Source organism: Hoplias malabaricus, chromosome X2 (assembly GCF_029633855.1).
Source record: "Hoplias malabaricus isolate fHopMal1 chromosome X2, fHopMal1.hap1, whole genome shotgun sequence".
NCBI lineage: Eukaryota > Metazoa > Chordata > Actinopteri > Characiformes > Erythrinidae > Hoplias > Hoplias malabaricus.
The window spans coordinates 52,845,135-52,989,313 of NC_089819.1; the positions used below are offsets into that span (position 1 = coordinate 52,845,135).

The 144,179-nt window shown below is 43.5% G+C and overlaps 5 protein-coding genes and 2 pseudogenes across 5 annotated transcripts in view; 5 read left to right on the plus strand and 2 right to left on the minus strand.

Moving 5' to 3' along the window:
- Window positions 1-305: 305 nt before the first annotated feature.
- LOC136677419 (cadherin-1-like) lies at window positions 306-47,952 on the plus strand (annotated as a pseudogene).
- On the plus strand, window positions 8,621-10,394 carry LOC136677073 (cadherin-3). The gene is made up of 3 exons (XM_066654463.1): window positions 8,621-8,760; window positions 9,029-9,169; window positions 9,835-10,394. The coding sequence occupies exons 2-3, from the start codon at window positions 9,104-9,106 to the stop codon at window positions 10,036-10,038; spliced, it is 270 nt and encodes an 89-aa protein (XP_066510560.1). The 5' UTR covers window positions 8,621-8,760; window positions 9,029-9,103; the 3' UTR covers window positions 10,039-10,394.
- LOC136677071 (B-cadherin-like) lies at window positions 17,834-29,241 on the plus strand (annotated as a pseudogene).
- A 3,032-nt stretch (window positions 47,953-50,984) lies between the features above and the next one.
- LOC136677162 (zinc finger protein SNAI2-like) lies at window positions 50,985-56,462 on the plus strand. Its single transcript, XM_066654602.1, has 3 exons — window positions 50,985-51,116; window positions 53,047-53,625; window positions 54,918-56,462. Exons 1-3 carry the CDS (start codon window positions 51,038-51,040, stop codon window positions 55,097-55,099), a joined length of 840 nt encoding a protein of 279 aa, XP_066510699.1. The 5' UTR covers window positions 50,985-51,037; the 3' UTR covers window positions 55,100-56,462.
- A 16,916-nt stretch (window positions 56,463-73,378) lies between these two features.
- LOC136676971 (E3 ubiquitin-protein ligase RNF166) lies at window positions 73,379-97,023 on the minus strand. The gene is made up of 6 exons (XM_066654296.1): window positions 96,582-97,023; window positions 79,176-79,332; window positions 78,761-78,873; window positions 75,818-75,932; window positions 75,200-75,307; window positions 73,379-75,093 (listed from the first exon to the last, which is right to left on the minus strand). The coding sequence occupies exons 1-6, from the start codon at window positions 96,752-96,754 to the stop codon at window positions 75,028-75,030; spliced, it is 732 nt and encodes a 243-aa protein (XP_066510393.1). The 5' UTR covers window positions 96,755-97,023; the 3' UTR covers window positions 73,379-75,027.
- Window positions 97,024-97,457: 434 nt separating this feature from the next.
- ctu2 (cytosolic thiouridylase subunit 2 homolog (S. pombe)) lies at window positions 97,458-109,853 on the plus strand. The gene is made up of 15 exons (XM_066653100.1): window positions 97,458-97,898; window positions 98,319-98,393; window positions 99,072-99,150; window positions 99,244-99,303; window positions 99,402-99,462; window positions 99,540-99,649; window positions 102,824-103,092; window positions 103,745-103,880; window positions 104,233-104,364; window positions 106,632-106,723; window positions 107,110-107,207; window positions 107,342-107,498; window positions 108,136-108,202; window positions 108,503-108,561; window positions 109,616-109,853. Exons 1-15 carry the CDS (start codon window positions 97,843-97,845, stop codon window positions 109,680-109,682), a joined length of 1,518 nt encoding a protein of 505 aa, XP_066509197.1. The 5' UTR covers window positions 97,458-97,842; the 3' UTR covers window positions 109,683-109,853.
- Window positions 109,854-110,053: 200 nt separating this feature from the next.
- Window positions 110,054-144,179, minus strand: part of LOC136677420 (piezo-type mechanosensitive ion channel component 1-like) — a 54,865-nt gene continuing 20,739 nt past the window's right edge. Inside the window, exons 10-47 of the mRNA XM_066654938.1 lie at window positions 143,787-143,968; window positions 142,967-143,115; window positions 142,471-142,629; window positions 141,563-141,669; window positions 141,290-141,453; window positions 140,642-140,818; window positions 139,976-140,101; window positions 136,280-136,480; window positions 135,931-136,135; window positions 135,673-135,777; window positions 135,385-135,541; window positions 134,779-135,022; window positions 133,862-133,958; window positions 132,908-133,073; window positions 132,633-132,722; window positions 132,402-132,478; window positions 132,069-132,161; window positions 131,240-131,340; window positions 130,802-130,916; window positions 130,522-130,635; window positions 130,092-130,267; window positions 129,404-129,519; window positions 129,089-129,250; window positions 127,505-127,763; window positions 126,789-126,977; window positions 126,051-126,327; window positions 123,507-123,630; window positions 122,698-122,845; window positions 122,007-122,221; window positions 117,608-117,766; window positions 116,898-117,045; window positions 116,247-116,435; window positions 116,027-116,119; window positions 115,709-115,881; window positions 114,322-114,444; window positions 114,156-114,235; window positions 113,696-113,891; window positions 110,054-113,578 (exon numbers count right to left, since the gene is read on the minus strand). Of these exons, the coding sequence (XP_066511035.1) occupies window positions 113,323-113,578; window positions 113,696-113,891; window positions 114,156-114,235; window positions 114,322-114,444; window positions 115,709-115,881; window positions 116,027-116,119; window positions 116,247-116,435; window positions 116,898-117,045; window positions 117,608-117,766; window positions 122,007-122,221; window positions 122,698-122,845; window positions 123,507-123,630; window positions 126,051-126,327; window positions 126,789-126,977; window positions 127,505-127,763; window positions 129,089-129,250; window positions 129,404-129,519; window positions 130,092-130,267; window positions 130,522-130,635; window positions 130,802-130,916; window positions 131,240-131,340; window positions 132,069-132,161; window positions 132,402-132,478; window positions 132,633-132,722; window positions 132,908-133,073; window positions 133,862-133,958; window positions 134,779-135,022; window positions 135,385-135,541; window positions 135,673-135,777; window positions 135,931-136,135; window positions 136,280-136,480; window positions 139,976-140,101; window positions 140,642-140,818; window positions 141,290-141,453; window positions 141,563-141,669; window positions 142,471-142,629; window positions 142,967-143,115; window positions 143,787-143,968 (5,912 nt within the window). The 3' untranslated portion in view covers window positions 110,054-113,322. The remainder of the gene's footprint in view (window positions 113,579-113,695; window positions 113,892-114,155; window positions 114,236-114,321; window positions 114,445-115,708; window positions 115,882-116,026; window positions 116,120-116,246; window positions 116,436-116,897; window positions 117,046-117,607; window positions 117,767-122,006; window positions 122,222-122,697; window positions 122,846-123,506; window positions 123,631-126,050; window positions 126,328-126,788; window positions 126,978-127,504; window positions 127,764-129,088; window positions 129,251-129,403; window positions 129,520-130,091; window positions 130,268-130,521; window positions 130,636-130,801; window positions 130,917-131,239; window positions 131,341-132,068; window positions 132,162-132,401; window positions 132,479-132,632; window positions 132,723-132,907; window positions 133,074-133,861; window positions 133,959-134,778; window positions 135,023-135,384; window positions 135,542-135,672; window positions 135,778-135,930; window positions 136,136-136,279; window positions 136,481-139,975; window positions 140,102-140,641; window positions 140,819-141,289; window positions 141,454-141,562; window positions 141,670-142,470; window positions 142,630-142,966; window positions 143,116-143,786; window positions 143,969-144,179) is intronic.

The following is a 144,179-nucleotide window of genomic DNA, read 5'->3' on the forward strand; positions in this document are numbered from 1 at the left end:
GTCTTTAGAGGTCTGTGGAGAAGAGTGGAGGGAGGGTCTGTATGTCGACACTGACTGAAGTTTGTCTGCTGTGTGCTTGCACTTTCTTCAGGTTCACGCCTCACCTGGTGAGAGTATCGAGTATCCTGGAGATATTTACCTGAAGACTTCATCAATTAGGGGACGGAGACTGGAGACCCGAGTCCATAGTTGGCCAACGTTTAAGCGGATGGGCGGGGTCACCTGTCTGCGTCACTTCTCGAAAATACCAAACGTTTACCTGTGCTTCCTTCATTTATCGCTGAGGAGAGTTTCAATCACAGGACATTCGCACTTGGGAGTAACTTTTAACCGGATTAGATTCGGGGTTTCTTTAATGGAGCCTTTCAGCATTGTACGGGTGGGAGTTCTTATCGTTTTACTGCAGGTAAGTTAGCTTTAACTTTTTAGATTATCGCCTGCACGTTACACTGCGGTTAATCCAGCCGCCGTTTGAGAAATAACGGTTAAACTAGCCGCACGTCAGATTTTAGTGCGCATATACTAGTGACAGAGCGGTACTCAATGCGCCTGAAGACCTGAAAGTAAGCCCTTAATTTTAAAGGAAAAGTAACCGCATTTAAGCGGTTTATATATTGGCCATTTCTAGTAAGTAGTCCATACAACCAACAGATTTCAGTTCAGTGTTTGCCATACTAAGTACCCATGAAATATGAAGTGATTTTACTGTATAGTGTTTGAGTAAATTGCATCCAAATTCTCCATAATTTAAACTGGTTTGCTGCTTCCACATGTCCTTACTGTGGATCAGGTCGGAGGTGAGCTGAGGAGACTCCAAACAAGGAAAGCAGCTGGACCAGACAAAGTGTGTCCTAAACTACTAAAGTCCTTTGCTGCTGAGGTGGGGGAATCTTTACAGCACACTTTTAATCTGAGTCTGAAATTTGGAAGGAGTCCACACACTCTGGAAAACATCATGCCTCATAGCCATGCCCAAGAAGGTGCGCACCAGTGTGCCCAATGACTTCAGGCCCATCACCCTGTAACCAGTCTCTATTGAGGGGGTTTAAGTGGAGGTGGTTACGTCTTACAAGTATCTTTGGATGCAGCTTGACTGAGAACATAGACATCCTGTACAGGAAGGGGCAGAGCTGGCTGTATTTTCTGAGGAGGCTGAGGTCAACATCTGTAGGAAGCAACTACAGATGTTCTATCAGTCCGTGTTTGCCAGCTGTTTTTTATGCTGTTGTGGGCTGGGGGAGGCACTATGAAGAAAAGAGACTAGATGCGTATGCCAAACACTGAACTGATATCTGTTGGTTGTATGGACTACTTATTCAAACTAACCGTTTTATAAAGCAGTAAACTTGAGTCAACAATGGACAATTATGCAGATTTTGAATGTCATTTACTTAAAAACTATACAGTAGAATCACTTCATTTTTCATAGGTACATAGTATGGCAAATACAGAACCGATATTTGTTGGTTGCATGGACTACTTATAAGTAGAAATGACCATATTATAAATCAGTGAACTTGATTCACGTTCAAAAACAATTCTTGAAAGTGCCTTTTGGAACGAAAAACCTCGACGTGTCGGCTGTATTTGTCCAAGGAAAATAAGAGAAAACTTACAAAGCTAATTTCACTCTAAAATATATTCCACACACTTTAAAACTCTGTATTATTAACATGTCCCTGTGCTTGAGAAAGTAACTGAAGGTGTTTCCCCCCTCTCATCAAGGTACTGTCGTCTGCTGCGGATGAGTTTCCGCCATGTTCACCTGGCTTTGATTCCGAGCTGTACGTTTTCACAGTGCACAGAAAACACCTTCACAGCGGGAGTCGACTCGGCAGAGGTACAATCACAACTCCCTCTCTCAATATCTCCCTTTAGGAATGTGGTGTGACCAAGATATCTCCACTTTTTAAAACACATCAGCTGATGAGTCTAAAACATTCATGTTCAAATAGAAAAATAAAATAAAAAAACTTCTCCAGATAAATATTCCGGATTGGTTTGGAGGGATGTGGTGTGTTGGACACTCTTTAAAACCTTTTTGTGCCTGAATGGGGGTGAGGTCTCTGTTCTTGTTCTGTGGTGTCTGTTGTCGAATGCCGTTTATTTTTTAATTAATTAGACGCTTTAATCATACAAACTGCATTTTACACACATCTCAGCTAGTATTTTTTTAAACCCTGTGCTATTGTTACTTTCAAACTTTAATTGGAAAGCTGATTAAGCGTGACTAGTAATTAAAATTTTTCCAGTTAGCAAGGTCAGCATTAGAAGGCTTCTTGTTGCTACATACAATACACGAAGTGGGCTAGCATGTCTGCTGTTGAAACTGCTGTTGATTATAGCTGAAAAGTATTAAATAAATGAAATACTTGTCCAATGCTGTGCCTAAATTGACATTTTAACGATAGTTAAATGCTGCCCCCCCCTCCAAAGTGGATTAAATTGTCATGAAAAATTAGCAGCCACAAAAGACAATATCCTAAAATGAAATTAGAGTCTTGGACTGAACTGTTTGTCCAGACATATTTGGTTTTGTACATTCAGGAAGCACAGCAGACCACTTTCCAGTCAGAAAAATGTGTTGCTCAAGGCTTTGTTCTCAGCCAGCTTTTTTTAACTTGCATATGAAGGGCGGTGCTCTTACCGAGCTCAACATGTAGAGGTTTGGTGTCTATGTCCATTTGTGTTAGAATGAGTCAAGTTCTTCTGAACCCGAGTACGTCATTAGGCCTCTTCAGGTGTTAATGTTAACGTGGCTCCCTCAGGTGGATGGTTTCACCTTCTGTAGCTCTATCAGTGATTCTGGGTTTCAGTTTGTGTAGAAATACAGGTTTGAACATGAGCCGCTGTACAATGCTTTTCGTTTTACTTCTGCGTTGGTACTTTCCACTGTCAAGGGTTAACATTAAGTTTCGTTATTTCTCTAACCTGCCTGCTTCTACAGGTTTTCACTGATACGTGTGCTCTGATCATAATCAAAGATTTTGTTGTTGTTTCTTGTGGATGTATGAGCCACATTAAATCCTCTCATCTTTTATTAAAGTTTCATTACATTGTTTCAGTCTGTTTTAGTTTGTGGACACATTCAATCCCCTTATTTTTAAGAAGACAGATTAAACTGTTGATTGACCAGTGTTACCCTCTTAATTGTTGGTAGCTTTTCTGACACTGTTTGGTAAGATTAGCCTCTCATTGTCTCAGGAAACAAAATCAGATCTCAATGTTATATATAAAATAAAGTCAGTCCTTCCTCTTAACACCCACAATTTAACACAATGAGAATGAGCACTTAATTGTAAGAATATATACAAACAAATTATACATGGATTTCCTCAACACAGATGGACTGCTAAATAGTCAATTATAGATGAGTGAAATAAACGTTTTACACTTTTTATTAAAGAATTGACTGAGGCTGGGTTGGGCAGGGTTAAATGAACTAGAAGACAAAATTGAGATCAAAGTCGGGTATCGCAAGTTGTTTTTGGACCAACATTTTTAGCAGCAGGTAGGAAAAATGCACACATTTTAGTCTACTGCAGAGTAAAAGGGATTAAGAGGACATTTATATTTAGACTACATTATGGCTATCCATGGGGTTGTCAAATAAGTGTTTCAGAAGTGTTTATATCATGATCCTAATAATTAATAGAACTCCTCTTATTGTGGAGGAATATCACTGATCTCTGGCTGCTTTCTAGGGTCTGTGTGCTCCTCTCAGGTTCCTGTGTAATGGCAATTTGCTCATGATCTCCAAATGTTTTCGCTATCTGTTTCCTCATGAAAGCTCTGAAAGCACTTAAAGCTATCACTGTGGTGCACTGCCTATTTTGACTGTGTGGAGTTGCCATCAGATCAGACTGTGTGTTTATGCAAATCTGTACTTTGTTACTGTGTAAGGTTGGGTTCAGTGTTGACTGTGTTACTGTCGTCTTGACAAAGTGTAATTTTAGGTGCAGATTGTAGCAGCATATACAGTTTGATTCAGGCATTTTTAATATGATTTTGAAAAACGGTTAATTTTTTGTTTTAAGACTGTCAAATAGATGGTCTCGTCATCTTTAACATTTATATATTTTATTTTCATTCAGTTGTATTCGATGACTGCACTGCTAGGAGGAGGACAGTCTTTGATTCTGCTGACAAAAGGTTTCAAGTGGACACTGATGGCATGGTGAAACTGAAGAGACAGGTCACTCTTCATGATGGCCATAAGATGTTCACTGTCCATGCTTGGGACTCCAGTGGCAAGAAACACACTGCGTCTGTGCGAGTGGAACATGATCAGAAGAAAAACCACCACCACCTTGAGCAGCAAGAAGACTCATTTGGGCCTGCACAGGTATGCCATTGACGAGCCTGATCTCTAGTGGACACATTAGGAATTGTAGACCTCCGTGATGTTTTGGCTCGAGTAGTGCCTCTTCGCAAAAGAGTGGGTCTTGATTTTTGACCTTTTTTGGCCTGTAATGTATTACTGAGTGTTATACTTGTCTGATTTTCATTTCAAACAAACGTTTTGTTGTCCCCAAAGCACACTTCAATTAATATTTTAGGGTGTGTTCAGACTTGTCAGCTTTGGTTTGGTGTGATTTTCGTGCAGTTAGAGTAAGTGCGAACACTCTTATAACATTTTTTTGCAACAAATAAGTGGACAGAAACTGCCTGTGATTGGCTCTTGGTCTGTTTCTAAAACTCTGATTCAGTTCATTTCCACTGAGAATGCGATAGGAACCAAAGGTAATCCAAACAAACCAAATGCAGGACGTGAAGTCCCAAGATGTAACAATAGTGCCATGAGGAACAAATAACCCGCAAACAGTTCAATTAAAAAAAAAAAAAAAAAGCTGAGGACAAACCTCATAACGTCTTCTCATGAGGTGGAGGAATATCTGGCAACGTTTTAACTTCTTAATCCATTGTACAGCCTCTTGATGTGTATCCAGTTGGTAAACCTACCTCTAGATAAACACACGCAACCCTGATACGTGTAATAAGCCCAGCTGAAGACTCTGACGACTGGTTCGCAAAATAATCATGTCATTTTGGTTTGATGTTAAATATGTCATGTTTCTTGTTTGGTCTGCACCAAGAGAACTGGACTACAAATCTGAACCCACCCTAATTTGCAAGCAAATTTAGTATTATAACTTGAATTTACAAATGGCTGGGTTCTCTGTAGGTATGGGGCTGCATGCCTTGAACACACATGAATAATCCTATCTGAGTTAGTATCATATTTGGTTTGTGCCCCATGAAAACTGCATTATTTTGTCCTTAAACAATGCAGAGTTTTGAGTGAAGAATTATGAATACTTCTGAAGATTTGGGAACTTTTTATTGCTTTGGTCAAGATATAAAATACAAATGCTAAAAGGCATCAGGAGGGTATATACACACACTTTATTTATTTATTTATTTATTTATTTATTTGTGGAGATTTTTAACCGTTTGTCACAGAACATGTAGAAGGATGTGGATATTTACAATGGTAATTGCTAGGTGTTTTCAGATCTAAATAAGGGCACAACTATGTGATATGCATACAGACACTGAACATTTAAAAAACAAAAAAATTAAAAGTGGTATTAAAAAAAACAGTTCAAGGATTATTAGAGAACCACTTTATTGATTTTTTTTTCTTTTCTTTTCTTTTTTTCTTTCCCCCAGATTGAATCTCCCTCAGCGCTCCCGGTTCTAGAGTTTTCAAAGTCTTCAGGGGGGTTGAAGAGGAGAAAGAGAGTGTCATGTACTCCACCAATCAATTTTCCAGAAAATGACAGAGGACCATTCCCCAAACGGATGGTGCAGGTGCGTACAGTTGCAGCTATAAGCAGTAATTATGACCGGGCAGTAATTCAATATTAAATATTTTCTCTGGCATTTATATTGTTCATATTTGATATTGGAATTATGTTTTCAACTGAAGTTAAATATATATTTTGGCCACATCACAGAGCCCTTGCAGTGATTCATCCCTGTAACTATGTTTTGTACTAAATTGTCTGTCCTCAGATCAAATCCCCTAAGGCTAAGGAAGTTACGATCACATACAGAATCACTGGGGAAGGAGCAGACCTGGCTCCTGTGGGACTTTTTACAGTAAACAGAAAGGATGGCTGGCTCTACGTCACACAGGTTTTAGACAGAGAGGCCAAAGATGAATATGTGGTAAGTGTTTTCTGTCCTGACAGTATAAGTTAAGTGGGATTTGTCCATTTTATCTTGTAAGAATGGGATATTGAATTGAAGAAATCAGCAAGTATGTTTCTTTTTTGTCTGTTCCAGCTTCAGTTCCACGGAGCCGAAGGGGAAGCTCCCATGGAGATTATTGTCGATGTTCTAGATATGAATGACAATAATCCTGTTTTCACCCAAGGCACTTTCTTCGGCGAGGTTCCAGAAGCCTCAGCCATGGGTATCTTTTTAATGTATACACAGTGCAACTGCTACTTAAGAATTGGAGAGAACATTCTCTTTTTAAACAGCTAACCCCCTCCCCTCTTTGTAGGGTATGAGTTCATGAAGGTCTCAGCCACTGATGCAGATGACCCTACCACAGACAATGCTGATATCAGATACTCCATCATCAGTCAGAATCCATTAGACCCGAATCCAAACATGTTCGATATTAATCCAGTGACTGGTGCGATCAGGGTCCAAACTGATGGTCTGGACAGAGAGGTGAGTATTTAACAGATGTTCCTATCTAGCCAGACTTACCAAAGCACTCTCATGGGTGAAAATTGAGTTGATGAAGTAATGCAATAATAAATGAACCTCCCTGATCATGATTATTGAATTTTCCAGAACTATCCTGAATACACCTTGGAGATTCAAGCTGCAGATATGGCGGGTACTGGCCTCACAGCCTTTGCAAAAGCTATTATTACCGTAACTGACAGCAACAACAATGCCCCCAAATTGGACAAGACCTCAGTAAGACATTTAACGACAAACATTCTGAAATATTTCAATACATTTTTCTGCTCAGGAATTCAATATTGTGTAGGATCGGGTTGCTCTCTGTGTTTGTGTGTGTGTGTGTGTGTTCAAACCAAGGAGAGTGATTTATTTTTATTGTAGTGTTAAGGCAAGCGCTTTTTTCCCTTTTTCTTTCAGTACAACGTGTCTGTCCCAGAGAATAAAGTCGGAGCTGTGGTGGTGAAGATGGCGGTGACTGATGGAGATGAACCTCAGACTCCTGCCTGGACAGCCAAGTTCAGGATCATTCAAGGCAACCAGGGTGGAGTTTTTAATGTTAGCACAGGACCAAACAAACAGGAGGGCATCATTACCACTGTTAAGGTAGCACTGACACCACTTCAAACTGTCAGTTGAATAAACCCTGGGGCGTCTTATTTCTTGAATTCACTGGCTTTTCTTCTGTGTTCTTCCAGCCTCTGGACTTTGAGACAAACCCAAAGTACACTCTGTTGGTGGTTGTGGAGAACGACGTTCCTTTTGCTAAACCCATGCCCACGTCCACTGCCACAGTCACTGTGAATGTCCTGGATGTGAATGAAGCTCCAGTGTTTGATCCACAGGTGAAAGAGGTTTCTGTACCTGAAGATACAGCTGTTGGTTCTCAGCTGACTGTGTACACCGCCACTGATCCAGACACAGCGAGGACTCAGACCGTGACGTAAGACTTTACTTTTTGTTTTAAGCTAAATTTGGTAAGAGCCGACTTCACTTCTACCATCATATTGTGTACGTTTGCTTTAAAGTTTTTGATTCACTGGTCAGTACTCTCCAAACTCTATTGTGGTGTTTTGCATTTTGCTTTTACTGTACAAGCTGACTTAGTGAGTCGTCTTTGCTGTACATTGCAGGTTTCGCGCAGGCCCTGATCCTGCTGGTTGGTTGAGTGTTGATGAAGACACTGGGGTGATCAAAGTGAGGAGCCGCATGGATAGAGAGTCTCCTTTCGTGAAAGATGGCAAATACCAAGCTCTGGTCCTTGCCATGGACAATGGTAACTCCTTTTCCTCATGCTCCATTTGTAGAAAATATCTGATGATGTAGCTTCTCCTATCAGGCTTTTTACTTGTTTGCAGATTACCCTAAAGCCACTGGTACAGGAACCCTTGTGATTACTTTGGAGGATGTGAATGACAACTATCCCGTTATTGACGATAGAGTGATTCAATTGTGCAATAAGGATCCAGAGACATTGGTGCTGAATGTGATTGATGACGATGGGCCTCGCTTTGCTGCCCCTTTCAAAGTGGAACTCCGGGACGATAGCAAGAACAACTGGACTGCTAAGATGGATCCAAATGGTATTTTCCTTCATCCCATCCAATTTTACTCCTGTTTTACTGCTTGTGATGGGGGGAAAATTTGTACAATGACACTGAATATAGGTGTAAATGAGAAATTCAGTGTAACCTTTTCTCAGTGTTTTGGGTGTTGAGAAACATTCAACTGTTAAATGGAATGTCTATAGCCTGGATCAGTTAGAACCCTTTTTCTTAAAATTTAAATGAATTATGGCTGATTTGTGTGTGAATTTTATTTTCCCTTTTTGTGTAGGAACTGCAATTTTACTCACGCTCAAGACTGCACTGCAAAGCGGAATTTACAACATTGATCTGAGGGTACATGACAACGCTCTCATGTTTCAGGACAACACCGTGGAGGCCTCAGTGTGTGATTGCACTGGCTCAGATGTGCAATGCTTAGACAAGTACACTGCGGGTTTTCATCTGCCTGCCTTTCTTGGATTTCTGGGGGCTATCTTGGCTCTGCTATGTAAGTTATTCTATATATCACCATGTGTAATTATGCATACACAGTCAGAAAGAACTATCACTGAGGAGGAGCCCTCAAGACACTGTAAATACCTTTTTAAATACGGAACATGTTTGTACAGTATTCTGTTGTTTAGTAGCATTTGATTTCACACCCCCCACCTTTCAGTTCCAGGGATTTTATTTAGATTTTCTACCTAAAATGTTGAATGCCAATGTTGTGCTTTTGAAGGTACATTTATTGATTTATGAATGTGCTCCCTACGCAGTGCTGCTCCTCCTGCTGCTTCTGTGCATAAGGAGGAGGACTGGGGTGAAGAGTAAGCCGCTGCTTGTTGAGTACTATGCCTGCGCCACAGTGCCGGCCACGCCCTGCCAACCCTGATGAGATTGGTAACTTCATTGATGATGTAAGTCTGAGAGGGCCTTAAGGATTGAGACACCTGCTTTAGGAAAACGTGTAGCAGAATTAAAAGTAACATTCTAAATGGATTTTGTTTGTGTAGGTAGTAGGCCACAATATAATCTTTACCTGTTAGCATAGTTAGCGTTACATAGCCATTGGTGTATTTATTGAGATTTATTAGACAATGAGCACAGATTTTTGGATATAAATTAATTAGAATGCATCATTAATGGATGATTTTGCACATGAAATATGTGATGTGTGTAAAAATGAATGTTTACCAGCAATTACAGCATTTTCTGACAAACCTCAGAAGTATTTTCTTTTTTACGTCACGTGGTGCTTGAGTCTCCAAAAGCAGATACAAACAAAGGTGTTTCCTAAATTGTGGTCTGTTCTTTCCCCATTTGGTGAAGATCCTGTAATGTTTATCAGTCAAATGCATTTAGCTAGTGTTAAATCTTTTTTGTGAAATGAAGAAATCTATTTAACGTCTCTGACATTCACATTTCATTCAGTATGATTCAGTCTTAGGAGTTGGGAGAGACAACTATATTCTGTGGACTTTTATTTACTTCAGCTCTGAGATTTGTATGACTACCTTTAATAAATTACACTTGGAGAACTATGTGAATATATAGCACTGACTGTTGCATACCTGTGCTGCAGAGTCTGAAAGCAGCGACCAATGACTCCACAGCTCCCACCTATGACTTGCTGCTGGTGTTTGACTACGAGGGAGGTGGATCGGAGGCCGGCAGTCTTAGCTCCCTCAACTCTTCCAGCTCCGGAGTCCAGGACTACAACTGCCTTGGCGAATGGGGTTTGCGCTTCAAGAAGCTTGCTGACATGTACGGAGGAGGAGAGGACTGAGCTGTAAATAAATGGGTGTGAACGAGTTAAATGGCTGAGTTGGCATCAATTGTGTGTACTGATGGATAACTACAATATGGGACAGTTTTATGGGTGTCATATGACCTTGTCTTGAATACTGTAGCAGCATTATAGGCATTTATTTTATTTTTTGTGACAGTCCTCTTGATTTTAATAATGGCTAATCTTATGTATGCTTTTCAAAGCACTGAGGTACAGATGAAAAAATCAAAGCCATCAGTTAATGCTTCATGAATGTTTGTCAGGCACATTTTTTTTGTAGCTGTTCTTGTACAAGAATTTCCTGTTCATTTTTCCTTGAACATTTCTATGTAGACATTTGTAAGTTGTATATGCAGATTTGTTTAATTTTTTTTTATATATGAAATAAATGCTTGCCATTTTGTCTTTTTTATATATTTTTTCTCCCCCCCCCCCCCCCCTTAAAGCTGAATCCTTGTGCATTTACCATGTATGGATGGTGGCAACTGGGTATGGGCACATCCCATTGTATTTGAATGTGGCTGTGTGCATCTGCAAGTCTGCACGTCAAACTTTAATCCACTGTGATGTATGTTCTGGCTAATGTAGGTGTATTTTGACTACCACACTTACTGTTTTGGCTTTGTGCTTTGAAGCTATTTAGACAGGTGTGTGTTCATTTGCAGGAGAAGAGTAGGTACTAACTAGAGGTCTGCATTTCCAGGAGGAAACGCGAAATATTGCGCCACTGAAACCCCCGTACCCCGATCCGCGTCTTTCCCGCTTAAAACGAGGCCGTCGATACAGTAAATGCATGGGTCCCTATGAAACGCTATGGTGAAGGAGTTGACTGCTAAGCTGTTAGTAGTTTGATGTTAAGGTAGCACTCTCCCACAGGCAGTTTACATTGGACTCTATGGAGCGCCGTAGGCTGTGAATGGAAAACGATACATTTTGAATTCCACCTTTACAAACAATTCCACCTTAAGAAACCCACAATTGTATTGAGACGTCCACATTTAAAAATGACCACTGTAAATAAATGTTAAAATGTTGAAAAAACAGCCAGTATATTTTGAACAAGGTATTTTTAAAAAATTCCACCTTAAGAAACCCTGGATAATTAAGACATCCCCCTTAAAAATGAGCTTTTAAAAAGTGTTAGAGACTGCCAATGTATTTCTGTGTCCTTCACACCTCTCCCCCCTCTCTCTCACATGCACGCTCACAGAACACAACTGACAGACTCACGATTTAATGAATTTCGACCTGGGGGTGACCCTCCAAAAATCACCCGTAGCTCGAAAACTTTCATGGGTCTAAAAATGAACAACACATACCATAGCGACAAGGAAAGTCTGGCGATTGAGATGGTATAAAGATTTTTGCACTTTGAGTGAGAATTGATGGTGTAATGACAAGTTAAATAAAGGCAAAATTTTTAAATTCTGCGTTCCGACCCGCTCTTAAAATACATTGAGCTCTATGGGAGTGAAACCCTCTCAAGTGTCAAACAAAAATTCATAGCTCAAGAACAGTATTTTCAAACAGTCTGACATCTACATGTGTGAGAAAGGGGAAATATCTCTACCATTTAAAATTTTAATGAAGTCTGTGGGTGAAAGTATAAGGCAGTTATGGCGAAATGTTCAGCAGAAGATTGAAAAAGGAAAAAAAATCATTTCAATGCATTCCTATGAGCGCGTACCCACCCTCCGAACAAATGCTTATAGCTTGGAAAGATTTTCCCAAAGCACTTAACTGTATATACCGTTGCGACAAGGAGACTCTGGGGATCGATCTGGTATAAAAATTGAGAGATGCAGATTGAGTGTGAATTGAGCGTGTTATGACGGAAAAATTTAGAAACCGCACTCTGTGCCACTCTAAAAATCCATTGAACTCTATGGGAGCCGAAACCCTCCCTAGTGCCGAACAAAAATTCATAACTCAAAAACCGTATTTAGAAAAATATTCAAATTTACAGGTGCTAGAAAGGACAAGTTTCTCTACCATTTAAAAGTAGTTTCTGGGAGAAACTATAAGGAAGTTATGGCGAATTGTTTGGCTGAAAAGTGAAAAATCGGTTTTCGGGCAGAGAAGCTAGAGTGCGGTGACATCATGCACTCTAGCTGTCCCCCATTCAAATGAATGGAGAGATATTGAAGGAAGGATAGAAAGGGAAGGATGAGTGCAAGAGGTCCCGGTGCACCCGGGTCCGACCGTCTGAAATCTTGTGTCCTTAGCTTGAAAATTGACTTAGAAAATTGAGTTAGAGCACTTTGAAAATTAATTTAATTAATTAAATTAAATTGAATTTATTCCATAGAAATGACTGGGAAAAAACAGAGCAAAAAATGAGTGTAGTGTGCAAACGAGTGCGGGTATCGGAAAGCTGTATACAAGCCCACATTGTCGCTATAAGACGCATAATTTCCAGGTGGAACGGACTCAATAGCTCGAAAACTGCGGGACGAGTTAAGTGGAAAAGGAAACATGGAATAATAAGAATGATAAAAAATAGAAGAACAATATATTGCGCCGCTGCTTAAAATAGCAGGCGCAACATAATTAACTTGCACTTACATAAGTCATCCACAAGAGTGCACCAGAGAAATTTTAAATGCAGTAACGCAAGTCATGCGAAAGGGGGCACTATAAATTGACTTCAGTTGCAATAGCACAAGTCATACACAAGGGTGCATCAGAGAAACTTTAAATGCAGTAACGCAAATCATGCAAAAGGGGGCACTATAAATTGACTTCAATTGCAATAGCACAAGTCATACACAAGGGTGCACCAGAGAAACTTTAAATGCAGTAACGCAAGTCATGCAAAAGGGGGCACTATAAATTGACTTCAGTTGCAATAGCACAGGTCAGCCACAGGGCTCCTCGTGTTTCCAGGGGTGGGTTCACTGGTTTGGCGTAATTTAAACCAATCCAGTATGGACACTCAAGGGAAAACACACCATTGCCAGTTTTTAAAAGAGCAGGGATCTTTGTTTGGGCCGCTTTAGCGCGAGTTCACTATTCACGTTGTTTTACAAATTCAAGGCACGAGATTCTGCATGCAATTATAAGCGCTGGATTCGCGGTCTCACTACTTATGGGTTGAATCAACGCTTCTCACAAGCAATTCCTGCATTTATGAATGTATTTTATCAACCCGTATATCAGAGGTACAAAATTTGTTGATCAAAAGCTGGAATTCGCAGATTTTGGGCGATTCAGAACACATACACTGAGATTCGCATGCAATGATTACGTCAACCTCTCACGGGTGTGTCATGCGCTTTTCATGCAGGCGATTAAACAGTGACGCAGCACAGCTGATAATCCCACAGTATTACTTCACAATTAGGCGCACAAAAAAGGTACACACACAAACAAATAACCAAGGATTGGTTTTATCACACAACTGGTTTATTAATTGTAATATCAAATAATGAATATTGATTAGACATTCATATTATGAAATGGATTACAGCGAAATGAGGGAACAGGGAGATTAATATATGAGGGAATTTCTCTATAATTATCCTACATTCTAGAAAGGCTATTGTTTATCCCAGCAAACTTTCAGTACCAACCCATGAGACCATGTGACCTTATGTATCCGGAGATGGACAGGGAGCATGTCGCTGACAGTGCTTTCCGGCACGACTTCCTGGAGAATTGCAGACGCGGGTCTTGTAGGTTGCAACCGCGGGCGTTCCTTTTCTTCCGAGGCTTTCAGACGCAGCCGTCGGAGCTGGTGGCGTTCTGAAGGTCTCTGTGGGGATTCTTCATCATCGTTGATCTGCCGCCTTGTGAGAGAGACATGTCCATGCAGGTATCTCCTGAGCAGGTTTCTCCTCATCTCAGAAGGTCATTCTGAGAGTGCGTGCGGCTGTCTTCGCCGTTGCTGGTCCGGAGGCGTTGTCGTCCTTTTGAGGGTCAGAGGTCTAGTCTGGATGTGGCATTGAATTTTTGCAGGAGTTAAACTATAGCTCTTCTAACTATAGTTTTCTATTAGAGATAAAAATAGAAAAATCTGTTCTTTCTGGACCACGAGGGGCCCAAGACTGTTGAAGAGAGCCATGAGAGAGCCTGCACCTGCAGAGACGTCTGCAGAGCAGGGGAGATCTCTGACTACCCTATCTGAGAAGCATTGTCTGCTGGAAGCAGGAGAGAGACGTTCTTCAGAAAAACATCTTCCTCTCCAAAATTCTCTAAAAGTGTGTCTCAGAGGAGTGTTAAAAAAGAGTGAGCTCCCCCAAAGTGTGGTGTGTGACTGGCTTTTACCAGAGTTTAAAAAGGGGAACCACCACCCCAGTCTGCCAGTCCAGAGGCACTGCCCCTGATGTCCACGCAATGTTGCAAAGATGTGTCAGCCAGAACAGCCCCACAACATCCAGAGCCTTGAGGAACCTGGGAAGAATTCATCCACCCCCGGGCCCTACCGACAAGGAGTTTTCATACCACCTCGGCCACCTCAGCCCCAGTGATCCAGTGATAGACAAGCCCTCCCCGGGGTCCCCAAACTCTACTTCCTCTGCGGAAGTTGTGCTGGTGGGATTGAGAAGATCCTCGAAGTATTCTTTCCACCGCCTAATGACGTCCCCAGTCGAGGTCAACAGTTCCCCACCCCCATCATATACAGTGTTGGTGGAAAACCGCTTTCCCCTCCTGAGTTTTCCTTTGATGGTTTGCCAGAAACGTCTCGGAGCCGACCGAAAGTCATTTTACATATTCTCACCGAACTCCTCCCACACCCGAGTCTTTGCCTCAGCGACAGCCGAAGCCGCGAGCCGCTTGGCTCCTCGGTAATTGTCAGCTGCCTCCGGTGTCCCCAGAGCCAACCAGACTCGATAGGACTCTTTCTTCAGCTTGACAGCCTCCCTCACCCGGGGTGTCAACCTTGCAGCCACAGCTCCGTTCAGCCGCCTCAACAATGGAGGTCCGGAACATGGCCCATTCAGACTCAATGTCACCGGCCTCCCCCGGGATGCATTCGAAGCTCTGCCGGATGTGGCAGTTGAAGATTTTTCTGACAGGTTCCTCTGCCAAACGTTCCCAGCAAACCCTCAGCACACGTTTAGGCCTGCCAGGTCTGTCCAGAGTCAGGAGGAGCAGGACAGGTCAAAAATTGAAAATAAAGTCTGCACTGTAATAAAAACCTTTACAGTTGAGACCTCCTTCAAATTCACCGGGTACTCCCATGAAGGATTGCAAAATAGCAGGTTGATCACCCACTCTTATGGCCAGTGATTCCTCTGCTATTTTAATGGCTTTATCCAGCGACATGGCCGTGTTAGCTGCGTCCTTTGGTTGGTTGGACATTCTGTTAGGAACGTGGGGCAGACTGACGAAGGCGGACGCACACGCTAAAACACAGTTACTTTTATTTACAAAAGAATATAACAAAACAAAGACAGGCAACTACGGAAACAACAAGATATAGGAAATGAAACGACAGAGACAGACCAGACTAAGCAACATGACACGGAAACAATGGAAGCGAAACAATACAAAGGTGAAATGTCCAACGAGAGGAAGTGAGACAAGGGGACTTAAATACACACAAGGACACCTGAGACTAATAATGAAGGGGAAGGATTACAAACAACACTGACAAGGAGGAGGAACAAAGGCGGGACATGGGCGGAGACATGGACAATAACAAACAGAGCCATGCGCTACATGAGCACATGGTGGGGAAAACAGACAGGACTGGGCCAGGATGTGACAAATATGGATTAACTGAACCATATTTAAATTCATAGTTCTTCAAAAAAGTTGTGAATTAAATTAAAACATTGACATACATCACAATTAAACTTGTGGTTAATTCTGCCATTTTGTACTGAATGATTTTTTTGTCATGAGTTTAGAATGAGTCTAGCACAGTGATACTGAATGTGTGATCACACTGAAAACTCATTATCAGACCTGAGTTGAATAAATGTGTTTCAGTTCATCCCAGGCCCCAGGGCACAGCTTCATCTGTTGCTGTAAACCATTCTCTCTATAACTGCAGATATATATCAGGCTAAAAACAACAAGTCTGCAGCTGGAACAACTTTAGAGTGGTGTTATCAGCCACAAGGTTGGGATAACACATGTACAGTGTAGAAATTAAAAAATGGATTAATTCAAATCTTAAGGCAGCACTGTAAACAAAAATGATTTTTTAACTGTCAATCAGCCCATACAACCACAATCATATATTTATCAAGACATAAACAGCCTTTAATCTGTATTAAAGTCTCTGAAACCTTGGCCAATTAACATCAATAATTCAGTTGTGTCTCTACCTCTCTCTGGATGCCTTCTGTTGGGTTTGTTTGTAAGTTTTTTTTAACTCTTTAACTGTTTAAGTGTCAGAGTAACAAATGTCTGATCAGGTCTGATGACTTTAATTGAATTATAAAAATGAATATTCAACCTGTCACTCACACACTCACTCAGTCACTCACACCCTCACAGCTATGGAGTGACGTATTTTGGACTAAGACATCGACACAGACATAATACTAATAGTAATATAGTGATGATACTTACCTCCATCACCCAACTCTCGGGAACTGGTCCTTTATTTTCCAAGATAGAGTTTTTCTTAATTTTAACCATTGTACAATGATATTGTTGAGATTGTTACAGTGATATAAAGCCGGTATTTCCCAGATTTTGTTTTGTTTCTTAGGAAATATATACAGTACGTAAAAAACAACCTACTGGAATATTATTACCGCCATAATGAGTATTCAGGAAACTATGATGGGAACTCAATTGTTGTGTGTCCCCCCAACCTCCACACACACACACACACACACACACACACACAAACAGCTGATAAAATCATTGAGATTTTGAAAATAACCAGTGCAATTATGTTTAATCTGTGATGCACAGACAGCGTCCCAGGTCTGGTATGAGTGTATCGGCGTTTCTAACGTTTCTAAAGTGCTGGAGTTTCTAACAGTGTGTCCACTCACTGTCCACTCTATTAGACACACCTCCCTTGTTGGTCCATCTTGTAGATGTAAAGACAGTGACAGTAACCCATAGTCCACTCTAATCCATCAGTGCACACAGAATGCTGGCTGGATAATTTTGGTTGTTGGACTATTGTCATTCCAGCAGTGAAACCGAGGGGTTTAAAAACTCCAGCAGCAATGCTGTGTCTGATCCACTCTTAAATACACAACATACATTAAGAAGGATATCCCATAGAATACCTGCTTGGTGTTGGTTTTTTGAGGGCCCTGAAAAATATGCAGAATATCAGATGAACAGTCCAGTATTATTTGTGGTTATCATCCATTACCTATTTCCCCAGTGAATAAATACCCCATTATGTAAAATCAAGTGCCTTGTTGATTTAACAAATCCATACGATCAAGGAGAACATCTGGAAAATCCTTTGTTCTTCACACCCAAGTTATAAACATATTTTAAACGCACCACCATTATTCATTCATTCATTCATTCATTATCTGTAACCGCTTACCCAATTCGGGGTCGCGGTGGGTCCAGAGCCTACCTGGAATCATTGGGCGCAAGGCGGGAATACACCCTGGAGGGGGCGCCAGTCCTTCACAGGGCAACACAGACACACACACACATTACCACCATTATTGAGAAGATCAATTATTTAAAATAATAATAATCCTCGGTGGATTAGACCTTTCCCCAGTATATATATGGCCAATGGGACTGATAAAATGAACAGTGAGCGAGAAACAAGGTGGTCATGTAAACGTATCGAGTATCCTGGAGATATTTACCTGAAGACTTCACCTGTTAGGGGACGGAGACTGGAGACCCGAGTCCATAGTTGGCCAACGTTTAAGCGGATGGGCGGGGTCACCTGTCTGCGTCACTTCTCGAAACTACCAAACGTTTACCTGTGGAGCTGCGCTTCCTCCATTTATCGCTGAGGATAGTTTCAATCACAGGACATTCGCACTTGGGAGTAACTTTTAACCGGATTAGATTCGGGGTTTCTTTAATGGAGCCTTTCAGCATTGTACGGGTGGGAGTTTTTATCGTTTTACTGCAGGTAAGTTAGCTTTAACTTTTTAAATTATCGTCTGCACGTCACACTGCGGTTAATCCAGCCGCCGTTTGAGAAATAATGGTTAAACTAGCCGCACGTCAGATTTTACTGCGCAAATACTAGTGACAGAGCGGTACTCAATGCGCGTGAAGACATGAAAGTAAGCCCTTCATTTTAAAGAAATTAACCTCATTTAAGCGGTTTATATATTGGTCATTTCTAACAAGTATTTCATACAACCAACAGATTTCAGTTCAGTGTTTTCCATACTATGTACCTATGAAATATGAAGTGATTTTACTGTATAGTTTTTGAGTAAATGACATTCAAAATCCCCATAATTGTGCAATGTTTGTTAAACATGAGTCAAGATCACTGCTTTATAAAATGGTAATTTCTAATAAGTAGTCCATACAACCAACAGATATCAGTTCAGTGTTTTCCATACTATGTACCCATGAAATATGAAGTGTTTTTACTGTATAGAGTACATAAAGGTCAAACTTCCCATAATATATCCAGTGTTTTTAATAATGACTCAAGTTTACTGGTCTATAAAATGGTCATTTGGAATAAGTAGTTCATACAAACAACAGATATCAATATTTACCAGACTATATACTTATGAAATATGAAGTGTTTTTACTGTATAGTGTTTGAGTAAATAGCATCCAAATTCTCCATCATTTAAAATGGTTTGCTGCTTCCACATATCCTTACTGTGGATCAGGTCGGAGGTGAGCTGAGGAGACTCCACACTAGGAAAGCAGCTGGACCAGACAAGTGTGTCCTAAACTACTAAAGTCCTTTGCTGCTGAGGTGGGGGAATCATTACAGCACACATTTAATAGGGGTCAGTGGTTGGAGTGGAGCTGGACTCTGTGGTTATGGTGGCTGATAGTAGGAAATTGCACAAGCTGCTGTCTCCATCATGGTAGATGAAGTTCTATGGAGGTTTATTTGGGGCAAAACACCTGAATATCTGTGACAGTGAAATTTGTAGTTCTAGAAAATAGTAACGTGTAATATCAGTAAATTTGATGTCACAGGGAAAATAGCTTTAGGAGTTGCAAACTTGTAGAAATTATTTCCCCTCCCACAACTTCACAGTTACACCTTCACAAATCATTTATTGCAGGTGCACAAATGCAGTTCTACACACACAAGTACAAAAACATCATACACACTGTTTTGCTACAATTGCAATGGTGAATATGGTACAAAACACCTTCACATACTTGTATAAACACGCACATAAGTTGCACATTCAGAAACCAATATTTGAATATGTGCAATGCGAGTTACAGACATGTATTTTTTTTATTTTATGTTCTTTTGTGGGATATTTTTCAAGCACAAACACTAGACGATGAATACACCTGCTTGAATCTGAGGCTACGAAGCTCAAGTCTTTTTCGCTCACACATGACAAATTCTGCATGATTATTTGCCCTTGCTACCATAGTTTCCCAACTTTTTATATGTTGTTTTCTGCCCTTGCATCATTTTATTTAAGTATTTATTTGATATTTTGTGTGTTCTTATACATTGATCTGTTTACCATGTCCTGTAAATGTAACATCCCCTCTATAGTGAAGTCTACTATGATCTGTGTGTTGCTACTGGCTGGTAAATTTCCTTCTGGTTCTTTCTTTTTCTCCATCTATCTATCCGTCTATCCAGAAATAACCATTTTATAAATCAGTACTTCATTCATAATTAAGAGCAATGGACAATTCTATGGATTTTGGATGCCATTTACTCAAAACCCGTACAGTAAAATGACTTCATATTTCATTGGTACATTAGGGTAAAGACAGAAATTATATCTGTTGCTTGTATGGACTACTTATTAGAAATAGCAATTTTATTGAGCATGGAACTTGAATAAACATTTTAAAATATGGGGAATATGAAATACTTCATATTTCAATGGTACATAGTATGTTAAACACTGTACTGATATCTGACAGTTGTATGGACTACTTATTAAAAGTGACCATGAAATCTGACAAAACATTAAAAACAATGGATAAATATGGGGAGTTTAATTGCTATTTACTCAAACTATACAGTAAAATCACTTCATAATTCATAGGTAAATATTATGGTAAACACTGCACTCAAACCTGTTGGTTCTGTGGACTACTTATTCACAATAACTACTTTATGGAGCATGGAACGTGAATAATTATTTAAAACAATGGAAAATTATGGGGAGTTTGAATGTCATTTACTCAAAAACTATACAGTAGAATCACTTCATATTTCATAGGTACATAGTATAGTAAACCCTGAACTTATATCTGTTGGTTGTATGAAATACTTATTAGAAATGACCAATATATAAACCGCTTAAATGGGGTTACTTTCTTTAAAATGAAGGACTTTTTTCAGGTCTTCACGCGCATTGAGTATTACCGCTCTGTCACTAGTATACGCGCATTAAAATCTGACGTGCGTCTAGTTTAACCGTGTTTTCTCAAACGGCGGCTGGCTTAACCGCAGTCACGTCACTGGCCTGTTTTTCTTTAAAATGGCGACCTAAAGAATTCCTTTTATTTCTCTAATAAAGCTAACATTAATACTGTTGTAGCAATGAAAGGCTAGTTCTTGAACCTGTAAAAATCCACCAAATCAGCCTGTATAAACGGGGTTAAGTATAACGTTCTTGAAAGTGGAGCGAAAAACTTCGACGTGTCGGCTGTATTTGTCCAAGGAAAATAAGAGAATAATTAACCCAAAACTTGCAAAGCTAATTTCACTCTAAAATATGTTCCACACACTTTAAAACTCCGTATAATTAACATGTCCCTGTGCTTGAGAAAATAACTGAAGGTGTTTTCCCCTCTCATCAAGGTACTGTCGTCTGCTGCGGATGAGTTTCCGCCATGTTCACCTGGCTTTGATTCCGAGCTGTACGTTTTCACAGTGCACAGAAAACACCTTCACAGCGGGAGTCGACTCGGCAGAGGTACAATCACAACTCCCTCTCTCAATTAGTGATGGGAATTTCGGCTCTTTTTGGGGAGCCGGCTCTTTTGGCTCGGCTCTTCATAAAGAGCCGGCTCTTTCGGCTCCTAAATGGCTCTTTGTTTTACCACTTATTTCCACTGGTACAGAACAATATTACCTACATTTTACATGACTATATGGACAAAATATTACTGTCCAATATTAAAAATAAATAGTGTTGCAATGGCCAATTGTTTTTATGGCTGTCTTGTAATAACTCACTGATTGCACTCACACATTCAATTGTATAAATAACTTTAAATAATAACTTTAAATTATAAATAACTTTAATTTTTTATTTAAACACCTTAATACAAAAATCACTTGAAAACTCTGAAATATAGCCAATGGAACCCAAAAGGTAGGTATTACAAAATAGCTTATTAAATTAAATAATCATCCATTTCTGGGAAATAAAATAAACAAATAGTCTCTAAAGTGCAAAACAGCAGCATTCAACGGTAGTGATTAAAACAACCACAACTGTCAACAAACATTTAACTGATTTAACATATTCTTAATATATTTTTTGGAAGGCAGAAGTGTCCAAGTGTCTCAGCTCGGAGGGTAGGAGTTTGCTTGTTGTTCTCTGATTGGTTGAATGACAAGCCTTAGAAAAAAAATGGCTCGGTCTTAGACAGGAACCGTCTCTCATCGTTCACTTACAAGAGCCGGCTCTTTGAACCGGTTCGTTCGCGACCGACACATCACTACTCTCAATATCTCCCTTTAGGAATGTGGTATGACCAAGATATCTCCACTTTTTAAAACACACCAGCTGATGAGTCTAAAACATTCATGTTCAAATAGAAAAATAAAATAAAATAAAAACTTCTCCAGATAAATATTCCGGATTGGTTTGGAGGGATGTGGTTTGTTGGACACTCTTTAAAACCTTTTTGTGCCTGAATGGGGGAGAGGTCTTGTTCTGTGGTGTCTGTTGTCGAATGCCGTTTATTTTTTTTAAATTAATTAGACGCTTTATTCATACAAACTGCATTTTACACCCATTTCAGCTAGTATTTTTTTAAACCCTGTGCTATTGTTACTTTCAAACAAAATTAATTGGAAAGCTGATTAAGCGTGACTAGTAATTTAAGCTTTTTCCGGTTAGCAAGGTCAGCATTAGAAGGATTCTTGTTGCTACATACAATACACGAAGTGAGCTAGCATGTCTGCTACACCTGCTACAACAATACTGATATTTATTTCACCATTAAAAACACAAGTGAGCTTGGATGTGTCTTCTAAGGTCAAATGTAATGTTGATAATAGCTGAAAAGTATTAAATAAGATTAATACTTGTCCAATGCTGTGCCTAAATTGACATTTTAACAATAGTTAATTGCTTGTCTTAGTTAAAAAATTGACTGAGGCTGGGTTGGGCAGGGTTAAATGAACTAGAAGACAAAATTGAGATCAAAGTCAGGTATCGCAAGTCGTTTTTGGAACAACATTCTTAGCAGCAGGTAGGAAAAATGCTCACGATCTCGCTATCTGTTTTCTCATGAAAGCTCTGAAAGCACTTAAAGCTGTCACTGTGGTGCACTGCTTATTTTGACTGTGTGGAGTTGCCATCAGATCAGACTGTGTGTTTATGAAAATCTGTATTTGTTACTGTGTAAGGTTGGGTTCAGTGTTGACTGTGTTACTGTCGTCTTGACAAAGTGTAATTTTAGGTGCAGGTTGTAGCAGCATATACAGTTTGATTCGGGCACTTCTCAGTTTTTCATGTTTGTCCATCTTTAACAAATTTACTTGATTTTTAATATGATTTTGAAAAACTGTTAATTTTTTGTTTTAAGACTGTCAAATAGATGGTCTCGTCATATTTAACATTTATATATTTTATTTTCATTCAGTTGTATTCGATGACTGCACTGCTAGGAGGAGGGCAGTCTTTGATTCTGCTGACAAAAGGTTTCAAGTGGACACTGATGGCATGGTGAAACTGAAGAGACAGGTCACTCTTCATGATGGCCATAAGGTGTTCACTGTCCATGCTTGGGACTCCAGTGGCAAGAGATACACGGCGTTTGTGCGAGTGGAACATGATCAGAAGAAAAACCACCACCACCTTGAGCAGCAAGAAGACTCATTTGGGCCTGCACAGGTATGCCATTGACGAGCCTGATCTCTACTGGACACATTAGGAATTGTAGAACTCCTTGATGTTTTGGCTCGAGTAGTGCCCCTTCGCAAAAGAGTGGGTCTTGATTTTTGACCTTTTTTGGCCTGTAATGTATTACTGAGTGTTATACTTGTCTGATTTTCATTTCAAACAAACGTTTTGTTGTCCCCAAAGCACACTTCAATTAATATTTTAGGGTGTGTTCAGACTTGTCAGCTTTGGTTTGGTGTGATTTTCGTGCAGTTAGAGTAAGTGCGAACACTCTTATAACATTTTTTTGCAACAAATAAGTGGACAGAAACTGCCTGTGATTGGCTCTTGGTCTGTTTCTAAAACTCTGATTCAGTTCATTTCCACTGAGAATGCGATAGGAACCAAAGGTAATCCAAACAAACCAAATGCAGGACGTGAAGTCCCAAGATGTAACAATAGTGCCATGAGGAACAAATAACCCGCAAACAGTTCAATTAAAAAAAAAAAAAAAAAGCTGAGGACAAACCTCATAACGTCTTCTCATGAGGTGGAGGAATATCTGGCAACGTTTTAACTTCTTAATCCATTGTACAGCCTCTTGATGTGTATCCAGTTGGTAAACCTACCTCTAGATAAACACACGCAACCCTGATACGTGTAATAAGCCCAGCTGAAGACTCTGACGACTGGTTCGCAAAATAATCATGTCATTTTGGTTTGATGTTAAATATGTCATGTTTCTTGTTTGGTCTGCACCAAGAGAACTGGACTACAAATCTGAACCCACCCTAATTTGCAAGCAAATTTAGTATTATAACTTGAATTTACAAATGGCTGGGTTCTCTGTAGGTATGGGGCTGCATGCCTTGAACACACATGAATAATCCTATCTGAGTTAGTATCATATTTGGTTTGTGCCCCATGAAAACTGCATTATTTTGTCCTTAAACAATGCAGAGTTTTGAGTGAAGAATTATGAATACTTCTGAAGATTTGGGAACTTTTTATTGCTTTGGTCAAGATATAAAATACAAATGCTAAAAGGCATCAGGAGGGTATATACACACACTTTATTTATTTATTTATTTATTTATTTATTTGTGGAGATTTTTAACCGTTTGTCACAGAACATGTAGAAGGATGTGGATATTTACAATGGTAATTGCTAGGTGTTTTCAGATCTAAATAAGGGCACAACTATGTGATATGCATACAGACACTGAACATTTAAAAAACAAAAAAATTAAAAGTGGTATTAAAAAAAACAGTTCAAGGATTATTAGAGAACCACTTTATTGATTTTTTTTTCTTTTCTTTTCTTTTTTTCTTTCCCCCAGATTGAATCTCCCTCAGCGCTCCCGGTTCTAGAGTTTTCAAAGTCTTCAGGGGGGTTGAAGAGGAGAAAGAGAGTGTCATGTACTCCACCAATCAATTTTCCAGAAAATGACAGAGGACCATTCCCCAAACGGATGGTGCAGGTGCGTACAGTTGCAGCTATAAGCAGTAATTATGACCGGGCAGTAATTCAATATTAAATATTTTCTCTGGCATTTATATTGTTCATATTTGATATTGGAATTATGTTTTCAACTGAAGTTAAATATATATTTTGGCCACATCACAGAGCCCTTGCAGTGATTCATCCCTGTAACTATGTTTTGTACTAAATTGTCTGTCCTCAGATCAAATCCCCTAAGGCTAAGGAAGTTACGATCACATACAGAATCACTGGGGAAGGAGCAGACCTGGCTCCTGTGGGACTTTTTACAGTAAACAGAAAGGATGGCTGGCTCTACGTCACACAGGTTTTAGACAGAGAGGCCAAAGATGAATATGTGGTAAGTGTTTTCTGTCCTGACAGTATAAGTTAAGTGGGATTTGTCCATTTTATCTTGTAAGAATGGGATATTGAATTGAAGAAATCAGCAAGTATGTTTCTTTTTTGTCTGTTCCAGCTTCAGTTCCACGGAGCCGAAGGGGAAGCTCCCATGGAGATTATTGTCGATGTTCTAGATATGAATGACAATAATCCTGTTTTCACCCAAGGCACTTTCTTCGGCGAGGTTCCAGAAGCCTCAGCCATGGGTATCTTTTTAATGTATACACAGTGCAACTGCTACTTAAGAATTGGAGAGAACATTCTCTTTTTAAACAGCTAACCCCCTCCCCTCTTTGTAGGGTATGAGTTCATGAAGGTCTCAGCCACTGATGCAGATGACCCTACCACAGACAATGCTGATATCAGATACTCCATCATCAGTCAGAATCCATTAGACCCGAATCCAAACATGTTCGATATTAATCCAGTGACTGGTGCGATCAGGGTCCAAACTGATGGTCTGGACAGAGAGGTGAGTATTTAACAGATGTTCCTATCTAGCCAGACTTACCAAAGCACTCTCATGGGTGAAAATTGAGTTGATGAAGTAATGCAATAATAAATGAACCTCCCTGATCATGATTATTGAATTTTCCAGAACTATCCTGAATACACCTTGGAGATTCAAGCTGCAGATATGGCGGGTACTGGCCTCACAGCCTTTGCAAAAGCTATTATTACCGTAACTGACAGCAACAACAATGCCCCCAAATTGGACAAGACCTCAGTAAGACATTTAACGACAAACATTCTGAAATATTTCAATACATTTTTCTGCTCAGGAATTCAATATTGTGTAGGATCGGGTTGCTCTCTGTGTTTGTGTGTGTGTGTGTGTGTTCAAACCAAGGAGAGTGATTTATTTTTATTGTAGTGTTAAGGCAAGCGCTTTTTTCCCTTTTTCTTTCAGTACAACGTGTCTGTCCCAGAGAATAAAGTCGGAGCTGTGGTGGTGAAGATGGCGGTGACTGATGGAGATGAACCTCAGACTCCTGCCTGGACAGCCAAGTTCAGGATCATTCAAGGCAACCAGGGTGGAGTTTTTAATGTTAGCACAGGACCAAACAAACAGGAGGGCATCATTACCACTGTTAAGGTAGCACTGACACCACTTCAAACTGTCAGTTGAATAAACCCTGGGGCGTCTTATTTCTTGAATTCACTGGCTTTTCTTCTGTGTTCTTCCAGCCTCTGGACTTTGAGACAAACCCAAAGTACACTCTGTTGGTGGTTGTGGAGAACGACGTTCCTTTTGCTAAACCCATGCCCACGTCCACTGCCACAGTCACTGTGAATGTCCTGGATGTGAATGAAGCTCCAGTGTTTGATCCACAGGTGAAAGAGGTTTCTGTACCTGAAGATACAGCTGTTGGTTCTCAGCTGACTGTGTACACCGCCACTGATCCAGACACAGCGAGGACTCAGACCGTGACGTAAGACTTTACTTTTTGTTTTAAGCTAAATTTGGTAAGAGCCGACTTCACTTCTACCATCATATTGTGTACGTTTGCTTTAAAGTTTTTGATTCACTGGTCAGTACTCTCCAAACTCTATTGTGGTGTTTTGCATTTTGCTTTTACTGTACAAGCTGACTTAGTGAGTCGTCTTTGCTGTACATTGCAGGTTTCGCGCAGGCCCTGATCCTGCTGGTTGGTTGAGTGTTGATGAAGACACTGGGGTGATCAAAGTGAGGAGCCGCATGGATAGAGAGTCTCCTTTCGTGAAAGATGGCAAATACCAAGCTCTGGTCCTTGCCATGGACAATGGTAACTCCTTTTCCTCATGCTCCATTTGTAGAAAATATCTGATGATGTAGCTTCTCCTATCAGGCTTTTTACTTGTTTGCAGATTACCCTAAAGCCACTGGTACAGGAACCCTTGTGATTACTTTGGAGGATGTGAATGACAACTATCCCGTTATTGACGATAGAGTGATTCAATTGTGCAATAAGGATCCAGAGACATTGGTGCTGAATGTGATTGATGACGATGGGCCTCGCTTTGCTGCCCCTTTCAAAGTGGAACTCCGGGACGATAGCAAGAACAACTGGACTGCTAAGATGGATCCAAATGGTATTTTCCTTCATCCCATCCAATTTTACTCCTGTTTTACTGCTTGTGATGGGGGGAAAATTTGTACAATGACACTGAATATAGGTGTAAATGAGAAATTCAGTGTAACCTTTTCTCAGTGTTTTGGGTGTTGAGAAACATTCAACTGTTAAATGGAATGTCTATAGCCTGGATCAGTTAGAACCCTTTTTCTTAAAATTTAAATGAATTATGGCTGATTTGTGTGTGAATTTTATTTTCCCTTTTTGTGTAGGAACTGCAATTTTACTCACGCTCAAGACTGCACTGCAAAGCGGAATTTACAACATTGATCTGAGGGTACATGACAACGCTCTCATGTTTCAGGACAACACCGTGGAGGCCTCAGTGTGTGATTGCACTGGCTCAGATGTGCAATGCTTAGACAAGTACACTGCGGGTTTTCATCTGCCTGCCTTTCTTGGATTTCTGGGGGCTATCTTGGCTCTGCTATGTAAGTTATTCTATATATCACCATGTGTAATTATGCATACACAGTCAGAAAGAACTATCACTGAGGAGGAGCCCTCAAGACACTGTAAATACCTTTTTAAATACGGAACATGTTTGTACAGTATTCTGTTGTTTAGTAGCATTTGATTTCACACCCCCCACCTTTCAGTTCCAGGGATTTTATTTAGATTTTCTACCTAAAATGTTGAATGCCAATGTTGTGCTTTTGAAGGTACATTTATTGATTTATGAATGTGCTCCCTACGCAGTGCTGCTCCTCCTGCTGCTTCTGTGCATAAGGAGGAGGACTGGGGTGAAGAGTAAGCCGCTGCTTGTTGAGTACTATGCCTGCGCCACAGTGCCGGCCACGCCCTGCCAACCCTGATGAGATTGGTAACTTCATTGATGATGTAAGTCTGAGAGGGCCTTAAGGATTGAGACACCTGCTTTAGGAAAACGTGTAGCAGAATTAAAAGTAACATTCTAAATGGATTTTGTTTGTGTAGGTAGTAGGCCACAATATAATCTTTACCTGTTAGCATAGTTAGCGTTACATAGCCATTGGTGTATTTATTGAGATTTATTAGACAATGAGCACAGATTTTTGGATATAAATTAATTAGAATGCATCATTAATGGATGATTTTGCACATGAAATATGTGATGTGTGTAAAAATGAATGTTTACCAGCAATTACAGCATTTTCTGACAAACCTCAGAAGTATTTTCTTTTTTACGTCACGTGGTGCTTGAGTCTCCAAAAGCAGATACAAACAAAGGTGTTTCCTAAATTGTGGTCTGTTCTTTCCCCATTTGGTGAAGATCCTGTAATGTTTATCAGTCAAATGCATTTAGCTAGTGTTAAATCTTTTTTGTGAAATGAAGAAATCTATTTAACGTCTCTGACATTCACATTTCATTCAGTATGATTCAGTCTTAGGAGTTGGGAGAGACAACTATATTCTGTGGACTTTTATTTACTTCAGCTCTGAGATTTGTATGACTACCTTTAATAAATTACACTTGGAGAACTATGTGAATATATAGCACTGACTGTTGCATACCTGTGCTGCAGAGTCTGAAAGCAGCGACCAATGACTCCACAGCTCCCACCTATGACTTGCTGCTGGTGTTTGACTACGAGGGAGGTGGATCGGAGGCCGGCAGTCTTAGCTCCCTCAACTCTTCCAGCTCCGGAGTCCAGGACTACAACTGCCTTGGCGAATGGGGTTTGCGCTTCAAGAAGCTTGCTGACATGTACGGAGGAGGAGAGGACTGAGCTGTAAATAAATGGGTGTGAACGAGTTAAATGGCTGAGTTGGCATCAATTGTGTGTACTGATGGATAACTACAATATGGGACAGTTTTATGGGTGTCATATGACCTTGTCTTGAATACTGTAGCAGCATTATAGGCATTTATTTTATTTTTTGTGACAGTCCTCTTGATTTTAATAATGGCTAATCTTATGTATGCTTTTCAAAGCACTGAGGTACAGATGAAAAAATCAAAGCCATCAGTTAATGCTTCATGAATGTTTGTCAGGCACATTTTTTTTGTAGCTGTTCTTGTACAAGAATTTCCTGTTCATTTTTCCTTGAACATTTCTATGTAGACATTTGTAAGTTGTATATGCAGATTTGTTTAATTTTTTTTTATATATGAAATAAATGCTTGCCATTTTGTCTTTTTTATATATTTTTTCTCCCCCCCCCCCCCTTAAAGCTGAATCCTTGTGCATTTACCATGTATGGATGGTGGCAACTGGGTATGGGCACATCCCATTGTATTTGAATGTGGCTGTGTGCATCTGCAAGTCTGCACGTCAAACTTTAATCCACTGTGATGTATGTTCTGGCTAATGTAGGTGTATTTTGACTACCACACTTACTGTTTTGGCTTTGTGCTTTGAAGCTATTTAGACAGGTGTGTGTTCATTTGCAGGAGAAGAGTAGGTACTAACTAGAGGTCTGCATTTCCAGGAGGAAACGCGAAATATTGCGCCACTGAAACCCCCGTACCCCGATCCGCGTCTTTCCCGCTTAAAACGAGGCCGTCGATACAGTAAATGCATGGGTCCCTATGAAACGCTATGGTGAAGGAGTTGACTGCTAAGCTGTTAGTAGTTTGATGTTAAGGTAGCACTCTCCCACAGGCAGTTTACATTGGACTCTATGGAGCGCCGTAGGCTGTGAATGGAAAACGATACATTTTGAATTCCACCTTTACAAACAATTCCACCTTAAGAAACCCACAATTGTATTGAGACGTCCACATTTAAAAATGACCACTGTAAATAAATGTTAAAATGTTGAAAAAACAGCCAGTATATTTTGAACAAGGTATTTTTAAAAAATTCCACCTTAAGAAACCCTGGATAATTAAGACATCCCCCTTAAAAATGAGCTTTTAAAAAGTGTTAGAGACTGCCAATGTATTTCTGTGTCCTTCACACCTCTCCCCCCTCTCTCTCACATGCACGCTCACAGAACACAACTGACAGACTCACGATTTAATGAATTTCGACCTGGGGGTGACCCTCCAAAAATCACCCGTAGCTCGAAAACTTTCATGGGTCTAAAAATGAACAACACATACCATAGCGACAAGGAAAGTCTGGCGATTGAGATGGTATAAAGATTTTTGCACTTTGAGTGAGAATTGATGGTGTAATGACAAGTTAAATAAAGGCAAAATTTTTAAATTCTGCGTTCCGACCCGCTCTTAAAATACATTGAGCTCTATGGGAGTGAAACCCTCTCAAGTGTCAAACAAAAATTCATAGCTCAAGAACAGTATTTTCAAACAGTCTGACATCTACATGTGTGAGAAAGGGGAAATATCTCTACCATTTAAAATTTTAATGAAGTCTGTGGGTGAAAGTATAAGGCAGTTATGGCGAAATGTTCAGCAGAAGATTGAAAAAGGAAAAAAAATCATTTCAATGCATTCCTATGAGCGCGTACCCACCCTCCGAACAAATGCTTATAGCTTGGAAAGATTTTCCCAAAGCACTTAACTGTATATACCGTTGCGACAAGGAGACTCTGGGGATCGATCTGGTATAAAAATTGAGAGATGCAGATTGAGTGTGAATTGAGCGTGTTATGACGGAAAAATTTAGAAACCGCACTCTGTGCCACTCTAAAAATCCATTGAACTCTATGGGAGCCGAAACCCTCCCTAGTGCCGAACAAAAATTCATAACTCAAAAACCGTATTTAGAAAAATATTCAAATTTACAGGTGCTAGAAAGGACAAGTTTCTCTACCATTTAAAAGTAGTTTCTGGGAGAAACTATAAGGAAGTTATGGCGAATTGTTTGGCTGAAAAGTGAAAAATCGGTTTTCGGGCAGAGAAGCTAGAGTGCGGTGACATCATGCACTCTAGCTGTCCCCCATTCAAATGAATGGAGAGATATTGAAGGAAGGATAGAAAGGGAAGGATGAGTGCAAGAGGTCCCGGTGCACCCGGGTCCGACCGTCTGAAATCTTGTGTCCTTAGCTTGAAAATTGACTTAGAAAATTGAGTTAGAGCACTTTGAAAATTAATTTAATTAATTAAATTAAATTGAATTTATTCCATAGAAATGACTGGGAAAAAACAGAGCAAAAAATGAGTGTAGTGTGCAAACGAGTGCGGGTATCGGAAAGCTGTATACAAGCCCACATTGTCGCTATAAGACGCATAATTTCCAGGTGGAACGGACTCAATAGCTCGAAAACTGCGGGACGAGTTAAGTGGAAAAGGAAACATGGAATAATAAGAATGATAAAAAATAGAAGAACAATATATTGCGCCGCTGCTTAAAATAGCAGGCGCAACATAATTAACTTGCACTTACATAAGTCATCCACAAGAGTGCACAAGAGAAATTTTAAATGCAGTAACGCAAGTCATGCGAAAGGGGGCACTATAAATTGACTTCAGTTGCAATAGCACAAGTCATACACAAGGGTGCATCAGAGAAACTTTAAATGCAGTAACGCAAATCATGCAAAAGGGGGCACTATAAATTGACTTCAATTGCAATAGCACAAGTCATACACAAGGGTGCACCAGAGAAACTTTAAATGCAGTAACGCAAGTCATGCAAAAGGGGGCACTATAAATTGACTTCAGTTGCAATAGCACAGGTCAGCCACAGGGCTCCTCGTGTTTCCAGGGGTGGGTTCACTGGTTTGGCGTAATTTAAACCAATCCAGTATGGACACTCAAGGGAAAACACACCATTGCCAGTTTTTAAAAGAGCAGGGATCTTTGTTTGGGCCGCTTTAGCGCGAGTTCACTATTCACGTTGTTTTACAAATTCAAGGCACGAGATTCTGCATGCAATTATAAGCGCTGGATTCGCGGTCTCACTACTTATGGGTTGAATCAACGCTTCTCACAAGCAATTCCTGCATTTATGAATGTATTTTATCAACCCGTATATCAGAGGTACAAAATTTGTTGATCAAAAGCTGGAATTCGCAGATTTTGGGCGATTCAGAACACATACACTGAGATTCGCATGCAATGATTACGTCAACCTCTCACGGGTGTGTCATGCGCTTTTCATGCAGGCGATTAAACAGTGACGCAGCACAGCTGATAATCCCACAGTATTACTTCACAATTAGGCGCACAAAAAAGGTACACACACAAACAAATAACCAAGGATTGGTTTTATCACACAACTGGTTTATTAATTGTAATATCAAATAATGAATATTGATTAGACATTCATATTATGAAATGGATTACAGCGAAATGAGGGAACAGGGAGATTAATATATGAGGGAATTTCTCTATAATTATCCTACATTCTAGAAAGGCTATTGTTTATCCCAGCAAACTTTCAGTACCAACCCATGAGACCATGTGACCTTATGTATCCGGAGATGGACAGGGAGCATGTCGCTGACAGTGCTTTCCGGCACGACTTCCTGGAGAATTGCAGACGCGGGTCTTGTAGGTTGCAACCGCGGGCGTTCCTTTTCTTCCGAGGCTTTCAGACGCAGCCGTCGGAGCTGGTGGCGTTCTGAAGGTCTCTGTGGGGATTCTTCATCATCGTTGATCTGCCGCCTTGTGAGAGAGACATGTCCATGCAGGTATCTCCTGAGCAGGTTTCTCCTCATCTCAGAAGGTCATTCTGAGAGTGCGTGCGGCTGTCTTCGCCGTTGCTGGTCCGGAGGCGTTGTCGTCCTTTTGAGGGTCAGAGGTCTAGTCTGGATGTGGCATTGAATTTTTGCAGGAGTTAAACTATAGCTCTTCTAACTATAGTTTTCTATTAGAGATAAAAATAGAAAAATCTGTTCTTTCTGGACCACGAGGGGCCCAAGACTGTTGAAGAGAGCCATGAGAGAGCCTGCACCTGCAGAGACGTCTGCAGAGCAGGGGAGATCTCTGACTACCCTATCTGAGAAGCATTGTCTGCTGGAAGCAGGAGAGAGACGTTCTTCAGAAAAACATCTTCCTCTCCAAAATTCTCTAAAAGTGTGTCTCAGAGGAGTGTTAAAAAAGAGTGAGCTCCCCCAAAGTGTGGTGTGTGACTGGCTTTTACCAGAGTTTAAAAAGGGGAACCACCACCCCAGTCTGCCAGTCCAGAGGCACTGCCCCTGATGTCCACGCAATGTTGCAAAGATGTGTCAGCCAGAACAGCCCCACAACATCCAGAGCCTTGAGGAACCTGGGAAGAATTCATCCACCCCCGGGCCCTACCGACAAGGAGTTTTCATACCACCTCGGCCACCTCAGCCCCAGTGATCCAGTGATAGACAAGCCCTCCCCGGGGTCCCCAAACTCTACTTCCTCTGCGGAAGTTGTGCTGGTGGGATTGAGAAGATCCTCGAAGTATTCTTTCCACCGCCTAATGACGTCCCCAGTCGAGGTCAACAGTTCCCCACCCCCATCATATACAGTGTTGGTGGAAAACCGCTTTCCCCTCCTGAGTTTTCCTTTGATGGTTTGCCAGAAACGTCTCGGAGCCGACCGAAAGTCATTTTACATATTCTCACCGAACTCCTCCCACACCCGAGTCTTTGCCTCAGCGACAGCCGAAGCCGCGAGCCGCTTGGCTCCTCGGTAATTGTCAGCTGCCTCCGGTGTCCCCAGAGCCAACCAGACTCGATAGGACTCTTTCTTCAGCTTGACAGCCTCCCTCACCCGGGGTGTCAACCTTGCAGCCACAGCTCCGTTCAGCCGCCTCAACAATGGAGGTCCGGAACATGGCCCATTCAGACTCAATGTCACCGGCCTCCCCCGGGATGCATTCGAAGCTCTGCCGGATGTGGCAGTTGAAGATTTTTCTGACAGGTTCCTCTGCCAAACGTTCCCAGCAAACCCTCAGCACACGTTTAGGCCTGCCAGGTCTGTCCAGAGTCAGGAGGAGCAGGACAGGTCAAAAATTGAAAATAAAGTCTGCACTGTAATAAAAACCTTTACAGTTGAGACCTCCTTCAAATTCACCGGGTACTCCCATGAAGGATTGCAAAATAGCAGGTTGATCACCCACTCTTATGGCCAGTGATTCCTCTGCTATTTTAATGGCTTTATCCAGCGACATGGCCGTGTTAGCTGCGTCCTTTGGTTGGTTGGACATTCTGTTAGGAACGTGGGGCAGACTGACGAAGGCGGACGCACACGCTAAAACACAGTTACTTTTATTTACAAAAGAATATAACAAAACAAAGACAGGCAACTACGGAAACAACAAGATATAGGAAATGAAACGACAGAGACAGACCAGACTAAGCAACATGACACGGAAACAATGGAAGCGAAACAATACAAAGGTGAAATGTCCAACGAGAGGAAGTGAGACAAGGGGACTTAAATACACACAAGGACACCTGAGACTAATAATGAAGGGGAAGGATTACAAACAACACTGACAAGGAGGAGGAACAAAGGCGGGACATGGGCGGAGACATGGACAATAACAAACAGAGCCATGCGCTACATGAGCACATGGTGGGGAAAACAGACAGGACTGGGCCAGGATGTGACAAATATGGATTAACTGAACCATATTTAAATTCATAGTTCTTCAAAAAAGTTGTGAATTAAATTAAAACATTGACATACATCACAATTAAACTTGTGGTTAATTCTGCCATTTTGTACTGAATGATTTTTTTGTCATGAGTTTAGAATGAGTCTAGCACAGTGATACTGAATGTGTGATCACACTGAAAACTCATTATCAGACCTGAGTTGAATAAATGTGTTTCAGTTCATCCCAGGCCCCAGGGCACAGCTTCATCTGTTGCTGTAAACCATTCTCTCTATAACTGCAGATATATATCAGGCTAAAAACAACAAGTCTGCAGCTGGAACAACTTTAGAGTGGTGTTATCAGCCACAAGGTTGGGATAACACATGTACAGTGTAGAAATTAAAAAATGGATTAATTCAAATCTTAAGGCAGCACTGTAAACAAAAATGATTTTTTAACTGTCAATCAGCCCATACAACCACAATCATATATTTATCAAGACATAAACAGCCTTTAATCTGTATTAAAGTCTCTGAAACCTTGGCCAATTAACATCAATAATTCAGTTGTGTCTCTACCTCTCTCTGGATGCCTTCTGTTGGGTTTGTTTGTAAGTTTTTTTTAACTCTTTAACTGTTTAAGTGTCAGAGTAACAAATGTCTGATCAGGTCTGATGACTTTAATTGAATTATAAAAATGAATATTCAACCTGTCACTCACACACTCACTCAGTCACTCACACCCTCACAGCTATGGAGTGACGTATTTTGGACTAAGACATCGACACAGACATAATACTAATAGTAATATAGTGATGATACTTACCTCCATCACCCAACTCTCGGGAACTGGTCCTTTATTTTCCAAGATAGAGTTTTTCTTAATTTTAACCATTGTACAATGATATTGTTGAGATTGTTACAGTGATATAAAGCCGGTATTTCCCAGATTTTGTTTTGTTTCTTAGGAAATATATACAGTACGTAAAAAACAACCTACTGGAATATTATTACCGCCATAATGAGTATTCAGGAAACTATGATGGGAACTCAATTGTTGTGTGTCCCCCCAACCTCCACACACACACACACACACACACACACACACAAACAGCTGATAAAATCATTGAGATTTTGAAAATAACCAGTGCAATTATGTTTAATCTGTGATGCACAGACAGCGTCCCAGGTCTGGTATGAGTGTATCGGCGTTTCTAACGTTTCTAAAGTGCTGGAGTTTCTAACAGTGTGTCCACTCACTGTCCACTCTATTAGACACACCTCCCTTGTTGGTCCATCTTGTAGATGTAAAGACAGTGACAGTAACCCATAGTCCACTCTAATCCATCAGTGCACACAGAATGCTGGCTGGATAATTTTGGTTGTTGGACTATTGTCATTCCAGCAGTGAAACCGAGGGGTTTAAAAACTCCAGCAGCAATGCTGTGTCTGATCCACTCTTAAATACACAACATACATTAAGAAGGATATCCCATAGAATACCTGCTTGGTGTTGGTTTTTTGAGGGCCCTGAAAAATATGCAGAATATCAGATGAACAGTCCAGTATTATTTGTGGTTATCATCCATTACCTATTTCCCCAGTGAATAAATACCCCATTATGTAAAATCAAGTGCCTTGTTGATTTAACAAATCCATACGATCAAGGAGAACATCTGGAAAATCCTTTGTTCTTCACACCCAAGTTATAAACATATTTTAAACGCACCACCATTATTCATTCATTCATTCATTCATTATCTGTAACCGCTTACCCAATTCGGGGTCGCGGTGGGTCCAGAGCCTACCTGGAATCATTGGGCGCAAGGCGGGAATACACCCTGGAGGGGGCGCCAGTCCTTCACAGGGCAACACAGACACACACACACATTACCACCATTATTGAGAAGATCAATTATTTAAAATAATAATAATCCTCGGTGGATTAGACCTTTCCCCAGTATATATATGGCCAATGGGACTGATAAAATGAACAGTGAGCGAGAAACAAGGTGGTCATGTAAACGTATCGAGTATCCTGGAGATATTTACCTGAAGACTTCACCTGTTAGGGGACGGAGACTGGAGACCCGAGTCCATAGTTGGCCAACGTTTAAGCGGATGGGCGGGGTCACCTGTCTGCGTCACTTCTCGAAACTACCAAACGTTTACCTGTGGAGCTGCGCTTCCTCCATTTATCGCTGAGGATAGTTTCAATCACAGGACATTCGCACTTGGGAGTAACTTTTAACCGGATTAGATTCGGGGTTTCTTTAATGGAGCCTTTCAGCATTGTACGGGTGGGAGTTTTTATCGTTTTACTGCAGGTAAGTTAGCTTTAACTTTTTAAATTATCGTCTGCACGTCACACTGCGGTTAATCCAGCCGCCGTTTGAGAAATAATGGTTAAACTAGCCGCACGTCAGATTTTACTGCGCAAATACTAGTGACAGAGCGGTACTCAATGCGCGTGAAGACATGAAAGTAAGCCCTTCATTTTAAAGAAATTAACCTCATTTAAGCGGTTTATATATTGGTCATTTCTAACAAGTATTTCATACAACCAACAGATTTCAGTTCAGTGTTTTCCATACTATGTACCTATGAAATATGAAGTGATTTTACTGTATAGTTTTTGAGTAAATGACATTCAAAATCCCCATAATTGTGCAATGTTTGTTAAACATGAGTCAAGATCACTGCTTTATAAAATGGTAATTTCTAATAAGTAGTCCATACAACCAACAGATATCAGTTCAGTGTTTTCCATACTATGTACCCATGAAATATGAAGTGTTTTTACTGTATAGAGTACATAAAGGTCAAACTTCCCATAATATATCCAGTGTTTTTAATAATGACTCAAGTTTACTGGTCTATAAAATGGTCATTTGGAATAAGTAGTTCATACAAACAACAGATATCAATATTTACCAGACTATATACTTATGAAATATGAAGTGTTTTTACTGTATAGTGTTTGAGTAAATAGCATCCAAATTCTCCATCATTTAAAATGGTTTGCTGCTTCCACATATCCTTACTGTGGATCAGGTCGGAGGTGAGCTGAGGAGACTCCACACTAGGAAAGCAGCTGGACCAGACAAGTGTGTCCTAAACTACTAAAGTCCTTTGCTGCTGAGGTGGGGGAATCATTACAGCACACATTTAATAGGGGTCAGTGGTTGGAGTGGAGCTGGACTCTGTGGTTATGGTGGCTGATAGTAGGAAATTGCACAAGCTGCTGTCTCCATCATGGTAGATGAAGTTCTATGGAGGTTTATTTGGGGCAAAACACCTGAATATCTGTGACAGTGAAATTTGTAGTTCTAGAAAATAGTAACGTGTAATATCAGTAAATTTGATGTCACAGGGAAAATAGCTTTAGGAGTTGCAAACTTGTAGAAATTATTTCCCCTCCCACAACTTCACAGTTACACCTTCACAAATCATTTATTGCAGGTGCACAAATGCAGTTCTACACACACAAGTACAAAAACATCATACACACTGTTTTGCTACAATTGCAATGGTGAATATGGTACAAAACACCTTCACATACTTGTATAAACACGCACATAAGTTGCACATTCAGAAACCAATATTTGAATATGTGCAATGCGAGTTACAGACATGTATTTTTTTTATTTTATGTTCTTTTGTGGGATATTTTTCAAGCACAAACACTAGACGATGAATACACCTGCTTGAATCTGAGGCTACGAAGCTCAAGTCTTTTTCGCTCACACATGACAAATTCTGCATGATTATTTGCCCTTGCTACCATAGTTTCCCAACTTTTTATATGTTGTTTTCTGCCCTTGCATCATTTTATTTAAGTATTTATTTGATATTTTGTGTGTTCTTATACATTGATCTGTTTACCATGTCCTGTAAATGTAACATCCCCTCTATAGTGAAGTCTACTATGATCTGTGTGTTGCTACTGGCTGGTAAATTTCCTTCTGGTTCTTTCTTTTTCTCCATCTATCTATCCGTCTATCCAGAAATAACCATTTTATAAATCAGTACTTCATTCATAATTAAGAGCAATGGACAATTCTATGGATTTTGGATGCCATTTACTCAAAACCCGTACAGTAAAATGACTTCATATTTCATTGGTACATTAGGGTAAAGACAGAAATTATATCTGTTGCTTGTATGGACTACTTATTAGAAATAGCAATTTTATTGAGCATGGAACTTGAATAAACATTTTAAAATATGGGGAATATGAAATACTTCATATTTCAATGGTACATAGTATGTTAAACACTGTACTGATATCTGACAGTTGTATGGACTACTTATTAAAAGTGACCATGAAATCTGACAAAACATTAAAAACAATGGATAAATATGGGGAGTTTAATTGCTATTTACTCAAACTATACAGTAAAATCACTTCATAATTCATAGGTAAATATTATGGTAAACACTGCACTCAAACCTGTTGGTTCTGTGGACTACTTATTCACAATAACTACTTTATGGAGCATGGAACGTGAATAATTATTTAAAACAATGGAAAATTATGGGGAGTTTGAATGTCATTTACTCAAAAACTATACAGTAGAATCACTTCATATTTCATAGGTACATAGTATAGTAAACCCTGAACTTATATCTGTTGGTTGTATGAAATACTTATTAGAAATGACCAATATATAAACCGCTTAAATGGGGTTACTTTCTTTAAAATGAAGGACTTTTTTCAGGTCTTCACGCGCATTGAGTATTACCGCTCTGTCACTAGTATACGCGCATTAAAATCTGACGTGCGTCTAGTTTAACCGTGTTTTCTCAAACGGCGGCTGGCTTAACCGCAGTCACGTCACTGGCCTGTTTTTCTTTAAAATGGCGACCTAAAGAATTCCTTTTATTTCTCTAATAAAGCTAACATTAATACTGTTGTAGCAATGAAAGGCTAGTTCTTGAACCTGTAAAAATCCACCAAATCAGCCTGTATAAACGGGGTTAAGTATAACGTTCTTGAAAGTGGAGCGAAAAACTTCGACGTGTCGGCTGTATTTGTCCAAGGAAAATAAGAGAATAATTAACCCAAAACTTGCAAAGCTAATTTCACTCTAAAATATGTTCCACACACTTTAAAACTCCGTATAATTAACATGTCCCTGTGCTTGAGAAAATAACTGAAGGTGTTTTCCCCTCTCATCAAGGTACTGTCGTCTGCTGCGGATGAGTTTCCGCCATGTTCACCTGGCTTTGATTCCGAGCTGTACGTTTTCACAGTGCACAGAAAACACCTTCACAGCGGGAGTCGACTCGGCAGAGGTACAATCACAACTCCCTCTCTCAATTAGTGATGGGAATTTCGGCTCTTTTTGGGGAGCCGGCTCTTTTGGCTCGGCTCTTCATAAAGAGCCGGCTCTTTCGGCTCCTAAATGGCTCTTTGTTTTACCACTTATTTCCACTGGTACAGAACAATATTACCTACATTTTACATGACTATATGGACAAAATATTACTGTCCAATATTAAAAATAAATAGTGTTGCAATGGCCAATTGTTTTTATGGCTGTCTTGTAATAACTCACTGATTGCACTCACACATTCAATTGTATAAATAACTTTAAATAATAACTTTAAATTATAAATAACTTTAATTTTTTATTTAAACACCTTAATACAAAAATCACTTGAAAACTCTGAAATATAGCCAATGGAACCCAAAAGGTAGGTATTACAAAATAGCTTATTAAATTAAATAATCATCCATTTCTGGGAAATAAAATAAACAAATAGTCTCTAAAGTGCAAAACAGCAGCATTCAACGGTAGTGATTAAAACAACCACAACTGTCAACAAACATTTAACTGATTTAACATATTCTTAATATATTTTTTGGAAGGCAGAAGTGTCCAAGTGTCTCAGCTCGGAGGGTAGGAGTTTGCTTGTTGTTCTCTGATTGGTTGAATGACAAGCCTTAGAAAAAAAATGGCTCGGTCTTAGACAGGAACCGTCTCTCATCGTTCACTTACAAGAGCCGGCTCTTTGAACCGGTTCGTTCGCGACCGACACATCACTACTCTCAATATCTCCCTTTAGGAATGTGGTATGACCAAGATATCTCCACTTTTTAAAACACACCAGCTGATGAGTCTAAAACATTCATGTTCAAATAGAAAAATAAAATAAAATAAAAACTTCTCCAGATAAATATTCCGGATTGGTTTGGAGGGATGTGGTTTGTTGGACACTCTTTAAAACCTTTTTGTGCCTGAATGGGGGAGAGGTCTTGTTCTGTGGTGTCTGTTGTCGAATGCCGTTTATTTTTTTTAAATTAATTAGACGCTTTATTCATACAAACTGCATTTTACACCCATTTCAGCTAGTATTTTTTTAAACCCTGTGCTATTGTTACTTTCAAACAAAATTAATTGGAAAGCTGATTAAGCGTGACTAGTAATTTAAGCTTTTTCCGGTTAGCAAGGTCAGCATTAGAAGGATTCTTGTTGCTACATACAATACACGAAGTGAGCTAGCATGTCTGCTACACCTGCTACAACAATACTGATATTTATTTCACCATTAAAAACACAAGTGAGCTTGGATGTGTCTTCTAAGGTCAAATGTAATGTTGATAATAGCTGAAAAGTATTAAATAAGATTAATACTTGTCCAATGCTGTGCCTAAATTGACATTTTAACAATAGTTAATTGCTTGTCTTAGTTAAAAAATTGACTGAGGCTGGGTTGGGCAGGGTTAAATGAACTAGAAGACAAAATTGAGATCAAAGTCAGGTATCGCAAGTCGTTTTTGGAACAACATTCTTAGCAGCAGGTAGGAAAAATGCTCACGATCTCGCTATCTGTTTTCTCATGAAAGCTCTGAAAGCACTTAAAGCTGTCACTGTGGTGCACTGCTTATTTTGACTGTGTGGAGTTGCCATCAGATCAGACTGTGTGTTTATGAAAATCTGTATTTGTTACTGTGTAAGGTTGGGTTCAGTGTTGACTGTGTTACTGTCGTCTTGACAAAGTGTAATTTTAGGTGCAGGTTGTAGCAGCATATACAGTTTGATTCGGGCACTTCTCAGTTTTTCATGTTTGTCCATCTTTAACAAATTTACTTGATTTTTAATATGATTTTGAAAAACTGTTAATTTTTTGTTTTAAGACTGTCAAATAGATGGTCTCGTCATATTTAACATTTATATATTTTATTTTCATTCAGTTGTATTCGATGACTGCACTGCTAGGAGGAGGGCAGTCTTTGATTCTGCTGACAAAAGGTTTCAAGTGGACACTGATGGCATGGTGAAACTGAAGAGACAGGTCACTCTTCATGATGGCCATAAGGTGTTCACTGTCCATGCTTGGGACTCCAGTGGCAAGAGATACACGGCGTTTGTGCGAGTGGAACATGATCAGAAGAAAAACCACCACCACCTTGAGCAGCAAGAAGACTCATTTGGGCCTGCACAGGTATGCCATTGACGAGCCTGATCTCTACTGGACACATTAGGAATTGTAGAACTCCTTGATGTTTTGGCTCGAGTAGTGCCCCTTCGCAAAAGAGTGGGTCTTGATTTTTGACCTTTTTTGGCCTGTAATGTATTACTGAGTGTTATACTTGTCTGATTTTCATTTCAAACAAACGTTTTGTTGTCCCCAAAGCACACTTCAATTAATATTTTAGGGTGTGTTCAGACTTTTGTTTTGGTTTGGTGTGATTTTCGTGCAGTTAGAGTAAGTGCGAACACTCTCATAACATTTTTTTGCAACAAATAAGTGGACAGAAACTGACTGGGATTGGCTCTTGGTCTGTCATTTTGGTTTGATGTTAAATATGTCATGTTTCTAGTTTGGTCTGCACCAAGAGAACTGGACTACAAATCTGAACCCACCCTAATTTGCAAGCAAATTTTTGTATTATAACTTGAATTTACAAATGGCTGGGTTCTCTGTAGGTATGGGGCTGCATGCCTTGAACACATGAATAATCCTATCTGAGATATTTGGTTTGTGCCCTGTGAAAACTGCATTATTTTGTCTTTAAACAATGCAGAGTTTTGAGTGAAGTATTATGAATACTTCTGAAGAACTGTTTATTGCTTTGGTTTATTGCATTCATGTGTTCACTTTATTGATTTTGTTCTTTTCTTTCCCCCAGATTGAAACTCCCTCAGCGCTCCCAGTTCTGGAGTTTCCAAAGTCTTCAGGGGGGTTGAAGAGGAGAAAGAGAGAGTGGGTGATTCCACCAATCAATGTTCCAGACAATGACAGAGGACCATTCCCCAAACCGGTGGTGCAGGTGTGTACAGTTGCAGCTACAAGCAGTAATTATGACTGGGCAGTAATTCAATATTAAATATTTTCTCTGGCATTTATATTGTTCATATTTGATATTGGAATTATGTTTTCAACTGAAGTTAAATATATATTTTGGCCACATCACAGAGCCCTTGCAGTGATTCATCCCTATAACTATGTTTTGTACTAAATTGTCTGTCCTCAGGTCAAATCCCCTAAGGCTAAGGAAGTTACGATCACATACAGCATCACTGGGGAAGGAGCAGACCTGGCTCCTGTGGGACTTTTTACAGTAAACAGAAAGGATGGCTGGCTCTACGTCACAAAGCCTTTAGACAGAGAGGACAAAGACAAATATGTGGTAAGTGTTTTCTGTCCTGACAGTGTAAGTTAAGTGGGATTTGTCCGTTTTATCTTGTAAGACTGGGATATTGAATTGAAGAAATCAGCAAGTATGTTTCTTTTCTTTTGTCTGTTCCAGCTTCAGTTCCATGCTATTGCAGATGAAGGAGAAGAGGAAGCTCCCATGGAGATTATTGTTAATGTTATTGATATGGTTGAATATATATCTGTTTTCACCCAAGACACTTTCATGGGCGAGGTTCCAGAAGCCTCAGCCATAGGTATCTTTTTAATGTGTACACAGCGCAACTGCTACTTAAGAATTGGAGAGAACATTCTCTTTTTAAACAACTAACCCCCCTCCCCACTTTGTAGGGTATGAGTTCATGAAGGTCTCAGCCACTGATGCAGATGACCCTACCACAGACAATGCTGATATCAGATACTCCATCATCAGTCAGAATCCAGTACAGCCAAATCCAAACATGTTCGATATTAATCCAGTGACTGGTGCGATCAGGGTCCAAACTGAAGGTCTGGACAGAGAGGTGAGTATTTAACAGATGGTTCTATCTAGCCAGACTTACCAAAGCACTTTCATGGGTGAAAGTTGAATTGATGGGGAATACAATAATAAATGAACCTCCCCAATCATGAATATTCAATTTTCCAGAACTATCCTCAATACACCTTGGAGATTCAAGCTGCAGATATGGGGGGTGTTGGCCTCACATCCTTAGCAAAAGCTATTATTACCGTAACTGACAGCAACGACAATGCCCCCAAATTTGACAAGACCTCGGTAAGACATTTAACGACACACATTCTAAAATATTTCTGTATGTTTATCTGCTTGTGTGTGTGTGTGTGTGTGTGTGTGTGTGCGCGCCAAGGAGAGTGATTTATTTTAATTGTAGTGTTAATGCAAGCTATTTGGTTTTTTTTTCTTTTTTTCCTTTTTCTTTTAGTACAATGCGTCTGTCCTAGAGAATAGAGTGGGAGCTGTGGTGGTAAAGATGGCGGTGACTGATGGAGATGAACCTCAGACTCCTGCCTGGACAGCCAAGTTCAGGATCATTCAAGGCAACCAGGGTGGAGTTTTCAGAGTTAGCACAGGACCAAACAAACAGGAGGGCATCATTACCACTGTTAAGGTAGCACTGACACCACTTCAAACTGTCAGTTGAATAAACCCTGGGGCGTCTTAATTCTTGAGTTCACTGACTTTTCTTCTGTGTTCCTCCAGCCTCTGGACTTTGAGACAAACCCAAAGTACACTCTGTTGGTGGTTGTGGAGAACGACGTTCCTTTTGCTAAACCCATGACCACGTCCACTGCCACAGTCACTGTGAACGTCCTGGATGTGAATGAAGCTCCAGTGTTTGATCCACAGGTGAAAGAGATTTCTGTACCTGAAGATACAGCTGTTGGTTCTCAGCTGACTGTGTACACCGCCACTGATCCAGACACAGCGAGGACTCAGACCGTGAAGTAAGACACCTTTTGATTTAAGCCAGTTTTGGTTGCAGCCAAAATCTTAAGGATCAAATTTAAAACTATTCGCAGATCATTTGAGGTACAGTGTTGAAGGCATTTCAGTTTTTTGCTCAGGCAAATATCATATCAATAAGAGTTCTTGGGCTTGACTTACAAAATGTGGATAAGGCACATAATGAATAATGTCACTAATGCACTCTAACGTTCTAACAAACTGTCACTAAGATTTCTAACGTCACATTGGGTATGTTTGTTTTAAAGTTTCTATCTTGATTCACTTTCTTACCGTATTTTATACACTTTTATAGTTGTACAGTTTTAGCTTAAATTCTTTTTAGCTTATTATTAATGTCTATATTTGTTATCTTTTATTTTCCATTCCTTAACTAATATTTTTGTTAATGTGTGGACAATCATCAAAGCGTTTCACTGCAAGTTGTACCGTGTATGTGACAAAAACTTAGATTTGGTTTGGTCAGTGCTCTCCAGACTGTGGTGGAGTTTTGGCCTTTTATTTTTACTGTACTATCTAGCTCTGACATAGTGAGTTGTTGCTGTACATTGCAGGTATCGTCTGCTCCCTGCTTTTTCTGGTTGGTTGAGTGTTGATGAAGACACTGGACTGATCAAAGTGAAGAGCCCCATGGATAGAGAGTTTTTTTTTGTGAAAGACAACAAATACCAAGCTCGGGTCCTTGCCGTGGACAATGGTAACTCCTTTTCCTCATGCTCCATTTTTAAGAAAATATCTGATGATGCAGCTTCTCCTAACAGGCTTTTTACTTGTTTGCAGATGCCGTTCCAGCCACTGGTACAGGAACCCTTCTGATTACTTTGGAGGATGTGAATGACAACTATCCCGTTATTGACGATAGAGTGATTCAATTGTGCAATAAAGACCCAGAGACAAAGGTGCTGTCTGTGAGTGATAACGATGGGCCTCGCTTTGCTGCCCCTTTCAAAGTGGAACTCCAGGACGATAGCAAGAACAACTGGACTGCTAAGATGGATGCAAATAGTATGTTCCTTCATTCCATCCAATTTTACTTCTGTTTTACTGCTTGTGATGGGGGGGAAAATTTGTACAATGACACTGATTATAGGTGTAAATGAGAAATTCAGTGTAACCTTTTCTCAGTGTTTTGGGTGTTGAGAAACATTCAACTGTTAAATGGAATGTCTATAGCCTGGATCAGTTAGAACCCTTTTTCTTAAAATTTAAATGAATTATGGCTGATTTGTGTGTGAATTTCATTTTCCCTTTTTGTGTAGGAACTGCAATTTTACTCACGCTCAAGACTGCACTGCAAAGCGGAATTTACAACGTTCATCTGAGGGTATATGACAACGCTCTCATGTTTCAGGACAACACCGTGGAGGCCACAGTGTGTGATTGCACTGGCTCAGATGTGCGTTGCTTATACAAGCCCACAGTGGTTGCTGGCTGCCAAATTCCGATTGTTTCATTCTTTCCGTTTCTGCTTGCCATTCTTGGAATTCGGGGGGCTATCATGGCTCTGCTGTGTAAGTTATTTTATATTTCACCATGTGTAATGTTATGCATAACACAGTCACAGAATTATCACTGAGGTGGAGCCCTCAAAACACACTATAAATACCTTTTTAAATACGGAACATGTTTGTACAGTATTCTGTTGTTTAGTAGCATTTGATTTCACACCCCCCCCCCCCTCAGTTCCGGGGATTTTATTTAGATTTTCTACTTTCTAAATGTTTTATGAAAACTTAAATATTCAAATAGCCACCTTTTCATAATAAAGAGACAAATATAAGGTTCACATTTGAAATTAAAAGCCAATGTTGTGCTTTTGAAGATACATTTATTGATTTATGAATGTGCTCTCTATGCAGTGCTGGTCCTCCTGCTGCTTCTGTTCATAAGGAGGAGGACTAGGGTGAAGAGCAAGCTTGGTGAGTACAGTGCCTGCCCCACAGTACCGGCCACGCCCTGCCAACCCTGACGAGATCGGCAACTTCATTGATGATGTAAGTCTGAGAGGGCCGTGAGGACTGAGACCTGCTTTAGGAAAACGTGTAGCAGAATTGAAAGTAACAATCAAGATGGATGTTTGTGTATGTTGTAGGCCACAATATAACAGTCTTCTTTAACTAGCGTAGTTAGCGTTATGTAGACATTGGTGTATTTATTGAGCTTTATTAGACATTGAGCACAGATTTTTGGAAATAAATGAATTAGAATGCATCATTAATGGATGATTTTACACATGAAATGGCAGCAAAATGGTGGCATTTTTATTTTTTACTCCACTGTTTACCAGCAATTACAGCATTTTCTGACAAACCTCAGAAGTATTTTCTTTTTTACGTCACGTGGTGCTCGAGTCTCCAAAAGCAGATACAAACAAAGGTGTTTCCTAAATTGTGGTCTGTTCTTTCCCCATTTGGTGAAGATCCTGTAATGTTTATCAGTCAAATGCATTTAGCTAGTGTTAAATCTTTATTGTGAAATGAAGAAATCTATTTAACGTCTGACATTTATTCACATTTCATTCAGTATGATTCAGTCTCAGGAGTTGGGAGAGACAACTATATTCTGTGGACTTTTATTTACTTCAGCTCTGAGATTTGTATGACTACCTTTAATAAATTACACTTGGAGAACTATGTGAATATATAGCACTGACTGTTTCATACCTGTGCTGCAGAATCTGAAGGCAGCGGACAATGACCCCACGGCTCCCCCCTACGACTCGCTGCTGGTGTTTGACTACGAGGGAGGTGGATCAGAGGCCGGCAGTCTTAGCTCCCTCAACTCTTCCAGCTCCGGAGACCAGGACTACGACTGCATTAGCGAATGGGGTCCGCGCTTCAAGAAGCTTGCTGACATGTACGGAGGAGGAGAGAACTGAGCTGTAAATAAATGGGTGTGAACGCGTTAAATGGCTGAGTTGGCATCAGTTGTTTGTACTGATGGATAACTACAATATGGGACAGTTTTATGGACGTCATATGACTTTGGAGCAGCGTTATAGGCATTTATTTTATTTTTTGTGACAGTCCTCTTGAATTTAATAATGGCTAATCTTATGTTTGCTTTTCAAAACACTGAGGTACAGATGAAAAAATCAAAGCAATCAGTTAATGCTTCATGAGTTTTTGTCAGGCACATTTTTTTTGTAGCTGTTCTTGTACAAGTATTTCCTGTTCATTTTTCCTTGAACTATGTAGACATTTGTAAGTTGTATATGCAGTATTTTTTTATATGAAATAAATGCTTGCCATTTGTCTTTTTTCATGTACAAAATAAATAAGTTGTTCAAAGAAAATACACTGGAAATCATTCTTTATGGTCTTTCCATTAGAAACAAACAAATAAATGAATAAAATCTCTCAACAGCACGGCACAAGGCAAATCTGCTAGTGTTGTTGTTACACAGCTCCAGGGTTCATTTTTAAGGGTTCAGACCCCACCTCAGGTCACTCTCTGTGAGGAGTCTGATTTGCTCTTCCTGAGACTGCACAGGATTCCCATGGGTGCTTGGGTGCCCTCCTGCATTCATTCATTCATTATCTGCAAGCCCTTATCCAGTTCAAGGTCACGGTGGGTCTGGAGCCTACCCAGAATCATTGGGCGCAAGGCAAGAATACACCCTGGAGGGGGCGCCAGTCCTTCACAGGGCAGTATACACACACCTCCGGACACTTGGGTTGCCAATCCACCTATCAATTTGGACTGTGGGAGGAAACCAGAGCACCCGGAGGAAACCCACACCAAACTCCTCAAAGACAATCACCCGGAGCGGGTGACCCCTGGAGCTGTGTGATTGCGACACTATCTGCTTTGCCGCCCTGCCCTCCTACAGTCTAACTTTATTTGAAATCAGGTTTGTAGATTTACGATGGTTTCATTTGCACATCTTTTTATTTTGCAGTGCAGCTATGCAGGGTCTCTTGAAGACGACATTATGCTTGTAGTGGTTAAAAATTAGAGAAAATTTAAGAAGAAAGAATTTCACACACCACCTATTTATTATAAACCAGAGGTCACCAATTGTGTCCACAAAGTGCCTGTGTTGCTGCAGGTTTTCATTACAATTAAACAAAAGCACACCTCATTCTACGTGTTTAATCAACTTGTCCCAGTCTTTAAACAGTTACAGGGTGTGCTCGAGCTTGGGCTGGAATGAAAACCTGCAGCAACGCCTGCCCTTTATGAATAAGATTGGAGACCCCTTCTGTAGGTCAAAGAGTGCTAGCAACTTAAATATCGCTAGATGGCACCAGAATCCTGTCTACCACGTGTTTTGGGTGCTTTTGGCACAAGAGTACGGTCCTCAACAACGTCTTCAGCATTTTACTCCAGATCACTCAGACAAGCTGATATAAGAGGAACGGTTTTTTGTTTGTTTTCGTTTTTTACATTTTTTTTTTTACAAAGCACACACAGGGATTGTCCTGGACACTTCATTTGATTGCAGTCTTTGGCCAAACAAATAGCACAGGGAAACATGACAAAAGGCCCCTGACTATTATTTCCTAGTCCAGTGGTTGTCAGCCTCTTTCTGCAGTGTCCCTACAGTTTTGAGCCCCTCACTCCAGCACATTTGTGTATGTCTTTTGTCTCCAAACTCCACTGAAATGAATTTTAAACACTGCAATCCACACAATACTACAACTTCTTATTGAAAAAAAAAAAAAAAATGAAATGACAAACTCACCTATCACATTATGTATCTCACTCAATAGCCTTGACCCCACCCCTCCGCCCCCTAAACTTCCACTTCAGGACACACTTGTTAACTACTAGCTTTAGGTTTATGTTATAGAACCCAACAAATATCATCATAAAACAATATACGAGTCAGTGTTATTTTTTAGTGAACATATGAAAAGGTTATGGCTGTATTTATAGACTTTAGGTGTAAAAAAACAGCAAAGATACCAAAGACTAATTTTAATTTTATGTTAAAAACATATCATATTCTTTTATACCAATATGTGATATTCTGTGACAAGCAAATATACACGAATGAATGAATGAATGAACATATGAAATAACAAATTAATTAATTAATTATTCACCCTCACATTAATAATTAAAAAAAAAAAACTTTGAAAGAAAATATGTTTTTAGATTTTTTTAAGTAGGTGCCAATACTGCTAAGATTATTAGCGCCCCCTAACTTCGGCCACCTCCCCTGCTTGTGACAGTCAAACGAGACAGTTACTACCACATTCAGTGGTTTTGAGAGGTTCACAATGAGATTACGTTTGTCCTGTGTTGGTATCCGTACTCTACATGTTAGGACTACAATGGCGGTAGATTTTCCCCTCAGAAAAAATGAAGCTAACCAGTGAGCTAACTTTTACACTGAGGGAAATATCTGTCGCGAAATGGAAATGTGTTATGTTTTACATGCAGTTTTGCACACAAATAATTACAAGATTATTAGAGATACTTAAATATTGTTTAGATGTGTGATTTTTTGCAAGACTGATGTTTAAATGCCCTATTAAGGCGTGAACTTACGTTTTATTGTGTTACCCAATGCGATGGGCGAAGAGAGAGAGCGGAATGGCACCATATACGGTAGTGGCCGGAAATAGGGGAGTTAGGGGAAAGACTGATAGCGACCTCAAAGTTATAATACAGTTCTCTTCACGATTTACTGGTCATCCAGGAATTGTTTTTAAAAAATACCTAGGTTTCTCTATAACTGTACAATATTACGATGCATAAAAATGAAGATAAATACCTCAAAAATATAACAATAATTGTGGAGCTATATATGTTGGCTTTTTACATGGATTTGTTAAATCTGCGCCCATAATTTAGTGAATGAAGTATTACATGTGTGTTGTGCATAGTCACCATGGTAACAGAACAGTAAATACTGGGCTTTCTTCAGTAGAGATTTAGAATTATTTGAATCCATACTTCCAATATAATTAGTTCAGTAGTTGTTTTATATTTTTGACACTGGGGTTGGTCTAGGGCTTAATTTAAAATGAAAAACCATGTAACTTCTCTGAAAATACCAGAGCATGACACACGCAGTGCAATGCTGCCATTTCTATCACATGCATGCACCTGTTTTGTTGGGGTATGCAGCAAGCCACAGGGCCATGCCCCTTTCAGTGCTTCCTTTCCTTCTGATTGGTTGAATGGGATGTTTATGCTAATTTTCCTCCACCCCCCTGCACCTGACTCCCCTCTCCAGCAGCTTTCAAGCATCTGCTATTTATTACAGCGGCCAGATCTCTACATGAACACAGTCTGGAAGCAGCAGAGCAGGGCACTGAGGCTGAAAACCACTCTGTTGACATTTAGAAAGTTTCTGAATCTTTTAAGATGCCACGGTCCTTCTTGGTGAAAAAACACCTCAGTCACAAGAAACCCAACTATAGCATTCTGGACTCAAAGAAACAAGGTGAGTTCTTTCCAGACTCTGTTCAGAACTTCATAGAGAACCTTGACCCAAACAAATGTCTGAAATTTGTGTTTTAATTAGATGCAGCTTTTAAAGTGAGTTTTCTGGAGTTCATCTTCAAACCTTGACTGCGTACAGGCCTCAGTACAGAGCTTTTCCAAATTTATACGGCATTCTGAAAGCTGAAATTCCAACATTCGTTCAGTTGCCGATTTCTTCAACCACAGCTTTTATTTCATTCAAGCTCAAGCGATGATTGTGTTGCTCATGGTTTGCTGATGATCCAGACTGGAGCTATGGAGATGTCTCAGTAATGAGAGAAGCAAAATAAACCGTGAAGGCTGCTGGAGCTCAGCAGGTGCACAAACTCTCCCAAAGCACAAGCTTATTGTCAGAGCTTACTGTAGGGCCTCTCAAGGGCCCTATTTAGTCCGTGAAGGGGGCAGTAGTGCCCCTCCGAGGCTCCTTTCACCCCACAATCCGCCTGAAATCTGTCGTTTTGTTCACATACTTTCTCCTAAGCAAACGAGCCCCTTAACCTCCTCTGAGAAAAGGACATGCTTACCATTCAGATACAAGAAACTGAATGAACTGATCTGGAATTAAGAGGAAAATGGGGATTTGTGGGAGGGGAGGCAGTGGATTCTGTTCAGTTTATCCACAACATCTCTCTTTCAGCAACAAACTGGACTCCAGTTTCTAATTCTTTGTTTTTAAAAATATATGTAGTTTACAACATTGCGATAACATCCATCACATTCCTCACACATCCTCCCTTACATCACACGAGTAACAGCAAACCTCTCTTTATTGTTCCTGATGAGCTGTAGTCAGTCGAATTAGTTCCTGAGTTTGTTGATAATGTACTGATTATACGCAGAATGCAGAATAAATGGGCCCAGGCGTCATCTACAATTTACTGTAAGTTTGTGGCCAATTTTGCATAACTTTGCATTCAATATAATTGATTGAGTCCTTCGCTGGAAGAGAGTAGCTTTACTCACTGTTCAGAGCAAAGCACTTCTGTTAAAGTCAGTGAATCAAACAGAACCAAACAAAAAAAAAAACCTCGAAACTTGAAAATTTCAAAAACTTGACTAGAACGACAGACGTATCACATTAACTATGTATTTATTGAGTGACTTATAGAAGTGCAGTGGAATATCCAATGTCTCAGATCTAACGTTTATACAACTACACTCTTAATCTATTGTTGCTAAAGGTATAGCGCTAAACAACTGACATAAGTATTTGAATCTTAATTTGGAGTATTTTCATTATATTTATCTGACTTTTATACATATATTTATTGTTTTAACATACTTTATGAACTCAAAGTTTTGAGGTGGTGAAATATTCCGATTTTAAACGATCTGATTACGAAAAGTAAATTCAAATATCATTGCTGTCCAATCAAAAATATGTATCTCCATTTTGGTCAGTTTTCTTTTACTACATCATTGGAACACAGCACTTCAATGTGAATGGACCAATAGAAATGCTCCAAAATTACACTGAATAATATCTTTTTACTTTGACTTCCACTGGATTTAGGAAGGTTTTTTCCTTGTTTTTTTTCCTGTGACGTTACTATATTGGGAGATACATGTTTTTGATTGGACAGTGCCTATATACAAAGTTCAGATTCAAACACTTATGCGTTTGAAATATTTAGCTCCATATGAAGTCAGACTGGTCAGAATGTAGAAGCTGTCACCAGCGTAACCACATTATTTTATTAAGAAATTACTTTCTCACAGCTTGAACATATTTGGGAATCGCAAATGAATTGAGTGTGTGTTGTAAATGTGTGTATTTTATTATTCACAAATAAATATAAATTTTGAAATGTTTTTATGGACAAGGCCATACCTAATGCCTATTCCCTTTATCTTAAGTGGATACGTCGTTAACTATCTGTGCTTTACAGATGCCCAAACGCAGCTGATCCCTGTGCCGTCATCATGCTCCAAACCCAGCTTTCTGCATCCAGAAGAAAGTCCTCTCTCTGGACCCTGCCTCATGAAATCTGCAGTAACCTCCACTGTACAAACAAACTCTTCACACACAGTGATTCATCCACAACCTTCTCAGGACCCGGGCCCTGCTCCAGGACACGTTTACCCGCTCCCAGTGAGTCCCAGCACCATTATGAGCACACAACCTGCCCTTAACCTGCCTCTGGAGCACAACCACAGCTCCAGAAATGTGGAGGATGGTGTCCCGGAGTCCCTGCTAGTACTGGCCTCCAGCAGCCAGGAGCGCTTTGAATGTTTTGACTGCCACAAAGCGTACTTCACCTTCTCCGGCCTGGCCAAGCACAGGCAGCTCCAGTGTGAGTGGCAGTGTCAGAAATACTTCAGCTGCAAGTACTGTGACAAGGAGTATGTGAGCCTGGGCGCTTTGAAGATGCACATCCGCACACACACGCTGCCCTGTGTGTGTAAACTCTGCGGGAAGGCCTTCTCCAGGCCCTGGCTTCTGCAGGGACACATCCGCACACACACAGGTATGTAGGGCTGTAGACCACGTGGAAACAGCCAAACACCCATGTGATATGATTTAGAGAAAGTTATTGCAATGTGAACAATACTCAGAGTATCTGCCACAAATATTACTACTATGTGTTTTCCCTAGTTAACCCTACACATTCATACAAAGAGTGCAGAGCTTTATGCAGCTATTATCTATAAATGTGAACCCTAGCTCTCACATACAGCCACTTAGTGAAAGTCCAGTGCTCTTGCTTCTGATACACTCTGTGTGTCCAAAAGTTGGTGAAGAACTTCTCATGAAAGTTTCCTCTGAAAGCAAGAGCATTTAAAGTGTGCTTTCCCCCTGATTTCTTAAAGAAACACCAGATATTCCAGGTAGTCTTTACTGCTGTATAGATTTGATTACGTTTGGCCACAAGAGAATTAACGGGGTCAGGTTCTGACGTTTGATGATTGGTTCTGCACCAACATACACCACTCCAACCCGTCCCCAAAGGTTCTGGACAGAGCTCCAACACTGAGAGAAAGGCTCCACGGTTTACAGCCCAAAACTAGTTGTAGTTATATATCAGACGTGTGTAGCTGAGTCAGCAGGCCCCATTCTATGTAGCAGTGCTTTCTTTGGATAATTATAAAACTTGGTGCATCTGTCCAGATGCCCGATGGGATCAAAGAAAAAAAAAGAAAAACATAGGTGTAGATCAGACAGTGTTCCCAAAGTTGGCTGCAGTCCCCATCGAGGGGCACAGAGCTATTATTACAATTAATTACCCTCTAAAGGAGATTTATCATTTTATTTAGTTTTGTTCAATAAAAAGTTGTAAATTTGATTTTGATTTTTGTAAATTATGATTTATAATAATGATTTAAAATTATGATTATAAAATTAAAATTTTATAATAAATTCCAGTGGCGTCTGGAAGCAAAAGATGTGTATGTGTGTGTGTCGGAGCAGGTGGAGGGCCTCAACAATAGTCTCAACTACAAAAGTGGGGCGCTGCAGAAAAAGTTTGGGAACCAATGAGATAAGACACGATTGTTTTAGGTGAAAATATAAGGTCTGTACGACTCATAAACTGCTACAAATATATAAAAAATACAAATGTTAAAGGCAGGTAGTGTGTAAATGACATTTCTGTGCTTCTAAATCTATGGCCATATCTGAAAGCTTGAGATTTTGTCATGTTCCTGCACACAACATCATCTAACCACACTTGAATACCATTCCCCTGTGAGATTGTAGGGAGACATAGCATTCAGTAAATGCATTGTCTCTGAGTGCCTTACTCATTGTTGATCCTTTCAGGTGAGAAGCCCTTCTCTTGCCCTCACTGTAGCCGGGCATTTGCTGACCGCTCCAACCTTCGAGCGCATCTGCAGACCCACTCAGACATTAAGAAGTATCAATGCAGGAGCTGCTCCAAGACCTTCTCCAGGATCTCCCTCCTGTCCAAGCATGAAGAGGCTGGCTGCTGTCCCATGTCCTGATGCTCCCCATGACTGTCCCGACTCAAAGCCAAGACTTCTCTCAGGGACTCCTCCGGAGCTTCTGCACAAAACAGTTATCCAAAAGTTTGTAGACATCTTTCAGAATGACGGAACTCAAGACTCGTTGTGGACACATATTCTTTTGTGTTTTCAGAGCTTCATAAGCAGCCACAGGAGTTCAAGATCATGTCCAATGCCAAGCATTGGCTAGAGTCATATAAAAGCCCACAGTTCTGCGCTGTGTCCTGTGAAGTGAGTGTGAAACATAACCTTTAAGATCAGTTAAAGCATTGTCTCTGAACTAGTAGTCTGAATGCTGTCAGATATTTAGAGGAATGTTCCAACACAGTGTGTAAATTACTTTCAGAAAAGTAGACAATGAAATGTTGGTAGGAGTGAGTGACTGGGTGAGTGTGTGAGTGACTGGGTGAGTGTGTGAAACTGTCCACAGGTGTGAGTGTGAGTGACTGGGTGAGTGTGTGAAACTGTCCACAGGTGAGTGTGTGAGTGACTGGGTGAGTGTGTGAGTGACTGGGTGAGTGTGTGAGTGACTGGGTGAGTGACAGGGTGAGTGACTGGGTGAGTGTGTGAAACTGTCCACAGGTGTGAGTGTGAGTGACTGGGTGAGTGTGTGAAACTGTCCACAGGTGTGAGTGTGAGTGACTGGGTGAGTGTGTGAAACTGTCCACAGGTGAGTGTGTGAGTGACTGGGTGAGTGTGTGAGTGACTGGGTGAGTGTGTGAGTGACTGGGTGACTGGGTGAGTGTGTGAAACTGTCCACAGGTGTGAGTGTGAGTGACTGGGTGAGTGTGTGAGTGACTGGGTGAGTGTGTGAAACTGTCCACAGGTGTGAGTGTGAGTGACTGGGTGAGTGTGTGAGTGACTGGGTGGGTGTGTGAAACTGTCCCCAGGTGTGAGTGTATAAGTGGGTTAGTGTGTAAGTGACTGGAAGCCTGTCCAGGTTGTGTTCTTGCCCTGCACTGATTGATTCAGACCTAGGCTTCAGACCCACTGTGACCCTGAAGAAGAAGTGATTTCAGAAAAATGAGTGAATGCTGTATCAGCAGATGTCCACAAACTTTTGGCCATATTGTGCATTTATTCATCAGGAGAAACTGGGAAGAGCACTGATGGGAACACGGAGTGTCCACACATTATGTAGTTGCACTGTAATAACCTGTTTTTCGAGGCACTGTTGCGTTTTGAACTGTGTAGAGCGGCTGAAGATGAGTGTTGCATGCTGCCGAAAACATACTTGAAGTTCTATGCTGTTTCTGTAACTGTTTGTATGTGAGAAATGAATAACACTTGTACAAGATCTTCAGGTTAAGATTTCGTATGAGTGACTTTTTTTAAAAAAAAAGGGAACAATAAATTAGTTTTTTACGTTTGTCTTTTGGTGTATTTTCCCATGTCAGAACACTCACATGACATGTGTCTAATGAACAGTGGCACAGCTGGGGCATCAGAAAAAGTCTGTCCAGTGCTGGTCCTGTGGATTGAAATTGATCATTAAAAAAGCAGTAGTGAATCTACATCAACATCAACCAAAATATCAGCCACAAAAACTGGCCACGGTTGAAAATCCAGAGGATTATGAATATGAACTGTGCAGCAACAGTTGGGTACAAGGAAGGTGTTTCTAATAAACTGAGCAGTAAAGGCATGTTCCTAAGAGTGTATAACTGATGCACACACACACACACAGCTGCAAGGAGGAGTAGTTTGCACTGATGAACAGGGTAAAGGGGGACTAATAAACTGTGCATCAACAGATAAACTCTATGACCTATTTCCACATCTCTGTAGATCAGCACTTATGAGACTTTCATTAATTCATTCATTCATTATCTGTAACCCTTATCCAGTTCAGGGTCGCGGTGGGGGTCCAGAGCCTACCTGGAATCATTGGGCGCAAGGCGGGAATACACCCTGGAGGGGGTGCCAGTCTTTCACAAGGCAACACACACTCACTCACACAATGACACCTACGGACACATTTGAGTCGCCAATCCACCTACCAACCTGTGCACACCACACTCCTCACACACAGTCACCCGAAGGAAACCCATGCAGACACAGGGAGAACACATCACACTCCTCACAGTCACCCGGAGGAAACCCACGCAGACACAGAGAGAACACATCACACTCCTCACAGACAGTCACCCGGAGGAAACCCACGCAGACACAGGGAGAACACACCACACTCCTCACAGACATTCACCCAGAGGAAACCCACGCAGACACAGGGAGAACACACCACACTCCTCACAGACAGTCACCCGGAGGAAACCCACGCAGACACAGGGAGAACACACCAGACTCCTCACAGACAGTCACCCGGAGCGGAAATCGCAACCACAACCTCGAGGCCCCTGGAGCTGTGTGACTGCGACACATACCTGCTGCACCACCGTGCCACCCACTTATGAGACTTAGCACCTCTAAAATCTCTAGTGTGTACTTGAGAAGTTTATACTCTGCAACCTCCCTATTATACTCCTGTTATACTCAGTGAATAGACTGTTGCCGCCTCTTTCAAAATCCCCACAATTAAAGGCAGATAAAGGATAAGGTGAGGAAATATCATGCAAATAGTCTGCTAACGTAAAGTGCACCTAGTTGATGTCACTCATAAAATGCAGATGAATGTTTGTAACAAATTATCAACTCACTGTCCTCTGGCGTTTCGTAAAAACCCTAGACCTTTCTAATCTCTGTTACATGAATGCCATGCAATGCTCATTTTGTGACTGTCCCTAATCTTTCTCACTTGACCCAGCTCATGCTGGTCTTTACAATGAGCTCGTGCGTTGAATCAGGTGTCTATGACTGGGGAAAACACAATGCCTCACAGCAGGGGTCTCTGAGTCCACTGGAATGAAGACACTCCATATGCCCATGGAGTGGTGTGTGGAGAGAGTTTCCATTGCTCTTTCCATTTCAGAGCTCTCTTGATCTGTTTCTTTTTATCACGGTGCCCCACTGGGGATTCATTTCAATGTTGATGTGGATTCCTACTCATAGTGAACCCTCTCCTCTACTATATTTGTTTGCACCGTACATACGTAATATTCTTTAATTTAGACACCGAGTGCGTAACTTCTTAGTATGGAAATGACGGCACAATATACCGCCATGTGAGCCCACTTGTCATTAACGAGGATCCTCTCTTTTTTCTTTAGCTAATTAATATGTCTATTTGGGGAGCAGCTGAGTGGGTCTAAATAAAAACCACAATGTTTCCCATTTGTAATGGTGCATGGAAAATTCCTTGTATATATATCTGTTTATTGGCAGGTGGACATGGGCCAGCTGCACGCCGAAGTGGCGCCGTGCCAGTAGAGGGCTCAGTTTTTGGGGGGGGGGGTGGATATGAGGATCACCTGTTTCTAGTTACTCAGCATGCTCAGCACAAGTGGGAGAGAGAGAGAGAAACAGAGAGATAAAGGGGATTGGGGGGTCATTCCCAGCACCAGGCAATTCACTACTGAAAGGAATGCCACTTTTCTTCAAAAGAATCTGAGTCATGGATGGCATGCTGCAGCTCCTGGAAACACAGGCAGGTTGGAGCCAGGTTTTATGGACACAGACAGAACGGCGGAGCCAGCGTGGACAGTGTGGGTCTCTCTGGGACGTCTTTCAAACAGACACAGAGTTCAGAGTCACACAGACTTAGCAGGCCACATGTCCTGGGAGGTACTTACCTTAGGGTTACAAGCTACAATGTGCTTATTTTAGAAGCACAACACTGAAGGAATGGAGATGTTTACCCAACACTAGTGTTACAACAGAGGGGCTACATTTATTAAACATGTTCTGTGTTCAGATTTTGCCTTGGGTTTCCAGTCTGTGAGGAGTGTGGTGTGTTCTCCCTGTGTCCGCGTGGGTTTCTTCCGGGTGACTGTCTGTGAGGAGTGTGGTGTGTTCTCCCTGTGTCTGTGTGGGTTTCCTCTGGGTGACTGTCTGTCAGGAGTGTGGTGTGTTCTCTCTGTGTCTGTGTGGGTTTCCTCTGGGTGACTGTCTGTGAGGAGTGTGGTGTGTTCTCCCTGTGTCTGTGTGGGTTTCCTCTGGGTGACTGTCTGTGAGGAGTGTGGTGTGTTCTCACTGTGTCTGCGTGGGTTTCCTCTGGGTGACTGTCTGTGAGGAGTGTGGTGTGTTCTCTCTGTGTCTGTGTGGGTTTCCTCTGGGTGACTGTCTGTGAGGAGTGTGGTGTGTTCTCCCTGTGTCTGTGTGGGTTTCCTCTGGGTGACTGTCTGTGAGGAGTGTGGTGTGTTCTCTCTGTGTCTGTGTGGGTTTCCTCTGGGTGACTGTCTGTGAGGAGTGTGGTGTGTTTTCCCTGTGTCTGTGTGGGTTTCCTCCAGAGGCTCCAGTTTCCTCCCACAGTCCAAAAACACATGTTGGTAGATGGAGTGTGTGAAAAACTAAATTGTGTGTGTAAGTGACTGGCTGAAATGTGTGTGTGTTTGTGTGTTTGTAGGAGGCAGTCCAGAGTGTGTTCCTGCCTCGTCCCCAGTGATTTTCGATAGGCTTCAGACCATGAGCAGGAAGAGGTTGTTACAAAGATGATTGAGTGAATGGATGATTGATCCTATAAAAGTAGCCTCAAAAATCAGGCCCAGAATCTTCAAAACACTCCTTTACCACACAGAACTACAACATTAAATCTCACTGCTATTTCAGAACCTGATCTTATTCTATTCAGTCGTATGTGATCAATGTAAAGTGATCAATGTAAAGGTTGAAAGACTATTAGTTAAAAACATATTGAGCTGGATGTTTTATAGTTTTTCACTGCATAGTTTTCTCATACGACTGAATACAATAAGATGGCACCAATCCAAGATCAGGTATCAATATCAAACCTAAAATTTTGATAGACAAAGGCAAACAGTGATAAAAATAACAATAACTGGATACGTATTTAATTTTAATTAAAACAAGGTGAATTCCTGGGCCTTCTTATTAATATTCTTACATAATTAATAGAATAGGAGGGGGACACTTACTGTAAATCATGATTGTTAAAACACATATGTACATCTAACATCCACCAAAGAATGATTCTGAAACATTTCATATGTGTTTTAACAAAGAAATATAATTAGAGCAGAATTTAAACAGTCAGATGATTCCCTAAATAATCACAGCTTGTCCCTTGTTGTAGGGATGTGTTCTGCTTTAGAGGGTCAGCCTCAGGGTCAGGGGTCAGGCTCCGTCTGCAGGACTCCTCGGGATTTACTAGAGCCCAAGCTCTGCAGGCAGCAGGCAGACAGATTCCTGAGTGGATCCTGACTGGAGCCGCTCTGCCCATCCTTCACCTTCCTGCTGCTGAATTTAAACCCACCGCATTCCTCTGAATCATGGTCAACACACAGCGAGAACTCCTGCCTTCCCTCAGTGACCACAGCTTCACCCACCTGCAGCAGGTGCTAAGCTGCAAGGAAGCAGTGAACTGGTGATGCTGCCGCAAATAGAGAGGCCTGTGTCTACTTTTGATCATGTGATTCTCCCATAGAAGAGCACTCCTTAATATCTCTGTAGTTCTTCATTAATATCATTGTAGTTTATCCAGGAAAATGCAGAGATCAGTGTGAAAAACACAGGAGACTGGAGTGTTTCCTCTTGCTCAGATATTTCTCTAGCCCAGGAATCTCATATTTCCTCGAGCTTTAGTGGAGATCTCAGTAAAGTCTCACACTGGACACAAACTGGATTCAACAATGTCTCATCCGAGGTTAAGGTACATCTCAGTTTTAAGTTGTAAATCATCAGATTGTTTTTATATGAAAAGAGTCTTATTTCTTATTTTGTCTGATGCTATTTCTTTGAAAGAATATTTAGAGAGTATAATGTGTGAAATTTTACAGTGTAATTAATTTGTGTTAGATTAATAATTTACTGAATTTGAAGCCCACTGTGAACTATTAGAGAAATAAAGGAGTGGTTATATATAATCAGCTTTCTAAATTATTCCTGGATTGACCAAAGCTTCAAGCATTATCTCTGCTTTACGGCAAATAAACTTTGAAAGTAGACGTTAACAGGTCCTTCACTGGGCGACACACACAGTCACATATTCACTCACACACTCACACCTACGGACACTTTTGAGTCGGCCACCTACCAACGTGTGTTTTTGGACCGTGGGAGGAAACCGAAGCACCCGGAGGAAACCCACGCAGACACAGGTAGAGAACACACCACACTCCTCACAGACAGTCACCCGGAGGAAACCCACACAGATACAGGGAGAACACACAACACTCCTCACAGACAGTCACCCGGAGGAAACCCACGCAGACACAGGGAGAACACACCACACTCCTCACAGACAGTCACCTGGAGGAAACCCACGCAGACACAGGGAGAAAACACCACACTCCTCACAGACAGTCACCCGGAGGAAACCCACGCAAACACAGGGAGAACACAATACACTCCTCACAGACAGTCACCCGGAGGAAACCCACACAGATACAGGGAGAACACACAACACTCCTCACAGACAGTCACCCGGAGGAAACCCACGCAGACACAGGGAGAACACACCACACTCCTCACAGACAGTCATCTGGAGGAAACCCACGCAGACACAGGGAGAACACACCACACTCCTCACAGACAGTCACCCGGAGGAAACCCACGCAGACACAGGGAGAACACACCACACTCCTCACAGACAGGAGGTCTCAAAGCCCGGATGAATAGGGAGGGTTTGATCAGGAAGGGCATTCAGCGTAAAAACTGTGCCAGATCAATGGTGCGGATCATGGTTGATTCGCTGTGGCGACCCCTGAGGGGTGGGAGCAGCCGAATGTAGAACAAGAAGACTCTAGGCTGAGTGGTCACCTAACATCCTTAAATTCCCTCACAAATAAAATATACCTGACATATAGAGCACGGCGATGATTTCACATGTGAAGGTATCACAGTGTTTACAGTGTAAACACAAAGTCTGTGGCGCAGATGTGATCCCAATGCCCCGTCTTTGTGTTTGGAGAGATTTGCATCAGATGATGGTCCAGGGTCCTATCTTTAGTCGCTGTGACTCCACAAAAGAGCCCATCGGTCCTAAAAATACCCTGTAGTCAGGCTGAGGGAGGCAGGCCCTCTCCTCAAACTGCTCTGCTGGGTCAAAAATAGGGACCCTGGGGCTATTTCTGTTCAAGTGGAGAGAGCAGGAGCAGCAGAGGGGCTTAAAATCTCACACTGCCCCTGGCACAGAGCAGCGGAGTTTCCAGCAAGATAGGGAGGGAATGAGCAAGGACGGGAATGAGTAAGGGAGGGAGGGAGTGAGTGAGTGAGAGAGCGAAAGAATGAGGGAGTGAGTTATCTCTCCCTGATTCCACACAGAGCACCTGTGCTTAGTTTAAAGGAAACAATCCCTCAAGCCTGGAGCACCGCTGCCCACCACTTCTCAGCTGCTGACTATTTCTTCCAAACTCTCCATACACATAGTCTAAAGTCTTTGAAACTAATTGTGGTAAGTTTCCTGAGGCTGAAGTTCTTCAAGGTTACAAACAGACGCTATCTCCCTGTTTAAAAAGAGTTAAAAAGATTTTTAAAAGAACAAACACTTAATTATTATCATTATTATTGTTCTTCATTCATTCATTGTCTGTATCCCCTTATCCAAATCACTGGGCGCAAGGCGGGAACACACCCTGGAGGGGGCGCCACATTCAACACGTTGGACACATAGGTGGTGAGTGGGTGATTGTGTGAGTGTGTGTGTGTGTGTAGCCCTGAGAAGGACTGGTGCCCCTTTCCAGGGTGTGTTTCCGTCTGGTGTCCAACGTTTCCAGGTAGACTCCGGACAAACCGCGACCCTGAACTAGAAAAACAGTTACGGACAATTAATGAAGAATGAGTGACGAGTGGGTGATGGACTTTTGTCATTAGAGATGCATGGTTTACTGGTCCGTAGATGTCATTAATCACTCAAAACCGAGTGTGAGAATCAGTTGCAGGTTTATGTAACACTGTAAACCATGCATCTCTGAATGGTTCAATGCGGAAACACACCCTGGAAGGGGCACCAGTCCTTCTCAGGGCTATACACACACACACACACACACACACACTCACACAAATCACCTAACACAATACTTGAAGTGAGGTCAAAACCATTCCAAAACCTGAAATCATAATTTCAAATCATAAAATCATTATAGCGAGATAAACAGCTCCGAAACCAATCCAACCAACGAAACCAAATTTCAGGCGGTCAGAAAAACTAAAAACATTGTTAAAAAACAGATGGTTCAGAATTGCAGAAATCGCCCAAACAATAGGCCTCCTTTGCAACAATGAAAACAAAACAGAGAGCTTAAAGGAACAGTATGTAATATTTTTTACCCTAAAATTACTTCAAAATTATTGATGCTTCTCTGAGTTGTAACAGGGAGAACAGAGCCCCTGTCAGTGCTATTGGCTCAGCACTGGAGAAACTGCACTTCTGGAGGAGGGTGGGCACATTTTTCCCAAGTGTTCCGGCTCCTCGTTGCAAGCTTCTTCTTCTTTTTTTTTGTCCTGAAACATCATTATCTTTCCTTTGTTTAAACTTTTTCTTCATCCTGTGACGTCCAAACAAACGGCTGAGGAAATCTCTGGCGGTGAATTTGCTGCGGTCTGCAGTCTCCGTGGTGAGGAGGAGTTCATATTATTAGACTTTCTCTATTCAACGTGATCCATGTTCATATGATTGCGGACCAGTCACAGTCACTGTGGTCTGTGTCGATGTAACGCATAGTTAGTTATATTTCTGAAGAAGTGTGAGTCAGGCAGCAGTGTAGGGTTTAGTTCAATGTGGCAGAAGTTTTAACTTGGGCTTAATACTCAGGAGACAGGGACCCCTGTTGGTTTGGAGGGGAAACGTATCGAGTGTATGTGACAGTTGATATTACGTTCATTGTAATAAATCTTTTTTTTTGTTTGTTTTTGCATCTTTTGAGTCTTTTCACCTACAGTTCGTTAATTAAGCATGAGTCTTGTTACAAAAATTATAATTGGACATTAAAACTACTTTTACTTTCGATACTTAAGTACATTAGAAGGTAAATACTTTTGTACTTGTACTCAACTGGAGATCTAAATCGAGGACTTCTACTTTTACTGGTTTAATATTTTACACAGAGTATCTGTACATGGTTTGTGTACTTTGTCCACCACTGGCTGCGTTGCATGCTGCGATATTTCCCGTGAGTCCCCAGCCCCGCCCAGTGTCTGGCATCCGTTACAATATTTATAAACTCACACCTCGGTTAATCCAACAACATTAAGAGGAGCAGTCTGACATTATCAAGTTCAGTTAAGGCTTCATTTAGGGACATTAGCATAGTTGTTTCTTAGCATCAGACAACATCACATGCCAAAGCAGATACAGTGTCAGATATCAATTAATTAGATGTAAAACTTTGGAAATCACTGAGCAATGGACAGAGGGATGGTTGATAGATGGATTCAGCTTCAGAGCTGGAGTGAGTGACACCTGATGGTGACCAGTGGCTGCTTCCTTCCTTGGCAGCAGCTTTAAGATTTTGGGAATTAGCTTGTAGGTCAAAGTTGATCTTGTCCCAGTGTTTGGGGCCAATGACTGAATCAGGAACAGTCCCCAGCACCAGTCACTGCTCATGACTACGTTACTGAGGCATGCGAGGAGGAGCAAAAATAATTGACAGCTTTGTGTGGACTTCAGAGGATAAGACGTGAGACCATTTCTGGGTTATTAATATGAACTTTTAGCTCTAAAAATACAGAGCAACCTGTTTATAATAAGCACACATCATCTCCATTGCATTGTGGCACACTATTCCGATCTTACGTGCCACTTTTAGCCCCGCAAAGGCAAAGTTGGCCTATATTTAGCACCCCAGGCGGATGCTATCTGACCTGAGGGAGATATTTTGGTGGACGACCTCCGGGCAGCCTTGTGGCTTCCAGAGCTGGTGGAATATTTTCCACAGTGAGTGTTGGCTGTGTATAAATATCGAGCTCCTATGGCTTGCTGACACACATTGAATGAGCACAATGTGTTGCACTTGTTACCCAAACCCCGCCATGCCCTGCCTGCTTATATCTGTCCACTTGTTGTGGAAAAAAGCCTCCGAACAGGTGCAGCGCACTAACATTTCAAAGCTCAATTCCAGTTAGCCAGCGCCACCCCACCCTATTTTCCACCCTCCGCTGAGGCCAGCTTTTCCCTCAGACCACAGCCATAGCCTGCTCCCTTCACTGTGCTGCGTTTTCTTTCCGTGCCGGGACCTTTAACCCTGGGGGTCAAGTAGCAGCACGGCTCCAGTGCAGGCGGCTATAGTGTTGCCTCACCTCGTCAAACACTCGCCTCACTTTCCCTCCGAGCTCGTAAATCTGTCTTGCTAACACTCAGCACCATGTCGAGTGCCAGCAGTGCAGAAAAAAGGCTACTCCGATTAATCTGTAACTCTTTCAGCAGGGCTAACGTTACTCGAGGGTTCAGATTTTCATCACCATCGTTATCTGTGTGACATTAACAAGACAGGTGTTTACAGAGTGACTACAATACATTGCACTTGCTAATTTCTTTCGGTACTTTGAGAGCAGGGCCCTCTGTTCGGCCCATAGACGTGAAATATGTACATCAACATTAATACAGTTTTCCAATTCTTATTTAATTCTGATTACGTTTAGCCCCCGTCTGGAATCGCTAATGTTATGTTAGCATTAAGCTAATCATGAAGCACATGAACACTTGATTCCAGCCATGGCCTAAAAGTAAGGGAAGCAGGCTTAGGACGAATGTGAGTCTGTTCACTCCCACAGTGGAAAAAATATTTCATTATGTTGTCATTTCACATCATTTTTTAAGTGTATTATTTTGGTCAATGTAAAAAGTAAGGCATACTCTCCAGATCCTGAAGAACTAAACAATGTGGAATCTAGTTTGGACAATTTTTTTGGGGCATCACAATAATAAACCTGTTGTTTGTCCCACATTGGTTTTTAGTTAAATAATAGTTAATACATAATACAGCTATAATATGGTTGAAGAGATTAAAGGAACACTATATTGTATATTTACCCTATAATTACTGCTACAGCTTCAATATCATTGTGATGATTCACTGAGCGGTAACAGGGAGGATATAGCTTCTGGTTTCGCTACTCCAGGCTCAGCACTACAGAAACTGTACTATGTAACTGTTGGAGGAGTGTAGGAAGTGCCAATAAATAATTAATAGTATTACGCTATTTCATGCTATGTATATTTATCTGTATTAGGATTTATAGACACCTAAAGCTCAAGGTCACTGCAGCTGCTGTGGAGCATCCCCCCCCCCACCCCCACCCAGAACACACCTGTAAAGGGGAGTGATACATCTGCAGGTAAAGTCCCAGTGCTGTTACATTTAATATCAGCACTCATTGAAAGTCTTTTATCCAATCAGACGGTCAGAATTAACTGATGTATAGTCTTCAATATCTCTGAGTCTGTAAATCCAATTCCCTTAATTAGGTAGATCAAAGAAAGTGCTGGTGGGGGTTGACCCCAGCTCTTTCAATTCGTTAGTTAATGAGCAGTGAATTTGGGCTGTTTTTTGGAAGGAGGCTTTGAATAGATGAAGTTCCTCCACCTGCTTCTCTCAGTCCCCCCCCCCCTTTTTTGCCTATGCTGGTGTCCTAGTCACACACTTCACCCTCACCAAGTCTTCTGTGGGGGTGCCTATAGTGTGTCTATGAATACATGACCCTCTATACACCCCTATCTTTCTCTCTCTCGCCATCTCTCTCCCACACACACACACACCTCTGAGTGGAGGTCAGGGGCTGTGTGTGAGGAGTTATGACCCCCTTCGTGTAGGTCACTGAACAAGGAGAAGTGATTGCACTCGTTTTGCTAATCAAGCCTGGTCTTATTAAAGCTGGTGATTAGTGCGGAACAATCAGTCAGGCGCTCAGTGCTGATGAGCGGGAGATTCTGGAAATTAACCCTACGAATAAAATTATGAAGAGATGATGGCAAACTCAATCACATTCACATTGTTACAAATCGAAATCAACCAAAATCAGGATCTTTTCATTGAGTTCACTAGAAGTGCTGAAGATTAAAGACATTTGCTGCTTGTAAAATACATTTCAGTTTTAATTTTAAACTTGTAACACACATAAGTATATATTCAAGTTCATTCATTCATACATTATCTGTAACCCTTATCTAGTTCAGGGTCGCAGTGGGTCCAGAGCCTACCTGGAATCATTGGGCACAAGGCGGGAATACACCCTGGAGGGGGCGCCAGTCCTTCACAGGGCAACACACACTCACACATTCACACCTACGGACACTTTTGAGTCGCCAATCCACCTACCAACGTGTGTTTTTGGACTGTGGGAGGAAACCCACGCAGACACAGAGAGAACACACCACACTCCTCACAGACAGTCACCCGGAGGAAACCCACACAGACACAGGGAGAACACACCACACTCCTCACAGACAGTCACCCGGAGGAAACCCACGCACACACAGGGAGAACACACCACACTCCTCACAGACAGTCACCCAGAGGAAACCCACGTGGACACAGGGAGAACACACTACACTCCTCACAGACAGTCACCCGGAGGAAACCCACGCAGACACAGGGAGAACACACCACACTCCTCACAGACAGTCACCCGGAGGAAACCCACGCGGACACAGGGAGAACACACCACACTCCTCACAGACAGTCACCCGGAGGAAACCAACGCAGACACAGGGAAAACACACCACACTCCTCACAGACAGTCACCCGGAGGAAACCAACGCAGACACAGAGAGAACACACTACACTCCTCACAGACAGTCACCCGGAGGAAACCAACGCAGACACAGAGAGAACACACTACACTCCTCACAGACAGCTGTGTGACTGCGACACTACCTGCTACGCCACCCTATTCAAGTTCATATGTAACCATTTTAGAGTCCCTCTTTCATTAAATAGCACTGGCGTTTACAAGCTAATGCTGTTGTTTTCAGTTTCCCTCAATGATTCACCAAATCATGGCCTACCCGGAATCACTGGACAAGGTGGGAACACACACTGGGCGCCAGTACTTCACAGGGCGACACACACTCACACATTCGAGACCATGGTTCTAATTCTGAGGTGGACCCCAAAAACACGATAAAAACATTTGTTTTGCACGAGAGGGATTCAAAATTTTCTTTTGTTTCCTGAAATTTTAAATATCACAATATATTTCCCATAATCGTGTCTGGAAGAATTTTGTAATACACTTTTATACACCTCTCAAGTGTACCATAGCATTTGTCGTCACGTCAGCCTGCCTCATTCCCATCATTGGTCGCTGTGCAGCCAGGAAAGTCACTGTATGTTAATGTCAGTCTTATTCAATACACTTTTTTGCCTTCTGTGTTTCTGAACTAGACTGTGTCAACTGCATGTGGATGAATGCTACCAGCTGGTGAGTGTGTGAACAGGTTTTTTCACCTACTACGTGATATATTCCTCACAAACACAAGCATAGCACAAAGGCCACTTCTGACAAAGTACATCTTCCCTGACATTTCTCATGTGCAAACTAATGTGTACTCTTTCCCTGTTTGCGAGAGAAGCAGTAACTCAGCAGCTCCACCTGTGTCGGCTGAAGGTCTGAGAACCATGTGCAGGTGCTGCAGTTAAGCGGGAGCAGGTTCGGTGGGGTCTGCGTGCTTTTTGCGCAGGCAGCTGTCTCCCAGCAGCCACTGTGTTCTTCCAAACGTCTTCTCCTGTGTCTCTAAAGCCTGCCATTGCCCAGGCAACCAGCAATTGTGTCCTGGCTCCTTTTGGCCCTCCACGGACCCGGGGTGCCCCCATTCCCCGCAGAAAAGAACCCCCCTGCCACTAGAAGAGATTGTCAGGAGTCTATTCAGCACTGGTAATTAAGCCGCACTCCAGCAAGTGCACCCCAAAACTATGTTTCTCATTGACACCACCCCCCTACTTTCCTCTATACACACATGTATACACACTCACAGAAACAGGCACGGAGACACTCCCTCCTTGTTACCAATGGCTTTGGCAACACAGCAGAGTATTTAAAGCAACAGTTTGGGCAAAAGTATGTTGCACATCTTAAGAAAAAGCAGGCAGCAGGTACACTGCAACATAAGCAAGAATATTAAGGAGGCTTTAACATGCCGTTGTTAGCTGATGTCCATGAACTTCCAAGACTGCTGCATTAGAACAGGGGCAAAATAAAGAGGAAACACATGTAGGCTGTTTGATGGATAATGAGAAACATGTGCAAACCTGATTTTGTCCAAACCATTGCTTTAAAACGAATGTTAGAAGAGTTTCACAATGTTGGTGTTTGGATGAAAAAGGGCTGATTGTTGTGAAACTAACTCATTATCCACATGCCCCACCGTCCCTCCAGAACAAAAGCTGCCCATACATCTCCCGTGGAGTCATCTGCATGTGCCAGAGCGTTTAAACACTGCTCTCTGTTGATACACTGTTCTTTTTTATACAGCTCGTTTTTTTCATTTTGCTCCAGTCTTGGTTAAGTCCTGGATAAGTGGTTACAGACAATGAATGAATGGTGTGTTCTCAATGTGTCTGCGTGGGTTTCCTCCGGGTGTCTGTCTGCGAGGAGTGTGGTGTGTTCTCCCTGTGTCTGCGTGGGTTTCCTCCGGGTGTCTGTCTGTGAGAAGTGTGGTGTGTTCTCCCTGTGTCCGCATGGGTTTCCTCCGGGTGACTGTGAGGAGTGTGGTGTGTTCTCCCTGTGTCTGCATGGGTTTCCTCCGGGTGTCTGTCTGTGAGAAGTGTGGTGTGTTCTCCCTGTGTCCGCGTGGGTTTCCTCCGGGTGCTCCGGTTTCCTCCCATGCTCCAAAAACACACGTTGGTAGGGGGACTGGTGACTCAAAAGTGTCCGTAGGTGTGAGTGAATGTGTGTGTTGCCCTGTGAAGGACTGGCGCCTCCTCCAGGGTGTATTCCCACCTTGCGCCCAATGATTCCAGGTAGGCTCTGGACCCACGGCGACCCTGAACTGGATAAGGGTTACAGATAATGAATGAATGAATTAATACATTCATCAACGCAATCAAAGCAAACACCCAAGCTCTAATGGCTTTTATACACATTTGAGCACATTAGCATTCTAGAGGCAAGTATTTCTTCAAAGTTTAAACAGACAGAGCACCCACACTTAACCTATAAAAGACCAGGCTTCGGGGAGAGGTTGGACTGGAGCTTGTTTCATGCTTTAAAGTCTAATCAAAAGCTTAACTAAAGCATTAAAGGAGACAAACTGGGCTGAGTTGGGATGGGTCAGTGGTTTTATTGAGGGGGAAAACTGCTACAAATACATTGTATAAGTATCTTATTAAACCTCAGACAGCGTTACAGCTTCAGAACTCCATGTGGTTGTTAGCATCTTATCATTCATCACTATTATTACTGTTATATTATCATCATCAAGTCATGATCCCATTGGGAGTGCACACAATGCACACGCACACACACAAATCATTGGATCAGTGATGGAGCCAGTATTGTTTTAAGGCTCCCTGCTGGAACGGGGCTTGTCCCAAATCACTGTGTGGTCACTAAAAGCAAGGAGGTGCCTGTCCCCTATTTATTTATTCAGACACTGCTGGGCCAGGCCTCCTCCAAAACACCGCTGCTAACAGCGGTAGTGCCCTCTGCTGGACACAGTGGAGTCCATCACCCATTTCAAGTCGGGGAAGATTATGGAAGTCCTCACACGCAGTCTCCCCCACACAGAGAATCCCAGCATTGACATCCAGCAGTCCTTGTCCATTCATGAGCCCCAGAATGTCACAGTCTGTGGTTTTGAATCCTCTCATCACAGTCAGCTCCTCAGTTCCACAATCGCAAGAATTCATTTGTATATGAATGTACAAGTGAGAAATACGAAAAAAAAAAATAAAAATAAAACAAAACATGAAAATTATACAGTTTCTGGACCATTCTCAAAGGGACGGGAACAGAAGAAAAGGGAGTACAATATCAAAAAGTTTAAAAACCTACATGTTATGCTACAGCTGTGGACATGAAGATTATTTGCACATGGCATTTTACAAACACATAGAAAAGAGCATCGATAATAAATGAGGAAAAAGGTTCAGGGGGATATGGGTCGCTCCGTCCCTCAGTTCCATGTCCAGAGGCTTTTTTTCAGTCCAAAACCAACACAAACATTACGAGAATGCGATGCCAGAAAAATCCACATTGCGCTCTTTCCCAAAAATCCTCAACTCCAGCAGAACATTACTCCACAAACACATTTTTTTATTTATTTTTTTTTTTGGAAGAAAAACAACACCTAAATATCGCTTTTTGAGCAATAATTTTGAACAATAAAAGGTTTAATTTATTATATTCATTCACTTGTACAAACCTCTATTCCAAAATCGTCGGGACAGTTGGATCAGAACATGCGTTAATGGTTCTTTCACAGTAGAGCTATAGTTATCCATGCCATTGGCTCTAACACACCCCACACCACCTTCCTGTTTGACCGCCGCTCTTAAAATACTGGGTTAATCAGTGGTGCATTTATACACAAGGTGGCCAAGGATGGTGTGATACAAAAACGTTCCTGATTCGTCCACTAAAACCCGTCTGAATCGCCTGATGTAGGAAAAAAGGTGGTAAAAACATTGTGAATTTAATTTGCCTTAAATATATGTGGTGCCTATTTTTAAAATCAATAAATCTGCATCAAAAACATCTGAAACTGAGGTTTGTATGTTTTTTTTAATGATATTCTTCGCCACTAGGCTCTTGGTTGTAGTTCATTATCGCAGTAAAACAACACTGATTTGTGCAGCATTCCACCATTAAATCCCTCTTCTGCTTCATCCTCCCTTTTCCCCCTAGAACAACAACGCAACACACGTCTGTGACGGCTGTGAAACACACTTGGCCGTACGCAGCCAAGACTAAAAACACTGGAACAGAATTCCTACTCATTCGTCAAGACATTTAAAAAGTCAAGGTGCAATGTTTTGAACATGCTGCTTCATAAACACGTAGGTGATCCCACCTTCCTTAGGATTAAAACCTACGCCACAATAACGAGGCAAAAAACTTGTAATCCTGCTATTTATATTTACAACAATTTTTTCAGTTTCCCCACAGCCCCCCGAAATAAACAGCCTCTTAATGGAGGAGTTGCATCAATGCGTCCGAGCATCAATTAACACACTCCACCAATAAATCTCGCAGGTTTTATATTCACACATGGCAGTTCCAGCCTATTCCTCCTCATGAGTGCACGCAGACACACACACACACACACTGTATTCTTTAAGTAGACCAACATTTACCAAGCGCTGTTTAAAGAACCAGCTCAGTCTCAAGCTGTTCTTACAACAAAACAAAAAAACACTCAAGTAAAGCATTTTTCCCTTATTTTCCCAAATCCATTGCATTCACACAGAGTCACGTCTCTGCAGGCGGCGAATCTTTGTCTGTGAACGAACTGCTTTAATAACCATCCATTTTAAAACAGACATAACACGATATGATTGTGACACGCTCGGGAAGTTGGATTAACTAAAGCTAAATTAAATACGCGGAGGAAATGAGCACAAAAAGTGTCTGACAGAAGCAAACGTTTCCCTATTCATCTCCTTTGCAGCCTTCTGTTAAAAGGGCACTTTGGCCAAAATGAAAAGTGCAACCATCCATCCGACCCACTCAGCTCTTACAGCAGTTTGGCAGTGGTTCGTAAAGCGGGATTTCCAGGATTAAATAAAAGAAGGAAACCTGCTTCTGATGAAACTGAAGGTGGAAAAGGAAAAGGTGCATTGTGAAAAGCTAAAGATGTGGGGTAGACAACAGCAACTGGAGGAATCTGTATCCGATGACTAGTTGAGGCTAGTGCTAGATTGTTGATGCTAACCAGCACCAGAGATGTACATTCTAACTTTTATTAGAGCAGGATGAGATTCACTGGACGTTACATAAATGCTAGTTTTAAACACCGGTTTGAGACGTTCCCTTATCCCTCAGGACTCAAATTCAGAGCTGCTTACAGTTCCATTTTAAAGGAGTTCTCACTTTCGACAAGAAAAAGCAAGGGCAGCTCTGACTTGCACAAGTTTAGGCCGATTTTCCAACACCTCCCACTCCAGCTTTCCCTTTTTGACTGATCCTGGTTTGAGCCTGAAACTAATGGCCTTGCCGCCTGTGGCCAAGTCTGCCGTGCCCTCATTCAGAATCCATCAGCTCATGCCCCCCCCCCCCCCCCCCCCCCCCAGTGTTAATGTACACCTCTGAAATCCTCCCACACTCATGTCCTGGTCCACATCTGAAAGCGGACAGTGCTGTACAAGCTTTAGAAGCACATCGTGCAAGCTCTAAAACACAAAAACAAAGATGTGAAACTAGGCCCTGAATGACTGTGGTTTCATGCTTGTCTTCCCATGATGCTAACCCTTATGGTCAAGTGCCACCTAGTGGTCGAGCTACGTGAATACACACGGTCTGTCGTTTCCATCGGTCATAAAAAGGAAAGTAAAACTAATATCAACACACCCTCAGGAGTTTGATGCGTGTACGTCCTCGGTATTAGTGCACCATTTGAAACTGAAACTGTTTTTCCAAAAATATATATATATTTTTTCTTCTAATCTGATGCTTCGTAAAAAATATTGTAGCAAGGTGTCCAGTTAAGAGCAGAGAGAAAGATAAATGCAGTTACTAGCATCCTGTTGGAGAACTATAAAACAACATCAGTACTAGAATTCAGTCATGTAGAAAAATCATGAGAAGTGCAAGTGTCCACGACGATTTAAAAAAAGGGGGGGAGAGAGAGTATAGGGACGAACCGAAAACGCTTCATGATGGTGTTTGGGGAATGGGATGAAAACTGAATCAGCTCATACTCTCTGTGCTGTACTGGTATTGCCTGAAGCTGAAAAATCATCCCCAGTCACCCACAACACGATAAACCCACACTGTCCTACATTAGAGACACTTAACACTTGCTTCCTTCAGCTCACATTAAAGGTACAGTCTGGAGAGACTCTCTCTCTCTCTCTCTCTCTCTCTCTCTCTCTCTGCTGAATGTAAGTCGTAGATGAGGCAGTCATCACAAAATCGGTCACCATGGTAATAATGGGGTTGCTGTGGCACAAGGCCATCGGTGCCAGTTTAGCGACTGCAGCCAACACAAACACATCGTCCAAACCCAGTCATATCACTTTCCATCCAGCAGAACGTGTGAGATGTGTGCCGGCTTTTCCTGCTTGCGCCCACAATCTGTGCATGTTTGAACATTAGAGAGAGAGAGAGAAAGAGAGAGAGAGAGAAATGTACAGAAAGAACATGGAGAAAGATGTGGCAGTTAAATGGCACTGTGAAGATCTCTGTCCCTTTTACTCTCCTCCACAAATGCAATGTTTTTTTTGTGTTATATTCCAAAGATAAGAAAGTGGTGACGTCATGCTATTCGTTATTGACTGCAGCAGTTTGTGACGGTGTCCCGCCTCTGTCCACTGGAGGGAGTGGAGATGTCCCGGGAGAGTCTTGTCCAGAAAATTCGACTAGCTATGTGTGACTGGACCCAGGTTAAGGACCGGTGGAGCAGCTACCTGGTGCATTGGCTGCTGAGACAAAGACAAAGAGGGAGATGAAGTGAACAGACACTGAGACTGAAAGGAAATAAAGTGAGAAAAAAGGGAAGTGGGATGTTTGGGCTGGAGGTGGACAGAGGAGAAGTTCCTTCATATGGCCACGGTGTAGAGGAGATGGTGGGATGTTGGAGAGGCGAGGCTGACTGGAGGAGAAGGTTTGGACGCGGTTTTGAGGAGAAGATGCTATTTTGGGAGCGCTTCTTGGAATTGGAGGAGGAGCTGGAGGAGGTGATGCTGATTGATGGAAAAACTGGGGAGAGGATGCTGACTGGTGGAGGCTGCTGGGTCTTAGTTCTCGGACAGAGAGAGGGCCAGTGCTGCCTGCAGTGCTGCCTCTTCATCAATACTGTAGTCCTGTAAACACACACACACACACACGTTATGCAAAAATGCGTATATTACTGAGTACTCATGGTTACAGTAACTGAAAATATCTGTGTGTGTGTGTGTTGCTCCTCACCACAAATGTGTCATAGGAGAACTTGTGCCGGTGTAGGAGGTGCTGCAGGAAGTTGGAGCTCTTGTAGCTGGGGTCACCCCAGGGCATGGCGGAACACACTGGACACACCTTGCCAAAGAATCACACACAACATTTAGAGAACACTGTGCATGAATGAGGGGGGAAAAATAGCATCATACCATCTTTACAATCAACCTCCCCCCAAACACACCCACACCGGTCCAATAGTACACTAACCCAGATCAATACGAGCGGTGTATGACTGGGCTTCCAGAACATACTGGATGACAGGGAATATTCATCCAATCACAGTAGGAACACTGACACTGAAACTGTTTCCATCCACCCATCTCACTCACGATGTACAGCAGCCCCCCCCTCCGTAAGCTCTAGGCAGAATTACTCAAGCCAGGTATGTCATTTCAATTTATTCCTGGTGGTTTCTCAGTCATTTTCAAATCATCTGAAGTGCTGTTCATCATTCGGGAGGTAGGGGTGGGGGGCACACACCCAAACCAAAATCGGTATGAGTTTTAAACCCCGAGCTTCAGAGCGAGTGACCGAACAAAGCTTTCTTAACAGCCTCCAGTTTTATCACCTGCCGATCTTCACACTCACCACTTTGTTGGGGTCGTTGCGGTGGTTTTCCATGCAGTGCTTCACCAGCTCTTGTTGGTCCAGGTTTCGAGCTCCACAGTAGGGGCACACGAATGTGGATCTGTTTGGAATATTGCTGCGAGCAAAGGAAAGAGAGTCAGCTTTTCGTCCTGCAGCAGGAATCAGCCAATTGCCCTCAGCTCCACAAAAAAAAAAAAAAAACACTTTTTACAGAAACTCATGTCCCAAAACGTCTGATGCTTCACAAAGAAAGCAGGGTTTCTCGGTCCATAATGGATTATAATTATTCGTTATTGACCAAAACAGAAGGCCAGCTGCAGTGGTTACAGTAGTGTACTACATAATAACACACATCTCATAATAAAATCTAAATATTCACTCAATGGAGACTGAGAAATGGGGAATGCCATCTGTGAGGGGTGTAATATCTCACCTCTTACTATGAGCATAACTTCCATGCAGCTGTAATGTGGGGCTTAAGGTGGACTTTCAGGTTTGAGTTTCAGATCTGAACAAAACTGATTCTAAAGGCCTGGATGAAGAAAGCTCTTAGCACAGAAAGGAAGCATGCATCAGTTCGCCTGAGTATGGAAATGTGTTAGCAGCTGCTGAAACACAAGGGCATAATAAATCTCATTCTGATCCACTGCCATGGTGGTAAACACAAGCTGTAAGTTTATTCTCTTATTAATTACCCTGCTAATGCGGGTGGTCTGGTTATTATTACTGTGAATCCGCTGGGAATTCGGGATGGGAACACATGCCATTCCATAGCCAGGAATCAGACTGCCAGGAAAGCATTGATCTTTAAATTGACTTCATTTAACTGGGTTTCACGCAGGTCCTGTCCAGCTCAGTACCTGCCTGAAGTAGGCCAGAAGAATCTGCCCATGAAATGAAGTCCGGACTGACCCTGTTGTGTTCATTAAAATGACCAGAGGTGAATGGATAAGAAACTCATGGAGCTGTAGGCAAAGTGCAGCATGCAGAGATGAATATAAAAAAATGATGTAACCATTCATTCATTCATTATCTGTAACCCTTATCCAGTTCAGGGTGGCGGTGGGTCCAGAGCCTACCTGGAATCATTGGGCGCAAGGCGGGAATACACCCTGGAGGGGGCGCCAGTCCTTCACAGGGCAACACACACTCACACACACACACACACGGACACACGGACACACGGACACACGGACACTTTTTGAGTCGCCAATCCACCTACCAACGTGTGTTTTTGGACTGTGGGAGGAAACCGGAGCACCCGGAGGAAACCCATGCAGACACAGGGAGAACACACCACACTCCTCACAGACAGTCACCCGGAGGAAACCCACACAGACACAGGGAGAACACACCACACTCCTCACAGACAGTCACCCGGAGGAAACCCACGCAGACACAGAGAGAACACACCACACTCCTCACAGACAGTCACCCGGAGGAAACCCACGCAGACACAGGGAGAACACACCACACTCCTCACAGACAGTCACCCGGAGGAAACCCACGCAGACACAGGGAGAACACACCACACTCCTCACAGACAGTCACCCGGAGGAAACCCACGCAGACACAGGGAGAACACACTAACTAGGATGTAACCACAAAAATAACATTCACAGTAGTGCAATGTGTATCCCTAGCCAACAAAGCTCAAGATCCCATCAAGCATCTATGGAAAGTCACATGCCGTTACTTATTTTAGATCAAGCCTTAAGGAACTAACGAACGCACTTTACTGAGTTCTGCTTTCCTTGGGGTATAAATTTAAACAAAACAAGCACAGAAAATCCTGTTGTCATCTCTCAGCATGAGGAAGGTGAAGGGAGCATCAACAGAAACAGGCCAAACCTTCACTGATCGTCGTAAATACAACACACAAACATTCACTTGCTCAAAAGGTATTAGGGAAACAGTTCCACAGCGTTTTTTACTGGGGTTTTATACCCCTCTAGTTAAAGGACGATTGTGGACATTGTGACTAGCATCATGTGCAGCTGCTCCCATTCAATTTTTTGGTTTTCTCTGGAGATTATTCATACTGTGTGTTCACGACGGGGTCCAAAAGAGGACACCTTTAAGTGACCTGCAGTTACAGTAAGGAACTCTGCCTTTCAACATTTTTAGTTTATCATGATTCTTGAGTCATTACTCTGTGTGTGTGTGTGTGTGTGTGTGTGTGTGTGTGTGTGTGTGTGTGTGTGAGAGAGAGAGAGAGCGTGTCTGACAGCATGCCTGAAGAACAGAAAACTTTCTGAGTTTGAATTTCAAAGCCGTTTGTAACTCCGGGTGTGTGCAGACCCGGGGAGAGCTGAGCGCAGCGGAGAAAACTAGCATCTCCCCAAAGGCCTGCATACTCTTTAATGTATCAGCACAAAGAAGAACAACAACACAATCTCTGCAGGCCCCTCTACACACACACACACACACACTCCACAGCCACTCTATATTCAGCTGACACAGGAGAAAGCAGCCATTCCACTTTACGCCTAGGGACCCCAACCGCACCCAGCATGGCTAAACGTTCTCTTGGTTTCGACACACAAACTTAAAAGTAGGAGTAAGGTGTGTGTTACTGTAGAAATAGTTCGACCTAAACTCGGTGGGACATCTGTAAAAAAAAAGCCTTATTTTAGGTCAATTCACCAAAGAGGAATTCTGCAATGTAAGGGATTACGCGTTATGAATTAGTGATGGCTTTTATCGTCTAACAGCAATAACCGTGTCGTGATAATAATCCAACATGAATCTGCCGTTTCTGATCACTCATAGTGGTCTCCAAGAATGACGGCAAATTACAGACCACCAAGAGAAACCGCAAGCTGAATAACCAGGTTCAATGTTGATAAAGTACTGAAGTCACAGACCCTTGATAAACTACCCTACGTTGCGTAGAGCCAAAGTAAAGCTCCCCATTCACTCTTAAGACGTTCCGATGCTCACCTGGGGATAGGCTGTGAAGTGGGGACCACGGGCATGAACTTTGGGCAGTTGGCCATCTGTTCCTGAACCTTTGTGCAAGACGAAATATGAGATCTCATTTTGACCAGTGTGACCTGTGTGAGGAATAGATGGATATTAGACAGAGGATAATTTTCATTCCTGATGAATTTTACAGTGTATTACACAGCCTTCATGGCCCTGCAGTACTCTCGGCCCTGTGTGTGCTAGGGCAAGGACGTTAGAGCTAACGGGGTGTAGTTTGACTGAGCTTTTCGTTGGCTTCTGCTCATGTTAGTGCCCTGTATTATGCTGTGCTCTGAGATCTTTGTGGGGACCTAATGTAACAATACACCAATTAAACAAATACCCACGTGTGTGTGTGTGTGTGTGTGTGTGCGCGCTAGGGCATGCTCACCTTTTTGCTGCACCCACGACAGGGGGCTTTGTAAGAGGAGAGCTGTTTCTCCACACTGGAGGACTTGTCCACTTTCTTTGGGTCGAAAGGCATACGGCACAGGGGACAGAGCGGGGACGTCACCTGCAGACATGGCTGAAGACAGTCTCCACAAAACCTGCAGATGTATACACAAACAAAAACAGCATTTATCCATTTCAAATCCATCAACTGGGTTTCAATAAAAACACCAAAAGGCATTGAAAGCCAAAGGCTAAACCTCGTGGATAATTATCATGTTGCTAAACTGTGATAGTAAAACTACAAATGGATTTAAATACAAACAATGCCCTGGAAAAATAGCAAGCCCTTTATACAGCATTCCTTCTCCAGGGATGGCTCTGTGAACTTTGGCGGCCTTCAGAGTTTTCACAGATGCGCGGAGCACTTTGCAGATTTCTGAGGCCCAGAGGGGCCGAGCTCTTTGCTGCTCCGACTGACAAGTCTCTGCGCTCGAGCTTCACGAGGGCATGGAGCACTTGGCCAAGGCTCTCCGTGTCGGCATGACTCAGCGAGAGGGCAGCAGCGCAGAGAGCACTGCCCTGTCCCTCTCTGACAGATGAGCCTGGGGTTTATGGGATTGTTGAAGCCGTGAATCATTCCGGGTTTTTCTGCCAGCCCTGTGCTGTGGTTTATGGGCCTGTCGACTCCAGGGCTGGCACCTAACGCAGACCCCTCTATCACTGTCCTCAAAATATATATGTACAGTGTCCAGTGAAAAAGAAAGAGAAAGAGAGAGAGAGAGAGAGAGATAAGTGAGGGAAGAAAGGACAGGAAGAAGGAGGGGATGACAAAGGGAATATGAGAGACAGATTGTGTGTGTGTGTTAGGGCATGCTCACTTTTTTTCTGTGTGTGAGAGACAGAAAGAGAGACAGAGAGTTAGAGAGAGACAGAGAGAGAGAGAGAGAGAGAGAGAGAGAGACAGAGACAGAGACAGAAAGAGAGACAGAGAGAGAGAGAGAGAGAGACAGAGACAGACAGAGACAGAGAGTTAGAGAGAGACAGAGAGAGAGAGAGAGATAGACAGAGACAGAGAGAGAGACAGAGTTAGAGAGAGACAGAGACAGACAGAGAGTGAGAGAGAGAGATGTGAACAATACGCTACACTCTTTTTGATGGTCTGCAAAGTTAAATGGAGATATGCAATAAACTAAAATTCTGAAGCCTGCTTTTTCAGTGCCTCCAATGTGTCAAACACTGCTGGGTACTTCTCTGCACTCAGACAAGACCAGGTAATTCTCTGTAATTGAGGGCAAACCTACAAACCCAAAAACAAAAAGCCACAGTCAAGTTTCAAAAGCATATATGAAGCCATTGGTAAATAATTTGGCTAAAAAACTAATAAATAAAAATGTTGTTTCTGACTGTGCCTGGCTTGTCTAAGTTAATCATGAGGGCCTAAACACTACGGGCTAAAGCTCTGACTGGTCCTGACTTTGGCCGACTGCAAGTTCAGTCCCGGGTGACACCACAGCTGTCTTTACCTGGGGAGATAAGAAAGCGTAACACAGGCGTCCGTCAGCTCACAGAACAGTAACTGAGTTCAGGAATAACCGATGTTTAGGAGAAGGACTCCGTCTGAATCACTCCCTCCTTTCAGTCTACTGTATTATAAAATCCACCATCTCTATCCTCTACCAGCATTTCCTGTGATGACCTTTGAATACCCCACTACCACTTAATTTCCTCCCTATTCCTATTACGACCCCTATTCATCACAACGTTGAGGTCCAGACTTGTAGCTAAATAAATACGTCTTGGAGCTAAAAGGAGAAGCTGTCCAGCAAAAGCAGAAGGATGAGAAGCAGAACCCAGTCATATGGCCTCCTCTCGTGATACCGAACATGACATTGCTTATTCTAACAAGAGTGACTTACAGTTTGAAACACGATATAGAGTTGAGCTCATGCTAAATTCTGAGGCAATGATAGCACATGGTGCAGCAGGTAGTGTCGCAGTCACACAGCTCCAGGGGCCTGGAGGTTGTGGGTTTGATTCCCGCTCCGGGTGACTGTCTGTGAGGAGTTGGTGTGTTCTCCCCGTGTCCGCGTGGGTTTCCTCCGGGTGACTGTCTGTGAGGAGTGTGGTGTGTTCTCCCTGTGTCCGCGTGGGTTTCCTCCGGGTGACTGTCTGTGAGGAGTGTGGTGTGTTCTCCCTGTGTCTGCGTGGGTTTCCTCTGGGTGCTCCGGTTTCCTCCCACAGTCCAAAAACACACGTTGGTAGGTGGATTGGCGACTCAAAAAAAGTGTCCGAGTGTGTGAGTGAATGTTTCTGTGTTGCCCTGTGAAGGACTGGCGCCCCCTCCAGGGTGTATTCCCAGCTTGCGCCCAATGATTCCAGGTAGGCTCTGGACCCACCGCGACCCTGAACTGGATAAGGGTTACAGATAATGAATGAATGAATGATAGCACATTGTTCCTGTACAAAAATGGGAATCAAAACATCATTGGTTGTGTGGAGGTTTACGTACTACGCTGAACAAACAACTGCAAAAAACACATGAACCTTAGAACAAGATGCAACACTGCATTCATCTTCCCCATTGACAAAACCCATGATATTCATTCATTCATTCATTGTCTGTAACCATTATCCAGTTCAGGGTCGCGGTGGGTCCAGAGCCTACCTGGAATCATTGGGCGCAAGGTGGGAATACACCCTTGGCAACACACTCCTCACAGACAGTCACCCGGAGGAAACCCACGCAGACACAGAGAGAACACACCACACTCCTCACAGACGGTCACCCGGAGGAAACCCACGCAGACACAGAGAGAACACACCACACTCCTCACAGACGGTCACCCGGAGGAAACCCACGCAGACACAGAGAGAACACACCACACTCCTCACAGACGGTCACCCGGAGGAAACCCACGCAGACACAGAGAGAACACACCACACTCCTCACAGACGGTCACCTGGAGGAAACCCACGCAGACACAGGGAGAACACACCACACTCCTCACTGACAGTCACCCGGAGCAGGACTCGAACCCACAACCTCCAGGTCCCTGGAACTGTGCGACTGCCACACCTACCTGCTGCACCACCGTGCCACCCACCCATTATATTGCAAAGGTTTAATTACACATAAATCTCGTCACCTGTCAGAGGAAGTCTTAGGAAACCAAATGCCATTTCTGCCATAGGTATTGAACATAACGATTCCAACATCAAGCCCATTTACTCCCCTCTGGCATGCTAATGACCCAAGACCAATTTGAGAGTAAAGTTAAGACCCACAATCAATTTCACACCAAAGCCGAGGCCATAGAGGGGCAATAATTACAGAGTGCTCAGGATCGGTCCCAGAGTGATCATGAAAGTGAATCGTAATGGTAACGGGAATTTATAGTGTGTGTGGAAAGACATCCTGAAGGTTATTTCAGTCTTCTGTGTTTCTCTTTCGACCCCTTTTTCTCTCTCTCATTCACGGTTGCTTTGAACATCCTCCGTTCAGACACTTCAGAGTCATCCTCACTCTTCAGATGACTCCTCGAGTCAAAGGCAAACGCATACAGAAGAGATGGAGACAGAGATAATCAATGCAATCCAATTTCCCTCAGCTCTCAGAGAGCGCTGCACAGGGGAGGGACACACATGAACACGCCTAACTCAACAAACCTGGGAGTAAGGCCTCTTCAGTTAAATATGAATACGCTTGATGATTTCGGTAATGTGTTCCACATCGGAGTGATGGTTTTATTCTTTCTCAAACATTGAAATCTAATCAACACCCAGGGCTAGGACAGGGCACAGTGACCTGTACTGATCTTTGAGTACCTGTAAGAGTTAATGAATAACATTCTGTAGTCGTAAGACTGAGATGGCTATTGAGTGCGCCTTTGTTCAGAAACTCCACTGCGACTTTCCTATAAAAATTTGCAGAGGTAGGGAACTGCCACACAGCTCTAGGGACCTGGAGGTTGTGTGCTCGAGTCTCGCTATGGGTGACTGTCTGTGAGGAGTGTGGTGTGTTCTCCCTGTGTCTGCGTGGGTTACCTCCGGGTGACTTTCTGTGAGGAGTGTGGTGTGTTCTCTCTGTGTCTGCGTGGGTTTCCTCCAGGTGACTGTCTGTGAGGAGTGTGGTGTGTTCTCCCTGTGTCTGCGTGGGTTTTCTCCGGGTGACTGTCTGTGAGGAGTGTGGTGTGTTCTCCCTGTGTCTGCGTGGGTTTCCTCCGGGTGACTGTCTGTGAGGAGTATGGTGTGTTCTCCCTGTGTCAGCGTGGGTTTCCTCCGGGTGACTGTCTGTGAGGAGTGTGGTGTGTTCTCCCTGTGTCCACGTGGGTTTCCTCCGGGTGACTGTCTGTGAGGAGTGTGGGGTGTTCTCCCTGTGTCCACGTGGGTTTCCTCCGGGTGACTGTGAGGAGTGTAGTGTGTTCTCCCTGTGTCTGCGTGGGTTTTCTTCGGGTGACTGTCTGTGAGGAGTGTGGTGTGTTCTCCCTGTGTCAGCGTGGGTTTCCTCCGGGTGACTGTCTGTGAGGAGTGTGGTGTGTTCTCTCTGTGTCTGCGTGGGTTTTCTCCGGGTGACTGTCTGTGGGGAGTGTGGTGTGTTCTCCCTGTGTCAGCGTGGGTTTCCTCCGGGTGACTGTCTGTGAGGAGTGTGGTGTGTTCTCCCTGTGTCAGCGTGGGTTTCCTCCGGGTGACTGTCTTTGAGGAGTGTGGTGTGTTCTCTCTGTGTCTGCGTGGGTTTTCTCCGGGTGACTGTCTGTGAGGAGTGTGGGGTGTTCTCCCTGTGTCTGCGTGGGTTTCCTCCGGGTGACTGTCTGTGAGGAGTGTGGTGTGTTCTCTCTGTGTCTGCATGGGTTTTCTCCGGGTGACTGTCTGTGAGGAGTGTGGTGTGTTCTCCCTGTGTCTGCGTGGGTTTCCTCCGGGTGACTGTGAGAAGTGTGGGGTGTGTTCTCTCTGTGTCCACGTGGGTTTTCTCCGGGTGACTGTCTGTGAGGAGTGTGGTGTGTTCTCCCTGTGTCTGCGTGGGTTTCCTCCGGGTGACTGTCTGTGAGGTGTGTGGTGTGTTCTCTCTGTGTCTGCGTGGGTTTTCTCCAGGTGCTCCGGTTCCCTCCCACGGTCCAAAAAACACACATTGGTAGGTGGATTGGTGACTCAAAAGTGTTCATAGGTGTGAGTGAATGTCGCCATGTGAAGGACTGGCACCCCCTCCAGGCTATGTTCCTGACTAGCACCCAGTGATTCTGAGGCCTTAAGAGAAACGGTTGACAGGCAAAAACACCCCTCTAAATTTCACTAGAGTGATTTGAAGGGAGTATTCTCTGTGCAGCTCATGTCAGAGAAGGAGAAATGAGATGAGACAGGAATGAGCCATCTGCACTGCTCTGTCACTCACACACACACAAAGGTTAATACAACAAGCTGAAGTGCTTAAACAAAAACACACGCTCTGAAATACGACAGACTTAAAATGTATCCTGAGAAAACCTTGGGCTGTTTCTGTTCATCACTCCTTGTTGTTCTTATGCTCTTGTGTTTTAGCTACATATAATATGCGCCTCATATTGAGCAACACAACGGTGCAGCTATGGGCTGTGGTTTGGTTTTATCATTAAGAGATTTGTTTGAATCCCAGTGATTAAAATGGCAGTCCCTAAATATCGCTGAACACAATGTGTTTTTGCTGACAGTGATAATATTAAATATTGCTGCTGTAAGTGGATATTCAAAGCCGAATAAACAGAAAAACATTAGTTTCACAGAGAGAGGTTGGTGGGACTTCTCTGTGGGACCTGGTTTCATCTCACCGTCCATAAACACATGTTGGCTGTGTGAAATCATCCACAGGTGTGTGTGTGTGTGTGTGTATGATCGGGTGAGTGTGTGATGCCCAGCGCGAGGTCCTGGGCCCACTGCACCTCTGACTGGGATTAAACAGTTACAGAGCAGTTACAAAGTCACTTCCTCAGCAGAGAATTGAAGACGAGGTGGTGTTGATGTGTGATGTGTGATGAGGTGATGGTGCCACCCTGCGTCACATTTATCTCCCTGGACTCCACACACCCTCAGGCCTATGGCAGTGGTCACTTTCAGCCAGAAATCAATTACAAAACCTCAGCATCTGGCTCTTCCTCTGCCGTATCGGACACACGTGCTAATTCATGTTAGGTTCATTGATGCGCTGATGATTAATTTAGTGCTAACTGAGCTTTCATCCTATTCATATGTGCACACAGAAAATGGTTATTAAAATCACCCCAAATCAAAATCCAAAAAACAAAACAAAAACATGTTAAGCTTCACTTTAACGAAATTAAACAGAGTGCAATTAGCACCAAGCGGATGTGAGTGGCGTTTTGTGCGACAGACAAAAAGAACTTAATAAAAGGCTTTCTTTAATAAACCACTGTGTTTGGGTCTGTGTCTGAACATCATTTTAAACGCTGGCTTAGCCCATTTCTTTCTTTTTCTTTTTCTCTCTCTCTCTCACCCCATTACTTTACCCTCTCTCCGTCTCTCTCTCTGTCTCTCTGTGTCTCTCTCTCTTTGTGTCTCTCACTCTCTCTCTTTGTGTCTCTCACTCTCTCTCACCCCATTAATTTACCCTCTCTCCGTCTCTCTCTCTCTCTGTGTCTCTCTCTCTTTGTGTCTCTCACTCTCTCTCTTTGTGTCTCTCACTCTCTCTCTGTGTCTCTCACTCTCTCTCTTTGTGTCTCTCACTCTCTCTGTGTCTCACTCTCTCTCACTCTGTCTCTCACTCTCTCTCACTCTGTGTCTCTCACTCTCTCTCACTCTCTCTGTGTTTCTCACTCTCTCTCACTCTGTCTCTCACTCTCTCTCACTCTGTGTCTCTCACTCTCACTCTCTCTCACTCTGTGTCTCTCACTCTCTCTGTCTCTCACTCTCTCACTCTCTCTCACTGTGTCTCTCTCTCTCTCTCTGTTTCTCACTCTCTCTCTCTGTCTCTCACTCTCTCTCTCGCCTTATTCTTTCTTTCTTTCTTTCTCGCCTTTTTATTTCTTTCTTTCTTTTTTCTCTCTCTCTCACCCAATTACTTCTCTCTCTCTCTCCCTCTCTCTTTCTCTCACAATCCTTCTTTTGCCCCCCACCACCACCCCCCCACACATAACAGGATTCCTGCTTTGCCATCTTATTTTGCAGTGGTGAATAATTCAGAAGGCTGCTGCGGCTTTCCTACTGTACGCCTTCCTGACGCAGGAACACTCAGAGACATAATCCACCTCTTGCTCTAGAACCTAGAACAGGGTTCCCGACTAAATTTGGCTGTGTTACTCTTCTAATGACACAAAATGAACAAACACACTGAGAAAATGGCCCAGGAAGGAGTGGGAGGCCTCCGCGGAGTCTGAAAATAACTCGGTGCTGCTTTCAAACGGACGAAATTAGAACAAAAGGAGGGACACGAAGACTCATCACCAGCACGATTTCACGCCGTAAAAACAAAGTCAAATAAACTCTGTCTAAGCACCAGAACACAGCCCACGCTCAGATCATTAACAGCCTTCATACAAAAGGGATTTATTTTGTTTGAGGTTTACGTTACACACTGCTCCACAAGGGGGCGCAGTTCAGTGCTGTGTTCAAAGACAATGTGTTTGTGCAATAACTCGATGATTACTGAATATTCCTTAAAAACCGATTATACGTCGGAGGTATGTTCATTTATATTTTATTACATTTATGTTGCTCTTTTTATCCTACGTTTTATTCATTAATTACTCCACGAGCAAAACTGAGAGAAAGACAAAGATAGTTTGTAAAAATGATTAAAGAGGGGAGAGAAAGAGAAATACAAGAGAGAAGAAAAACAGACGTGGAGAAGAGAATGCTCTGCTGCAGTGAAGAACAGGTTCTGTTGTTCTGAACAGAAAGAGGCTTAAAGGAGTGATATGAGAGAGAGAGAGAGAGAGAGAGAGAGAGAGAGAGAGAGAGAGAGAGTGAAGCTGTTCCACTTCTCAGATGAGTGTGAGGAGATGGAGGATGGAGGAGATGATGAGGATGAGGCGCGGATCTCTTCTGTTCTCTTAAGTCTGCTGGAGAACAGTTGGCCGTTTTCAGACGTAATTGGATCTTTATGTGGGTCACAGCTTTAGAGCAGCCTCAGCATGGAAACGGAGACAAGGAACTCCTCACTGATTCACTTCATCTTCCTCATCCTCCTCTACTGAGACTAAAGAGCATCTGTTATTCCTCGCCATAACACTGCTTCTACTCCTACACAGGAAAAACAGGCTAAAGAGAAAACAAAGTGTCTGACAGAGAGAGAGTCAGAGACAGAGACAGAGAGAGAGAGAGAGAGAGAGAGAGAGAGAGAGAGAGAGAGACAGGGACAGGGACAGAGAAAGAGAGAGAGAGACAGAGACAGAGTGTGAGAGAGAGAAAGAGAGAGAGAGAGAGAGAGAGAAACAGAGAGACAGAGAGAGAGAGACAGAGGGTGACAGACAGAGAGAAACAGAGAGAGAGAGACAGAGACAGAGAGAAATGAAGTGAAATTAAATTAAGTGTAAACAGAGAGAATGAATGAGAAATAAATAAAAACAGAGTGAAAAAAGAAGGGAGAGAAAAAGAAATAAAGGCAAAGAGAGGGTGAAAAAATGAGATTTAAAGAAAGATGTAAAAGGAGAGCAAAAAAGAACAAAGTATGAAAGAGAAGGACAAAAAGATGAGAAGAAAGTGAGAGGAAGCGGTGAAGAGACGAGGAAGAAAAGAGGGAGATGAAAGACAGAGTGGGTGAGTCCCTGGGGCTAGGCCTCCTGTTCCTCTGAGTAGCCGTGATAATGCTACTTCATACGAATTCAGCTCGCTTTAAAGCGAAGGTTTACAAACACACAAAGCAGGTGAGAGATTTAGGCAAAGTGCCCTACCTCCCTCCCCCCACCACTGCACCTCGCCCAGACGAGCAGATGGGGGCTTGGGTTTGGTGGGATTAGGATTAACGCAGGTCTTTACAACAGATTTCACAATGGAACCTCGTGTGCGTCCCACGGCAGGTAGAGAGCCTCAGTGCTGGGGGTGAATGATGAGATCGGAATTGTATTGATATCGTCACATAGTTCCAGAATTGTGTGATTCCAGATTACAGGAATTCTGTAAAGCCGCTTCACCATATCATCAGGTGTAAACAGCACTATGCGAATCAAATTTTAAAAGATCGATAAGCTTTGGATTTCACTGATGTTTCAAATGGCGTGTGACCGTCCTCATGCTCCGTTAGCTACAGACATCTGCTCCAAAATTAAAATGATCATTGTTTTAATCGGGGGGTTACAGTCCCACTGCAGGCTCCAGGCTCCTGGGATCCATCCTTGCTTCGGGTCACTGTTTTGAGGAGTGGAGTGTGTTCTCCCTGTGTCTGTGTGGGTTTCCTCCCACAGCCAAAAAACACAAGTTGGTAGCGGGAGAGGCAGTGTGACATTGTCCACAGGTGTCAGTGTCAGTGACTGGATAAGTGTGTGATGCCCTGTGATGGAATGGCACTGGACACACTGCAACCCTGATCTTGATGAACTAGACACAGAAGATGAATGAATGAAGGCATAAGGAATATAATGAGAACATCTACATCCTACCAAACTAACCATGATTTCATAGACAGCACATAAGTGTTTCTAAATGAATCTGGGAAGTAATAACTTGAAAGAACTCCATTCATTCATTATCTGTAACCCTTATCCAGTTCAGGGTAGCGGTGGGACCAGAGCCTACCTGGAATCATTGGGCGCAAGGCGGGAATACATCCTGGAGGGGGCGCCAGTCCTTCACAGGGCAACCCACACACTCACACCTACGGACACATTTGAGTTGCCAATCCACCTACCAACGTGTGTTTTTTGGACTGTGGGAGGAAACCGGAGCACCCGGAGGAAACCCACGCAGACACAGGGAGAACACACCACACTCCTCACAGACAGTCACCCGGAGTAAACCCACACAGACACAGGGAGAACACACCACACTCCTCACAGACAGTCACCCAGATCGGGAATCGAACCCACAACCTCCAGGTCCCTGGAGCTGTGTGACTGCGACACCTACCTGCTGCGCCACCGTGCCGCCCACTTGAAAGAATTGTTCTATAATATACTCACACTTCTCAGCACATAATATCCATAGAAAAGCATAGACCACTATAATAAGACCTTCTGACGCAGCCTTACTTAAGAGCCCAAGGTCACCACGCTCAATGCCAAGTGTTGTCTGGAAGGGTATAGCCCCCCAGTACTGGGCTATGGAGCAGTGGACCCTGAAACGATGGAGTTCCCTACAACGCTTTGGAGATTAATTAGTGTTTCTCCAAATAATCATCCAGCATCAGCACCTGATCTCACTAACGTTCCTCAGAGCAACGTTCCAACATTTAGTGTGAAGCCTTCTCAGAGTAAAAGTAAAGTTGGAACGAACTCCTGGATACGATCCCCACAATTTCAGAAACGCTTGGACATATTGTACAAACAATGGAAAATCCTGAATCGCCATGTTGGCCCAAAGCAGAGTGTCTTTAATTAGAATATCTGGCCAGTTTGTAGAGTGTAGTTCCTCCTGAGGACCTGTGGGGACACCATGGAGCTGACAGAAGCAGCTGGATCTCTAGAGAGATCGCACTGTTCAAAATGAGAATGTGGGGTACAGTCTCTCTCTCTCTCTCTCTCTCCCCTTTCTCTCTCTCTCCCCCCTTTCTCTCTCTCTCTCTCTCTCTCCCCCTCCCCTTTCTCTCTCTCTCTCTCCCCTTTCTCTCTCTCTCTCTCTCCCCTTTCTCTCTCTCTCTCTCTCTCTCTCCCCTCTCTCTCTCTCTCCCCTTTCTCTCTCTCTCTCTCTCTCTCCCCTTTCTCTCTCTCTCCCCCCTTTCTCTCTCTCCCCTTTCTCTCTCTCTCTCTCTCCCTCTCTCTCTCCCCTTTCTCTCTCCCCCTCTCTCTCCCCTTTCTCTCTCCCCCTTTCTCTCTCTCTCCCCCTTTCTCTCTCTCTCTCTCTCTCCCCTTTCTCTCTCTCTCTCTCTCTCCCTCTCCCCTTTCTCTCTCACTCTCCGCCTTTCTCTCTCACTCTCCCCCTTTCTCTCTCTCCCTCTCTCTCTCCAGTGTGGGGGGGGGGGGCAGACACAAAGCTACTAAAGTGGACAGAATTAATTGATTAAATTCTGCGTTCTCAAGAAGACATGATTAAAGTAAGAAACAGAGCCTACAGAACGTAATGGTCAAAAGTTTGTGGACACCTGCCCATCCAACATTTACTATTACTGTCCAATATCGGTCCTTTATACGTGATCAGTCCTTCATCAGGTGCTTCACATAAAACTGAACAGATCCTGCGATGTCAAAGAAAACATATTTAAGATTCACTTTCACCAGTTGCACACAAGGGAAGCACACACACAAATGCACACACAGACCCATGAACACATGCACGCACATGTACACACGCATGCACACACGCACAGAATTCCTGGAAGGTCTTTATTCATGCCTCAGATGCTCCAACCTCTCCATCTTTACTGAAAGGTTCCAGCACCTCAGAACAAGCTCCAGCTGAAGGAGCCTCGGTTAAAGCTTTAAAGCACAGTCTCACTCCCTCAGGCTTCTTCTATATATAGACTCTCCTGTACAGAGTTGTCCTGAAATGACACAGCCAGGAGAGCCTGGCGTGTTGTTTACTGCGTGTGTGTGTGAATGTGTGTTTTAACACCAGAGAACCACAGACAAAGGCTCACACTGAGAATCGTCTGCTTGTCTCATTAAAAATGAAGCTGTAATGAGCCTGTGATGTATCTCTGTCCCTGATACGGTCTTCTAGTAATGAGAGGATGAGTGTGAGACCAATGTGTGTGTGTGTGTGTGTCTCCTGTGTGCGCTCTCAGTGCTGGGACGTCATGTATTTTTTAACCTTGGCGATGGTGAAAAGAAGGCGTTTGATGTGCAGGTCTGCGAGCTGTGGGCCTGATCTCTTTCTGGAGGCTGGGAATGTACAGCTCGGGATGAAGGGATGAGGGGAAGCCTCCAAGGGGGAGATCAAAGAGTAGGATTTCTCTCAGAACTGGCCCAGGGAAGTACTCTGCTAGGGCTGAGCAATAACATGATAACAATGATTATCAGAATTTAATATGTCTTGATTTTCAATAGAAAACACATCTGAAGTATTTTTAAAAAAAGGTCCACCGTGCTGGACCTCAGTCCTGCAACAACTCCCTTCACTAGGTGGCACTGTGCTCACTTGCCAATCATTTACAGTGACTTATATGTAGGGATCGACATGCTGCCTTCATCTTCCACTCATGCAAATGTTCAACAGGCTTCTGTTAAAGGCAACCTATGGAACAGGAATAGAGCAAGATGCTCTCTTTTTTCATACTTCGTACAACATTCTGAGGTCTTTACACTGTCCAAACACCTCCAGATGCCATCTCTTGACCAAGCCTGAGCTACCGACGCAGAGAGAGAACACCTGAGGCGTTTTGGAGCGAGGCATTCAGTTTGTATCCCACTTACAGAGCCAGGGCTGCATACAAACACAGGACCATTTTTCCACCACGCAAACAGACAGGAATAGTGAGGAAATATCCTCTGAATTTTATAAAAATGTTAATGGATTACAAATAAAGGTGAATCATGGACATCACCTTTAACTGACTAATTGGAAGTTAGCCTTCTCCTGCAAGTGTGTTGAGCCATACAATGACTGTCGCTTGAACTGTAAAGGAGACTAATGGTTTCTTCTGTTGTGTTGAAAATCCACACAAGGCTTAAGGCCCCTACAGGTCCTGTAGTGTACTGCAGTCTGTCTGAAAGCTTGCTGTCCTGTAAGAACATATCATTTAGACCATTAAAGGCTAAGCAGCAGCTCTATGAAAGTGTCAAACAAATAAATACAGTGGTTGAGTTCCTAACTTGTGTTTATTGAGAGTCAGAAAACATGTTATTTCTTACTAATTGAAGGAATAAGGTTTAAAAGACCGTTGCCACTCACAACGGTGTTGGGAAACTCTAATAGGCGTCTTGTCTGTGACGTAGATGGTGGACAACAACTCTAGAAGCTGCACTGAATTTAATGCAAAATGAGGAAAAGGTGTGTTGTTTTTGGCTGCAATCATTCAATGTACAGTGGGACATCTGTGAACAAATGGCCCAAAGATCCCAAAATATCCAGAAAATGGACTCAATTTGTCCACTTTAAACGGGCACTTTGGAAAGGACCATCCGCTCACTCCGTTATCTGTAGCTCATTTCACTGGCGCTTTTCCAACAATATGGGCATGTAAGGACACCAACGAAAGGTGTTCAAGAGCCTCTGTAACATGGAGGTAAACAGGGTAAGGACACTCACTTCGCCTGTTTTAGTTGGTGTTAGTTAACGTTAGCTTGACTCGCTAAACTCGGTGGCTCAGATTATACTCGGCTGCATTACGGAGGTTTATAGTGTCGGATGAATTCGAGTTCGACTTCGATCACATTTACAAGAATAACGGTACCTCTACATTTGAGTTTAGCTTATTGCTAGGCTATTGTCATGAATAATGTTGGTTATTTAGCTAGATACTGTCATAACAGTCAGTCATAACGGTGTTTTACCGCGGCGTTGTTCAGCTGTTGTCCACCAGTGACGTCACGGTCGCGTTCAAGAATCTCCGTAGAGAGCTCGGGTTTTTCCGTCAATTTAATAAAATTGTCAGTTTTAAAGGGAATTAAGCTGCTATTTTCATTTTAATTCATACTTATATCTGTCAGTAACTACAATAATGTGGAATATTCATGGAAGTCCATTAAGACGTGCTTAGCCTTTAAAAGTGACCTACATATTAGCATTAAATTAGCGTGTTGTGAAAAGTTAGGTCCCCCAGGACACGATGAGCATATTAAGTAAACAAAACTCATGTCCACATGATGTCTGGGTTCATTACTGAACCGCTGTTACGGATCAGCACCAGGTAATAATTCTTTGACTAGACCATGGCCCCTTTTATGTTGAAAGAGGGAGCCATTTGAGATTTCGGAACAAAAAAAAAATATATCCTCCGCCTTGTGCGTGCACTCTCTTTATCTCTCTGCTCTCTGTCTTTCTCTTGGGAAACCATAAAGGAAACCATGAGGGCTTCTGCCTGGTCTGACCCTCAACCCACACGAGTGACATCTCTTCTGAAAGAGATAAAGACAGAAACCAAACCCTACATCTGTGCAGAAAAAGAAGTCGTTCACAACACCCCAACAAAGCCCCTCATCTGTATGAGCTCCTTCTGTTTGTACTGGTTAAAAATTCATCCTCCTAAAGGGCAGCGATGGCTTGTCGAGCAGGACGTGGGTGATGGTGATCATCTCGGACTCAGCTCAGAGGTCTGACGCTTTCCGCCGCTCTGTTATAAACACTTCAGCTCCTCAAACAGCACACAAGAGAATGTAGGACCTTTAAAAAGGGAAGCCAAAACAGCACCGCAACACCGCAGAGGAACTCCTGCTGAAAAACGGACAGCAGCAAAGCAATAACGTACATTTCACAACCCACGTCACGTCATATACAACTGTTAGACTTTGTTTTACACATCATCTGATGAACAGCACAGGCTCTGCACTACAGATAGATACACGACTTTGGCACGAAATACAAACCTAGATTAGTCTCATTGACCCATCAGTAGCACAACACAGGGCTACGAACTGAAAAAAAAAAAAAGGTCAGATTCACTACCTTTTGAAGTGTATGACAAACATTTACAGCTGCAATCCACTTGACCATACGCTACATGGACAATTTATGGTGGACACCAACTCAGTACATGTTTCTTCAGGAATAAAAGTCTATATCGATACATTTTCTAAGAAAGCTACATGTTAGACCAGACGTTAGAACATTTCTGTGAGTATTTGACTGCATTTAGCCACAAGAACATTAGTAAACGCTGGTACAGAGTTTGGAGGATTATTTCTGGATCACAAATGCCACTCCAAATCATGCCTATAGTACTGAGTGCTGCAGGGGAACAGATAACTCTGTTGCCTAGTGTTACTCTTATTAATCTTCAAATAAATCTGTACAAAAATAACGTGTGTGTGTGTCCCCATCAAAAACAGACTGTGAAGCGTTTGCGAAAGGAAGGTGCATGAAAACCAAGCTTCCTGTTTTGCACAGAGTGGCCCTTATTCATCAAAATGTTGTAAAAGCGAGGTCAGATGTGAGGTGTTAAATGAGGACCTCTTCATCATCTGACTGAAGAAACCTCTGTGTGACACAGAAACAAACGCACAATTAGAGCGCAGTTGATGAATCAGCTTCAGTGCTGCTTTTATATTATATACGTTTAGCACACCATTATTCATGTAAAAGTAATCAAAAAATAATTGGAACTGACATTCAGAACTTCTAATCAATAATCTATATCATAGATCTGTATCAATTACATCATAGTCTATATCAATTATATCGATTATTTTTATTCTGTGATGTCCCCACTGTGTGTTCATGTACTGTCCCTTTAAAACCACGCTACCAAGCTGTAGTCACGTGACTCCGCCCCCTATCTGCCACATGGAGGAGAACCTAAACGCCGAGGCCGACCGAGCGACTCGAGCTCGTACAGCGTCTGTGGTTTGGACGTGTTGCGTTTTGACTTTAATAAAGATGACACTGAACTAAACGACGTCAAACGTAAACACTGAGTAAAAACAGTTTCAGCCAAAGCACAATCACACACCAAATATAAACAGAGCTCAGAAAACGAGAGAGGAACAAGCTTCCAGCGACATTAGAAACACTACCCCAGCTTTAACACTGGAGCATATTTACAGCACAGGCCTCGTCACTGAACTGTGAGGGTCACAAACACAACAACAAAACAATCGTTCATTAATCGTAATCGTGGTAAAATGTACAATTAATAAATGTACAATTAGTCACCAATTCATGCTGAGGTTATAAGGAGTGTTTTAGCAAATCAGAACAAAGGACATTTGCATATGTCTAAAAGGCATGAAACTGCCCGTTTACTTCCAATGCACAAAGAGGTTGGAAAACAGTGACATGAAAATTAATGCCAAAATATCAAAACAAAACAAAAGCCATGAGCGTAAACGTACAATAAAAATACAAGGTGTAGAAGAAACAATGCCCCATATCTGAAGCATATGAGATAAAAATTAACAAATAAATGTCAGGTAATCAATGAGCACCGCAGTGTGACGGAGGGTCGGCAGCTGTGTAAACAAAGTGTCCGTCCTCCAGCCCGACTGCAGGAAATCCCCTTCCTCTTTTTACCTAATCCTGCGCAACAGTCACCTCACTTTCACTTTGCCTGCTGTCCACGTTATCTTAGACGCAGACACAGGACGCAGGCTCATCAAACGAAACGCAGCATCCCACACACACTTTGCTTGCTTTGTTCTTTTTTTCCTCCCCCTTCCTTACACTCCGCAACCCCATCGAGCATCTCTCGACATGCATCAGCCGCACTGAGGCCAAAACGGCATCAATAACAAACCTTCACAGGTCTGAAAAACAGCTGAAAAGGTCAGTGTACAACCTCCTGAAAACCCGTTTCTCTTCTCAGGCCCCTGAAACTGCGCTCTGACAGGCAGATAGATGAGCTACAGTAACAAAGGAGCAGCACTGCTGTGTTAGTGTTGGCTTGAAGGCAACAAAGGAAACAGCAGCAGCAGCAGAGCTCCACTTAGACCTTCAGAGCTATGAAGTTAGAGCCACTTTTGACAGAATAAAGAGCAAGTTAGCCATTGTTGGCTGGTCCAGTTCTTCACGTCCAGCAACAGCTGACAGCAATCCAGAATTCGTGGATTTAAATTATTCACACGTGAAACAACAGGGTGATGCTTTGATGCTTTTCCTTTCTGTTCCATCGTTCCAGTTCACATTAAACTGATTCTGGCAGCACTGACAGATGTCACTGACCAATAACTGTGGCTGGCAGTGCAGCGGGGGTAGGTGCCACAGACAAACAGACATTACCACTGAAAGATAAAGACAGCTGCAACTGACTCATGCTATTGGTGGCAGCTCATTCATGTTAGTAAGAGAAATAGCTGCCACTGCTACTCCTACTAGGTTGTAGTGGTAGTCAGCCAGTGTTAGCTGCCACTAACCAAAAGTGACAGCTGGTGATGAGCAAGTAACATCTGCCACTGGCTTCTCCTTCACACCACTGACTAATAATGGCAGCTGGTATTGACTCACTGGTGGTGGTCGATCAGTGGCAAAAACTACTTACCATAAATGGCAGCTGCCACTGTAAACAGAGAGCTGCCATTGGCACAATAGTGGCAGGGAGCCAGTGGCGGCTGCCTCTTACAACAGTGGCAGCTGGTGGTGAGGACGAGGACCACTTAGTGGCTGGCCCCTGAATAGATTGGCAGCTGTCAGTTGTCAGTTAAGGGTTTTAATTAAAATGTATAAATATATAACTCACGTATGAGCGCAGCTCGCGATGCTGACGGGTTTGTGGTAGACCTCCAGGCAAATGGGGCAAGAGAACTGGCTCTCCAGACTGTCCCCTCCAACTGCCCCGTTCTGCTGCCCCTGCTGCTGCTGCTGCTGCCTCAGCTGGGCGGCCGAGACGAAACTGCGGAACATCGCCATCATGAACGCAGATCTTTGTCCCACGGCCTTATTCCACCCTCAGCGCAAAACCCCGCTGCGTTTTAAGAAAATATTCGTGGCAGAAAAGAGAGTCAAGGGGCATTAAAAATCGCATCAGCCCCCCATCAGCACCACACGCCGTTATATCCGAGAAGTAAACATTACAACGGAGCTTTAACCAAACGCCTCGGAGCCCCTTCGCACGAGGTGCATTCTGGGCAATGTAGTTTCTCCGCACGTCACATTTAACGGCAAAAGACACTAAAAAAACTACACTCCCCAAATCCCCGGCTAGTATTTTACAGACAATAGACGCTGTGACAAACTAATCTTGGTCTTTCCATTTTTCGTATCATTTATCTGAGCCAGAAAGTGCTGACAATGTCTATTTCGCATCTATGGGTTTAAATTAACAACGAAATTGTACAAATAACCCCCTCGACGCGGATCAACGCGAAGTGCACACTGGGTAACGTAGTTTTCCCACATTTGACTTTCAATGGAAAAGACCGCTTAAAAACTACACTCCCACAATGCTTGGCAACAAATTCGCAGACAATAGACTCACAAAACCCTTCGACAAAAGTCGCCTTATGTTATTTGTATTTAATTTGCCGTTATCACACCCAGAACGAACTTGCAAAGATTACTTTGCGTCTCTCATTGCACAATAAATAAGAAACAAAACAAAAATCGTAAAAATAACGTCGTCGCACTAGAAGCGCCTGCTGGGTAATGTAGTATTGCCTCCGCCGCTTTCAACAGAGAAAGGTATTGAGAAAACTACACTCCCACAATTCCTTGCAGCAATTTCACAAACAACAAACAAGCGCGGCTCTACGACTAGTAATTCGTTTGCTGTTAAAGTTACAGAGACGGTCTTGCTTTAATAATGTTAATTTAGCTTCTGTCACATGAAACACACACCGAAGCTCCTTCAAAACAACGTACACTGTAGACATGGGGTTGTTACGTCATCAAAAGGTGTCAGCAGCATGGATGGAAGGTGTGGAATGAAGTTGAGCTGTTAGTGGTGATATTAAGTCTCTCGGAGTTATTCTTGTAATAAAAAGCAGGTATTTGGTCCAGTCATGTGTCAGGTGGAAGAAGAGTACAATGAGCACTTAGAGACGAAACCTGTCCTGCGGTGAGTTTATTACTTTATAGCAGACTTTTATTAATGAGCTACATCCATAAAACCACCTCCTTTTTCTACACTCCCTGTTTGTTTATGAGCTCCACTGACCGTACAGGAGCAATTTGTAGTTCAGTTACAGACTGTAGACCATTTTTTGCATTGTGAGACCCCTTTCACAATGTTTTTCAATGGAAAGGACCACAACTGAGCAGATTTCCTATTATCTGTGTGGTGGACCATTCTCTCTTTTATTTTCTTTGTCTGAAATAAGGATAAATCTCAAGTTAGTGGTGTGATCAATCACCAGTGGAACATGATGGAAAGGCTCGTCCTCTGCCTACATATCCTCTTAAATTCTTCTCTGTCTTAGATCTTTATATAGATCTAGTGTCTCTCTTAATGTCAGGTCTCCTCATGTTTCATCTCCAGGGTCTCCAGGACCTGTGTGAAGTGTAAAGAAAACACAGCGGTGCTCATCATCCGAGTCGGAGATGCCTTTTGCCGGTGAGTGGTGCTTTTTTAAAATAAAGTTTGAAGAGTATATTTTAAGCCAAAACCTAATCTCAGTACTGTTTTAAAATGATTTCTCAGGTACGTAGTTTGTCTGTATTCTTCATGAAGTACTTTTATACAGGACTCTTCGTCGAGGGCAGCCTTGGCCTAATGTTTAGAGAAGTGCGCTTGGGACCAGAAGGTTGCTGGTTTAATCCCCACAACCAGCAGGAACATCCATGGCTGAAGGGTCGTTGAGCAAGGCACCTAAACCCCCAAAACACTTCTCAGGTGTCGAGGGTGGCTGCCTGCTTCTCTGGGTCTAATCAGCATAGTGTGTGTGTGTGTGTGTGTGTTCAGTGCCATGAATGGGTTTTCTTGTTCCTACCACTGTCAAAGTGAACAGCTCTGAATCGATTTCTCTAGAACATTCTTCTTCTCAAGCCACTCTGAAGGACATTGTGTATTTGTCAATAATTTAGCCCTTTAACTTCCTCCTAAATATTGTTTTAAAGGATATTGAGTCATTAAGAACATTAAGAACATTAAAGGGTTAATTACATAATTACGAAAGCTTCCGTTTTAACACAGTGTTTTGTTTTTTCCTTTTATTTTCTTTTGGTGCTGCTCTGAGCTGAAAACATCTCTTTACTGCCCTCACTGACATGTCCTGATTTCTTTGGCCTGTAGGAACTGCTTCAAGGAATATTTTGTGCACAAGTTTCGGGCCATGCTGGGGAAGAACCGGGTCATATTTCCAGGAGAAAAGGCAGGATAAAAATATCTTTAAATGGCTTATATGAAAACAAAAGTGAGACGTTTAATGTAGACACAAAAAACTCACTCGTGTCTCTTCTGTCAGGTGCTGCTGGCTGTATCTGGTGGCCCAGCGTCCAGCTCCATGTTAGCACAGGTTCAGGAGGTTGGTATGGACTCATCCCCAGTTAAAGTACAGTTTCAGGACCTTTAATGCTATTCATTTTCTTTGGGTCAGTTCTAAAGCTGATTTGTTTTATACAGGGTCTGAGTCGGGACGCACCCAAAAGGTTACGATTCACGCCCGGCATCATCTACATAGACGGTAATTACAGATTCTCACGACTTTATGTAGTGTTTGTTCTGTGAGATGTGCCTTATATGGATTTGTCATGTGTTCAGAGGGCGGGGCCTGTGGTCAGAGCGCTGAGGAGAGGGAGAAGGCGGTAGTTCAGTTGGAGGACATCTTCAGAAAAACAGGATTCCCTTACTTCGTTGTCTCACTGGAGCAGGTAACCGAGCAGCAGCCACTTCTACTGCAGAACACACACCTATCCCCCCCGACAGTCCCTGTCCTGTTAGTTCAATAACGTTTATACTTCTTAAATAAGTTTCTGTACATGTCTGTGATAAAGATGTTAACAAGCTTGTATAGAGTGGTTTGGTGTAAAACCACTTATCCGGGTCCGGGTCGCGGGGGAAGCAGTCGAAGCAAAGAAACCCAGACCTCCCTCTCCCCAGCCACTGCTTCCAGCTCCTCCGGGGGTATACAGAGGCGTTCCCAGGCCGGTCGAGACATGTAGTCTCTCCAGTGTGCTCTTGGTCTGCCCCAGGGCCTCCTCCCTGTTGGACATGCCCTGAACACCTCACCAGGAAGGCGTCCAGGAGGCATCCGGACCAGATCTCGTTCTTTTGGTCACTACCCAAAGCTTGTGACCATAGGTGAGGGTTGGGATGTAGATTGAACGGTAAATTGAGAGCTTTGCTTTTCTGCTCAGCTCTCTCTTAACCACAACGGACCGGTACAGAGCCCGCATTACTGCTGACGCTGCACTGATCCGCCGGTGTCTGCGTGGGTTTCCTCCGGGTGACTGTCTGTGAGGTGTGTGGTGTGCTCTCCCTGTGTCTGCGTGGGTTTCCTCCAGGTGACTGTCTGTGAGGAGTGTGGTGTGCTCTCCCTGTGTCTGCGTGGGTTTCCTCCGGGTGACTGTCTGTGAGGAGTGTGGTGTGTTCTCCCTGTGTCTGCGTGGGTTTCCTCTGGATGACTGTCTGTGAGGAGTGTGGTGTGCTCTCCCTGTGTCTGCGTGGGTTTCCTCCGGGTGACTGTCTGTGAGGAGTGTGGTGTGCTCTCCCTGTGTCTGCGTGGGTTTCCTCCGGGTGACTGACTGTGAGGAGTGTGGTGTGTTCTCCCTGTGTCTGCGTGGGTTTCCTCTGGATGACTGTCTGTGAGGAGTGTGGTGTGCTCTCCCTGTGTCTGCGTGGGTTTCCTCCGGGTGACTGTCTGTGAGGAGTGTGGTGTGCTCTCCCTGTGTCTGCGTGGGTTTCCTCCGGGTGACTGTCTGTGAGGAGTGTGGTGTGCTCTCCCTGTGTCTGCGTGGGTTTCCTCCGGGTGACTGTTTGTGAGGAGTGTGGTGTGTTCTCCCTGTGTCCGCGTGGGTTTCCTCCGGGTGACTGTCTGTGAGGAGTGTGGTGTGTTCAAAACACACATTGGTAGGTGGATTGGCGACTCAAAAGTGTGCGAAGGTGTGTGTGTGTCTGTATTGCCATGTGAAGGACTGGCGCCCCCTCCAGGGTGTGTTCCCGCCTTGCACCCAATGGTTCCGGGTAGACTCCAGACCCACCGCGACCCTGAACTGGATAAGGGTTACAGACAGTGAATGAATGAATGAATAACATTAATGATATGGTTTACATCATCTGTCACTGACTGACGTTCATTACAGGGCCCTGCTCTCAGTTCATTGAACTCGATTTGAAAGTCAGTGTAAACGTTTTTATTGACAGCGAAGATGTTTATGTTTGAGAGTGATGTCATGGTTCTTGTTTGTTTTTGGCCGATTTTTACAGTCAGACCCTGTTTATCTCAACAGTTGAATTACGTAGAAATTTAGAAAGAGTTATAGATTTCCCTTTTAAGAAAACAAATGGTCTGGTCCCCACTTTGAAACTTCAAGGAAGCAGCCAGACTTCAGACACCTTTTTTTATAGAGTCTCAGCACTGAACTCCCCTGATCTAATTACACTATAATCAGACATTACCAGCCTTCGTGTTTGTTATTGCTTTGATCTTTGTTCCATTATCTACTGAGGCTCATTATTTCATTTTCTGTTTTTTTACAGCAGAATGCTGTTTTTTCTGCATCATTTCAGAAAATTGCATCATTCTGTCCATTATCTCCTGCATTCCCTAATAGCGTCCTTTGATGCCTGCGTTCAGTTGTTACTGTTATTACAGAAAACAGCAGTTCCATCAGTACACCTCTTCATCCTTAACACATCGACTGGACCCAGTGTCCACGGGTTTATAGACACACACTCATTAGGGATGTCTTTCTTTGCCGTATTAACAGCCTCTGCTCTTCTGGGAAGACTTTAGGCTCGATGTTGTAACATGTTGTTGAGGGCTTGATTGCAGTCAGCCAGGAGCGTGAGGTGCTGATGTTGCGTGATTAGGTCTAGATCCGAAACGCCCCTCCGGCGTATCCCAGATATATTGGATGGAGCGCCATAACTCCAGAGAAACGCTACAGTGTTGGGAGCTTTTTAATCTTTCTAGCTGACACTTATCATTGGGCATGGTGACCTTAGGCTCACGTGCAGCTGCTCCAGTCCCGTTCCATTGCTTAGTGCTTTTCTAAAGAGATTTTTGGTAAATGTCTGTCAGCGACCCCAGCCACCGTCTCCAGCTCCTCCGGGGGTATACCGAGGCGTTCCCAGGCCAGTCGAGACATGTAGTCTCTCCAGCGTGTTCTTGGTCTGCCCCGGGGCCTCCTCCCCGTTGGACATGCCCGGAACACCTCACCAGGAATGTCTCCAGGAGGCATCCGAACCAGACGCCCGAACCACCTCAACTGGCTCCTCTCGACGTGGAGGAGCAGCGGCTCCACTCCGAGTCTCTCCCAGACGTCCGAGCTCCTAACCCTGTCTCTAAGGGAGAGTCCAAACACCCTGCGGAGAAAACTCATTTCAGCCGCTCGTACCCGCGATCTCGTTCTTTCGGTCACTACCCAAAGCTCGTGACCATAGGTGAGGGTTGGGACGTAGATCGAACGGTAAATCGAGAGCTTTGCTTTTCTGCTCAGCTCTCTCTTCACCACAGCGGACCGGTACAGAGCCCGCATTACTGCTGAGGCTGCACCGATCTCCCGCTCCATTTTTCCCTCACTCGTGAACAAGACCCCGAGGTATTTAAACTCCTCCACTTGAGGCAGGATCTCACTTCCAACCTGGAGAGAGCACTCCAGGAACTAAAGGAACACTGCATAATATTTTTTAACTAAATTACTGCTTAAAAATCATTATGATGCTCCACTGACCTGTCATGGAAAAAACAGGGCTTCTGTCATTGGTCCTCCGAGCTCAGCAGTGCAGAAACTGGGCTATGTACGTTTTGGAGGAGGGTAGGAAATCACACCCATGATGGTATTGGTTAATCTTAACTGGCGTGATGTTGTGTTTATGTTTAGGTCTTCAGTCTGCCCGACTCTGTACTGGAGCCTGTGTACGGTGGTCCAGAGGGGTCAGATCTCAGCTATAAGGCTGCGGTGGATCAGTATATCCAGCAGAATAAAGTAAAGCAGAGGGCGCAGGACTCTGCAATACGAGAAGCTCATGAAGCCATCGACCGTCACAGTGTCCAGTCCCAGTGCAGTCCTGACCACAGACTGGCCCTCGAGAGGCTTTTCTCCTCCTTAAAGACTCTGACCGCCAAAGAGGACATGCTGCAGACCCTCAGGTGAGGGTTGAAAACAAAAGAAACGTTCCACGTCGTCATTATAGAAGCACTTGCCATGTTCAGTTTATGTAGTCACTATCAAACCCTTTCATCTTCAACATGGCGACTTACAGTCAAACAGCAATAAACACTCCAGATGTACCCCTTCCATACACACCCTCTACACACACACACACACCCTCTGTACAAGCACGATACATATACTCCCCACACACTCTTGAGATGAGCTTCTCAGTCACTTAAAAGGTTTTAATTTATCGGTTTTATTTGCTCTCATAACACGGTCTTTACCTCACCTTACCTCACTTTGCTCTCTCTCTCTCTCTCTCTCTCTCTCTCTCTCTCTCTCTCTCTCTCTCTCTCATTAAACTATGTGAGTTATTGACTGTAACTGAACCATGTTCTTCAAGGCCCTGTGCTGTTCTCTGATGACTCAGAGCTCTGACAAAGTGCCATAGTGAGAGCGAGGAGAGAGAGACACAGAGGGAGAAAGCAAAGAGATTATGTAAGAGAAAAGGCAGAGAGATGGAAGGAGAAAAACAGTGTCAAGGTTCAGTGAATGTCGGATGTTTTTTCTGTAGAAGGCTTCTCTGTTTTTTGTCACGTTTCTGCAAACCACCACAGTGTAACTTTGTGTGTGTGTGTGTTGTAGGCAGCATGTGATCTTGCACACTGCCCGGATGAAGGGCTACGCCAAAGTGATGATGGGGGACAGCTGCACACGTCTGGCCGTTAAGCTGCTCAGTAACATCTCTCTGGGACGAGGAGCGGCTCTGGCTGCTGACACCGTGAGAACACACACCAGTCTGAGTCTACGCTACCAGTGACAGTAGTCTGATTATTTACCTTCAGATAAACGCTAGTAGACTGGGTGCATAGCCTTACGGTGACCTTGACCTGACCATCGGTATCAAGAGGAGATGGTGTCTGACATTTGCTTCTTTAGTTTTGCTGGTTGAATCATCACACGCTGCTGAGCTGAAGCATTAATCTAAAATAGACTCATCCAGTGAAAGTAATTAAACACTACAGTCTTCAGGCTGGAAAGAGAAATACTGAAATGTATTAGTAATTATTAATAGTAAGTACTTTATCCAGTTTGGTCCTGTGTCACTTAAACATCACCATGTGCCTTTCCAGGGGTTCTCCGACCCTCGTTACGGAGATGTGGTGATTGTTCGGCCGATGAGGGACTATTCCTCCAAAGAAATTGCCTTTTACAACATGCTGTTCGGAGTGCAGTCTATTTTCATCCCAGGACTGGACACCAAGGTGAGAGACTCTCTACCTGAAGGAAAACACTCACTGCTGCCATGGCAACAGAAAACTCTGGACTTATTTTACACTCAGTCATCCCAAACTGTTACCGCTGCAGGGAAGTAATCACATAATTTATCAGGTGTGCGTGCGTGTGTGTGTGTGTGTGTGGCAAAGGTAAAAGAGCAGCCTCCCTCATACATTTTGCCCAGGGCTGTTACTTTATGCTGTAATTGGATTCTGTGCGTTCATTAATCTATTAAAGTTAATACAGTTGTTGTAGCTGTTTTGGTTTATGAACAAATGTGTCTGTGTCCGTGTGGGTTTCCTCCGGGTGACTGTCTGTGAGGAGTGTGGTGTGTTCTCCCTGTGTCCGCGTGGGTTTCCTCCGGGTGACTGTCTGTGAGGAGTGTGGTGTGTTCTCTCTGTGTCTGTGTGGGTTTCCTCCGAGTGACGTTCTGTGAGGAGTGTGGTGTGTTCTCCCTGTGTCTGCGTGGGTTTCCTCCGGGTGACCGTCTGTGAGGAGTGTGGTGTGTTCTCTCTGTGTCTGTGTGGGTTTCCTCCGGGTGACTGTCTGTGAGGAGTGTGGTGTGTTCTCCCTGTGTCTGTGTGGGTTTCCTCCGGGTGACTGTCTGTGAGGAGTGTGGTGTGTTCTCCCCGTGTCTGCGTGGGTTTCCTCCGGGTGACTGTCTGTAAGGAGTGTGGTGTGTTCTCTCTGTGTCCGTGTGGGTTTCCTGTGGGTGACTGTCTGTGAGGAGTGTGGTGTGTTCTCCCTGTGTCTCCGTGGGTTTCCTCCGGGTGACTGTCTGTGAGGAGTGTGGTGTGTTCTCCCTGTGTCTGCGTGGGTTTCCTCCGGGTGACTGTCTGTGAGGAGTGTGGTGTGTTCTCTCTGTGTCCGTGTGGGTTTCCTGTGGGTGACTGTCTGTGAGGAGTGTGGTGTGAGAATATTTGGCCATTCTCTATGAAGCTAGACTGAGTGTTTGAGCCTGGACTGATGTTTGATTGAGGCTCAGTGAAGTGCAGCAAGTCAGAACAGAGCTGGTTTTTAGATGTGTTGAAGACACAGTAATAAAAAAGAGGCTAATCTAAGGGATACAGGGGGGTTGGGAACTGTCCTTAAACAAATATAGCTAAGTGAAAAATTAACACAAAGGATCAGGGGCATCTTAATACTGACATGTCTCTGGACAGAACACCGTCTCCGAAGTCTTCAGGTGAAAACAGCGGTGGAGTGGTGGGGTACTCTCTGTCATTCAGGCAGAGACATTGGCTGACGGTTCTCATTACTGCCCCACTCTGTCTGTGTTACTCTCACATTGCCACAGACTGGAGGCCCTCGCGTCCCCCGTCACTGTCTGTGCTATTCTCCACTAGATCAGTGGAAGTGTTGGGAACCTGTATGCGCTTTTTTTGGGTTCTCCTCCAGTGAGCTATGGAAGGACAGTGGTGTGGTTTACACTGTTTATCAGAGAAAGAGCTCAGATTCATTGCATGGCAATAAATAAGCACTTCAGGCTCTATCGCTGTCAGAAGAGACCTGTCCAGTTAATGTGAGTTATTTATTCTAAGTGATTTTGGACCTTTCCTATTGGTGTCTCTCTCAGGAAATCTTGACCCAGTGTAAACAGTAGCTATATTACTATAAAATACTATAAAGAAAGATGTATTAATACACGGTTGACTTTTTCTTTCATTCATTCATTGTCTGTAATCCTTATTCAGGGTCGCGGTGGGTCCAGAGCCTACCTGGAATAATTGGGCGCAAGGCGGGAATACACCCTGGAGGGGGCGCCAGTCCTTCACAGGGCAACACAGACACGCACAGACACTCACACCTACGGACACATTTGAGTCACCAATCCACCTACCAATGTGTGATTTTGGACTGTGGGAGGAAACCCACGCAGATACGGGGAGAACACATCACACTCCTCACAGACAATCACCCGGAGGAAACCCACTCAGACACGGGGAGAACACACCACACTCCTCACAGACAGTCACCCGGAGGAAACCCACACAGACACAGGGAGAACACACCACACTCCTCACAGACAGTCACCCGGAGCGGGAATCGAACCCACAACCTCCAGGTCCCTGGAGCTGTGTGACTGCAACACCTACCTGCTGCACCACGGTTGACTTATAATAAATAAATGAATGAAAGTAAAGGTTTAACGTTACCCAACTAAAGAGTACTATCCAGTCTTTTCAAGCTTTCTCTTTTATGAAGGATTGCTCAAAATGATTCCATCTACATTTTCGTGTCGTTGTCTCCTCAGGTTCCTGATAAAGCGAGTATCCAGCGACTGACGGAGAGTTTCGTTATAAAACTGCAAGCAGACTTTCCCTCCACGGTTAGCACCATCTACAGGTAACCGCCGCTCGTAAAAACACAATAAAAATGCCACTGGATTAAGCTTTAAGAGCTGTTTATCTGAAGGGAACAGATTGTGTGCAACACCAGGTCTTGCAACTGTCTCTTAACCGTCTACAAAACAAAAGTCCCCTGTCTTTCATGTGGTCTCTCTTGACTTTCTCTGAATGGTCCAAAAATTATTGTAGTAGTTGTTTTTACTGAAAAATGAATTCAGATGAACTGTGGTCTCAAATACTTTGTATAAATATAAAGCAGGTTTAATTGGACACCGTTCTTTTACCTGCAGTTGATGCAGTTTACCTCTTGTATTGATCCTGAATGAACAGACAGTAGGAGTTGGCTTTGCTGGTTCTTTCTTATTTGTGCTCATTTCTATTCAGAACCAGTGAGAAACTCCACACGTCGTGTCCTCAGCTGAACACCACCGAACCTACTGCAAAGTGTCTTCTCTGCCTCTGTGCTCTCGACACCAAAGCAGGCATGTACCATCACTGAAACACGCTAAAAATAATCACACCAGCTTTCATCAGTTTTAAAAGAACCTCAGATGGACTGTTTTTAGAAACACACACAACGAAGCATCCTTTTATTCCCAACTCTGTGTTTTTGTAGATGAAGCTTCAGCTTTTAATGCCACTCAGCTGTCAGAGCGCCTGTCTGAGAGAAAGGCCCAAAGAGACTCGTCCTCCTCGAACCTCACAGTGAACAGCAGCTCGTCCTGTGGACGGGAAGGAGGTTGTGCGTCTGACGGCTGCTGCTCCACGTTAAGGTGAGAGGGGAATACCAGGATTTCAGTATTCAGTATTTTATTGATGGAAATGGGCATGTGAAAACTGCAGTTTATTTTTTCAGACTGCAATATAAGCATGACTCATTGTTCAGTGTGTCCCAGTATTGTCTGAATATTGACTTGGAGCAAGTAATTTTTTTTAAATCCTACATTTCTCCCGTTATTTCATCCCGATTCCCGGTTCAAATAAATAAAATTTGACTGTAGAGTGGACGGAGAATGAGGAGCACATGCCTCCTCCGAGACTATTTTAATCTGCTTTTTAAACAACAATAATGGGCAGTTTAACACGCTCGCAGGAGAATGCAAACTGCCCAGAACTATCACGTCAGCTGATTTATTTATTTGCTTGTGATTACAGGAAAGGTTTGTGATCCTAGGCACCCGCAATGCTGCCGTTTCATGTGTCAGTCTTTTAAAAAGCGGTAAAGAGCTTCAGTATATTTCTATAAAAGACAGAAAAGGACCAGAGAGCACTTTGTTAAAAGGCCAGCAGCCGTTATCAGTATTAAATGCTTAGGGTCATAAATCTTAATCAGGTCGTCCTTAGTCGTAACTCCACTGCTGCAGGGATATTAGTTGTTTGACTGTGGCTCTTTGTTCGAATGTTTTTCAGGGCCGCTGTGTCTACAGACCTGAAGAGTCTCTTATGTTACAGCTGCAGACTCACTATTAAAGACATGGTGAGTGAAAATGAAGTATGCGTTCAACATAAAAACGCTTCTGTAGAACATCCTGGCTGCTTCTCATTTATACACTGGGAGAGGATACATTTTTAATGATACAGACCTGTGCTTCTCACTCCTGAACCTGATTTACCCCATGAACATTTAAGAGTCTTCCCTGCTGCTCTGATGCACCTGTTTCAGGCTTATGAAGCTGATGAGCCAAGGCAGGTGTGTGTGAAGCAGGGGAAAATGTAAAATTGTGCAGTGAAGCCGAGGTTAAAGTTAGACGGAGGCTCATTTGGGTTTGTTTTTCAGACTGAGGTGGACACCCTTCCACGCTACATAACGTCTGAGGCAGAAAAACGCCAGAGAAGGTGAGTAAAACACGATCAGATTTATTCAACATTATTTTTTAGGAGATATTCATTCATTTTTAGTAAGCACTTGTCAAGTTCAGGGTTGCTGTGGGTCCGCAGCCTACCTGGAATCACTGGGTGCAGGCAGTCGTTCACACTCCCTTATTCACTCACACTCACCCGGAGGAAACCCACACAGGCACAGGGAGAACACACCACACTCCTCACAGACAGTCACCCAGAGGAAACCCACACAGACACAGAGAGAACACACCACACTCCTCACAGATAGTCACCCGGAGGAAACCCACGCAGACACAGAGAGAACACACCACACTCCTCACAGACAGTCACCCGGAGGAAACCCACGCAGACACAGACAGAATACACCACACTCCTCACAGACAGTCACCCGGAGGAAACCCACGCAGACACAGAGAGAACACACCACACTCCTCACAGACAGTCACCCGGAGGAAACCCACGCAGACACAGGGAGAACACACCACACTCCTCACAGACAGTCACCCGGAGGAAACCCACGCAGACACAGGGAGAACACACCACACTCCTCACGGACAGTCACACAACCCATAAGCCCAGGACCCTGCAGTCGTGTAACAGCGACACAATCATGCCGCCCTATTTAGGAGATATTATTTATTATATTATACACAGCTAGAAGAATACAAATCAATGTAAATGTACCTAGGGCCAGAACGGTGGCTGCAGGTAGAGTCACTGCTCACAGACCGTCAGGGTCTTGGGTCCTGGGTTCAGTATTCCTCTCAGGTCACTGTCTGTAGGAATTTGGTATGTTCTCCCTGTGCCCAATACACACCAATGGGACAGGGACAAGCCCAATGAATGTGGGAAGGTCCTGGACCCACTAAGACCCTGATCAGGATGTAGTGATTACAGAGGATCAATAAATGCACCTTCAAATTTAAAGGTCCAGTTAGGAACCCTGTATTATTGGATGTCTAGTGTTTGGCAAAATAAACCGTGTTCTTTATTTAACCTTGTTGTAATATGGATAGTAGAATTGATGCTGAAACGTGTTTCCTCCCAGAGCTCAGATGAAGCAGGAGATCAGCGAGTTCCTTCTGCAGGATGAGGATGAAGCTGAGGAAGAATAACTGATGATGAATCTGGTTTAGGTGATTGATTACGTGGCCTGTATTTCAGTGATACACCTGGAAATAATTTGGATGTTTTAATGCACAGTTGGGTTTGACCAAAAGCTGCTTAAAAGACCAGTTCAGTCAATTACCAACTCATTTTATCATTATTTAATATATTTTAACGTGAACAAATGATAAATTCCGTTCAGTAGGCTTAACATTTTATTGCACAATAAAGTCTGTTGTACACAACCACGTGATGTATGGAGAACTCATTAATGCAGAGGTGAATTTTAATATATACCCAACCTTTTTCGCTAAATTTCTGCCCGAGAATATTTTATGATTTGATTCTGGAAAATAGAAAAATCTTGAAAAAAAATGAATAAATAGAAAAATGTACAACTCTTTTGAAAGGTATGGAACTACAAAAGGATGTATTGGCACTCGAGTGTCCGTACAGTAATGAATCCAGCCGTGACTGAAGTTATTTGGCACAACGGTAATTAATTATTTATTTACTGGGGTTCCACTTCATTTTGAGAGTCCTCTATAGATGAACGTTTAGTGATCACAAGCACCCTTAGGCTTAGAATCGGGATTAGGATTCGTTTCTGTGTCAGGGTTTGAGTTACATTCGACTTATAGTTCATTTGCATTGAACGGACATTTAGACCGAGCAGCTACAGTGGACTCTCAAAGTACAGTGTTACCAGCGTGGGCAGTTAAGACGCATGGAAGTAAAGAATGTGAAAACTAACCTAGAAAGACCATAAAAAAACAAACAAACAAAATAAACATCATGTAGCATGGTAATCGTAGACAGCCATTTTGTCTGAATTGTCATTTTCAGTTATTCTCTATAAACAAACTCTACTTCCCAGAAAAAGCCATTGATTCTGCTTCCTGCAGCTAGAGCTGGGTTTCAAAATGTAACACTTTTTAAACTTGAAAATCAATACCAAATATCAGTACGACTTCAGATAAGACTACACTTATACATCTTTATAAATCTGTTTATTACTTGGTTATATATTAGGTTGTAAACACCTTAAATATAATTAATAATCATTATCTAATACTGTGGCGCAGCAGGTAGGTGTCGCAGTCACACAGCTCCAGGGGCTTGGAGGTTGTGGGTTCGATTGCCGCTCCGGGTGACTGTCTGTGAGGAGTGTGGTGTGTTCTCTCTGTGCCTGCGTGGGTTTCCTCCAGGTGACTGTCTGTGAGGAGTGTGGTGTGTTCTCCCTGTGTCCGCGTGAGTTTACTCCGGGTGTCTGTCTGTGAGAAGTATGGTGTGTTCTCTCTGTGCCCCTGCGTGGGTTTCCTCCGGGTGACTGTCTGTGAGGAGTGTGGTGTGTTCTCTCTGTGTCTGCGTGGGTTTCCTCCGGGTGACTGTCTGTGAGGAGTGTGGTGTGTTCTCTCTGTGCCCCTGCGTGGGTTTCCTCCGGGTGACTGTCTGTGAGGAGTGTGGTGTGTTCTCCCTGTGTCTGTTTGGTTTTGCTCCGGGTGACTGTCTGTGAGGAGTGTGGTGTGTTCTCTCTGTGCCTGCGTGGGTTTCCTCCGGGTGACTGTCTGTGAGGAGTGTGGTGTATTCTCCCTGTGTCTGCGTGGGTTTCCTCCGGGTGACTCTCTGTGAGGAGTGTGGTGTATTCTCCCTGTGTCTGTGTGGGTTTCCACCGAGTGCTAAGGTTTCCTCCTACAGTCCAAAAGCACACGCTGGTAGGTGGAATGGCGACTCAAAAGTGTTCATAGTTGTCAATGTGTGAATTTGTGTCTGTGAAGGACTGGCGCCCCCTCCAGGGTGTGTTCCCGCCTTGCTCCCAATGATTCCAGGTAGACTCTGCACCCACCGCAACGTTATTTACTTAACGTTAATGTAGAGGACACTATCATTAGTGTATTATAAACAGACACCCCGTTGGGGGTTAAACTGATTAAACCTGGCTGTTAAAGGGTTAAACCTATAAGCAAATATGTGCTGAAGCTCACAGGCTTAATGTCGACTGATGAAGACAAAGTAAGGTAAGTATTCTGCAAGATTTGAGGTTTAACAGCGTAAATGGATGTGGGTTCAATATTATAAATGTTATAAATAATTATTAATGATTTTTAATGTGTTTACAACCTAATTAATTGCTATTAATAAACAAATTGTAAAGCATTTATAAGCCTTTATAAATGTAGTCTTATTCTAAAGTCGTACCAAAATGTTCTATACCTCTGTAGTACTTTATCAGAGCCAACGGCCACACAGTGTTCAAAATCTAGACTTCTGATTGGCTGTTTAGTTTACACTGTGTGTGTTAAGGTCAGGACCTCCCACTCATTTCGTGTTATGGCCACACCCATTTTTATTGTATTATAACAATAAATGTAATAAAGGAATTGAGAAAACGTATTCAGGAATCTGTAAGTCAGGATTTGGAATGAGGCCCAGCTCTAGCTGCTGCATAATATATATATATATTCAAGTCTTGGCTTTTTTTTATTAATAACTTTCTAATAACCATTTTACACTTAAATACACTCTTTAAAAATGTGCTGCAGAGTTTGGAGCCACAGAAGAAGCACTTGAGTAAGGGTAAAGAAGCTTTACAGCAAACGTGTCCATTTTTTTAGTGCAATGTTTCTCGTAGACCAAGTTTTTTAGGTTTTATTTGGGTTTTTTAAAAACATTTAATAAATCGTATGCCTCCTAATTTAAAACTGATATAAAAGTAGGCGTTGCTCCTCGTGAAAGGAGTGATATTTTTAAAGCTTCTGCCAAGAACCTTTACAGTACGTGGACATGTTTCAGCTTTCAAATAGTCCTTTACACTTGCACATCTCATTTACAAGTGATTCCTCGGTGTCATGTGATTAAGAACCCTTTCTGGCACCCGTTATTTGGAAGAGTCACCATCTTAGTTTCACCATCTCTTTTCTGTATGTAAACATTGTTTGGTGTAATCATCATCAATGTGATCAAATACGTTACAATAGTGTTTGTGTCTGGGTGTAGAGGTCCTCTCAGGAAGACTCTGTCTGACCTTGTGAATGTATTTCGTCAGACTGCGTTAACATAGGAAGGTAAATAGTAACTTATTTAAGGACAGTACAGACCACCGGAGCCATGTCGTCATTCTGTAGTCATCGTCATGTCTGGTTTAAGAATTGTGTGTCTACGTTTGGTTTCTCTGGCTGACACCTGCACAATCCAACGTAGGCATGACGACAACTACAGAACGACTACAGGACTTCAGTGCTCTTTTGGGATAAGGTCACATTCACTCAAGGCCTGGGGCTCTGCCTGAATTTGGTTTGTGTAAGCATGGCTCAGCCCTAACGAACAGATACATAGTAGACCCCACCATCACCCCCAACAGAGCGCCCAACTCTCCCTCGCACTCTGTCAAACACTCACTATGTCAGCATTAGCTCAGCAGCATTGAGAAGAAAACGCTATGTGCTCATCTCTGTGCTCATAAAAACGTCGTTGACAGCCTCAGCGAGCCTCGCCTCAGATGAGTGTAAACGTCGAAGCTCCGCCCCTTCCGGTAGGACCCACTGGAGACCTACGTCTTAATGAAGGCACTCGGATTAAGACCAGCTCACCTGCTCCGGGTGAAGCTGTTTAAAAAGGACCGGTGGCTCGGATGAGAAGAACTCCAGTCTAGTCTGTGTTCTTCTCCCTGGTCCATTTGATCATGGTCTCTGGCGAGCGGTAGAGGAAGATGAGCTTGGAGTAGAGCTCCTCCTCCAGCTCCAACTCGCACGTCTCTCGCACCAGGAAGATGTCCGTGCACAGCTTGAGGATGCGGTCCACACAAGGCAGCTCCTCGAACATGATGGAGTGAGAAATCTCGCTGAAGAAGCCTCGCACAAACTTACCGATCACCAGGACCACAGACACGTACAGCCCCATGATCCTAAAAAAAACAAAACATTGTGGCCACTGGTTAATGAAGAACTGTAACTATGCAGACCTTTCAAGCAATGAGTAGAATTCCTCTGAATGGGGAATCGTGTGTCGTTTGATTTCTCACCCGTATCCAGCCAAGAAGCCCAGGCTCGGGGGGCTGACTTTGTCATTGAAGATGATCATGGGTAAGACCCCGCAGTCCGTTGAAGACTTGTCACAGTCTGCTATGGTGATGTCCCACCACTCCTGGGCCCCACTGCCATTCAGAGAGCCGTCCCTCATGAGAGACAGAGTCACGTTCTGGTAGCCCTCCTCATCTCCTACAGCAGAAGTCAGAACAATGCTTGTGAAGCTAAGGAAACTAAAGCTGTACTTTAGACAAAAAGCCTAATAAGTCTCTGTGTGTTTTCATTCATCGTTAGCAGAGATTTAGAAGGGGTTGCTCTAGAGATGAGTATATTTTGGATGAGTATATTCATTACTGTGTAAATTCTTAGGGACTTGCAATCATTATTTAAAGCAATTTATCCTCTCAAATCTCTTGTATACAAAGTGTGTGTACTGTAGGGGTACAGTGGACTTACCCTCGTAAAGCTGGCTGACCGGTTTGGCCTCAGGTCCGTTCGGGGCTCTGATGTAATTAGGGAACATACTAGGCACTCGACTGAAAGACAGAGGAACACACACTGGATTAGGAAAACTGAGCAAAAACACAGGAAATAAAACACCGGGACACTCTTTAAAACTTACACTGGCTCTGTTCGATCCCCCATCAACAACGAGGCCAGGTCTGTTCTCACTTTGTTCCCAGGTTCCAGATTAATGGAGTGTTTACCAAATGTGTTCTCCACTGTCCCACCTTTACCCAGGTCTCTGTGAAAGACACAAACAGAGCCAGGTTACAATGGGTATTTATTAAAATAGGGATTTGTGAGATTACCATACGTATCGTCCCTGTCCAAAGAGAAACATGTATCAACTTAAAAACCTTCATAACTTTCAATGCAAGTCATTCATTCGTTTATTGTTTGTAACTGCTCCAGTTCAGGGTCGCGGTGGGTCCGGAGCCCACCTGGAGTCACTGGGCGTAAGGCAGGAACACACCATGGAGGGGGCGCCAGTCCTTCACAGGGCAACACTCACTCACACCTAAGGACACTTTTGAGTCACCTATCAACCTACCAACGTGTGTTTTTGGAGCGTGGGAGGAAACCAGAGCACCTGGAACACCAGGGAGAACACACCACACTCCTCACAGACAGTCACCCGGAGGAAACCCACGCAGACACCGGGAGAACACACCACACTCCTCACAGACAGTCGCCCGGAGGAAACCCACGCAGACACAGGGAGAACACACCACACTCCTCACAGACAGTCACCCGGAGGAAACCCACGCAGACACAGAGAGAACACACCACACTCCTCACAGACAGTCACCCGGAGGAAACCCACGCAGTCACAGGAAGAACACACCACACTCCTCACAGACAGTCACCCGGAGGAAACCCACGCAGACACAGGGAGAACACACCACACTCCTCACAGACAGTCACCCGGAGGAAACCCACGCAGACACAGGGAGAACACACCACACTCCTCACAGACAGTCGAACCCACAACCTCCAGGTCCCTGAAGCTCTGTGACTGCGACACTACCTGCTGCGCCAGAGTACATTCCAGAGTACATTCTGTGACTCGTTTAATGCATTATTCATCAGTTTTCAGTCACAAACACACATTCTTAAGTATAATCCAGTGTTTAAGGCAGGCTGTGTGTACACGAGGGCAGAGCATATGCAGCCCATGCTTGTAAACAATGTTTTGAACTCGATTCCCACCCCGGTCACAAACAAGAACCAGTGGATCACAACCACAACCCCACCCCCGTCAACAAAGTTACCCCCGCGACTAAACCGATTTTCTGCGGGAAACCCAGGACTTGTAATGTACAACCACAGGGAACGCAGGAACACCAGCAGGTAATAAATAAAATGTTGAAATCCAAATGAAGCTGTGAATGTTACGTCTACATCCTGTATTTTATCTGAATAATCAGAAGTGTCAGATATGGGCACGGTCAGAAAAGTGTATCTAATGCACTCATTCACAAGAAAGCTGTGACTCTATTGCTGACCTCTGAAAGGTCCAGGCCAGTCTCAGGGTCATGTCAGCCTCATCGCCCAGCAGCTCTTTAATGACCTCCTGTCTGCTGGGGGGGCTGATCCTCCACACTGACCCGGAGCTGCCCTCGATTTTGGCTGTTACGATGTCCTCAGAACTGTAGAGCGTAATGAACTGCATCGCCACCTTTAAGAAACAAAGACATTACAAGATTAGGATCTGGAGAAGTGTGCTCAAGTACAGGACTTCTTATGTTAGAGTATTACTATCAATCAGCAACAATGTCTAGTGTACGGTGCTCTGGAGATTACAGAGGAAGAATAAAACTCACTGCATTTTTTCCAAATTCATCTGTCAGACGCTCGTAGTTCATTTCAGTAAACTGTTGAATAGACTGCTGCTGGACACTCATCGTAAAAAGGGGCTGAAGAAAAATCAGATACACGTTTTAGTTTCTCTGACTTGGGATCACAGCCAACACAACCATGGAACGATCTCTATCAGGTCCCACTTGGATAACCTGCCGATAATATTGTTCTGTCAACCGTTACCTCGTAGCCTCCCAGCTTCACTGTGACAGTGACATCCACAGGATGGTTTACCACGCCCACGACCGACCTGACCAATGAGATGAAGAGCAGCGGGAACCAGATGATGCAGATGAGGAAAAACACGATGAGCCCTCCCATTCCATACTTCACAATCTTCTTCTTTTTCTGCCCTTTTGGTTGGGGATATTTCTGCACACAGAGTTCAGGACCGGAGCACAATGAGACAAACTTGTGATATGGTTAGGATTATTCACAACCGTTCCCTACCCATCGCTGTATAATTTCATGGCACAGAGTTGTCCCTGCTCCTTCACTGCTATTGCAGTTTACGTCGACTAATTGATGAGTTGAGTGAGGTGTATTACAGCAGAGAAAACACTGAAATGAAGCGTGCAGTGCTAGTGAAAACAGAAATGAGATAAAACAGAGATAGACAGGTGCCCTATTTCTCACAGCTTGTTAACGTATCCCCATATCTGTGAAATAAACACTGACGGCTAAAAATAATACCAATCTCTGAGCTACGACACTGTGGATACACTGAACACTGTAAGAGACAACGCGTAACACACTTAGAGAACTCAGTACGCAAAATAAAAGATGCAGAGCCCTTATCAGAATGCTCAACAAATGCTTCATGCATCTCTTCACCTTCTCTGTCTCTCGGCTGCACTTTATAATAAAGATGTTGGCATAAATGTCCTCCACGCACATCCAGTTGGACAGAGACAGAGTGGTGTCAGTCCAAACCCAGTCCATCACTGCCCGGAGCTCCACCAAGAATGGCACTAAGCGGAAGCTGAAAGAAACCGAGTGAAAGGGAAAAATCTTGTTAGAGTGGAACAGCCAATGTCTTACTTTTACATCAGATCAAGAAACATGGCAAAGGCTCCATCGTGGTGGTTCAATCTGGCTTCATTATTAGGCAGCAGTGATGGGAACATGACTCGCAGCGTGACCTGGATTCCAGACTAACCACAAGAAGAACATGTGCCTTGTGCATGGACCCTGTTTATTGCTATTTGCAAGACAATTCATACATGCAGCTAAGCTCTCACAGTGGTTACACGAAACACTGTATTAATTACTGAATAACCATTGTTGTTGGCTAAAAACATGCTTTTATAAACTAGAAAAACGCATGTTCCAGAGAAATCACAGCATGGTTGCACAGTTTAAATGTAGCAAAGCAGTCCAGGTACTTGCTAAGCTAAGGTGTTTTTAGCTAAGTTGTTTATAACACATACCTATGGTATACCAGGTGGTTGCTAGTTGATTACTAACGTGCACCTGGTAGTTGCTAATGCTTTGCAATGCGTATCCCCTATGGAAAAATTACATGTAGCTATTGAAGGCCTCACCCTTGGAAGAGGAAGAGGTTGAGATGGTTGTACTTCTTGGTGAGGAAGTTTCCCAGGATGCGTGTGGGGTAGCCGCAGCGGATCTGGTAGGCCGACAACGTGAAGTAGATGCACTTCACAAAGTACCAGAGCTGAGCCACAAAGTTCTGATTAAACATCCTGAGGAGATACAGGGGGAGATGTCAGCTTTGGAAAAAACACTAGGGTTGATTTCTCCTTTTTTGAAGGGTTTATTTTAAGCTTTTTTTGTAGCTCAGTTGCAGTGTCTTTTGAAGTTTCATCTGCAGACATTGAAATTAAAAACACGTTGCAGAGAGAGACAAACACACTCAGCCTGGTCTGATTTACACTGTGAGACATCATCAACTAAAACACAAACCTTCTGACGCTAACAAGTGTCCTGCAGTGTGATGCAACACACACACTCACACATTCACTCACACCTACGGACACTTTTGAGTCGCCAATCCACCTACCACCGTGTGTTTTTGGACTGTGGGAGGAAACAGGAGCACCCGGAGGAAACCCACGCAGACACAGGGAGAACACACCACACTTCTCACAGACAGTCACCCGGAGGAAACCCACGCAGACACAGGGAGAACACACCACACTCCTCACAGACAGTCACCCGGAGGAAACCCACGCAGACACAGGGAGAACACACCACACTCCTCACAGACAGTCACCCGGAGGAAACCCACGCAGACACAGAGAGAACACACCACACTCCTCACAGACAGTCACCCGGAGGAAACCCACGCAGACACAGAGAGAACACACCACACTCCTCACAGACAGTCACCCGGAGGAAACCCACGCAGACACAGGGAGAACACACCACACTCCTCACAGACAGTCACCCGGAGGAAACCCACGCAGACACAGGGAGAACCCACCACACTCCTCACAGACAGTCACCCGGAGGAAACCCACGCAGACACAGGGAGAACACACCACACTCCTCACAGACAGTCACCCGGAGGAAACCCACGCAGACACAGAGAGAACACACCACACTCCTCACAGACAGTCACCCGGAGGAAACCCATGCAGACACAGAGAGAACACACCACACTCCACACAGACAGTCACCCGGAGGAAACCCACGCAGACACAGAGAGAACACACCACACTCCTCACAGACAGTCACCCGGAGGAAACCCACGCAGACACAGAGAGAACACACCACACTCCTCACAGACAGTCACCCGGAGGAAACCCACGCAGACACAGGGAGAACACACCACACTCCTCACAGACAGTCACCCGGAGGAAACCCACGCAGACACAGAGAGAACACACCACACTCCTCACAGACAGTCACCCGGAGGAAACCCAGGCAGACACAGAGAGAACCCACCACACTCCTCACAGACAGTCACCCGGAGGAAACCCACGCAGACACAGGGAGAACACACCACACTCCTCACAGACAGTCACCCGGAGGAAACCCACGCAGAAACAGGGAGAACACACCACACTCCTCACAGACAGTCACCCGGAGGAAACCCACGCAGACACAGAGAGAACACACCACACTCCTCACAGACAGTCACCCGGAGGAAACCCACGCAGACACAGAGAGAACACACCACACTCCTCACAGACAGTCACCCGGAGGAAACCCACGCAGACACAGGGAGAACACACCACACTCCTCACAGACAGTCACCCGGAGGAAACCCACGCAGACACAGGGAGAACCCACCACACTCCTCACAGACAGTCACCCGGAGGAAACCCACGCAGACACAGGGAGAACACACCACACTCCTCACAGACAGTCACCCGGAGGAAACCCACGCAGACACAGAGAGAACACACCACACTCCTCACAGACAGTCACCCGGAGGAAACCCATGCAGACACAGAGAGAACACACCACACTCCACACAGACAGTCACCCGGAGGAAACCCACGCAGACACAGAGAGAACACACCACACTCCTCACAGACAGTCACCCGGAGGAAACCCACGCAGACACAGAGAGAACACACCACACTCCTCACAGACAGTCACCCGGAGGAAACCCACGCAGACACAGGGAGAACACACCACACTCCTCACAGACAGTCACCCGGAGGAAACCCACGCAGACACAGAGAGAACACACCACACTCCTCACAGACAGTCACCCGGAGGAAACCCAGGCAGACACAGAGAGAACCCACCACACTCCTCACAGACAGTCACCCGGAGGAAACCCACGCAGACACAGGGAGAACACACCACACTCCTCACAGACAGTCACCCGGAGGAAACCCACGCAGACACAGAGAGAACACACCACACTCCTCACAGACAGTCACCCGGAGGAAACCCACGCAGACACAGAGAGAACACACCACACTCCTCACAGACAGTCACCCGGAGGAAACCCACGCAGACACAGAGAGAACACACCACACTCCTCACAGACAGTCACCCGGAGGAAACCCACGCAGACACAGGGAGAACACACCACACTCCTCACAGACAGTCACCCGGAGGAAACCCACGCAGACACAGGGAGAACCCACCACACTCCTCACAGACAGTCACCCGGAGGAAACCCACGCAGACACAGGGAGAACACACCACACTCCTCACAGACAGTCACCCGGAGGAAACCCACGCAGACACAGAGAGAACACACCACACTCCTCACAGACAGTCACCCGGAGGAAACCCATGCAGACACAGAGAGAACACACCACACTCCACACAGACAGTCACCCGGAGGAAACCCACGCAGACACAGAGAGAACACACCACACTCCTCACAGACAGTCACCCGGAGGAAACCCACGCAGACACAGAGAGAACACACCACACTCCTCACAGACAGTCACCCGGAGGAAACCCACGCAGACACAGGGAGAACACACCACACTCCTCACAGACAGTCACCCGGAGGAAACCCACGCAGACACAGAGAGAACACACCACACTCCTCACAGACAGTCACCCGGAGGAAACCCAGGCAGACACAGAGAGAACCCACCACACTCCTCACAGACAGTCACCCGGAGGAAACCCACGCAGACACAGGGAGAACACACCACACTCCTCACAGACAGTCACCCGGAGGAAACCCACGCAGAAACAGGGAGAACACACCACACTCCTCACAGACAGTCACCCGGAGGAAACCCACGCAGACACAGAGAGAACACACCACACTCCTCACAGACAGTCACCCGGAGGAAACCCACGCAGACACAGAGAGAACACACCACACTCCTCACAGACAGTCACCCGGAGGAAACCCACGCAGACACAGGGAGAACACACCACACTCCTCACAGACAGTCACCCGGAGGAAACCCACGCAGACACAGGGAGAACCCACCACACTCCTCACAGACAGTCACCCGGAGGAAACCCACGCAGACACAGGGAGAACACACCACACTCCTCACAGACAGTCACCCGGAGGAAACCCACGCAGACACAGAGAGAACACACCACACTCCTCACAGACAGTCACCCGGAGGAAACCCATGCAGACACAGAGAGAACACACCACACTCCACACAGACAGTCACCCGGAGGAAACCCACGCAGACACAGAGAGAACACACCACACTCCTCACAGACAGTCACCCGGAGGAAACCCACGCAGACACAGAGAGAACACACCACACTCCTCACAGACAGTCACCCGGAGGAAACCCACGCAGACACAGGGAGAACACACCACACTCCTCACAGACAGTCACCCGGAGGAAACCCACGCAGACACAGAGAGAACACACCACACTCCTCACAGACAGTCACCCGGAGGAAACCCAGGCAGACACAGAGAGAACCCACCACACTCCTCACAGACAGTCACCCGGAGGAAACCCACGCAGACACAGGGAGAACACACCACACTCCTCACAGACAGTCACCCGGAGGAAACCCACGCAGACACAGAGAGAACACACCACACTCCTCACAGACAGTCACCCGGAGGAAACCCACGCAGACACAGGGAGAACACACCACACTCCTCACAGACAGTCACCCGGAGGAAACCCACGCAGACACAGAGAGAACACACCACACTCCTCACAGACAGTCACCCGGAGGAAACCCACGCAGACACAGAGAGAACCCACCACACTCCTCACAGACAGTCACCTGGAGGAAACCCACACAGACACAGAGAGAACACACCACACTCCTCACAGACAATCACCTGGAGGAAACCCACACAGACACAGAGAGAACACACCACACTCCTCACAGACAGTCACCCGGAGGAAACCCACGCAGACACAGGGAGAACACACCACACTCCTCACAGACAGTCACCCGGAGGAATCCCCACTTTGAGAAGCACTGTTCTAATCCGTGAAACTATTTACTCTATCCATAAAACGAAATAACTGAATTATTTAACAATAGAAGACCTCTCGTATCTCTGACCTCTCAGTGACCGCAGGCAGGATGAAGAACATCCACAGATGGATGCCGAACACCAGTAAAACCTGGAAGATGAGTTTTCCAAGCACAGCTTTGCGCAGGTAGAGGGCGCGGTCAACGACCATGGTGCTGAACTGGATCAGAAGCATCACCAGAAACGCCTCGGGAACCTGGTCCTCCGACAAAGTGGATGCGATGTCCGCAGCTGCAGAGTGTTTCTGGGGCAGGGGAATATCAGACACTTTAGACTTTATGGCAACAGTAAAGTAAGTAGATTAATTCAGCTCTTTCAGTACACAGTACATTACTAAATGAAATAAATACAGGGAACACACATTAAATTAAATAATGTCAATAAACTGTGCCTTGGTGTTTAAAATGAACAGTTGTGAACTAATTAAAGCTTGGTTTTTTAGTGTCATACAAACACGCTTTTGAAAGCTCTGCTCTCTCTGACTTTTTATCATGCTTTTATAGTCTTTAAGCCAGTAATTACTGTGAGTTACTTAATAATTATATAAGTACTATATTGTTGCTGATAGTTCTGGGATGAACCTGTGAGAGGTATTTGATTAAACGCAGAAATCCTCAAACCCGCTGCAGCAGGGCATCGCTGTCTGAATGCAGTCAGGGGATAAATGTTGCAAATGTATTCATCCTCTGAGGGGAAAAGAAACAGGCGTCTGATACTCACTCCAAACGCCCAGAAGCCAAAGACGATGATGATGAAATCCACCACATCAGTGAGGAACATTAGAGCATACACGTCAGTGGCTGCACGATACTCTGCATGAAGGATATTATTGAAGAATCTGTGTGCTGGTCTATACACATTCCTTACACTGAGAGAGAGAGAGAGAGAGAGAGAGAGAGAGAGAGAGAGAGAGAGAGAGAGAGAGAGAGAAAGGGGAGCGAGAGATATAGAGAAAGAGGGAGAGGAGATATAGTCAGAGAGAGAAAGACAGAGGAGATGCAGTCAGAGACAGAGAAAGAAAGGGGAGAGAGAGAGAGATAGAGAGTGAGAGGAGATACAGTCAGAGAGAAAAAAAGAAAGGGGAGAGAGAGATAAAGAGAGAGAAAGAAAGGGGAGAGAGAGATAGAGAGAAAAAGAAAGAGAGAGGGAGAGAGAGATAGAGAGAGAGAGGAGAGAGAGAGAGGAGATACAGTCAGAAAGAGAGAGAGAGAGAGAAAGGGAAGAGAGAGATAGAGAGAGAGAAAGAAAGGAGAGAGAGAAAGAGAGAGAGGAGATACAGTCAGAAAGAGAGAGAGAGAGAGAGAGAAAGAAAGGGGAGATAGAGAGAGAGAAAGAAAGGGGAGAGAGAGAGAGAGAAAGAAAGGGGAGAGAGAGAGAGAGATACCATTAGAGAGGACAGAAATACCATTAGACTTGAGAAAGAAGGGTAAGAGTGATACAATCAGAGTTGAATCAGAGCTGTGCAGTAGCAGCAGTGTTGTAAGTGGGTCGAGTGATACACACACAAACACACACTATTTTTCACTTACACAGAGATGAAAAGACCCTTGACTTTTTCTCCAAAAGCCTTCAGCTTTTTACTGGCCTCCTCTCCACGCTTCGTCTTGGCCTTCTCCTTCTTTTTCTTCTTCTTCGGCTCTTTCACTGTGGCTTCTGCAAGAGAGGAAACACTCCTTTATATCTGCAAACTAAGTGTTAACCTTCTAAACTCAAGAGACCAACTGAAGCACACCCATTAGGGTTGTAGTCTGTTTATACACACTGTCCTGGGTCTTTCAGATTTGTTGCAATGACACATTGGTTTGTGAGGTTCAGGCTGAAGCCTAGCTTCACTTCAAGTTGCTTTGATAGAACCCATGACTGTAGGCCTCTCTTTCAAATTACAGTGATCCCTCGTTTTTCGCGGGGGATGCGTTCCAAGACCACCCGCGAAAAACGAATTTCAGCGAAGTAGAGGAAAGATATTTTTTGTATCCAAAGTATTTGGACTTTTAAAACCCTCCCTGTGCTGTTAACATACATACATTTCAAAACACCAATCACAGGCCAGAATACAAAATGGGAGTCTGTGATTCGTCATCTCTAACTTTCGCACCAATCACAGCCCCTCTTACAACGCACTTCGTTACTCGACAAAGGATAAGTACGCGGGTAGATTACACCAGTGTTTACACTACGGTATCACATCCGATGGTGCTGAATTTATTTTTGTTTTTTTGTTAAATCACACTGGTTTTGTAGTTTAAAAGCTAGGAAAGTGTTTATTATTAATATTTTATAGGATTTCATGAAATATTTTGGGTGTTCATTATTGAGAGAGAGAGTGAAAGAGAGTGTGTGAGAGAGAGAAAGAGTGAGAGAGAGAGAGAGAGAGGGGGGGGAGAAAGAGAGAGGGGGAGAAAGAGAGAGAGAGAGAGGGAGAGAGAGAGACAAAAACGGGCAGATGAAAGCATTAATCTATGCACCAATCACATTCGTCGTCTCTCCAATTGCCCCAATCACAGGTCATCTTACTGTCTTAGTCGTCTGCTGCCAAGAGGATGCACAGGATCTACTACATTATTCAAATTAATGACATAAATGAACTAAAAAGAAGAGGAAAGGGATTTGAAAACGAAATCATAAAGATTTGTGCACTCACACATTTAGCACTGACAACGGGCCAATAATAGCAAAAAATATAGAAGAATTTTATGAAATTTTAATGGATTTAATGAAATATTTTGGCTATTCATCTTTCACGGTCTTCCTAGATTTTCCCTCCATATCCCGCGATATACCGGCTGTAAGCCCCCTTGAAAAAACCCGCGAAGTAGCGAAGCTGCAAAAGATGAACCATTAAGTAGCGAGGGATTACTGTACCATTTTTTTTTTTTAAAGCAATGCTGTCCGCAGATTACACTGGACAATGCTAATGGGAAACTAATAAATGCAGCAGCACTCCAGGTCCTACACAAGGGTCTCCACATCAGCATTAAAAATGTTATTGTAAAGCTAATAAATGGTAGGTTTGGAAAGCTATTCAACCTTGTGGTCGTCATTAGGACATAGTCCCAAGCACAAGGTATAAAGATAATTTGACGCTAGTAACTAGCGTAATTACCCAAAGTTCTGGCCACTTTAATTACAATATTGGAAATCTTAGCTAACTGTAAATAAATAGAAGTACTTTACTCACTCCAATCAACATTTTTCAGGAGTCAAATGTGTGTAGATTAATGTCCAAGACTTGCTTGACTTTGAAAGAAAATATGTTTTTAGATAAAAACGCTTTTGTTTAAGTAGGTGCCAATACTGCTAAGATTACTAGCGCCCCCTAACTTCAGCCACCTCCCCTGTTTGTGACAGTTAAACGAGACAGTTGCTACCACATTCAGTGGTTTTGAGAGGTTCACAATGAGATTACGTTTGTCCTGTGTTAGTATCCATACTCTACATGTAAGGACTACAATGGCGGTAGATTTTCACCTCAGAGAAAAGGAAGCTAACCGCTAAGCTAACTTTTACACTGAGGGAAATATCTGTCGCGAAATGGAAATGTGTTGTGTTCCACACACAGTTTTACACACAAAGAGTTACAACACTGTTAGAGATACTTAAATATTGTTTAGATGTGTGATTTCTTGCAAGACTGATGTTTAAATGCCCTACTAGGGCGTGAACTTACGTTTTATTGTTTTACCCAATGCGATTGGCGAAGAGAGAGAGCGGAATGGCACCATATACGGTAGTGGACGGAAATAGGGGAAAGACAGGTATATAAGAGAAGGATAAAACCTTAAACCTCAGTGGAAGTCAGTGTAAAAAAGACTTTATTCCAAGTAGTTTTGGAGCATTTCTATTGAATGTGAAGGACACCTGCTGTGTTCAAATTATATAGCAAAACTATAAATCAACAAAAATAGATATCAAATGTGTTTTTCTTTGGACACCGACAATTTATATCAGTGAATTATCCACTGTATATTACTCATAAGAGATACTTCAGTAGCTGTAGTAGTTTCTGTGTTTAATAATATTAACAACACCCTGCAGTTTGAGGGGTTACCCGTCCACTCTCTGCCCACACTGACCTTTATTCGCCGATTTTCTTTTGCGGAAGCGCAGCAGGCCGCTCTTCTTCTTCCCCTCGTCCTGGTGAGGTTCAGGGGTTATCTCTTCGCTTTGGTTCTGCTCAGGGTCGATCTGTGGTTCTGTATGTGCTTTGGACTCTTGTTCTGGATCTGGGGTTTTGTCGTCCAGTTCAAAGACACTACTGTCCATCTCCTCGCCCTCCTCCTTCTTCTTCTTTTCCAGCTCTGGACTGGTCTTCTCCTCCAGAGGACCCTCCTGGTCCCACAGGCCATAGCGCTGAGGGGAGAAGAAACCATGTGATGAGCCACTCTCTCTGACTTTACATCTACAAGGTGGACCAACGAGGGAGGAGTGTCTCACAGAGTGGACAGAGAGTGGACACAGGGTTTAAAAACTCCAGCAGCACTGCTGTGTCTGATCCACTCTGCACGAGCACAACACACCACCACCACGTCAGTGTCACTGCAGCGCTGAGGATGATCCAGCACCTTTTGTGACTTATGGGTGTAGTGACCACGGAACAGGGGGCTAAAAAGTATGCACAGCAACAGGTTGAATGCAGTGTGTAACTGAACTACAAAGTGCTCCTGTGTAGTTCCTACTGAGAGTATAGAAACAAAGAGGTGGTGTTAATGTTATGGCTGATCGGTGTTTAAAGCACTGTGTGCACTTTAAAGTAGCTGAATTCCCTGATAATTAAGGGTGTCCACATGGGACCCAGAGTGTACAAGCTGTACCTGGAGCAGTGAACGGTGGAAGAACAGCACCAGCAGCTGAAGCAGGTCGTAGCGGATGTAGTTGTCTGTTTTGTCCAGGCCCAGGATTCGCGGAGGGAAGAAAGGCTTGTTCTCGTTCAGCTTGGTCTCGTAATCACTGTTCCAAGGGAAGAAGCCAAACTGGAACAAGTACTTCACCACAACCATCACCTTAAAGAGAGAGCAGAACAGTCCGACACATATTAGAGCTCTGGAAAATGATACCCACTGAGAACAATCATATTCGACCTCATGTCAAGCCGAATGATGTAAAACCAGAAATGTAATATTGTTAAGAAGTGTTTATCCTTACATTACAACAACCTCCTTCTCATTTCTACACTCACTGTTCATTAACTGTATACGAGCACTCTGTAGTTCTACAATTACAGACCGTAACCGATCTGTTGCTCCTCCTCCCGTTCTTCAGAAGTCAGGACTTCTATAGGACCACCACAGGAGTACAAAGTTTAAAACGTTTACCAATATTTAAAATATAAATTCTGCATTAAGCTGGTTCCCTGTTGAAGATCTGTGTATTTATTTTCATAAAAAAATGCATGACTGTACAAACTGAAGCAGTAATGAATCAGCTACATCTCTGAGGGAACTCGGAGTGTGACGCCTTTGCTGATAAACAGTTCCAATATCTACACATCTGTTTACAGCAGCACATAAAAGACTCCACGAGCCCCCACCTCTGTGTAAACAATGGCTGTCATCCAGAAGCGCTTGGAGGGCCGAGGCACAGCCAGCATGGCCCACAGGAAGATGAGGATGGGCAGCACCAGGGAGATGACGGAGGCGGTGACCACGTTATTCAGGACAATGATGAAGTAACACACCAGCTCCGAGTGGGCGGCCAGGACGTTGTAGAGAGCGAAGAGGAGTTTCAGCAGACGGTTCTGAGTGTTGTAGAAGTTTCGACTCTGCACCAGCTCTTCAATGAGGTACGGTCTGGAACAGGACAAAGAACATGCAAAAGACCATTTGGGATGAAGTTGGAGTGCAGTTTTTAAACTTTTTCCAAACAACTCCAAATATGGTGAATCAGCCCAGTAAACCTGCTTAGAAGTGTTTCTGACTCTGTAATGACAGCTGCATCCCGATGATCTTATGACTCATGACTCCATTAAGACAATGTACAATCAAACCAAGTTACGGTGCTTCAGAGAATGTTGTGGCAAGTAATTAGCTTTAGATAGGTTAGCATTAGCTAGGTTGTGGTTTGTAAAGTTTTGCTAGGATTGCTGCTGCTATGAAAACCAGTTGCAGAGGAAACCCACGCAGACACAGGGAGAACACACCACACTCCTCACAGACAGTCACCCGGAGGAAACCCACGCAGACACAGGGAGAACACACCACACTCCTCACAGACAGTCACCCGGAGGAAACCCACGCAGACACAGGGAGAACACACCACACTCCTCACAGACAGTCACCCGGAGGAAACCCACGCAGACACAGGGAGAACACACCACACTCCTCACAGACAGTCACCCGGAGGAAACCCAAGCAGACACAGGGAGAACACACCACACTCCTCACAGACAGTCACCCGGAGGAAACCCACGCAGACACAGGGAGAACACACCACACTCCTCACAGACAGTCACCCGGAGGAAACCCACGCAGACACAGGGAGAACACACCACACTCCTCACAGACAGTCACCCGGAGGAAACCCACGCAGACACAGGGAGAACACACCACACTCCTCACAGACAGTCACCCGGAGGAAACCCACGCAGACACAGGGAGAACACACCACACTCCTCACAGACAGTCACCCGGAGGAAACCCACGTGGACACGGAGAAAACACCAGCTCCTACTTCTGGTCGTTTTTTCACTAAATACATCTTGTCTAAATATTAAAATATGCCTATTATTAAAGTATGTAAATTAGTGCAAAAAGTTTGCTTAACCTTTGCTGTAAACATTCCCCAAACCATAAAAACAATGTCTCTTTCACTAGCAGCTCAGAGTTTGTTTTTCTTCTCTGAGTCTGTTACTGCAATTCTCCATAACTCTGAAAAATAAAACACTGGAAAGCATTTTACTTTCTTCTCCTCTTCTGAGTGAGTGTTGAAATTGAAAGTTATGCCAACTGAGTCATTTAATGAAAAATGTAGAAGTGAATGTTCCTGAACGTGATCCATTTCTGAACTGAGTCTGTTCGCCACGTCGGCTGAGAATAGCTTTTTTAATGCTGCTATTTTCCTTATAACATGGTTTTAAAGAGTCTGTATACAGGAGAGTTGAATCTGCAGCATTTACTTGTCTGTGAGCAGCTCGCTGGCGGTTCTGGATCGCCGCTGACGTCGTGAAGCTCGTAGATCCGGTTCTGGTTCGAGCTGAAGCGTGTGTTGAGAGCTCAGGGTTGTGTTGCTGTAGCCCTGAGCAACCTCCAACTCATTAACATCCCCCAGCTCTGTGGCACTACGCTCAGGAACATTCAAAAACATAGCTTTACTACCAATGGTAAACAGCTCAAAACAAAGTACAGAAGCATATACATACAGCTAAATATATTTCTTAAAGTTCTGTGGCTATTTTTCCAATCAAAAACACTATATAACTCATAAGACCCACCTTGCGGCACCACTGACATTAACGATGTCAGCATCAGTCTCATCTAAACATGTCTCCAGAGTGGGACTCTCACTGTCCTGGGAAAGCTGGTCATCCATGGGCTCCTGGGAAGGCATCTATAGAAGGAGCACACACACACCTTCATGCCGACGATTCCGTTGAACTCCTGATGCAGTTTTTCTAAAAGAATCTCTCTCAGAGCATTGGGAAGCACCACTGAGAAGAACTCAGATGAAAATCTCCTTCAGGCAGAAAGATCAAATCTGATTTCTCTGATTTCAGATGCTTCATCTGAGACATTTGAAGCTAACCACAGCCTCTTTTCAAAACTGCTGCTAGCCCTAGTCTGTAGACAGCTCAGCACCGTTGGAGGAGGTTGCTAATTACCCAGAGCTGCTATGTCAGCTAACAGATGCATGTCCAGAGCCATCCTACTCACCCAGCCTTGCATGTCTAAGGCATCCCCAGGGGTCAAACCAGTCGTCACAGGATAATAGAGCTATCTCGAATACTGTGAAAACTGACCTTATCTGATTCAAGCCACATTTCTAGCCTCAAATCTGATCTCGGAACATTTTGGCTGGTACTCATTGTGGCCCTGCCCTCTGCCATCTATTGTGTCCACGTCTGTAGATGCCACTACTGCACCAACTGGTAGCTATAACTACTGCCATGTGTTTTCTCTCACCTGACCGATGTGGTGGATGAGCATGTATCGCTCCTCGCACAGCACCGTGGATGTGTCGACATATTGTTTGGTCAGCATGTTGAGCCACAGAGTGAAGCCGTCCACCATGGCCAGAAACAAAACCCACAGGAACTTGAGGATGTCTAGAATCCGCTGCACTGTTTCACTGCCGGAGCCTGGGGAAGTGCCAGAGAGTCAGACTACAGCAATTAAGCACTCCCTGCTCCTGTCATAGCCCCTGCTGTAAGGTTGGACACGCAGCTTTTAGGTTTTCTGAACTGTGCACTTATGTCTCTGTCCTGAAAGGGTCTATGGCTGTCTCTCCAACCTCATAACAGCTGCTCGGGAGCTGGGCACAGACAGGTCAGATGGAGATAATTCAGGTCTAAGGACATTCAGGTTATAGAGTTATTACAAGGGAGTTATTTACCTGACTCCTCCACTTCCTCGCCAAGCACCTCCTCCTCTTCCTCCTCCTCCACTTCTTCTTCTTTCCCCTGTGTCACTTGCTTCTCAATAACAGCCCTAGTTCTTTCCCCATCACCTGATACATAAGGAACATAATTAGATTTACTAATTAGATTTACTAGTACTAATATTACATGTAATATACTGTATATAGGATCCCACATCCTGATATTTCATAAAAACATTCAGTTGATATATATGTGTGTGTGTGTGTGTGTGTGTGTGTGTCTGAGCAGTCTGACCTGAGATTGGTGTGCCGGCCAGTTTTCTCTCTCTCTCCAGTCTTTGTTCTGTCTGTCTCTGCTGTCGTTCTCTCAGAGCCTGTTTAGCGCCGGTCACCCAGGCCTGGTACGCCAGCTGTGGAACACACACACGCACGCATGTGCATACACAATCATACAAATACAAACAAACACACAGAATATGAGAGGCAAAGCAAATCAATTTCATTTTTAAAAGGATAGAAAAGCAGTGAAATGATTCAACACCTTTCTTTAAACATTGGACTGTTAACATGTGAGTGTGTGAGAGTGTGTGTGTGAGTGTGTGTGTGCGTGAATGTGCGTGAGAGAGTGTGTGTGTGTGTGCGTGCGCGAGAGAGTGTGTGTGTGTGTGCGTGAGAGTGTGCGTGAATGTGCGTGTGTGCAGAGAGCATGTGTGTGTGTCTGCGTGTGCACTACCTGAAATGCAGTTTGTCTGCGATGTTTCTGCTCCTCAACCGAGAGATCCTCCTCCTCTCCACTGTCTGATTCAAACAGGTAATAATCCCCAGAATGCAACACTGCAAGAGATACACACACAAACACACACACATTAAACACACCCTTGAGCCCCTTAATACCTGACTCAGCAGTTCAGGGTGTGGTGAAAATGTCCAATCTATTTACAGTCTGTTCAGTTCTAAAATAATGGAATCTAAAACAGATAATATCATCCGCCAAACTCTCTTATTCACAGTGCTCTAGAGTTTTAAGGTTTTAATCAGTATTCTATCAGGAAGCTTGCTCAGTTATAGCATGGTCTTCCTGCCTGAGCTGGTGATTGAACACCAGTCTGCAGTGTGGAGGACAGTGGCGTATCCACCACACCACACCAAGCATTCTCCGTATGTGAGTTCAGATAAACTGGGACAGAGTGCTTGAATGACAAAGCCATGTTTTTATTCTTTTTAATTAGCAAACCATTGCTACATCCACGGCACAGAGCTGCTACCAGACAAACAAAGCACTGATGTTCAGTCGCTTACTTGTGTCTGTGAATTTAATGAACATTACTACCTTTAAATGAAAACTAATAAAGACTCAGAGGCACGCCTTAGTATCCTGAGTATTCCTGAGGAACACAGGGAGGTATACAACAGCTAATTCGTCCTCAACTGAGAATATAAATGTCTGGGTGTCTCACACTCGTCTTGTTTGTAAAGAGACTGAATGGGAGAGTGAAGGAGACAGTGACGGAGAGCCCCTGTTGGAGAGAGAGACAGAGACGGAGGGTGTGTTGTTAGCGTACCAGTCGCGTGGTCCATCCAGGGCCGGTGCCACTCTTTCTGCCTGAGGGACTTCCTCTCCTTCTTTTCTCTTCTCTCCTTCTCTTCCTCAGACTCTGTGAAGAACAGCACAGCGGGGGTAAGGAGCCACGTTTAATAAGCATCTGCAATTAGCATCTGCTTGATTTCTGTTCAGTGAATAGGGCTGAATTTATTAACACAGCATCAGCTCTTCACAGACCTCAGAAGAAAAATATCATATAGATCTAGATAATCTGACATTAGCTCATCCTTTGTTCGTTTATTTCTAAACATGTGTGTCTCAGTGCGAGTCCCAGAGCAGCGTGTGTTTGTACCCGAGTCCTGCTCCCCTCTCTCAGATGCCTTTCGACCTTCTTTATATTTCTGCTGTTTATCACGGATTCTCTTCATCCTGTGGAGACAGAAGGATGTACTGATTGATGCAGTTACTGTCCTGCACCGGCTGCGTGAGACAGAGCCTCCAAAGCGTTTGTCTTTAAACATCGGAAGCAAACTTTAAGACACAAGGACAGAACGAGAATGAGAGGAGAGACTCATTAACTCACGAGTTTTTCAGCTGCTGAATGGATTTTTTCTCGGCCTGCTGGGCGAAACGCATGTTCTTAACGATGCTGGCTCTGAAGAGCTCAAAACCCCTGTGCGAACACACACACACACACTTTCAGCATGGCCAGAGTAAAAGCAATCAGTCAATATCATCTGCAGTATCTCGAATTTTTGAAGATTGTGGTTCACTCATTGTTTCGGCTGTGAAACCACTTCCTTTAGCTCTGAGCTTTGTTTTTGCCCCACGATGGTGTCCAGCAGGGGGTGCTCTCACCTGGAGGCCTGCCGTGCTGAAGCCTGTAGGTCCGCCTTGACATGAAGGAAATAAAAGCTTAGGAAGACTCTCCTCTGCAGCAATAGAAAAAAGAAGCAGATGCTGTCCCAGATAATACCAGCCTCCTCTACAGGCAAACTACACTCCTTATCACTGAGAGACGAAGCTGTGGAGTCACACACACACACACACACACACACAAGTATGATTAAGTGTGGCTCATCCCCATCTGAAGAAGACCTCCAAAAGCAAATTGCTGTACCGTTTTGGTGTTTAGGGGGCCTCGTAAATAATTATTACTCAAATCCCGGTGAGCTGCCTTACTGGCCTCTGTCTACAGGGGAAACTGTCCAAGTAGTCAGCCTTAAAACCCACCTCCAGCCTCTGCATCCCACCATATAACAAAGATTACTGAGACAATGTGGTTAGACAGCCCTTGTTCCTGCACTGCACATGACTAGTGTTTACTCCCCTCAGCTCACAAACACTTCAGAGACTAGCTCATGGATTCTGATCATGTGATTATCATCACAATTTTCATCATGTTCCCTTTGGAGTAACAGAGAACTAGACAAGAGAAATCGACTGTGGTCAGACACTGAAATAAAAAAATATGAGTACAACTCATCATCTTTAAACAGAGTTTCTCTGGAATAAACTTTTCTTCCAACACTCAGAGGAGGAGAACAACAGTAAACAGACTCAGCCGCGCTGCCTCAGCAGGATCTTAGTTGCAGCATGTTTAAGATCTTTAAGATGTCAGGAGTGTGCATATTATGTTTTTTTAAAGCTGTCTACGCAGAGAGCTCACTAGGTTTTGAGGCCAACCCTCTGCGTTTTCCTCTGATATCACTTCTTTTCTGAGTGAATAAAAATGTGAAGCAAAACAGCTTTTTTGTCAACAGTTTTCAGTTTGACTCCAACTTATTTTAAATGTGTTTTACGCAGACTTACGATCATAGTAGCCTTTGACTGTGCAGACGAGACTGAAGAGTTGGATCACCCAGCAGAAACGATCCTGCATCTGATTCACAAATACACAGGCCAGGATCTGACAGACACGCACAAACACACATAAAAATGAGCATACACACACCTCTGTGTCGGGTTGTGAATATCTAAGACTACAGTAAAAGCCCCAGCTTGGGCAGGAGAACCACACTTTACAAGGACTTGAGCACGCCTCCTGACATTATCTTCACGTACAGGGGTTGGACAATGAAAGTGAAACACCTGGTTTTAGACCACAGTAATTTATTAGTACGGTGTAGGGCCCCCTTTTGCGGCCGATACAGCGTCAGTTGGTCTTGGGAATGACATACACAAGTCCTGCACAGTGGTCAGAGGGATTTGAAGCCATTCTTCTTGCAGGATAGTGGCCAGGTCTCTACGTGATGCTGGTGGAGGAAAACGTTTCCTGACTCGCTCCTCCAAAACACCCTAAAGTGGCTCAATAATATTTAGATCTGGTGACTGTGCAGGCCATGGGAGATGTTCAACTTCACTTTCATGTTCATCAAACCAGTCTTTCACCAGTCTCGCTGTGTGTGTTGGTGCGTTGTCGTCCTGATACACGGCACCGCCTTCAGGACACAGTGTTTGAACCATTGGATGCACATGGTCTTACTGGTGCAATGTGCAGTTAATGAAGATTGGCCACCAGGCTGCTCCAATTTAGCCATGAAGTGTCTAACCCCTGTACGTCTATAACATGATTCAAGCTGTAAGTAACTAAGAAAAGATCGTCTACCAAAACCCAGAACTTAAATGTAAATGAATGAATGAATTAAACAGCTTAATGTACATCTCTACAGCAGTCCGTGTGTGCATGTGTGTGTGTGTGTTTGTGTGTGTGTGTGTGTTTGACTCACAGACAGGATGTTTTTGGAAATTATGACAGTGACGTTGTAGATGATGAGACAGTCCCACAACAGCAGTCTGCTGCGAGATGTTTTGATCAGCAGCTGAGTCCCAAACAGCAGGAAGAAGAAGCAGGCGAGGAGATAACCCAACCCAAAAACACTGATCCGGGTCGAACCGGTCACAAACACCACCGACAACACGAACCAGAACATGTACCGGAACACAAGGATCTTTGCCATATCCAGATACGACCTGTCATACAGATATGATGAGGATGTGAGAGAGAGAGAGAGAGAATGTGTGTTTGTGAGAGAGATAGAGAGAGGGAGAGGAAAAGAGAGAGAGAGATATAGAGAGGGAAAGGGAGAGAGAGAGAGAGAGAGAGAGAGGGAAAGGGAAAGAGAGAGAGAGGGGGGAAAAGGGAAAGAGAGAGAGAGAGAGAGAGGGAAAGAGAGAGAGGAAGAGAGAGGGGGAGAGAGAGAGGAACAGCAGTTCTTTTTCAACCTGCATGCCCTGAAACTAGAGACCAATACTAAAGTAATTGGACACTTTGACGGACCTGTGTTTACTGATGGGCCCCGAAGAGGATGCTTTAGTGAGTGTGGAGGTAGTACCTGCAGTTAATGAAGTTGGGGGCAGGGTTAAAGGGGAGTCCCACCATAGGGTCAGGGTTATCACTGTTTTCTCCTCCCATCACCATCCACTCCTCCTTCTTCTCATTCTCAAACACTTTCCACTGCTGAGAAGCGCACATCAGCAGCAGGAAGTCAGCTGTACACACACACACACACACACACGTCCAGATTTTTCATACTCATACAGTTTCTCCACAGGTACGTTTTTGTGATCACTGTGACAGTTGATGCGTTCACATTACAGAAACCAGTCTAGCTGTAACTCACCGATGAGGTTTTTGGAGTTGGGGATTGTGTAGAAATCAGGGAGGTAGATCCACTTGATCAGTGCTGAGTTGATGGTGACTGACGTCTTCCATCTCCATGGATAATCTACACAAACACACCTTTAAAGTAAGTCCTGCAGTTCTAATACACAATACCTTTAATGAAGAGGCATAATGAAGATCATGGACAAATGACAAGTACAGATCTGGTCCTCTATGTGTCTTTAGCTCTATTGTGTTTAGCTCAATGGGTACTGACCGATACAGAGAGCCGGAGGGATCCCCACGCACAGAATATATTGGTAGATCATGAAGATGACCAGGAACAGACAGTATTTGGACCAGATTTTGGCGATGGCTGCCCGGCGCCGCAGCACCATGATCGCAACCAACCAGCAGCCGTGGATAATGACCAAGAAATTCATACGCTGACCTATCGCATTCACCGTCATCAAGAAGCAGATCTGGAGCAAAGAACAGCACGGAGAGTCAGAGTCAGTTCCCTGAAATAACATACTCTTATTTCAGATAGAGAACAGACTACATAAAGGACACGAGAAATCTGGGAATAGGGAACTGCATCAAACAATAGATAAAAGGGTGCTGACCTCAAGGCCAAATTTGTAGAAACTATAGTTGAGCAAGTATTTGATGCAGGGCAACAGTCCCTGGTCCAGTTTGTCCCTCGTGGCCTGGGGGAAGATTGCAGGGATGTTGGGAGGTGAGCGCTGGAGCTGTCTGTAGTGATGAATCTGGTGCCGATATACTGTCGCCTCGAACACCAGCAGCAGCAGAACCAGCAGATGATTCTAATAGGAGGAGAGGAGGAGAGAAGAGAGAACATACTCAATTCCAAACATCGGCCAGAGGGGATGTATATTTGTGATTATGTATCTGCTTCATTTATTTGTACCAAATCCCTAAAGATACTCCTTTATGGAGTCAAAAAAGGGTCAAAAAGATTTTGAGTTTGTAACAATACTCACAAATGTAACGGACTTTGTAACTGCGTTTGAGCAACTACATACACGTAAAACAAAATTTGTAACTGCGTTTGAGCAACTACATACACGTAAAAAGAAATCTGTAATTGCGTTTGAGCAACTACATACACATAAAACGAAATTTGTAACTGCGTTTGAGCAACTACATACACGTAAAAAGTCCTTCAACATAAGGAAGATTAGGCCATACCTAACTCAACATACAACGTCCTTCAACATAAGGAAGATTAGGCCATACCTAACTCAACATACAACGTCCTTCAACATAAGGAAGATTAGACCATACCTAACTCAACATACAACACAGCTCCTCGTTCAGACGTTAGTAATCTCCCGTCTAGACTATTGCAACGCCCTCCTGACAGGTCTTCCGGCCTGTGCTGTGAGACCACTACAGATGATCCAGAATGCGGCAGCACGCCTGGTCTTCAACCAACCAAAAAGAGCACGTCACGCCCCTATTAGTTGAGCTGCATTGGCTACCCTTAGCTGCTCGCATCAAATTCAAATCACTAATGATGGCCTTCAGAGTATTCACTGGTTCTGCTCCCATCTACCTCAATAGACTCTTAAAACCATACGTTAGCGCCCGCCCTCTCCGTTCCTCAAAGGAGCGCCTACTAACACGACCAACCCCCCGTACAGGTCAGTCGAGGCTATTCTCATCTCTGGTACCATGCTGGTGGAACGAGCTTCCAAGCACTATCAGAGCAACAGAAACCCTCTCCGCATTCAAGAAATCATTGAAAACCCAGTATCTTTTGCACTGAATGTCTTTCTTTAATGCACTTATTACTTCCTGGCATATTGCACTTAATGTAAGGTATTTTGTATAATTTGTGCTGTAGTTCGAATGTTAGATCCTCTTTTGTAAGTCGCTTTGGATAAAAGCGTCTGCCAAATGCATAAATGTAAATGTAAATGTAAAAAGAAATCTGTAATTGCTTTTGAGCAACTACATACACGTAAAACGAAATTTGTAACTGTATGAGTAACTACATACACGTAAAACTAAATCTGTAACTGCGTTTGAGCAACTACATACACGTAAAACTACATTTGTAGCTGCGTTTGAGCAACTACATACATGTAAAACTAAATCTGTAACTGCGTTTGAGCAACTACATACACGTGAAACTAAATTTGTAACTGCGTTTAAGCAACTACATACACGTAAAACAAAATTTGTAACTGCGTTTGAGCAACTACATACACGTAAAACGAAATCTGTAACTGCGTTTGAGCAACTACATACACGTAAAACTAAATCTGTAACTGCGTTTGAGCAACTACATACACGTAAAACTAAATCTGTAACTGCGTTTGAGCAACTACATACACGTAAAACTAAATCTGTAACTGCGTTTGAGCAACTACATACATGTAAAACTAAATCTGTAACTGCTTTTGAGCAACTACATACACGTGAAACTAAATTTGTAACTGCGTTTGAGCAACTACATACACGTAAAACTAAATCTGTAACTGCGTTTGAGCAACTACATACACGTAAAACTAAATCTGTAACTGCGTTTGAGCAACTACATACACGTAAAACGAAATTTGTAACTGTATGAGTAACTACATACACGTAAAACTAAATTTGTAACTGCGTTTGAGCAACTACATACACGTAAAACTAAATCTGTAACTGCGTTTGAGCAACTACATACACGTAAAACTAAATCTGTAACTGCGTTTGAGCAACTACATACACGTAAAACTAAATTTGTAACTGCATTTGAGCAACTACATACACATAAAATGAAATTTGTAACTGCGTTTGAGCAACTACATACACGTAAAACGAAATTTGTAACTGCGTTTGAGCAACTACATACACATAAAACAAAATTTGTAACTGAGTTTGAGCAACTACATACACGTGGAACACATTTGTAGCTGCGTTTGAGCAACTACATACACGTAAAACGAAATTTGTAACTGCGTTTGAGCAACTACATACACGTGGAACACATTTGTAGCTGCGTTTGAGCAACTACATACACGTAAAACAAAATCTGTAACTGTTTGAGCAACTACATACACGTGGAACACATTTGTAGCTGCGTTTGAGCAACTACATACACGTAACACGGAATTTGTAACTGCGTTTGAGCAACTACATACACGTAAAACAAAATCTGTAACTGTGTTTGAGCAACTACATACACGTGGAACACATTTGTAGCTGCGTTTGAGCAACTACATACACGTAACACGGAATTTGTAGCTGCGTTTGAGCAACTACATACACGTAAAACAAAATCTGTAACTGTGTTTGAGCAACTACATACACGTGGAACACATTTGTAGCTGCGTTTGAGCAACTACATACACGTAACACGGAATTTGTAACTGCGTTTGAGCAACTACATACACGTAAAACGAAATTTGTAACTGCGTTTGAGCAACTACATACACGTGGAACACATTTGTAGCTGCGTTTGAGCAACTACATACACGTAAAACAAAATCTGTAACTGTGTTTGAGCAACTACATACACGTGGAACACATTTGTAGCTGCGTTTGAGCAACTACATACACGTAACACGGAATTTGTAACTGCGTTTGAGCAACTACATACACGTAAAACGAAATTTGTAACTGCGTTTGAGCAACTACATACACGTGGAACACATTTGTAGCTGCGTTTGAGCAACTACATACACGTAACACGGAATTTGTAACTGCGTTTGAGCAACTACATACACGCAAAAACGAAATTTGTAACTGCGTTTGAGCAACTACATACACGCAAAACAACATTAGTAACTGCATTTGAGCAACTACATACACGTAAAACTAAAATCCACAAATGTATCGGAATGCACAAATTTGCAAAAATTTAAATTTTAAAATGTGCAAGAGCAAACCTTTTTAAGGTTCCATATGTGACAGTGGGAGTTTTTGAATGAGGTGGAAAAAATCCACACTGTTGCATGTGTGAATCTCTTTTTGCAGTTTGCGAATTTAAGACCCTGTTTTGACGGCCAATTGATGGACCAATAGGAAAGCTTTAGCTGGACCAATCACATCATGAGGTTTGTTTAACCAATCAGAGCATTGAATCATTGATTTGTTTCTGTCAACCATAGAGCTTTTCCACCAAATGAACTCCGGTTCTTGAACCAGTTCCGTTCCTGATTCTTGGAACCTTGGTTCTTTCCAGTGAACCGCTTTACCTTTTTGACTCCATACTTCTTGGCACACGAAGGTGAACTTTGCTGATAAAGTGATTTTGAAAAATCAACACATTCTCAATGAGACGAGAAAGTAAAAAATGAGTGGGATCTCACCTTACTGTAGCCTAAGGCTGTGGCATCCTTTCTGAAGCCGAACCAGTTAGCGGGATCCACGGGACCGCTGTATAGCGTGGAGTTCAGGATCTCCTCGCTCTCTAGACTGGTATCATTGAGAAAAGGCTAGAAGACAGAGAACAAAGAGAGAAAAGACATTTTAGGCACCTTTATTTATCTGTAAAACCACGATACTGCACCCAAAAAGCAATTTAATGCAATCAAATCCTCACAGCAGTGTTCTAGTGTAACAGTCTAGTGTAAATCCTCCCCCGAAAAGGCTGTTGCTGATGATAAAGAGGGGAAATGCATAAACTATGCAGCACTAGTTGTTTGCAAAGTTGTTTTCTCCAGCTTTAACTGGGGAAGGAAGCTAGTGAGGTCTGTGCTAATGTGGCAGTAATGAGATCTCATAAAGTCTCGCTAATCACCTCAGAGACAAACACCAAACACCGCACTGTTCACCGCCTTCACTCAACAGCCGTAAAGTTTCAGACCAAACACGTCAACAAAAACATGAGCAGGAGAGTGGCTGGGTAATTAGAGCGAGGATTATCCTCCCAGCGGGCAGCAGTGAGACGGAGAACTGACTTCTCACAGACAGAGCTGTACATGTGTGTGCACCTGTGATGGTGTGTGTGTGTGTATATATATCTGCTCTCTCACCACAGTGCAGTTGTTGGAGTATTCACTGGGTTTAACAATCCTGAGCTGGTAGAGCATTTTGCAGACGATGATGACGCAGACCCAGACAGTGGACAGACACGAGGCCATGGGTCTGAAGCGAGTGTACGGCATGGCGAAAGACCACAGAACCACCAGCAGAAGGTTCATCACAGATGGCTGGATAGAGAGAGAGAGAGAGAGAGAGAGAGGGCAGGAGACACATTTACACATTAACACCTCATTACTTACACATCACAAACACTGCAGATGCACAACAGCTGTCTCATTTTCCCAGCAGAGAACCAACATGCATTATAACCATCAGAAAACATCAAAGAGTGCTTAGAAAAATGACATATGATTAAAAAATATAAATGATTAATTGTCTGGGCCACATTCAAAAATAAATAAATTGATAATTGATGTGTGAAATTAATAAAAACCATGATGCCATACACAGGATTACATTGGACCACAATGTAACTTGGTAACCACAGAATACTGTTTGTAAACTCTAATTAATCCATTTTACTTGGTGAAAAAACATGCATTCATGGTGTAGTTCACTGTGTTGTAATTTGCCTCTGTGTTTTGAAAGCAATAAGCTGCAGATACAGTGATATCACCACAGCATTTATTTGGTCACACCTCCAGCAGTGACACCCAGACGACAAAGAAGGCGACTATCTTGAGGATGTGGAGCTCCAGGATCCTCCAGAGAAAAGCCTGGACTAAGGTGAGGATATCAGAAAACTTCCGGAACAGAACCATCAGCCTGTCCATCACCAACCCCCACTTACTGGGCACCATCACTGAGAAGAAAGGTCAGGAGCTTGTGATTTTATTTGAAGAGGTTTTTATTCTATTTTAAGTTATTTAATGTTTTCACAATCGGAGCTTTGTTCATCTCCGTGCTCTCACCTCCATCTTCAGACTCATCGTCTCCGAGCTCCGTGTGAATGTCCTCCTCCTCAAAGCCTCCTCCCTCTGAGCTCTGGAGCACTTCTGGCTTCGGGGCACAGCGCTTTCTGCACGAATGAAGAAAACAAACACGTACAGGAGTGGGTTAAATACTGAAGCAAATATTTACCAGCTGAAGCATGGAAAGTGAGACTCAAATCACACAACCAACACCCAACAAACATTGATCTTCCATCATGCTGATGTATGAATGAATATTAGTTCAACTCGTGCAGCACTCTTCTAGAACCCAAAGGACATTAGGGAGTCACCTGAACATCCACCAATGGGCAGCATCAACACACACGATGCGACTGCAGCCAATCCGCACCTGTACACTCTCTAGCTCTTATGTACAGAGAGGATATGAGAGGGAAGGCATTAAGCCAATTGAAGATGGCGCTGATAAGCTGTGGTACATTGAGCCATTGAGTCATTGGAGGTCTCCCATCCAAATACTGACCCAAATCTGCTTATGGCTTTAAAGACTGCTGAAATATCAGTGTCTCATGGAGACGGCATAAAGAACCCTCAAGCTCACAATGCAACACAATTTACAGGAGTTCTGTCGAAGTTATGTTGTGTTTGCTAAAGAAAGCAAACTAGATCAGTGCCTTGCAAACCCTGGTTCAGGTGCAGTAGGTATTATAGAGGGCGGAAAAATACCAAGGACAGGAGTATGCCTGGGAGCCGCCCCATGCCTGGGAGCCACTGGGCTAGAATAAGTCAAAGTCAGTTGAGCGTGTAGCTCTCAGTGTTGACTATGATCAGGTCTTACAGACTACCAACAGCAACACAGCTTCTGCAGTCATTAGTAAGTGCCCTGCTGTTCTTTGTGTTTCAGAACTTAAAGAGCTTTAGAGCTTTGCCTGCTGAGGGGTGTGACATGCTCCAGGTCAGTGATCTTCATGAAGGGTTTGTGGAAGTAGTGCAGCTGCAGGATGCAGGCGAGCAGGAAGAAGCCAGGGATCATGATGCTGCTGAAGAGCTCCGGAAGTTTAAACGTCTCCAGGCCAATGTCGGCCAGCCTGGAAAACAGAAACAGAGAGAGGGAGAGAGACAGTGTGTGTGTGAGAGAGAGAGAGAGGGACAGTGTGAGAGAGAGAGAGAGAGAGAGACAGAGACAGTGTGTGTGTGTGAGAGAGAGAAACAGTGTGTGAGAGAGAGAGAGAGAGAGAGGGAGAGAGAGAGGGACAGTGAGAGAGAGACACAGAGACAGACAGAGAGAGAGAGACAGAGAGAGAGAGACACAGAGACAGACAGAGAGAGAGAGACAGAGAGAGAGATGAGGATCACTATCCAACTATTAAACCAAATGTCTTCATTAACTAAGGCTCTACTGTGAAGGTGTAATGAAGGACGTACTGGTCCTCCGTGAAGCCGGTGAAATTCTTCCAGTATCCCGGGAAGTCCTCAAACTGGAAAGTGTAGATAGTGATGAGCACCAACATGGTGTAGGCCACCACCAACCACCAGAACAGCTTCAGGAGCCTCCTCCACAGAGTGTAACACACCTACAATCAGATAGAGAACAACACACTGAATCACACACACTCCTAAATGACTAATATCAATGAATATATGATTCAATACATCGTCCATTTCTAAACACTTAACAGGGCTTTTTCAAAGCAGGTTTTCTCAGTTTGGCACATGTTTTAAAAGTGACATACGATGAGGTCATAATACCAGCAGATTCCTCCAAGTCTAAATAGCCTCGCTCAGAGCGGTCAGTTTCAGCGCCTGTTCCTTTAAATGATAATGAGCCTGGCTTTTAGCCGTTTTCGCTCTGTTCTCTTTCTTCTCCGTTGTCGTTTTCTCAGTTTTTAGTCAGGGCTTGTGTTTCTCAGTGCTGATTTTTGTGTCTGATTTGGTCGGTTAAACCTCATCTTTGCGCTCTCGGATAAACTCGGATTCACCGTTGTGATTGGAGAGACTCAGAAAAGGGGGCAGGACATTTCCTGTTGCACAAATGGCACGTTTGGGGGGGGGAGCAGTACTTCATGTTCTCTGCTAGGTGTCAGTGTAGTGTCTGTTTCTTAATGTAAATTGACTATAATAAATGACTGAGTTGAGCTTTATGGAGAAATCCTGATTTATGGAGCGGTGAAGCAGGCCTTAGTGCATTGCTGTGGTAGGAGTATGGGCCTGTTGTACTTCAGAGAGCCTGGTGGTCTGTGTTTACCTGGTAGACGCACATACACAGCAGAAACAGCAGCATGTAGACGATCTTGTATCCCACAAGCTTCCCATCGAAGCTGACCATGATGAACATGCCTCCACACACGTAGATCCAGTACTTCGCATAAAGACTCATCACCACACGGCCGAGCAGCTTCAGAAGAGAGTCGTCTTGACCCGCACTCTCTGAACAAAACAAAAACGGGTGTAAAAAGTGGAGCATTATTCCGATTAAACCCAATACTGACCAATGAATACATTCAAACAAAGTGCAAACAACTCTCTTGACCCCTTGAACATATCACTTCACATCAGGAGGAATGTGAAGGATTCAAAATAGCCCACACTGTCATATAAGCTCGAGAGCCCCGCAGAGAAGAGCCACACACTGACAGCT

Bases quoted from the DNA above. Each gene is read 5' to 3' on its own strand.
- LOC136677073 (XM_066654463.1), top strand. From the start codon at position 9,104: ATGCCTGCGCCACAGTGCCGGCCACGCCCTGCCAACCCTGATGAGATT. The intron at 9,170-9,834 runs GTAAGTCTGAGA...CCTGTGCTGCAG, and splicing joins TTGGTAACTTCATTGATGAT to AGTCTGAAAGCAGCGACCAA.
- LOC136677162 (XM_066654602.1), top strand. From the start codon at position 51,038: ATGCCACGGTCCTTCTTGGTGAAAAAACACCTCAGTCACAAGAAACCC. The intron at 51,117-53,046 runs GTGAGTTCTTTC...TGTGCTTTACAG, and splicing joins TCTGGACTCAAAGAAACAAG to ATGCCCAAACGCAGCTGATC. The intron at 53,626-54,917 runs GTATGTAGGGCT...TGATCCTTTCAG, and splicing joins ACACATCCGCACACACACAG to GTGAGAAGCCCTTCTCTTGC.
- LOC136676971 (XM_066654296.1), bottom strand. From the start codon at position 96,754: ATGATGGCGATGTTCCGCAGTTTCGTCTCGGCCGCCCAGCTGAGGCAG. The intron at 75,308-75,817 runs GTGAGTGTGAAG...TTCTTTGGCAAG, and splicing joins GCAACGACCCCAACAAAGTG to GTGTGTCCAGTGTGTTCCGC. The intron at 75,094-75,199 runs GTGAGGAGCAAC...GTGTGTTTACAG, and splicing joins TCTCCTATGACACATTTGTG to GACTACAGTATTGATGAAGA.
- ctu2 (XM_066653100.1), top strand. From the start codon at position 97,843: ATGTGTCAGGTGGAAGAAGAGTACAATGAGCACTTAGAGACGAAACCT. The intron at 99,151-99,243 runs GCAGGATAAAAA...CTCTTCTGTCAG, and splicing joins TCATATTTCCAGGAGAAAAG to GTGCTGCTGGCTGTATCTGG. The intron at 108,562-109,615 runs GTGAGTAAAACA...GTTTCCTCCCAG, and splicing joins GCAGAAAAACGCCAGAGAAG to AGCTCAGATGAAGCAGGAGA.